Source organism: Calliphora vicina, chromosome 2, assembly GCF_958450345.1.
Source record: "Calliphora vicina chromosome 2, idCalVici1.1, whole genome shotgun sequence".
NCBI classification, from domain to species: domain Eukaryota; kingdom Metazoa; phylum Arthropoda; class Insecta; order Diptera; family Calliphoridae; genus Calliphora; species Calliphora vicina.
Window position 1 is genome coordinate 71,991,881 of NC_088781.1, and position 144,179 is coordinate 72,136,059.

At 34.1% G+C, this 144,179-nt stretch overlaps 6 protein-coding genes across 6 annotated transcripts; 5 read left to right on the forward strand and 1 right to left on the reverse strand.

Moving 5' to 3' along the window:
- The first annotated feature begins 6,060 nt into the window (after nt 1–6,060).
- Nucleotides 6,061–6,897, forward strand: LOC135950529 (uncharacterized). Its single transcript, XM_065500066.1, has one exon. The coding sequence runs from the start codon at nt 6,061–6,063 to the stop codon at nt 6,895–6,897; it is 837 nt and encodes a 278-aa protein (XP_065356138.1).
- Nucleotides 6,898–7,984: 1,087 nt separating this feature from the next.
- On the forward strand, nt 7,985–8,830 carry LOC135950530 (uncharacterized). The gene has a single exon (XM_065500067.1). The coding sequence runs from the start codon at nt 7,985–7,987 to the stop codon at nt 8,828–8,830; it is 846 nt and encodes a 281-aa protein (XP_065356139.1).
- A 2,834-nt stretch (nt 8,831–11,664) lies between these two features.
- TfIIB (transcription factor IIB) lies at nt 11,665–78,464 on the forward strand. The gene is made up of 5 exons (XM_065499591.1): nt 11,665–11,811; nt 11,871–12,279; nt 56,625–56,859; nt 56,940–57,061; nt 78,194–78,464. The coding sequence occupies exons 1-5, from the start codon at nt 11,795–11,797 to the stop codon at nt 78,353–78,355; spliced, it is 945 nt and encodes a 314-aa protein (XP_065355663.1). The 5' UTR covers nt 11,665–11,794; the 3' UTR covers nt 78,356–78,464.
- A 13,661-nt stretch (nt 78,465–92,125) lies between these two features.
- LOC135950531 (uncharacterized) lies at nt 92,126–92,638 on the forward strand. Its single transcript, XM_065500068.1, has one exon. It carries the CDS (start codon nt 92,126–92,128, stop codon nt 92,636–92,638), a length of 513 nt encoding a protein of 170 aa, XP_065356140.1.
- A 1,328-nt stretch (nt 92,639–93,966) lies between these two features.
- On the reverse strand, nt 93,967–98,664 carry LOC135950532 (uncharacterized). Its single transcript, XM_065500069.1, has 3 exons — nt 97,989–98,664; nt 94,926–95,000; nt 93,967–94,025 (listed from the first exon to the last, which is right to left on the reverse strand). The coding sequence occupies exons 1-3, from the start codon at nt 98,662–98,664 to the stop codon at nt 93,967–93,969; spliced, it is 810 nt and encodes a 269-aa protein (XP_065356141.1).
- A 9,077-nt stretch (nt 98,665–107,741) lies between these two features.
- LOC135950533 (uncharacterized) lies at nt 107,742–108,541 on the forward strand. Its single transcript, XM_065500070.1, has 2 exons — nt 107,742–107,806; nt 108,007–108,541. The coding sequence occupies exons 1-2, from the start codon at nt 107,742–107,744 to the stop codon at nt 108,539–108,541; spliced, it is 600 nt and encodes a 199-aa protein (XP_065356142.1).
- Nucleotides 108,542–144,179: the final 35,638 nt, after the last annotated feature.

The window sequence follows — 144,179 nt, forward strand, 5'->3', positions numbered from 1 at the left end:
TGAATTGGATTGGTAAGTGGTTAAGTGGCGCATCGAAAAACAAAAAAAAAATATATAAAACAAATTGAATGTGAAGAAGTTTGTGTGAGCAATTTTATTTATTTAGTTTATTAAAAAGAATAAAGTAAAATATGGACCAAAAATTAAAATTTAAATAAAAAGAAAATCTAAAAAAAACTATATAAAAGATCTAAAACTAAATAAAATCTAAATAATAAACCTAAGACTAAATGAAATTTTAAAATAAAACTAAATAAAATAAGCCCAAATTTAAAACTAAAAGCTAAATCAAACTTAAACCTAAACCTAAAATAAACTAAAACTTAAAATAAACCAAAAAAACTGAGTTAAAAATAAAACTGAAACTAAATAATAAACTTAAAACTAAATAAAAACTTTAATATAAACATAAATAAACCTAAAAACTGAAGTAAAAACCTAAATAAATCTAGAAGAAGAGAAACTAAATTAAGATAAAACTAAAACTGAAATTAAAGCTAAAATAAATAAAACTAAAGCTAAAATAAAATATAAAACAAACTATTTAATAAAACTTAAAATAAATTAAATAAAGAAATGAACTTAAATATAAAGAACCTAAAGAAAAACAGATAAGAAAACTAAATTAGAAATTAAAATAAGAGAAAAATTTAAAGAAATTGTTAAAATTTAAGGTTACAAAAGAAAACTAAAGATAAAGAAAATATAAAAAAATTAATTTAAATATAAAGGAAATTTAGAACTTAAATAAAAAAACAACTTAAATCTAAGACTAAAAATATAAAATAACTGAAGGTGAAGAAAATTGAAAGTAAAACTTAAATCTAAATGTAATAGATAAAACCTAATAATCTTAAAAGCAAAAAAAAAACTGAAAGATAAAAAAAAAAAAAAAAAAAAATTAGTAAAACCGCCATTTTCGCAGCACTTCCGCCAAATTCACCATCCGCCACATATCCTCCATCCACCAACTTTACCCGTCATTTCAACGCCCACATCATCTATACCAACCGCAATAGCCATCAGCCTAGTCATCTTGTCATCCGCTAATCATCAGCCATCCTTCTGGCCTGGTCTTTCTCCATCATCTCTAGTCTTCCTCATCACATCATCATCATCCGTATGCCATCCTCTTCAGCATCATTAACATCATCCACCACATTTTCATCATAACCATCATCCGCACAAAAAGCAGCATCAGGTATTCAGTAATTATATAAAAAGAAAAAAAAATTCATATACGTAATTTAGATACATTACCTTTTTTTATCAGAATAAATTAGATTTAACTTTTTGTATACCTGAGTAATTAATCCTTTAAAGAATGAAGGAAAAACGTAGGGCCACATAAAATTGAGCTCAGTTTCTAGGGTCCCTTAGTGTATTCAGCAGACCACAAATTGTGCGCAAGAGGTACATGAAAGAAAAGTTAGATCTAAAATAGATAAGAAAGATAAAAAAAAACCTGAAAACAAAAGAGAAAACGTATTTATTTTAGAATTACATTATATATGAATACATAAAAGATACTCACCTGAAGTCACTTGTAAAGACTGCTGTAAATTAAATCCTATATATATAGATTGTAATTTTTATGATAACTAATATATTTATATAAAGTATGTTAAAATTTAAACCTTAAAATTTTTTTTACTAAATATTCAATAAAGAATGCCTTTTATAATGTTATTGAAAAGATATGAAAGTTTTTGAATTATTTAAAATGGAATAAAAAGTAAAAGGTAAGTGATTGGGGTAATATAATCTAATGGTGTGTGTGTAGGGTTAGTTAGGGTCAACTACTGAACCATTTAAGTTGCCATGGAAAGGACAGTAGGGACCTGAGGGTGGGAACAATATGTCGGCGGTCCATCAGCCGACATGATGATTAGTTTTGACAGAAATCGTTATATTGAGTTTGTGTTTCTGTGTTGTTTTGCGTTCATCACTCACTTCGGGTTCCTTCAATTTTTTATATCCTCCATAAATGCTGGTATGTATTTTTTTGTACGCCAGAACAATGGAACCAGTGTTAGCAAGAACCACCCCATCCGGCGAGCCTCAGCCTGGCATACGCCATCATACCAGCGCCGCCAACATCTGGTAACCCTTAACATCACAACAGATGTTTCTGTTGATATTTTCATTTTCAATACCTGGTCAGTACAAAGTCAAATCTCATCATGTGTAAATAGACTTCCCCAACACATATACACTTTTAACGACACATTTCTTGCTGAAGAAAGTGATAATTACCACTTTATAAATGTAAATAACATAAGAAAATACATTGACAATATTAACAGTAAAAAATCTTGTGGTTTTGATTGTATTTCCAACTTCCTTATAAAAAAATTCCCAGCTGCAACATTAAAATTATTAACTACTATTTTTAACAATTGCATTAATAATGGCTATTTCCCAGAAGCGTGGAAAAAGGCAAAAATTCTACCAATTAAAAAAAAACATGACAAAAGCCTGAAGATTTTCGCCCCATATCTCTTTTATCAAATATTGGTAAATTATTCGAGCACGTAGTAAAAGAGAAACTAGAAAATGAGCTAATTGTAGATCCAATAACAGATCTCCAATTTGGGTTTAGAAGGACGCACTCAACACAACATGCACTGTTAAAATTCCACAATGACGTAATTTCTAAATTAAGGAATAAAAAATGCACCGTTGCCATATCATTAGATATTGAAAAGGCTTTTGATTCTATCTACCATAACGGGATACTTTATAAACTTATGGAACTGGATGTACCGATCGGAAAATTGCCGTATGTATTAATAACACCATCTCTGAGTTAGGCCCTCTAAGAAGCGGAATGCCACAGGGGAGCATCTTAGCCCCCTTCCTGTTTAATATTTTCCTGCACGATTTTCCTCATCAGTCCAGAAATTCTAAAGCTATTCTCTATGCCGATGATTGCCTAATTTACACGCACAATGAATCACCGATACAAGCCCTGAATCATAGTGCATTCCATCTAGGTGAAATAAGCTCATTTTATAAGAAATGGGGAATCAAAATAAACGGCACCAAATCAGAGGTTATATGCATTATGAACCCTTCTGGTAAATGCCCTAGATATGTGGTGCCGGAAAGTAAATCCCTTCAACTCTCTTTAGATGGCACAAACATACCATTCAAAAACTCAATAAAATACCTTGGAGTCACTTTTGATAAGTTATTAAAATTTAATGCTAGAAGCCAACTAGGAAAAACAAAAAGAATAGGTGGAATGTTTGCAACACTATTGAACAACACATACTTATCTAAATCCACCAAGATGCTACTCTACAAAGTCGCTATCAGATCAGTTCTCACTTATGCCTTCCCAATCTGTTTTACTATATCTCCCTTAGTAGCCAAGGAATTGGAGATATTCGAGCGGAAAATTCTGAGAAAATGCATCGGGAAGAACTATGAAAATTTCATAAAACGTTTCTCAAATACTTACGTATATGAAAATACAGATGTTCTACCTTTCTGTAGGTATGCCGTAGGTATGTCGTTGCTGACCAGATTTGTTGCAAAACTTGCAGGCCACGAGAATGAACTAGTCAAACAAATCTACGAAAGTGAAAAATCATTTAACTGGACTGGATCCACATACTTGTCGCCCATTGGTATCATCAACGAACGCATTGACGACGATCCAGCTCCCCTTAATCTCCCCTCATTCTACATGAGGGGAGATTAAGCCTAGTACCTGAAAAAATTATTTTATATTATTTTTATACATTCATCTATGTACATTCATCTATTTACATTAATTGTAATTTGGATATGTTTTGTCAGCTTGCTTAACAGAACTTTTGTTATTTATTTATTTATAATTGTTATTTAGTTTTATTTATGTTATTTACAGACTTATGGTATGTTTGCAATTTTAAGAGGCCGAAAGCAAGCCTTGCCAAACTGTTCAGTTTGTAAAATTTTACGTATACTATTCTACTTTAGCAATGTTGCTTTATACACTTTCTTTGTTATTAGAGTAAGACACATATAGCTCTAAGAATATTGTTATTCTCTTCGTATGTAAGACAATCAATGTTATCGAAAAAAAAAATTACTTACTTACTTTTAGCATGCTTGATGCCACTTTTTGATAGTTTATGGTGTTTTCTTATCAATCACGAAGTCATTTACAAAAATATTTCAAGGCGTGAGGTTGAAGGCAGAATTAGTCTTTACTTTCTGTTACGTTCCGAATCAGCTGTTTCTCTTTTGTACATGAAAAACATGTATAAGTAGTTAGTTTTTCTGTGCTGTTCCGTTCTGTTCCGGACGAACCTGTTAAAAACAAAAATTGTCTACGTAATTGTAAGTGACAGCGGCTTTTAAAATAAAGAAAAAAAATTATTTGTTATTGATTTTGTCAGATGAAGAGAATACTCTTTTTTATTACATATTTCTCTTATTTTCTTTTTTGAAAACATGTTGCCGTTATTGCAATTAAAGCAGAGTACGGAAATAAACAAATCGAAATGTTTGCTATCGTTTTGTTTTGTTCTTTGCAGTGAATAAAACAAAAACCAAACAAAAACAATGAGAATGATTGTCCCATTTTGTTTTGTATTGTTTTTGCTCATGAGCGCAAACTGTACATTAATATAAACGTACGCAGCTATAAAAGAAAAGAGTAAGAGCAATATTGAAACATTCTGATAAAAAAAACATTTAACAAACATTTGGTAATTGATTTACTCATTATAATAGAGAACACAGTACAATAAAAAACAAAACGAATAAAAAATACGTTTCTCTATCTGTTTTGTACTCAAATGTACGATTGTAACGGTAAATTAAATAATGAAGATGAGTGAAAAGCTAATCGTTTCGTTTTTTCTCTTTGTCACTTGAAAAGTTTTTGTTTTGTTTTTGCTCATGTACAATACAATATAAAAATTTTGATTTGTTTTGTACATTTTGCAAACGTTTGCGAAATGTTTTGTTTGTTTTCATACTCTGAATTAAAGTTGCATTCGATATTGTCATTTTTAAATACATTTTAGTGAAAATAAAAATGAAATATAATTCCCGCTATTGGTGTTAACACCAAAAATCTAAAATAAAATGCAGTGTACATAAAAGCATCAAATTACACGTACACGAAATTGACATCAAGCATTTTGATAGTGTATGTTGCCCTTTATATTTTAATATGGTTGTTAAACAATGGCCCATAATCATAGTCAAAAATAAAGTATATTTCAAGAGAATTAAACTCGACTTTACTTAAGAGTGGACTTTAGGTATATCATAGACAAGTTAAAGTATACTTTCTCACCAAATCCCAGACCGACGTGGCCCTGATCCAAGAACCTTGGATTAACCAAAATAAGGTTTGCGGGTTAGGGATAGCGGGATACACGTTATTTATCCCGTCCACTGAGGACAAGGTAAGAAAGTGTATCCTGGCAAGGAGAGAACTCAAACTAATAATTTCTCATTCCTTTAGGTGCGGTGACATCACTGTTGTGAATAGGGAAACCAGGGGCACAAAGTATACAGAGGCGTCACGAGACAGAAAATAATATAGTTCTATATTTGTTTCATTTTTAGTAACTGCCCTTTTCATTTTGTTTTAGTCTTAATTTTCTGCCGCAATAATTCAACTTCTTTCCGATTTAGTTTGATGCAATCATTTATTTTTGTAATATTTCCCTTTTAATTGCCATTGTACATGTGGAGTTTTATTTTGCAAATGTAAAAAACAACCAAGAATTTTGTTTCATTTAAATTTACACATAAACAATACACACATTTTTATAATTTTCCATTTTAAAAAATTTTGTGCCACAGACTACGAAAAAATTGTCTTACAAATTTATTTGTTTGTTTTGTTCACATTTCTTTGTCTACCAAATTCGTGTTGTATATAGCGTTTTGCTTTAACACATCACTGATATTGTAGTACAAAATATATTGCTATCTCTTTTTATGAGAACTGCCCTAACATCTGATTTGGCGTTTTTTAAACGTCAAATTTGACACTTCTGTATATTCTGTGCCAGGGGTGAGCGGACGCTGACTTTGGCTTCGGTGTACATGCCGTATGATGCAGCAGATCCACCAGGCAATGAGGTGTTGGAGCTAACGGCGTACACAAAAAGGAGAGGTGCTATCCTGGTTATGGGATGTGATGCAAATGCTCATCACAGCCAATGGGGCAGTGCTGACATCAATAAAAGAGGTGAGTGCGTCTATGATTTCATAACTGTCAATTATCTAGTTATCTGTAACAAGGGCAACATGCCCACGTTTAGGAACAAAGATAGGCAGGCGGTTATACACATGACCTTGACGAACCAAGATGATAATTTCGTTAGAGATTGGAGGGTATCCACGGACTGTTCCTTTTCGGATCATAGTAGGATCACCTTCACCTTGAACTTCAACTCGTCCTTAAGGGTACCATTTAGGGATCCTAGGCGGACAAATTGGGGAACCTTTTATGACAAGGTACGTACTGGGTTTGAACAGTTTACTTTATGTGAACTGATACCACCCAAGTTGGAAATAACGGTGAACAATTTCACCCGTTTATTAAATGAGAGCTATGAGTCATCATGCCCAATGAAATTTCCCGGTAGGCGTAAACAGCCAAAATGGTGGACTAAGGAACTTCAAGTTCAGAGGTCGACGGTTAGGAAATCTTTTAATAGGGCAAAGCTCACTGGATTAGAAGGAGACTGGAACAACTACAAGGTGTGCTTCAATAAATACAAGGGAGATCTTAAAAGAGCGAAGCGGATTTCATGGAGGAATTATTGTGAATCCGTTGATAGCGTCAATGAGATGTATGATGAGATAGCAACGCTCAACATGCCTACCTCAAGGGTAAGTCCGTTGAGAGTGCGCTTCATGAAGTGGTCGGTTGTATAGAGCACAGTCTGAAGCATAGGGAATATACTTTAGCTGCGTTTCTTGATATAGAAGGCGCCTTTAACAACATTAGGACAGAGGCAATTAGGAACTCGTTAGTAGAACTTGGGGTCAACGACTTTCTAGTGAGTTGGATAATCTTAATACTGGAAAGCAGGATTATCAACTCAACCCTAGGGGACGATGTGATCAGAAGACGGGTTACCAGAGGTACACCACAAGGTGGAGTTCTTTCTCCTCTGCTGTGGTTACTGGCGGTTAATCCTATTCTCAGGACCTTCGAATCTAAGGGTAGGAAGATAGTCGCCTATGCGGATGACGTGGTGATCCTGATTAAGGGAAAATTTCTCTCAACTATCAGTGACATCATGCAGGAGTCGCTTGGCGATCTCTCGTCTTGGGCAAAGACTAACGGGCTGGGTGTAAACCCATCAAAGACAGAATTGGTGTTGTTTACTAGGAAGTATAAGGTAGAGAACTTCAAATTGCCGAAACTAGACGGCGTTGAGCTGAGTTTATCAGGGGGAGCCAAGTATTTAGGAACCTTCCTTGACAATAAACTGTCATGGAATATAAATACGCAGGAAATATTGAAAAGGGGCCTTAATGCCTACTATACATGTAGGAACTCAATTGGCAAGAACTGGGGCTTGCGACCTAGTATGGTTAATTGGATCTACACTTCTGTTGTTAGACCTATTATTACTTATGGCTGCACAGTGTGGTGGGAGGCAATGAGGAAACGTAGCTACAGGGCTATACTCAATAAGGCTCAAAGATGTGCATGTCTGGGTATCACAGGTGCCTTAGGCAGCACCCCGCAGGCGGCGTTGGATATAATCCTGAACCTACTACCCATTGAGATATATGTTGAAAGTGTGGCAGCAAGGAACTTACTCAGACTATCGGAGTCTTCCTTGGTGAAACCCTTGCAGATAGGACACACTATGATACTGTATGAAGCAGGTCTTGTTGGTCAGGGCATTATTCCATCTGGAATCTCTGACTATAAGGTCGCGACCTTCAGCTTTGGTGCTTCACCCCCAGTAGAATTCCCCACTAGGCAGTTTTCACAGACGGTTCCAAAATGGATTCTGGTACAGGGGCCGGGGTTTATTTGGTCGACCAAGACATCAAGCGCTCATATAGACTCTCTAACGAGTGTAGCGTCTTCCAGGCAGAGATCTTCGCGATCTGGAAAGCCACAGAGTTGATATGGACACACATCAATAGGGGGGCTGTAGTGACAATATATGTAGACAGTCAGGCGGCACTGAAGGCCTTGGAATGTCATTTAGTACACTCCGACCTAGTAGAGGACTGTAGGAGAGCTCTGGAGGAGCTATTGGTACACTACTCAGTGAGATTGTGTTGGGTGCCAGGGCACTGTGATATACAGGGTAACGAGGTAGCAGATGAACTTGCTAGACATGGTTCTGATCTGGACCATGACACTAGGGAACGGGCTGTTAGACCACCCATTTGTCACTACTACAGGGTAATCTACGAAAGATTCCGGGACTGCGCGAATCAATCCTGGTGCAGTAGAACAGATTGCAAAGTGTCCAGGGCCTTATGGCCAAGACTGAATGCGAACGCGACTGGAACACTGTTAGAGTTGGATAGGTACAATCTCAGGATTCTAGTAGGAGTGATAACCGGTCATTGCTCAATTGGAGCCTTTAAGGGTAAATGGGATATTGGCACACAGGACTTCTGTAGAGTATGTGGGGATGCAGAGGAGATAGAGACAGTAGAGCACATTATGTGCAACTGCCCTATGCTACAGGGTCACAGACTTAAATGGCTAGGAAATAGATTTCTGGACGATCTTGGTAGTGTTGCTGGCTGCAAACTAAGCAACATACTGGGTTTCATTAAGGGAATAGGGTGGCTATTTAAGGGACGTTCTACGGCAGGTCCAAATCCGTAAAAAGACTTATCTTTCCTTTCTTTCTTCTTCTTTTTATCAGACGGAATTTTGGACTTCTTTTTGCTTACTCTAATGCTATCATCTTTATCTATCTCTATTGAAGGGAATCACAATGGACCTCAAGGTCTCTGGGTGGAAGTACACTCAATGTACACCCTTCCTAACCTAACCTAAAGTATACTTCTGACGCTGAAGTCGACTCTAAATATAATACCATGTTTAATTTGCAGAGTTAATCATCTCAATCGTGATTTAGCTCTAATCACTTCAAAATCGAGATGATTATCCATACATTTAAATGATTTGTTAATCACTTCAAATTGACATGATTAAATCTTAATCACTTCATTAATCACGTAGGATCAACTGAACATACCTCAAACTGATGATGATGTAGCATCGGCCACCTTTTAGTGTAGTACCGATAAATAAATTTTGACAGAAGTTTTTTTTTCTTTTAAAAACCTTAAATAATCCATCAATGTTCACAATTTTATTATTAAAAAGTTTAAAATAATTTGCTGATATCTTTAATAAAGTATTTATTTCCATATTTAATGCCTTAAAGAAATATAATTTTTTTGTTTTATTTGTCAAATTACGGCCATTTTCACAATGTACGATTAAAAGTTAACGTGAACTTTAACCGCAAGTTAGGCTAATATGAATTTCACAATGTACGATTAATTCTTAACTGACACTATTTAACAACAAAGTTGCTGTTAAATATAACCGAATAAATTTCGCCGGTTAGCATCTTAATTGTAAGAAATATAATAAAAGAACATGGAAAAACATTTATATTTTTTGTAATATTTATAATTTTTAAAAGTGTAAAGCGAAGAAAAGTAAATTTTGCACGGGGTGATCCATATACCACCCGGATATTGCACTTACAAACCAAACAACAAATGTGCACTTTTCCTTGTTGGTTTTCAGTAATTGTTGTTCAGTTTGTTCTGTAAATTTTACAGTTAGGAACCTTAATATTTTTGAGTTTTGTACGTTTTTCTATTATACCACTAAGAAAACACATATTATTATTTTTTATGCCGTCTTTTAGACAATTTTTTATATTTCAATCTTTCATTACACTATTTTTCGTAAACAAATGTATGCATTATTGCCATACTTTCTACTGAATGCTTTGGTTAAGTAATCAAATGATGGTGAAACGTAAATCGGTAACCGTTGGTTAAATGGTGCCCGTTAAACAAACCGACAGTTAGTTAATTTCCCGGTTAAAATGAAATAATCGTACATTGTGAAAATGGCCGTTAATCATTTTAGGTCAACTTAATCATCTCAAATGTAATTTGAACGGCTTTGATTAACTTAATCAAAATTTTGCTTAAACGCGTTTAAAAGCCCAAGTGTGAACATAGCATTAAACTAGCTGAATTTGTTTTTAACTCATTTAACAAGAGCATCAGCTGTTCTTCGCCAAGTGAAAAAGTTCGTCAAAAAGAAAAAAATGTTTATGTTACAAGATATTGGCAAAGATTTTGCAATTATTTAACAGATCAATAATATTACTAGCAGAATATCCTAAATATGATATTAATCTTTTTTTTCCATTTTTCCACCACAAACAACTTTCTTTCTTTAGATATCCCGGTTACTTTTATTGTTTATGTTTTTTGGTTTCTTTTTTATTTGTGTATGTCAGCAGTTCAGCGTTGCCACTTGTCTGTTTTTTGTTGTATATTGTATGAAAACATTTTCTACATTTGCGGTGGCACCCAGTTAAAGTCGGTTCAATTTAAAACATACTTTAATTTTGACTATGGATGCAAATTAATAAAAAGCAGGTTTTTATTTTAAAGTTGATTTTAAAAAGAACCGACTTTAGTGTTTGACTATGATTATGGGCCAATAATGTGTTTTAACAACTCTTTTATAACATGAAATGACATTTAAGCTTAACAGCAGTCATTTTGTTTTTTTTTCATTTACAACACTAAAATACAATACACTAAAATCACAAAGAATTAAAACACACACGATTTTTTAGAAAAAAATATTGAAATGTCTTAACATTAACATGAGTACTTTACTCCACCATGAACATATTAAAAATTTAACATGAAGTCTTAACATCATGTTTTAACAGCATTTCATGTCTGTTGTAGATACGGGAGTCTTGAAACAAATTCTTTTTATACGTCATATCAAAAAATTAAAGGTGTACATTTCAGTTTCAATTCGAATGAATTTAATCTAATACTGTGTTCACATTTGCAGAGTTAATCATATCAAACGTTAAAAAGCTCTAATCTCATCAACATCGAGATGATTACCCATACATTTAAATGATTTGTTAATCACTTCAAATTGACATGATTAAATCTTAATCATTTCAATAATCATGTAGAATCACCAGAACGTAGATGTACTACCGATAAATAAATGTTTCATAAACAACTATAAATAATCCATCACTGCTCACAATTCCATCATTAATAATTATAATAATCTGCTGATAACTTTATTAAAGTATTTCTTTCCATTTTGCTTTAAAGAAATATATATTTTTTTGTTGTTTTTTATTTGTCAACTTAATCATTTTAATGTCACTTACCCCCATTTTCTCAATCTCTGGTTATTTTTTATCGTGACGATAAACTGACAGTTCTCATAAAAAAAAAAATGTTAATTGGAGGTTTATCGTTACGAAAAACGATAACCAGATATTGAGAAAATGGGGGTTAATCACTTGAAATGTAATGTGAACGGCTTTGATTACATAGCTAAACATGCCCAAAACATGCTTTTTGATCGCTTACATATTTTTTTCGTGTAAATCTATCCTTACGGTATATGTATTCATAAATGAAATGTGGCAACATTGTTGAAACTGACGAAGACGTAAATAAATAAACGAAAATTAGCTTATTTTGCGTCTAAAATACGAGAAAAAAATCACTGTTTTAAATAAAAGTAAATAAATTCCAGAAACATAAAATGGCGAGCACCTCCAGGTATTGCAATTTATCATATCTTTTTTAAGAGTTTAACTTATGAAATATTATTGTTACAGAGATACTAACAAAGTATGCTGTTATGCACATCCAGATGCTCCCCTTATAGAAGATTATAGGGCTGGCGACATGATTTGCTCAGAATGTGGCCTCGTTGTAGGTGATCGTGTAATTGATGTAGGTTCAGAATGGCGTACATTTAGCAATGAAAAAAGTGGAGTAGACCCCAGTCGTGTTGGTGGTCCGGAGAACCCTTTGTTGGGTGGTGGTGATTTATCGACAATAATTGGGCCGGGAACTGGTTCCGCATCATTCGATTCATTTGGATCCCCCAAGTATCAAAATAGACGCACAATGAGCAGTTCAGACAGATCTTTGATATCAGCATTTAAGGAAATATCAATGATGGCTGATCGTATCAATTTGCCCAAAACTATCGTAGATAGAGCAAACAATTTATTCAAACAGGTAATTTTTATGTTTTTATTAAAAAGTGCATCCATTTTTTGTACATATGCATCATTTCCATACTAAATACAAAACGATTTTGCTTTTAATTTTTCGATATACCTAGGTGCTAGTTTGATTTTTAAATGAATTGCCGAAATATATTAGTATACCCGGGCAATTTTAACCGATGAAATAATGTTTTTTTTTTATTTTCAATAACCTATCCTATAGGTTATATTCGGTAGCAAATTTTTATTAAAATAAAAAATGTAAACAAATGGTATTCTACAAAAGAAGTTGTGTCTGTAATCTATTAATTACAGAATATCGATTTGAAAAGTGGATACTTCATTAGTCTTGGCGTATTGGTAATAAATTAAGTTTTTAATCTAAAATTTCGCAAATGTGGTTCATCAAACGCTTGGCAAACAAATTGATTATAATATTCACAATGCTATTAATTTTCACGACATTTGTAAGACCAATTTTGGAATATGTTTCTCTTGTTTGGGATCCACAAAACGAAATCCCAGAATTATGCTAACTTCGATCCAATGAGTATCATGTGTGTTTAATTTAACAATTTATGCCCTTTTTTGTTTTACTTTTATTGAATCTCAATAATATTTCGTATAATTAGGAATGCATTAACTTTATTATTGTTATTTAATTTAAGAACTATACTAGCATGTAACATATTGTAACTTCATTAGCAAATTAAATAAATTAAATGTAGCGTACCACCCTGGTAGTCTAGTTGGCAATGTGCCGTTTCCCTCCAGAGTCGCTGGCCTGTTTCAATACAGCGGGTTTTTAAACCTCGTTACTAAGGAGTGAGATCGGAAAAACCTTCAACAAAACCCAACTTGGTCCTACAAAAAGTTTGCCAAACAATCAAAAGTCTGCTATCAAACTGTTTCCAATGTTATTAAACAGTACCGGGAGAACTTGTCCGTTGATAGAAAACCTGGTTCAGGTAGAAGGAATGGTCAACGTGATGTTTCTAATGCCTAAAAACTAGAAAGCATTTTCGAAAAAGCTTCCAACACCTCCGGTAGGAAAGCAGTCCGGTTAGGTCAGTACTCGGACTATTTGGTACGAAAAGTTAAAGCCAATCCAGGTTTAAAAGCATATAAGGCTCAAAACGTTCCTGACAGGAACTCTGCTTAAAATTTAGAGGCCAAAGACAGAGCACGGAAATTTAAGTCAAATTTATACAAAAAATATACCTGTTGCATAATGGATGACGAAATGTACGTATGGAAAATTTTTCGCAGCTTCTGGGTCAATTTTTTTATGTTGCAAATGCTCAAGGGAATGTTGAAGAAAAGTTTAAGACCCAAAAGCAGACAAAATTTCCAAAAAGTTCTTGGTATGGCAAGCAATATGCAGTTGCGGCAAAAAAGCCAAACATTTGTTACAAACGGCTCTATAAATACCGAAATTTACATCAAGGAATGTTTACAAAAAAGGATGTGTCCATTCATAAGACTTCTTAATGTGTCCACTTATTTTTGGCCTGATTTGGCATCTGTCACTATGGTAAGAAAGGTCTTGAGTGGTACAAGAACAATAATGAGGTATTTGTACCAAGAGAGGCAATTCCTCCAAATTACCTGTAGCTGAGGCCAGTGGAGAGATATTGGGCTCTTGTTAAAAGAAAATTGAAGATCACAAAAAGGTGTTCAAAAGTGTGGTAGATTTTAAACGGAGATGGACAACCTGTTCGAACAAAGTGACATAAAGCACTATAAAAACCATAATGGAAGGGTTTTCGGAAAAGGTTCAAAATTTCATCATTAGTGATTAGAATTATAAAAATATTTTTTTTAATTATAACAATAATTTCAATCTAATAAAAAAATATTAAAAACTGTAAGTTTAGTTGTTTAATTTGTATTAGCATTTATGTATGTTAAAAAGTTTCCGACCTCAGTCCTTATACTGAACGTTTAAATAGAGATTGAAGTGATACGAGAAAATGTTGAAAATTTATTAAAAATTAATGACTAGGAGGGTAAAAATATTTTTAATCAAAAATTTATCTTTTAAACAATTATTTTCTTTTGGTTGTAAGCAGAGTTCGAAAATAAACCGTACCTTATTCGTACCGTACATTTAAAGAACACATTCCCTTCACCTGCCTTTAGTGTTTGTACACATGTACATTAGAGTGTCCTAAATTGGCGAATTTTGGAACGCATACCTTCTATTTTTTTAATATATTTAAAGCTATAGTTAAATATGAAATTTTGTTTTTCTATCATGATTGCAACCCAAGGGAAAAAATGCATTTTTTCAGTTTATGTAAAAATTTTGCCATTAAATAATTACTTTTGCAATTTAATTTAAAAGAATCGAAATCTATACGTAATTGTCGTTCTAATAAAATATAAAACACAATAATTGGTTAAAAAATGTTAAAGTTATTAAAAAATCGCCAGGCCATTAACGTGTCTCAGGCCACTAGAACAAGAAATGTACGAACAAAATTAACATATTTTGAGTATTTTGAGAAATATTAAAATAAAAGCTTATTTTTACTTAAAATATATCCATATTTACTTGTATATGAGTTTTTGTCTTCGTAGGATAACGTTAACCTATTCGCAGGTATAACCAAAAAAAATATTTTTTTTAACGGCAGTTTCAAAACTCCAATTTCAAATTTTTAAAAATTTTGTTAAACAAATTTCAGAATTTTTTGATCATCACATAGGGATTTATTTACAACATAATAGGGAATAAAAATGTGAAAAAGTACGTAAATACCTCCTATACTTTTTCCGTACCTGCGATTTAAATTTAGCGATTTTCGAGAAAAACTAATTATTTGGCCATATTTTGGCGAATCAACCGAATTTCCTTACTGTTATGATTTTTAAGTAAAAGCTATTCAGAATATTATAGTCGAGGTAATTTTAAACGTAGTCTGTATGTTTTACTAAAATCGAAAAACGCTAACCCTTAAATCGGTAATTTTTTTCAATATTTGGAACTTCTAATGGAAAGATAGCGAAATGTTATATATTTTTGGGCCTATTTTAATAGAACTTAAGAAAAATATAACATGATGTCTAGTATTTATAATAACATCACAAAAATTAAAATTAACCCTTAATAGCACTTGGGTTAAAAAGACACTCAATTTTTAAAATCACGAAAAACACATTCAATATGAATGGTGCTAACTTTAATGTTTTTCACAGTTAAATAAACTAAATCATTCAGGTTATTTTTTAAATTTAATAAATCAAAAGTACACTAAAGGGTTAAAATCAATTTTATTATTCAAAAATCTTCAATAAAATATTAATTACGTTATTAAAGAAAAATCAGGTATAAATACAATATTTTGACGTTTGAAAAATGTGTGGTCAAAATTGTGAACCTTTTTCAAAATGGCTTCGTAATACTATTTTCTAATACACAACACAATATTTTAAAGTTTGTTTCCTATAATAATCAAATTTTCATCAGCACTATTGAAATTGACTATTTTTTAATGGTTTTAGAAGGTAGGGGTAATTTTAACCCCAAGTGCTATTATGGGTTAATTTTAACTTTTATGCTGTTTTTGTAAATACTAGACTTTGTGTTATATTTTCCCTAAGTTTTATCACAATCGGCCCAAAAATATATAACATTTCGCTATTTTTCAATGAGAAATTCCAAATATTGGAAAATTTTACCTTTGACCTTCTCGATTTAAGGGTTGGCGTTCTCCGATTTTAGTAAAAAAAAAATAGTGGGTATGCGTTTCCCTCCAAAAAATTTTTTTTGGGACACTCTAATGTACTACGTTTGTGAGATGATGTTCGCAAACACTACGAATAAGGTACGGAACATTCTACACATTCACTACCTCGTAGCGTTTATGTACTTTTCGAAATATACACTACGTTTAGTGTTCTTTTTAGCGTACATGTATCACTAAATTTTCAAATATGAGTAGTCATGAAATTGTTGAATCCAAATTCGAAAAATAAAAATTTTAAATATTTTTTGTTATTTTTAATGAAGTATTATTAGGCTTAAGTTTTAAATTAGTGCACAGAAATAAAATTAAACCATTTTGATCTTAAAAATTTAGTGCACAATTTGAAGTTGCACTCAAATTAGTGCAGAATAAAAATTTGCAATAAACTGATGATTGCATTTTTTTAAATCAACTAATTTAATTTTGAGTGCAAAATTTTTTAACTCACTATAACTAATGTGTAGTGAGTAGGGTATTCAATTAATCGGGTTTCTGGTTTAATCGGTTAATCGAGCAAATAATTAATGGAGGTTTAGATTTAATCGGTTAATAATCGGTTAATTAAAAATTATTCGATTAACCGAATAATTTATATTTTCATTTCAAATTGAAAATACAACAAAGAATTTTGTATACAAAAACATAAAAAATCGCAAATAAGGTAAACATATCGCCTATTTGCTGCAACAACATCATTACTCAAAATCCGTGTTTATTGAACTGAGTAATACAAAATATGCGCTGTTCTATAATCTTTCATATAGTTTTATCAGTTTTCAAAAAAATAAATTATTTTTTGTGTGTTTTGTTGTTGTAAACATTGTAAAATGTTTTCTCGTGTATATGATAAGTAAAAATTGGGTTAAATATAGGTTAGAAAGATATTAAAATCTCCTATTTAAATTTCTGAAATCGCATGACTTGTTGAAAATTTATTTAAGAAATAGTAAAATGTCATAAAATATTCAAAGATGTTTTTCTCGAAACGATTTTTTTGGAATTATGATGTTGTTGCAGCAAAGGAGCGATGTGTGAGTTTTTTATAGTTTTAGTGAAATATTCAGTTATGATAAAAGACACATTTCAAAAAAAAAGTTTCGTCTATACATGTAAATACAAAGTTTCAAATACATGTAAATTAAATATGTCAGTTGTTATACATACTCACTAAACATGTTTATTGGATGTTCAAAAAATATCTAATTTTAATTTGAAATTTGTATTTGAATTGAAATGGAAAATTAAATACAAAAAAAAATTTAAAGTGCAAAAAAAAGGAATTTCGGTTAATCGACACAAATTAATCGGTTTATTTGTTATTTGAAAATCGGCAATTTCAAATTATTCGAACAGTTAACCGTCCAAAATTAATCGGTTAATCGATTGAATACCCTAGTAGTGAGGCTGCTAATTTTCAACTCAGCACTAAATATGAACAAAATGATTGCATCTATGATGTACGGTATAGTATTTTTCCATGTTTTTTTGTTTGTCTGTTTCATTTACTTGTATTGCCTATTAGAAATATATGCATGTCGTTGTTAAATTTTTCATTATTTGTGTGAGTAAATTTGCATGAGTACATCATTTGTTTTTAATTAATTTTTCCATTTCAATAATTTTTTGATCTATTTTTGTTCATTATTTTTAGATAGAACAATTGAATTGGCTTGAAAATTATTTTTACTAACAACTTTGTGGACTGCGTATAGGTATCTAGAAAATAATATTTTTTTTTTTTAAAAAATGCATTTTATTATACTACCTGATTCAATCAATCCATTATTTTGTAACCATTTCAAAAGTGTTTTTATGGTACTTGTACAAATTGCCAATGCAAATTTTATGGAAAGTGTAAAAAATAATTTTTACCTGTAATTATGTGTGGAAACCCCCAAAAATGAATTAATGGTATTGATTTATTGCCTTTGTCAAACAAAACTCATATACGAGTTTTGTTATTATTTTCGATAAAAATTATTTATAATTATCTAAAAAATAAAAATATTTTAATGATTTTCGATAATTAATTCCCATATTTTATTCAAGTCCTATTCAAAAGTAAAAATCTACAAACATATTCTCAAAAATTATAAAATTTTTCGCAACATAAAAATACTAAATGAATTTACAATTGAACACATTTAGAAATACATTTTCTTACTTCTCCGTCATTATTTTTGTATTAAATACATCAATTTCTGCCTTCATCAATACACCACATGTTCAACAAAATCTTCGATAAATGTACGCTAAAAAATACACTAAACGTAGTGAATGTGTACAATGTACCGTACCTTATTCGTAGTGTTTGCGAACATCATCTCACAATCGTAGTGTACGGTATATTGTATATGTGCATTAGAGTGTCCCAACAAATTTTTTTTGTTGGAATTTTGGAACGCATACCCTCTATTTTTTTATATATATAAAACTATAGTTAAATATGAAATTTTGTCTTTCTATCATGATTGCAACCCGTGCCGACATGCGATTTAGTTTTGAGGTGCATTTATAAGGAAAAAAAATGCAATTTTTTCAGTTTTTGTAAAAATTTTGCCATTAAATAATTACTTTTGCAATTTAATTTAAAAGAATCGATATGTGTACGTAATTGTCGTTCTAATAAGATATAAAATGTTAAAGTTATTAAAAAATCGCTAGGCCATTAACGTGTCTCAGGCCACTAGAACAAGAAACGTAGGAACAAAATTAACATATTTTGAGAAATATTAAAATAAGAGCTTATTTTTACTTAAAATATATACATATTTACTTGTATATGAGTTTTTGTCTTCGTAGGATACCGTTAACCTATTCGCAGGTATGACCAAAAAAATTTTTTTTAACGGCAGTTTCAAAACTCAGATTTCAAATTTTTAAAAATTTTGTTAAACAAATTTCAGAATTTTTTGATCATCACTTGGGGATTTATTGACAACATAATAGGGAATAAAAATGTGAAAAAAGTATGTCAATACCTCCTACAGATTTTCCGTACCTGCGATTTAAATTTTGCGATTTTCGAGAAAAACTAATTTTTTGGCCATATTTTGGCGAATGAGCCGAATTTCCTTACTGTTATGATTTTTAAGTAAAAGCTATTCAGAATATTATAGTTCATGTAATTTTAAATATCGTCTGAAAGTTTTACTGAAATCTGAAAACTTCAACCCTTAAATCGAGAAGGTCAAAAGTCAAATTTTTCAATATTTGGAATTTCTCATGGAAAAATAGCGAAATGGTATATATTTTTGGGCCGATTTTGATGAAACTCAAGAAAAATATAACATGATGTCTAGTATTTATAATAATTTTTTGGGACACTCTAATGTACATGTTCGCAAACTCTAAAATTTATTTAAGGTATTTCGTACATTTTGTAGCGAATGTGTACTGTACATGAAGATGTACAGTACAATACACTAACGTACGGTATGTTAGTGTTTTTATTCGAACTCTGGTTGTAAGACATATCCAACAAAAAATTTATATTCCATCAGTAGTGCGATTCTCTAACTTTTAACGATCCGACAATAGCAATATTAGTCAAAAAATTTTGTTTGGAATAACGATTGTGTTACTGCACGATCCCTATCTTCTTTTAAACAATAGAAGACAACTGTCAAAAAATAAGCGAAGAGCACAATTAGGAATAGAAATAAAAACAATCGAATTTATGCTATTCAAATACATTTTATTAATTTTACGCAATAATAGTGAAATAAAATGTGTAAATTATTATTAATACACAAACCCGTATAATATTGGTGGCAAAAAAGACGCATCTCAGCTGAAGGCTGGCTATTGTCGATTTAGTAAATAACACAAATATACATATTACGGTATTCATTCGAATAATGATCGTTCGATTAATCGAATAATTTCTTACGATTAATTATTCGAACGACTTAAAAATTACCATTTTCGAATAACGAATAATTCGAACAATTGTCTACCGTAAAACATGACGGTGGGTCTTTGATGGTGTGGGCTGTATGTCAGCTGCAGGATCTGGCAATCTTGTATTCAGTGCAATTACAGTGAACAGCCGAGACTACTTACAAATTTTAAAGGACAATCTGAAAGTAAGTGCTGAAAAATTAGGTCCTGTAACACTATGGGTCGTTCAGAAAGACAATGACCCAAAGCACACCGCAATAATTGTTAAGGATTGACTATTATATAACGTGCCTTAGCTGTTATATTCAGGCCTTAATCCAAAAGAGTTAGGTTAGGTTTTCCAGGCAGCCACGAAATGAGGAAGAGAGAAAGAGCAGCTCACATGGGTCCAGCAATGGTCCTTTTGTGTTACCTGAAAGTAGAAGATAGAAGAAGAAAGAGGGACAGATATAAGTGAAAAAGGGAGTAGTAGAAGGTTGAAGAAGTTAAGGAGGAGATGTAAGAAGAAAAAGAGAGGGAGGAGATCTTGAAGAATTTACATGCCAATGAGTCGGCGATCATTGGGTCACTCTAAAGTGATCCCCGTGTCTGGTCTTTTCTTTCGAGAGCTCAGAAAGACTATCTAGGGAACGATGCCCCAGAAACCTTAGGCGTAGATCTCCTAATGCCGGACAATGACAAAGAAGATGAAAAATAGTTTCATCCTCCTCCTCATTTTGACAACTTCTGCAGAAGTCGTGGTACGGCAAACCAAGTCTCCTAGCGTGGTTACCAAAGGTGCAGTGTCCAGTTATGACCGCCACTACACCACTCAATTGTGAGCGTGTAAAGCCAAGAAGATGAATTGTCCGTCCCCGATTTAGTCGGGGCCATATCGTCCTGGTCATAGTGCATGTGGGTTCACAGTCCCATCTTGCCTGAGCGAGCTCATAGTAGAAGTTACTAATTTGTAGCTTGCATTTGGATAACGGAATCCCACATAGGAAATCTATGTCTCCGTCAGGTAACATGGCGCCTTTTTTCGCCAGATCATCGGCAACACAGTTGCCCGTAATAGTAATATCCCCGTGTCCCCGTACCCACTTGAGTACGACTGTTGAATGTCTCGCCATCCTGTTTAAGGATGCCCGGCATTCCTGGACTAAGTTAGATGTTGTGTATACACCTGTCAGGGATTTTATAGCTGCCTGACTGTCAGTATATATACAAATATCCCTGTCAGATATCTTGTTATAACTAAGCCAGTTAGCCGCCCTTTTGATGGCCGATAATTCAGCCTGAATAATGCTACATTCGTTCGGAAGTCTGAAATATAACCTAATATCGAGTTCCCGAATATAGACACCTACGCCAACTCGATCTCCCTTCACAGAACCGTCCGTATAGACTGAGAGACCCGTTGTGTCATGTAAGGGCCCGTTCATTGCTTCCGTACCGCACGGAATTGAGAAATCGAAATTCCTCGCTATGAAGGGCCTAGAAATGCAGTAATCGATATTCTCCGGAAGAGTCTGAATACTACCTATTATGCTGGCGTGACCATATGGAGCGTGTTTCCACGCACCAATCGCGTTTAGCCTAAAGGCAGAAGTAAATGCCATTTTTCTTGCCATAAGATCCACAGGGATCCAGTTCAATATAGTAAAGAGCGACTTTGTTGCGGTCGTTCTTAAAGCTCCTGTTATCAGGATTGCCATTCTCCTTAACACTCTCGAATAGCATACACGTCGAGCCACTGTCTAGTGCCTTCCACCAGACAGAAACTCCATAAAATAGTGTCGGCTTAATGACCGCATCACATAGCCAGTTGACAAACTGGGGTCTAATACCCCATTGCGTACCTATCGCCTTCTTACAGACATACATAGCCGTCAAGGCTTTTGACGTCCTTGAAAGGGTATTGGGTTTCTAGGATAGTTTACTATCCAGAATAACTCCTAAGTATTTTGCACTGTCCGATAGTGTTAGTTCAACACCATTTAATCGGGGAAGCGAGAAATGAGGAATCTTGTACCTCCTTGTGAACAGTACAAGTTCAGTTTTGCCTGGGTTTACACTCAATCCACTGTCCGTACTCCACCGACTCAGTATACTGAGTGCATGTTCCAGGCGTTGTGATATCGTGTCCAAGTGGATCCCTGAGACTGCCACCGCGACGTCATCCGCGTAGGCGACAGTTTTATAACCTAAGAGATCCAATTTCCTGAGCAGACAATTTATGGCCAAATTCCACAGAAGTGGTGATAAGACGCCTCTCTGAGGTGTACCCCTAGTGGCCATTCTCGTGATCACTGCCGTTCCCTTTTCGGAGCGAATGATCCTGTATCGTAGAAGGTTTGTGATGAACCTTACAGTTGATTGGTCTAAACCAAGATCCTGTAGAGCTGAAACGATAGTTGCAGATTCTACGTTATTGAAGGCTCCTTCTATATCCAGAAAGGCCACTAACGAGAAATTACCAAATTCAAGGGATTTCTCAATATATCCCACTAAGGAGTGAAGTGCTGTCTCAACGGATTTGCCTTTCATGTAGGCGTGTTGAGAGGGAGATACTGATCCTTGTTTCAAAGACACTCGTATGTGGATGTCGATGATTCTTTCAAGGGTTTTCAGCAAGAATGATGATAGACTTATCGGTCTGAAATCTTTTGCTTTGGTGTGTGACACTTTCCCCCCTTTCGGAATGAATGTCACAGTGCATTCGGTCCACCGTTTTGGTATGTAGGACCATGCAAGACAGGCATGATAGATAGTTATCAGCCAAGGAGTGACTAGATCTATATTATTCTGTAGATCAGCGGGTATTATGCCATCTGGGCCCGGAGACTTGTAAGAGTCAAAACTCCGTATGGCCCATTTTATCAAATGTTCGTCAAGTATAATTGACGGAGTTGTCCGATTGTTCGGTTGGGATGCACTAGCAATGTCTGGAGGCAAGTTCCCCGGAAAATGAGTGTCCATGAGTACTTCTAGTGTCTCACGTCCATCAGTAGTCCACCTACCATCCTGTTTCTGAATATAACCTTGAACAGTTGGTGTTTTCGATAAGATCTTGCGCAGACGATTTGTCTCAGAGGAACTTTCGACGCCGCTGCAGAAATTCCTCCAGGACTTACGTTTCGCGCTCCTGACCATATTCTTAAATTTGTTCAACATAGACTTGTACATTGACCAGTTGCCTGATCTTTTCGCCTCGTTGAATAGTTTACGACAATTACGCCTAGTGTTCGCTATGTCTAAAGACCACCATGGAGGTCTTACCTTTCCTCTGCGAGCAGAGGGAGTGCATGTACGTCTTGTGGCCTCACTGAGAGAAAGTGTGAGCTTTTCCACAGCGCTTTCAATGTCCCTAGTGTCACCTATAAGAGGGGGTGAGGGAAGTAAACCATCAAGGATCCGCCTGTGATCATCCCAATTGGTTTTCCTCCTATTTAGAAAAGGCTTTTCCTTCTCAACTTCCAATTCTATTAAGAATGTCAGATACCTGTGATCAGACAGAGAGCAATCATCTGAAACCTTCCAATTCCTTATGAGTTTCGAATGGCTTGCACTGACAAGCGTAATGTCCAGAACTTCTTGCCTATTTGCTACCACAAAAGTAGGTTCTGAACCTCGATTGACAACTACCAGATTAAAGTCTAATATGAAGTCTAGAATGTACTCACCTCGTTCGTTTATATCTGAGCTACCCCAGATTGTGTGGTGAGCATTTGCATCAGCTCCGATAATTACCGGAGTTCTGGCCCGGTTATTCGGTGGTGGTTCAACCTGGTCGTGCGCCATATAGCTCGAGAGCAGCCACACCTTACCTGCACCTGTCTCCCAAGCAGCAGCTACTGTATCTTCATCGCTGTAATCAGGAAGAATGAAGATATTAAGATGGTTCTTAACCAAAATGCAAGATCTTATTTTACCTGTGCGTCTTATGTACAAAAGTTTGTACTTTTTGGCGTTGAGTCCACGAATTTCGCCATTGTGTATCCACGGCTCCTGGACCAACGCAATGTCCTCCCCATATCTAGCAATGTGGAGGAGCAGGGCAGCCGAAGCTGCCTTAGAGTGGTGAAGGTTCACTTGGATCGCCTTCACCATGGTCTGGATCATATATGACCGTAACGTCGATGTCTTCTGGGTCTGATTCCAGAAGAACATCTTCATCCTCCACATCACCCAGAGCGCAGAATAGGTCCCCAACCATACTGGAGTGTGATTGGGTCTCCATTTTGTCCTCAGAGCTTGCGGGGTCATCCAGTTTAATTTTGCAGTCCATATCCTGCGGAGCTTCCAGTTTAACACCAGAAGTTTCGGGGTCGAGCTTGTCGTCACCACGGTAGATGCGCAGCTTGATACTATCGAAACCATAGTAAATCTTGCTTTGCCTCTCACGTAGTGGCGCCAAGGATTCCTTGTTAAGGACTACGACCACCTTTCTATGCGCACCTTCAGGAGCGGAAACCTTAACCACCTTCCAGTTATGGGTTGGTAGATCGGGATTACCGCTCTGAATGTATGCCAGAATCTCCTCAGGTTCATGTGGTTCCGCCGGAATAACTGTGACTGATCTCGATCACAATTCCCCTAGGGACGCAATTGCTAATTTTAGCAGTAGAGCTGAGCGGTCATTGGTACACGCTAGCAGTTTTACATGGCCTTGATACCAGCCAGCATCGTCGTTTTGCGGGGATGGACCGGGATTCTCCTTGAGAATCTTCCAGTATACCCCAGCATACCCTGACGGATTTTCAGCCATTTCTCCTGGGAGATAGCTCCGTCATCAACACTCCTGTCGATAATAGCCCTTACCAGTGGATTGCGAGCAACTTCACTGTAAGGCCTTCTTATCACACGAGCCTCTTGCTTCGGACGTTTAGTCCTCGGCTGTGGGTTTTGCTGCTGGAGCAGCTCCTCCTCTGAGCGTTGCCGTTTGGGCCCAGCAGATGCGCCTTGGTTCGCTGCATCTGCGCTTGGAGGAGGGTTTGAGCTGTCCAGCTCAGCCAGTTGGGCCTTAGCCCAACTTAGTTTCGACAATTCGTCGATGTTAAGCGCATCGGCCGACTTGGATCCAAGCCGGTCGATAATGCGCATGGCGGCACGCCTTTGCACGAAAGCCCTCCTGGATGGTTCTTTGCGAATGGGGACGTTCGGTTCTGCCGTAGTGGCGGGTGGGGCTACGGTGGTTGGACCCGACTTCTGGTTCGACGATCCAACCTGTAACATTTTCGCAGGGACAACTGTCTTCTCGACAGTGTCCAATGCAGGGGCTGTTGCTGGTATATTACCAGCGAGGGCTAATGCAGCTTTTGAGGCGCTCGGCTTAAAGTCCAAGGCTACCTCGCTGCTTTTAGTCAAACTGTCACCAGAAGGTTGGACAGTTGACTGTTTGCAATCAGCCAGCATAGGTTTCCCCTGCTGGCCTTTTGCTGTTTGTTTTTTGTTATTATTTTGTGTTAGGTTATTCATTTTTGTTCCCACGAGTGAGCGCGTAAGGGGATGGACACTCCATGCAGGGACGGCGTACATGGATTAGGCAAAAACTGTATTACAACCGACCCGTGCCCTGGCGTCGGAGGGGAGCTGTTAGCGACTAGTTATCTTTAACCACTTACTAGCCATTCAGGTCTTCGGCACTGCTACCATCACCTTGACCTTACAAGTGGGGGGAAAGAAAGAGTAGAGAGAGAAAGAACAGTTTTGGTCCGCGGGTAGTAACACTAAGAAGAGAGAAAGAATGTGTTAGCACTAGGTAACCATTTGTCAAAAATGTATCACCAGTAATAACATTATCCTAACACCAATTACATCCTACTGTGACCATTTGTTATAAAATGCATCACAGTATTATGATAGTCGGCTGACGCAGTTCCGTTTACCGACCTAGCTATGTCAAGAAGTTCAGACCATTTGTTAAAAATGCATCTTAAGATATTCACATCGCTTGAGCATTTGTCAAGGCTAGTGACCTGTTGTCAAAACAGTATCACTAGACTAGGCAGTTGCTCCCCCTATCCGCCACCTGGGACGCGTCCGATGGGAGACTGAGAACTCCACACGGACTGAGAACTCCACACGGAAAGAGTTCCTGTCGGAAATTTTAGACCGGAATATTGGAAAATAAGCATTTCATCTTAGGACGAACTCCGTACCCTCTTTAACGGAAGAGAGGGGGGAAATTACTAAAGATATAACTGAATATCTTGGAAACTCTATGAAAATGCAACTAGAGGCTAAATGGGGACCAACAAAATAGAAACATTTTATTTTCGGCTTTTGGTGATAAAAAATAGAGCGCTACTATTGACTCTGACTATATATATATATATGTATTAAATTGCTTAAAATTTTTAATAATTCTAAATTTAAGTAAGTAATAATGACTTTCAAAAATTGTATTGATTCTGAAATTCAACAAATAACTAAAGATAAAGGGAGTCTTTCGATCACTGTTGATGAGTGGTCCGATAGCTACATCTATAAATATTACTGCACGAAGTTAAAATTCTAAAAACAAATCTTTCAAAGTGTTAATTTAGGACTTGAACCAATGAAAATAAAAGGTACGGAATAAAATATTTGTTATTTAGTAAAAAAAAAGGCTGAATGATTTTAGAATTGATTTCGAAACCGAAATTTTAGCGTCTAAACATGAACACATGCTGGCGAAATATCAGAATCGCAATTAAAAATCAAAATATTACCTTAGATTAAAGTGGTGTTGAAGTGATGGCGAATGTGATTTTGAAACTGTCGTCTACAGTGATATTGAGGATGACATTTATAATGATTACGTTGAAATAGACGAAGGCCGTGATCTTAAAATATATATGTGATGTTATTAACCGCGTACGTAAGTGTTGCAAAATATTTAATAAATCTAATGATAAACACAATATATTGCAAACTTACGTTTTGTTGTTAGAAAAACATTGAATTCGTCTTGTACACGATGTTAAACATCGTCGGACATCTTTGTCTAACATGGTAATAAACTTTTTGCGTATTTATAAATACGTCAATCATGTCTGACTTCAAATTAGCATACGCTAAGTACATTCTAAAATTTAGTAAGTTAACTTAGTACACTTTGGTATGGAACTTTTTGAATTGTTTTGAAATCAAATTTAATGTAGAGTACCGGAGTAGGCAGTTTGCAGTTTTTCTCACCATTTTGAATCATTTTTAAACAAAATATAAAGCCGAGTGCGAAAAAGATGGTATCACAAACAACTTTGCCATTTTTCAGCAAAAAGTCGATTTTCCAACATCATATTTTTTAAATTTTTTTTATGACGTTCTATTGCCAACATATTGGAAAGAAAAAATAGATACAAATAATGACAGTTGACAACCGATAATTATACATAAAATGCTGATAATATATAAATTTATTCTAATTCATTTTATTAATTGTGAAGCCGTATAATTTTTTATTAAATAAATCGTCGTTTTCCAAAATATACTTTCAATAAAATAAATCTTTGAATATGGATTCAATTACTCGAGGTGTGTATTTTTAACTGTTGTAAAGATATTTCGTAAATGTTTGTATTTAGAATTTATTTTGAAGTTTTTACAGGGTCGTCTTTTTTGTGAAATTGTGAATAGTGTTGGTTGATCCATAACTGTCCTAAACATATAGAAACACCTGCACAGAGTCCAGACTTTAATGTTGTTGGAGTTTTCCCTAAAATGCAACTCTGCATATTTCCTTAAGTTTCTTTTGTTATCTCTTTTCTTTTTATCTAGTTAAGTTTAAACGTTACTTTTCTGTTGAATTCTTTTATAATTTCATTCTTAATAAAACTTTTGGATCGACAGGTTATGGGCCCAGAAGAGCTTAAGTTTATTTTATGAAGAGTAACAATTTAATTTGAAGTTTTCGAAGTTTATTTTAATTTGTGTGATGATGAGTTCGTCAATGTTCCAAATAGACAAATTAGACAATGGTAATTATGACACATGGTGTGTGCAGATGAAGTGTATATTAGTGCACTCAGATTTGTGGTCCATTACGAATGGAACTGTTGTCAAGCCAGAGGACACAGCACAAGCCGAATGCTGGAAACAAAAGGACGAGAAGGCACTCGCCACGATTATTCTATCAGTGAAGACAACTCAGTTAAACTACATAAAGAACTGTAAGTCAGCTTTGGAGGCATGGAAGATGCTTGATGAAGTCTACAGACCAAGTGGCCCAATACGAAAAGTTACCCTCTACAAAAAACTTTTAAATCTACTTATGCTGGAAACAACGACCATGTCTGAATACCTGAATTCATTTACGGAAATATCTGAAAAGTTGGCCGAAGTTGGCATTGAAATTGCTGAAGAGCTATTGGTAATTATTTTACTCTCCATCCTACCCAAGGAGTTCGAAAATTTCGTCATAGCTATAGAGACACGAGATTCCCTGCCGTCGTTAGATTTGCTGAAAATAAAGTTAATAGAAGAAGGTGATCGACGCATACAACATGGTGATGGTGATGTGGCTGTAGTTGTAAGTCAACAGGCTTTTGTAGCTCGATCAAAACAACACATGAAAAACAGGAACAATAATAGCAGCAACAACCCTAGCAGTGGCAACAACAACAACAATGTTAACGGTCGAAAATTTAAATGTTATAATTGTGGCAAGCGTGGACACTTTGCAAAAAATTGTAGGAGTACGAAACAAAATGGCGACGATACGAGAGATCAACACCGATCATTTGCAATGCTTGCAGCTGGCAACAATAATACTTTTGACAAAAACTCTTGGTGTATTGACAGCGGCGCAACGTCTCATATGTGTTGCCAACGTAACTTATTTGTAAATTTCGTGGAAACCAACGAGAAAATTGTATTGGCATGTGACAGTTACATAGAAGCAGAAGGTAAAGGAGATGTGAAAATAAAAACTCAAGATGGCGACATAACTTTGAAAGAAGTGCTTTACGTTCCCAGAATGGTGGGAAATTTCATATCAGTTGGAAAGGCGATTGCAAATGGCTGTACCGTACATTTTAATGGTGATTCAGCGAAAATAAAAAATAGAATGAATGAAATTATTTTTGAAGATGAAAATAAAATTAATTTGTTTATATTCTCCCAATACCGTCAGTCAAATTTTCTACTTTCAAACGAGGCTTCTATACGTTGGCACAACCGATATGGCCACCTTAATTTCAAGAGTATGGGTGATTTAATTAATGAGAATGCGGTAAGTGGTTTGAATATTAAGGATGTTCCACAGAATTTAAGTTGTACAACATGTATGAAATCCAAAATTTGCTCGCAACCATTCCCATCAAATCAGCACAGAGCAGACAATTTATTGGACCTAATTCATACTGACGTTTGTGGTCCTATGAATGATCCATCGCTTGCTGGCTCCCGGTATTTCGTCACTTTTATTGACGATCACTCCAGACATGTATTTGTATATTTTATGAAGAACAAAAGTGAGGTTTTCGATAAATTTAAGGTGTTTAAATCTTTTGTTGAGAAACAACTAGATCGGACTTTTTTCTTTCCCGGGAGGAAATTATGTATTGAAATCAATAAAAAAAAAATAAATAAATAAATTAAAAAATCGTTTCATTCCCGGGAATGCCCGGGAATTTTTTAACACTAAATTAAACCAAAAACCAAAAGTTTTTTTCGAATAAATTGACTTATAATTGCACCAGGGTATTAAAAGATGTATAAAATAATTATATTTTGTTGTACAATGTTGGTCCAGCCTTTATAAGGGTTTCTAATTTAATAGTGGCATTTTACCGGTATTGTCACTGTCGTAGTTTTATTCAGTTTAACATCAATTCTTTGTTTAATGAAAGAATTTAAGAATTTCGACTATGTCAAATCTATAAAACATGCGTAGTTTATATCTGATTGTATATAAACAAATCTGAACCACTATTATTGTTATTATTTTCTCTAAATATGAATAATATTCATTGAATATCCCTAAAAGTTGTAATGTTAGGCTTCTTAATAATTCCTTTAAGAACATAAACTTTTTCCCGCGTAGGAACCCTAATTCGTAGTGAATCCATCTCACGTACTAAGGAATGGGTATCGAATTTGCCCCAATATAACAATTCATTGCATAATTCTCCCAGTCCGAAAACAAATGTGAACAAATTAACCAAGATAAAGGGGCGATTCCGTAGATACATTCACAGGATACATACATACATACATTCACAGGCCCTTTCTACCAATTTACCTGTATTTAACCCATTTTCGACTGTTGGTCGAATTTTCGACCAGCAACTTTGTAAATGAATATCTAAGAAAATGAACGTATTTTTTTAAATATTTTTTAACAGAAATGAAATTTAATATCTTCTAAACATATTTGAGATGTTTTTTTTTTCTATCTTTAAGTAAAACTAGAATTTTTGCAGCAAGGAAAAAAATGCAATTTTAAGTCACTTTTCTAAAATGTAAAAAAAATAAAAATTAATTTATTTTTATTACGTCTCCGTAAAGACAAAATACTGATGAAATTAAAGAAATAGCAGGTACTGTAGAGTTACAATACTCTTTGGAAAAAAACAGTAATCAAGATGTATACGATGACATGGATATTGGGCCATCAACTTCTAGTGCAGCTAAAAAAAACTCGAAAACAAAAATAAAAAGAAAGCCAAGAAATTTTGAATACACAAGAAAGCCAAAAAACAATGAAGCTAACAAAATGGAAGAAATTCTAGTTAAAATTGGTGTTTTTTACGGGGTCTTTTGACATGGGATTATCAATGGTGAAACAAGCTATGAACCGCAATCGGTTTAAAACTATTAAAAGGTATTTACATCTTGCCGATAATACTAATTTGGATACATCAGATCGTTTTGCTAAAGTTCGCCCATTTGTTGCAGCTCTTAATAAAAAATTTATGCAGTTTGGAATTTTCAGTCATGTTCTGTCTATAGATGAACAGATGATTCCATACTTTGGCCGGCACTCATGTAAAATGTTTATAAAAGGAAAGCCAATTCGATTCGGCTTTAAGTCATGGTGCTTATGTTCAGAAAGTGGCTACTTATTTTATAGTATTTTATATAGTGGTTCAGGCACACCTTATGATAAGAACATAGGTCTCGGTGCCCAAAGAGTTTTAGATTTGCTTGCAAACGTAACTGATCCTGACTTTCATATTGTTTTCTTTGACAATTTTTTTTCTTCTTATCATCTTATGTGTCTTTTGAATGAGCGGAAATGTTATGCAACTGGAACTATACGTGAAAACAGAATGGAAAATGTTCCGTTACAAAATTTAAAGAAACGAAAGCGAGGAGAATTTGATCAATTAGTTGATTCTCAACAGGAAAAACTCATGGTGAAATGGAACGACAATTCTGTTGTTAATGTTATAACAAATAACTCCACAGTTGAACCAGTGGTCAATGTAAAAAGATATTGTCGCAAGCAGAAGAAAACCATAACAATTCCACAGCCGAAAGTGATAAAAGAATATAACCAAGGCATGGGTGGTGGTGTTGATCTTCATGATAATGCCGTGGCCAACTACCGCATATGTATAAAAGGGAAGAAATGGTGGTGGCCAATATGGACAAACGCACTTGGTAATGCAATGGTTAATGCATGGAAAATGCACTGCATGTTAGAAAAGCTTCAAAACAACAAACCATTATCGCAAATTGATTTTCGATCTGAAGTCACAAGACAACTATTGACTTACGATAACGTTAATGAATCTGAAATTGATAGCTTGGAATATCCCACGAACCTTCCTCGAATCAATGAGAAAGTACATGCCGTATCAAAAAGCGTGGAAAATAAATATCGTCGGTGTAAGCTATGCAAGAAGCACACTATATTTACATGTAAGAAGTGCAATATTTATCTACACACCAAATGTGTTGATGAATACCATAAAGATTTTTAAATGTAACGTATTCATAAATAATATTTATTTAAAATAAAACCGCATTATTTTAATATTTTCCTTAAAAAAAAATGTTTCTCTTTTTAATTACAAATATTTATATTTCTTAAATTATATCGTTTTTGGCCAATGTTCGATTTTTCGACCAAGCCATACTAGGGAAATGGCAACACTGGGGGAAAAAATTTTAATTTTTTTTTCTTAATTGGAGCTTTTAAACCATACCTTTAAAAGGAATTTAAAAAACTCCGTCGGATTCTGGTAGTGGCCGATAATGGGTTAATGGAAAGCCCGAAGAATGGCCATTATTTATCAGCTAATTTATAGAAAGAACAAAGCTGTGTGGATACTCCAATTCCGAAAACCTTTTACGCTTACAAAAATGCTTAAAAGGTAAAGCTTTCGAAGCTGTAAGTTGTCATCTCTTGCTTAAGATGACGTTTGGTCGCCCAGAAATAATAATTAATACGCTTTTAGAAAAAATTAAATCAAAATCAAAATCTTTGTTCTACCTTGGATGCATCTGGTTTATAAGCTCATATGAACAATCCCTTGCTTCTTCAAGAACTCGTAGAACAGTTACCAGCTCAGAAAAAACTTAATTGGGCCATGTATATTGCATTTAAAGATGCCAACATATCAGTGTTTTCCAAATGGTTGTTTGATATTGCAGAGGCAGTAGCTAAAGTCAGTCCATCAATTATTTCATACAAATCAACTGGTGAATGAACATGAGATGGAGAAACCAATAGAAAATCATAAATGTGTTATTTGTAACAAAAATCATTTGGTCGACGAATGCGAAAAGTTTTCCCAAATGAAACTGTCCGATCGTTGGGATAAAATTCATCAGTTTAAACTGTGTCGGTTGTGCCTTCAGAAGCATGGTTATTATCGTTGTTCCGATGTTGAAAACTGCGAAGCTAGACATCATTAATTGCTGCACAAATTTAAAACGTATAACATAATGACAACCCATTGAAATTTAGATGTCTCCAAAACCTTCATTAAAATTTTACCAGTTACTTTGTATAACAAGGGTGTTTCCGTAGAAATTTTTGCATTTTTGGATGATGGTTCAAATGTTACCCTTATACAAAATGATATTTGTGAGCAGCTTGGTTTAGAAGGTAATGTTAATAGCATGTGTCTAAAATGGACTTCAGAAACTCGTCGCACAGAAGAAGAATCTATGCAAGTTAATGTTTGAATTTCGGGTTGTAATGAAAATTCAAAAAGGTATGAACTTTTTAATGTACGAAGTGATAAAAATCTTTCTTTGCAAAATGTCTCCAAGTGTAATTTAGAAGCATATCGCCATTTAATGAATATTACATTATCAACATATAACAATGTTTGCCCAAAAATTCTTATTGGATTAAACAATTGTTACGTGTGCAATTCATTAAAGATCGTTGAAGGAGCTATAAGTGAACCCAGCGCATCCAAAACAAGATTGGTATGGGTTATTCATGGCGGATGTGATTCGAATATTGATAAAACTCTGGGATATCACAAGATTGAACTCTGTAACTGTGGTTACGAAATGGAAAAATTAAAGATGATAGTATCTGAATACATGTCTTTAGAAAACGTTGGACGGAAGTACGAATTATCCTTACCAGAAGAAAAACGTGCCAAATTCTTACTTCAAACATCCACTAAACGTACCGGCGATAGATTTGAGACTGGGCTACTTTGGAAAGAAGACGTAACAAAAGTACCAAACACTTTTTCAATGGCAATGAAACGACTTCAATGTCTTGAGAAAAAGGCAAATCCTGAACATATTCCAATTATTACACAACAAATAGATGAGTTGGTAAAAAAAGGTTATGCTCGAAAATTCCCAGAAAATTAAGTTAATAAAACAAATGGCGTTACTTGGTATCTTCCCATATTTACGGTCACAAACCCGAATAAGCCAAATAAAGTTCGATTGGTCTGGGATTCAGTAGCCAAAGTGAATGGAGTTTCATTAAACTCCATGTTATTTAAAGGTCCTGATTTGATGGCACCACTACTTTCTGTTCTGTATTTGAAAAAAATTGCGATTTGTGAAGACATCAAAGAAATGTTTCATCAGGTGCTAATTCGAAAGGAAGACCAAAATGCTCAGCGATTCATCTGGCGAAATGGCGAAAATTTTAGAATTCCTGATGTGTATGTAATGCAAGTGATGACTTTTGGTGCGGCATGCTCTCCAAGCTCAGCACAATATGTTAAAAATACATATGCGTTAGAATACAAGGATCAATTTCCAAGAGCCGTAGATTCAATCGTAAACCATCATTACGTAGACGACCTATTAGACTGTGCAGATACTGAAGAAGAAGCTATTGATTTGGCAAAACAAGTGGCCTTTATTCATAGTAAAGGCGGATTTTTCATTCGAAATAGGAAATCAAATTCAAAAATTGTTAGAGAGTCTTGGTGAATTTGAAGAGCCAAATAAAGTGCCAATTGGATCCAAAATGATTGAGATGACCACGGAAAAGGTACTTGGCATGTGGTGGTCAACAGCTGATGATAATTTCACATACTCTTTAAAATTAAATCGCGTTAATAAAGATGTTTTATCTGGTTTATTGAGAACATTAATGTCTATTTTCGACCCTTTCGGTTTCCTGTCAGCATATGTTGTTTACTTAAAGATATTGTTACAAGAGGTTTGGAGAACCACTGAAGGATGGACCGATGAAGTTAATGATGATATCTTTAATAAATGGATAATCTGGATTAAACTTCTACCTAATATTGAAAGTGTAAAAATTCTTCCCAATCTTCAATTAGAAAAGCGTTATTTTATGTCTGACTCTAATACAGTCCTATCATGGATAAACGCAGATCCTCGGAATTACAACCTATTCGTTATGTATCGGATTGGAGAAGTCCTTGATTGCATCAAACCATCAGAGTGGAGATATATACCTACAAAATACAACGCTGCAGATGATGCGACAAAGTGGAAGACAGAATATAAATTTAACATGAAAAATCGTTGGTTCGATGGCCCACCTTTCTTAAAAAAAGATGATTCCGATTTCAGAAGAACTTAAAACTCATATTGCTATGATGCACCTAGAGGTAATTGATGCTAACTTAATTGATTTTCATAGATTTTCATCATGGAAGAGACTTCTTCAAACTGTTGTCAAAGTTTATACATTCATTCACAAATTGAAGATGAAATTTCATAAGTCAAGAAATCAACCATATTTATTCCCAAAAGCATCTAAGCTGAATGCTATGGCTGAAAACATAATTTACGAATTTGCTGTCTTATCAAACAAATTTTAAAATCAAATGTCTTATACAAATGTTCCCCCTATATAGATGAAAATTTGGTAATTCGAATGAACGGAAGAATTGGTTTGAATCCTGTTATTCCAAGAAATCACTATTGCACTGGGTTGCTGATACAACACTTTCATACAAAATTTTACCACATTCACCATGACACATGCCTCAATGAATTGCGTCAGTATTTTTACATTCCAAGATTAGGAGTTGAGTTAAAAAAGGTACTTAGAAATTGTCAATTTTGTAAGAATTTAAATTCAACACCTGTAGTTCCTGAAATGCCCATGCTACCAAGAGCCCGACTATCACCCTTTACACGTCCATTTTCCTATGTCGGTAGTGACAATTTTGGACCGTTATATATTAAAGTTGCGCGACATCAAGAGAAACGTTGGGATGTACTCTTTACGTGTCTAACTATAAGGGCAATACACCTAGAAGTTGCATATGATATGACAACTGACAGTTGTATTATAGCAATTCAAAATTTTGTTGCTCGGAGAGGTACACCTATTGAGATATATTGCGATAATGGCACAAATTTTAAAGGAGCTGAGACGGAGTTAAAAAATGCTCTTAAAAATGTTGATTTCCAAAGAATTACTGTTAAATTCACGTCTTCATCAACAACCTGGCACTTCAATCCACCAGCGGCACCACATATGGGAGGCAGTTGGGAACGTTTAGTTCAATCGGTAAAGAAAGTACTGAAACAAATAATGCCCATGTTCGTATTTAAGGACAACACGTCTTCATCAACAACCTGGCACTTCAATCCACCAGCGGCACCACATATGGGAGGCAGTTGGGAACGTTTAGTTCAATCGGTAAAGAAAGTACTGAAACAAATAATGCCCATGTTCGTATTTAAGGACAACACGCTGTACAATGGGATACTGGAATGTGAGCGAATTATTAACTCTAGACCTCTAACTTATGTTGATCTAGAATCAAAAACTGATGAAGCCTTAACTTCAAACCATTTTCTCTTGGGATCTTCAAATGGTGACAAGCCCTTGGGCGAATTTTCTGTGGATGACTGTTGGAGAAAAATGCAGCATTTTGCTGATCTATTTTGGAAACGGTGGATACAAGAATATCTTCCGACATTAACGAAACGTACAAAGTGGTTTAAAAAATGTAGCCCCCTTCAAGTTGGTGATATTATCGTCATATTTGATCAAAATCTACCAAGAAACAATTGGCCTAAGGGAATAGTTTAATCAGTCTGTAAATCACACGATGGTAATGTTAGAAGTGACGAAGTTGTTACCAAAAATGGTGTCCTCAAAAGAGCAGTAGCAAAGCTAGCTGTATTGGATGTTAGGCGAACAACAGATTCTCAAAATTGTGATGGTTAAAAGAAGGTTTTAACGAGGGGGAGAATGTTACAAATAAATAATTGTTTATATGTTTTTAACTTTATGTTTAATTAATCTTTATACCCTAATTTAAAATGTTAACTTTGAATATGATATCAAATAATTTGTATAAAACTTCAGTTGTTATTAATATAGTTTTATTTCCAACACAGGCCATTCTAGGCAACAAAGGATATACAACTAAATATTGATCAAACACTTTGGAATACTAATTTTACTTTGTCCGATTATGTGTTGAGCGCAAGAAATTGAGTAATTTTGGTTTTTCTGCAAAAATTTACAGTTTCAATTATGAAAATTTTAAATTTTGTTATTTTGTAGATATATACAGTTTGTCAAAAATATCTTTGTACAGTAAACAAATTTTTAAAATTTTATTTTCATTTAAGAATTCCAAGAATAAATTCATTACATTTTTGTTTTTTTTTCACACATTCCGTTATTGGACCTCTTACGACTATCTGACACCACCAACATATTTAAAATTGACAAACGCGTTACAACACCAACAACAAAAATATATGTTTTTATACCCTTCACCTTCGTGAGAAGGGTATATATAAGTTTGTCATTCCGTTTGTAATTTCTACATTTTTCATTTCCGACCCTATAAAGTATATATATTCTGGATCCTTATAGATAGCGGAGTCGATTAAGCCATGTCCGTCTGTCTGTCTGTCTGTTGAAATCAATTTTCTGAAGGCCCCAGATATCTCCGGGATCCAAATCTTCAACAATTCTGTCAGACATACTTTCGAGAATTTTGCTATTTATAATCAGCAAAATCCGTCCATAAATAACGGAGATATGAGCAAAAATCCGAGACAACCTCTGAAAATTTCATCAAAAAACACAATGTATTGCATGCTTTGACAAAAAAGCAACAAAACGTATGTTTTTGGATGTGCATGTTTTGCGTATTTTGTTTTTTTTGTGTTTTGTTTCTTTTGGCGTTGTTGTTGTTTTTTATACAACTAAACGTTTGTTTGGTTGGGTGTTGGTTTTTTTGACAAAAAAGCAACAAATCGTATGTTTGGATGTGCATGCTTTGCGTATTTTGTTTTTCTTTTGTGTTTTGTTTCTTTTGGCGTTGTTGTTTTTTATACAATTGAACGTATGTTTGGATGTGTGTTGGTTTCATTGGCTTGCGTATTTTGTTTTTGTTTTTTCTTTTGGTGTTTTGTTTCGTTTGGCGTTGTTGTTGTTTTTTGTGTTCTTGATAAATTTAGGATGCTGTACGCTGAATGTGGGCAATGTACATATATATATACTAATTTTTTTTCACAGTCTATGTCAGGCAATCGCCGCGTGAACATCAAATTCTCTCGTGACGGTTAACTAACATTTGTCTATAGTTTACGTATCGAGTGTTTTATCGAACTTATTTTTTCGGGGAATTTTTTTTTTTTACTTGCTACCTTATTGAATTATTTTGAATAAGTTTGGCATTTCGGGATTATGAACGGGGTTCACCCCCCCAACTACAACCGGTTTCGTGAGCTTGCCGAGACCGGGAGGAACAATAGCAATAAAAGCAAACGACCACGCTCTGAGGATTTCATATCTTTACCGCAGACTACTCAACATGAACAACACCTTCCCCGCTACTTAGTTGCATCAGCAAATTGTAATAAGGATGGTATCGAATCCCCTCCTCTCTCCTCATATAATGTTTTTCAAGTTGAGAATGGTCTAAACAACATTTCACGAGACCGCTTGGAAGTTAGTGAAATGAGAAGCGGAGATCTTCTCATAAAGGTACCAGACAACAAGATTGCAGACAAATTTCTAAGAGCTAAATACATTGATATCATCCCTGTGAAAATCACATTACATAAGACACTTAACACTGTTCAGGGACGAATATTTTCTAGAAAAATCATCAATATTCCAGAAGATGAAATTTTGGAATGCCTCAAGGAACAAAAAGTAGTCGAAGTTCGCAAAATTACTAGAAAGGAAGGGGACAAAATTGTAGCCACTGGTGCAGCTGTCGTCACTTTTGATCACGTCCATCGCCCTGACACTTTGAAATTGGGTTGGGAAAGAGTCCCTGTGGACGAATATATACCTAACCCCATGAAATGTACCTCTTGCCAGAAACTGGGACACACAAAAAACCGCTGTAAAAATGTTCAGTTGTGTAAAGAGTGTGGAATTCAAACTCCGCATGAATCGTGTACACGTAAATATTGTGTAAATTGTCAAAATGAAACACATACATCATATGATCCTGACTGCCCAACGTATTGGAAACATAAATACGTAAACTATCGTAAACTATTACAAGAAGATGCACTACATGACAAGCTTGGGAAATATTCAATGACAACCCGACTGTTAATACTTTAAGGCCACTTCCAAGAAATACGAGAAAAGGTCCAACTTATGCAGAAATTTTAAATAACAACAACAACAACCTGTCTATGAACTCAACAACTCTTTTACACGACAAACCCAAACACGCAAAGGTACGACTTTTCAAAGGTATGTAACTCAACAAACACTCAAAACTTAATTTCAATAACAAATTCGCTCTCTCCCCTTGAAAATACTCAAAACTTAAACTCATCATCAACAAAAAACAATTTTACACTTAACTCAACACAAGATAACAGTCAAATTCAACAGGAATCTCTCTCAGATAACTTAACATCAGATCATTTAATTTCACTCAATAGCTCTTCAACATCATTATTAAACTCTTCAGATGTCAACACGAACTCAAAAACTCTGGTAACAGAAAACTTTTATGTTGATGACTTATTTTCAGAGAACTCTAGCCACGATACTTTGCCAATGAACATGTTAATCGATGAAAATATAACAGAAGAAATTATTTTAACGGAAATCAATGAAGGCTTGGGTTTAAAAAGCCCATCGAGAACCGACACAATGGAATCAAACGGTGACCTAACACCGGGTACACAATTGTATGCTAAATTTCCAGATCTAAATGTAATAATTACACCAAATACATTACGAAAAGCAAAGCAAGAAACGAAAAAGGGCAAAAAATAATTTAATTTTTTTTACAATGAATTTTGGTCTCAATATAAATTTGCTTCAGTGGAACATTCAAGGTTTTATAAATCATAAATACGCATTGGAACTATTAGTTGCCAAACATAAACCAAATATTCTGGCTCTACAGGAAACTCATATCATTGAGAAAAATTTACACCTTCTACATCTACCCGGATACAGGGGTTTCCATCACAATAAGGATTATTCTTACGCTAAGTCTGGTATAGCAGTTTTCATCAAGAACAATATAAGGGTCACTCAACATACGAAATCTTCGGGTGATTTACTTTACCAAACTATCACAATAAGCTGCGGTAAGGATCTATGTATAACCAACATATACAAGGAATGTGATTTAAATATAAATCCCACGATGGTAGGAGATATCTCTGTTAAGAATGATGTGCATCATATCTTACTAGGAGATTTTAATTCACAGAATATTTTATGGGGCTCCTCTCATAATTCACCTAGTGGACGAATCTGGGAGGATTTTGCTGACGACAAACACTTGGTTATTTTAAACGACGGTTCTCCAACCCTACTGAATACTAGGAACACACTGACTTCTGTTGACGTTTCTATGTCCAGTGGTGATATTGCTCGATGTCTGACTTGGACATGTTTACCCATGCCGGAAGTTGGAGATCACTTTCCAATTAAAATTTCAAATAACACCAAATCTCATTTAAAACAGTTTTCACCCCGTTTTCAAGACAAAAGAGCGGATTGGCATAAATTTATGGAGAAAGCTTCAGTAATTAACTCTCAATTTAACAAGTCATTGAATATCAACAGGGAAGCTGCCCAAATCAAACGCATATTTAGAAAGACAGCAAATGAAACCATCCCTATTAGTAAGAGACCCAGGGATAAGTATAGCCCAGTTTGGTTCAATACGGAAATCGCTAAATTGATTTGTTTACCGCAACAGTCTTGGAAAAATTTTAAAGGCCATCGGAATAAAACTAACATTCTTGAATACAGAAGAGCATGTGCTAAGGTCAAGAAGGAGTGCAGAATTGCAAAAAGACTTACATGGGAAAATTTTGTAAATTCCTTAAATCCAACGATGGACACGAGATACCTGTGGAGTAAAGTTAGAAATTTAAATTCTAACAAATTTTGTAATTTTCCTAACATGATCGTGGATGATTGTATTTTTTCACATCCTAAGGACATAGCTGACAAATTTGCACTTTTTTGGAGTTCAATTAGCTCAGATAATGCTTTTGATCCGACGATAATTTCAACCAAGAGGTATTTTGACATTGATAAACTGCAACAAACTAACCTGGAGTATGGTATAATGGATAGCAAAATAGAAATTAATGAACTAAATGAAATTTTGAGGACATTAAAGGGATCCACTCCTGCACAGGATAAGATCACGTATGCAATGGTTAAGAATGCTCCTAACGGCATTAAATCTCTCATTTGCGATCTTTATAACAACATCATAATCAGCGGAGTTTTTCCTCATGATTGGAAAACTGCCATTTTGACACCTATACCAAAACCTGGTAAGAACCCAAATCAACTTGAGGGTTACCGGCCTATTTCATTATTGCCAGTACTATCTAAAATACTTGAAAAAGTCTTAGCCAAACGTTTCTGGAGGTTTACCGGAAAAAATATTTCTAAATTACAACATGCCTTCATCCCAAGACACGGTGTTCATAGTATATGCCATCAATTGGAGGAACAATTGCGGCAAAACCTGAAATACGGCAAACATTCGGTTGTCCTCTCTGAGGACATTGAAAAAGCGTTTGACAGAGTTGTGTCCACACATGTCATATTGGAGCTTCATGAATGGGGTATACCTACCACATTTCTGAAAATGTTGATGTCATTTTTTCGAGATCGAAAGCTAAGGGTAAAAGTCGATGGCTTTTTATCCTCAACCCACTCATTGGACAATGGGGTTCCTCAAGGTTCCCCGTTATCAGTAGTTTTATACACAGTATATGTTAATTCTTTGGCTAAGGCTATAGAAAATCTACCGGGTATTGATTACGTCGGAATTTATGCCGACAACATTTTTGCTGTCGCTTCTGGTAAACCTGAAGAGGTACAATTAAATTTGGAAAACTTGGATCTCAAGGTACACCAATGGTCTGGAAGCAGGGGAGCTGTAGTTCCTGCGGAAAAGACTGAATTACTTCATGTTTGCAGAAAGCGAAATTGCACAACAAACACATTGTCCATCAGAAATATCGAACTACCGGTAACGGAACGAATGAGGATTCTTGGATTAATTTTTACTAGAAACCTTCTTTGGAATTATCACATAAAGTATATAGTATACAAACTGAGTAAGATCAACAATTTGCTTAAGCTAATATGTTCCAGGAACAAGGGTCCTCATATCGAAGTGGCCTTAAACATCTGTCGCACATTAACAACTGGTGCGATTTTGCATTGTCTAACGATATATGGTTGGACCTCAAAAAGGAATATCTCGAAGGTAAATACCTCACTCAACAACTGCTACAGGACTGCATCTGGTTTGCTTCGACCAACTCCTATATTGAAACTAAGAGAGGAAGCTGGGTTTTTGGACTTCAAAGTTTTTCTTGAGAACACTTCAATGGCCATGGCGTCCAGGTCTATCACTATACCATCGGATAGCCTACATGAACTTTTTTGGAAACATATTTCGGATCACACAAATAAACCACCATCTTCTATTCATGAAGCATCTGCCCTTTTAAAAAGGAATAACATATCTATTCCACAGAAGCCCGTGATGGACACGCATTGTAGGAATGACACTTTAATTTCCATCGACGTTAGTCTAAGAGTCTACAACAAGAACATGATAAATCCTAAATGCTTTAAGAAATTGCTCGCGGAGAAAATTTCAGATTTTAAGCCCAATTTAATACTCTACACTGATGGATCATTTCAAAATGGGGCAACTTCATATGCAGTGGTAGAACAGACGACAGCTATTAGCTATGAGACTATAGGAAAATCGCGCCTACCCAACAATACAGGAATTTTCACAGCGGAAATCGCTGCTATAGAATCAGCCCTATCATACTCAATTGCTGAAAATCGAAGATCCATGATATGCACTGATAGTCTTAGTGCCGCAATGGCTTTAAGGAAAAACCGAAATGGAAATTATGACAATATTTTGCTACGGAATATGAATGAGCCAATTTTGATTCTCTGGGTTCCCACACATATTGGAATACAGGGAAATGAACATGCTGATATGGCTGCTAAAAGGGTATTGAACATTGAAGGAATCACAGAAACTCCGTGTTTTCCTAAGGCTATAATAAAACCGTTTAAATCGCTGCAAAATGATCGGAATCCTATAACCAGAAGACATAAATATAATATAAATCTTACCAGAAGCCAGTGCGTAATGTTAGCCCGCTTAAGAGTGGGTAAGGCTGTTTTTAACACCAAACATTATTACGAGAGAATGGACCCACCTAAATGTACTCTCTGTGATATCATACTTTCAATTCCTCATGTACTTGCCGAATGTCCAAAATCCAAGATTGATGCACCATTGGAACAGATTCTGGACTGTGCGGATGCATCTTTTCTATCCAGGATACAGAGAAGTCTACTGGAGCACAATATTAAGGACATTTGAGACCATTTCATTGATTTTTTTTAATTATTTAAAATTATTCTTATAACTTAAAACATTTTATTCAAAATTTTTTATATTTTTTCGTTTGTCATTTATTTTTTATAATTTTTTCAACACTTGAATTTAAATTGTCATTAACTCTAATTTAGTTCTATATTGTTACTTTTTTATACGCATATGGTCTAATTACCCGGCGTATTCATTGTATATTTTATAAATTTATTTTATAAAGTATATTTAAAATAAATAAATATATACTAATTATAAAAGATAATAATGCATCCACAACAAAGGTGAAGGGTATATAAGATTCGGCATAGCCGAATATAGCACTCTTACTTGTTTCAATATGAATGGTGTCAAAAAAATCTTTGCATACTGAGTGAAGAAAACAAAAAATTGGTTAAATATACTCGAATTTTGTGCAAATAGGGCTTTTTATGAATGTTATCGCATTTGAAAGAGGTTGCTTAGCGTTTAGTTAAAAAATATTTTTTTTAAGTTCTACAAGTGACTTTATATTTAAATAATAATAATGGCAGGAATTCGCATTTCGAAAAAGATTATACTTTTTGTATTTTAATTATTATAAAGGAACATCTGCAAGTGGAAAATGATTATGGGCTAAGAGTATCACATGAAACACTCCGAAATGTGCTACTAAAACACAAATATTCTTCAGGAATGGCTAGGAAAAAACCAGAGACAAAAAACAACTGTTATTAAATTTTTTGAGACTGAAAAAGTTAGGCATAAATCAATAAATAATTTTTACGTTTTCAAATAAGAGTTATTCATAATATATATGGGGCATTTCACGTCAAGTGAACCAACTTTTGAAATCGATGTCTTCCGATCGCGATGAAATTTGCACCAATGTTAGTTCTATTGGATAGTAATTCGGACACCATTTTTCAACAAGATCGGTCAAGAACTCTCTGAGTTATAGGAGGTCAAAATTTGACATTTTGGCCAAACAGGGTTTTTTTTATCCATATAACTTATTACCTATTGTTCTTAGCAAAATGTGTCCCAAATAGTTTAGATAGCTATTTATGCAATCTTTCGAAAAAAAAAATTAAAAAAATTTAATAAAATATTTTTGATTTTTTTTTTAAATCAAAAATATTTTTGACTTTTTTTTTTCAAAATGGGCCCTTTTTATTTTTTTTTTATTTTTTTTAAGAAAGCTTAGGTCTTTTCCTAAGCGACCTATATGGTCGCTTAGTGGGATGCGAGTTGGATATCAAAAACTTTGTTGACTTTTTTTTAAAAAATGGACCCATTTTTTAATTTTTTTTTTGCTCAGAAGAAAGCTTATGTGTTTTCCTTTAACACCCTTTTTGTCGCTTAGTGGGATGCGAGTGGGATATCTATAAAAAAAATGTTTTGTAACTCAAGACATACAATTTTTTACTTTTTTTTGAAAAATCAAAAACCTTTTTGACTTTTTTTTTCCAAAATGGACTCTTTTTTTATTAATTTTTTTTCTCAAAAGAAAGCTTAGGTCTTTTCCTTTAAAACCTTTTTGGTCGCTTAGTGGGATGCGAGTGGGATATCTATCAAAATAAATGTTTTGTAACTCAAAACAAAGGTTTTTAAATTTGCACTATTTTAATTTTTTTCATATTTGTGTGTAAACCTTAAAAATTTAACTTACGCAGAGAAACTAGACACATTAGCCTTTCCGATGGTATGTAACATACCATTTTCAATCGTTTTGACAGCGTAGGGAATTTTTTTAATAAGCCGTCGGAAATATTTCGCATATCTGATGATCTGTGCTTCATTTTGTTAAAGGGATTAAAACAAAAAGACGAATAAATTTCATTTTTAACCTTAGCCTTTTTAGAAGTCGTAGACATTTTGAATTTTGTAAGTATTTATGTAAATAACACACGTCTTAACTTTAACGCTGTTTCTAAAAAACTGATTTCCGTATGTCTTCAGAATGACAATAAATAGTTTTTTAAGATCATATAGGTAGTACGTTTTAATGAATGAGTCTAAAATCTTTTATTAGGGTCAAGAAGGGCTTACATACTAAAGTACCTAGTTTAACCAAATGTTACAAATAATAATAAAAATAAACCACCATATAAATAACCTACCTGTCAACTTCTACCTCTCCACCCACTTCTTAAAGTCAAATGTCATAAAATAATAAATAAACTGGTACTTCGGAGAAGGGCCATAAAATATTTCCACTTGATTCCAAAAATTTGTTTCTGGGGCACCTGATATTTTAACAATGAAAATCACGTGCGCTGAAAACTACCTCTAGGATTGACTAAAAAAGCCGCAAGATACAAAACTCAGACAAATTTTGGGGGTGGAAAATTAATAGCGGTCGGCCTCATATTGCACCCCTCCAGTGGCTATTATCGGTCAGTTGTTGTGGTTTTTATTTTTTGAAGGTTTTAGAAACACTTACACACAAATATGAAAAAAATCAATTTAAAAACATTTGTCTTGAGTTACAAAACATTTATTTTGATAGATATCCCACTCGCATCCCACTAAGCGACCAAAAAGGTTTTAAAGGAAAAGACCTAAGCTTTCTTTTGAGAAAAAAAATTAATAAAAAAAGAGTCCATTTTGGAAAAAAAAGTCAAAAAGGTTTTTGATTTTTCAAAAAAAAGTAAAAAATTGTATGTCTTGAGTTACAAAATATTTTTTTTGATAGATATCCCACTCGCATCCCACTAAGCGACCATATAGGTCGCTTAGGAAAAGACCTAAGCTTTCTTAAAAAAAATAAAAAAAAAAATAAAAAGGGCCCATTTTGAAAAAAAAAGTCAAAAATATATTTTATTAAATTTTTTTAATTTTTTTTTTCGAAAGATTGCATATATAGCTATCTAAACTATTTGGGACACATTTTGCTAAGAACAATAGGTAATAAGTTATATGGATAAAAAAAAAACACCTGTTTGGCCAAAATGTCAAATTTTGACCTCCTATAACTCAGAGAGTTCTTGACCGATCTTGTTGAAAAATGTGTCCGAATTACTATCCAATAGAACTAACATTGGTGCAAATTTCATCGCGATCGGAAGACATCGATTTCAAAAGTTGGTTCACTTGACGTGAAATGCCCCATATATAAAAAAGTAACGTTACTGACTCACTGACTGATTCATCATCGCACAGCCCAAACGACTGAAGCTAGAATCATGAAATTTTAACTGTGGGTTCCTCCCTCCCCAAAAAGATCCGATAAGAAGGGATTTTTGGAAATTCGAAAATTTAGGGGGTAAAAATGGGTAAATTCGGTAACCTTATATCTTAAAAACTAATAAAGATACAAAAAAACTTAAAATAGCATGTTACTCCATTTAAAAAATAAACTGACAGGTGTTTCGTACTTTTTCGAAATTCGAAACTTTTAGAGGAGAAAACGGGTAAAAACTGTATTTTGGTACTTTTTTGGCACCCACCATTTAAAAAATAAACTGACAGGTGTTTCGTACTTTTTCGAAATTCGAAACTTTTAGAGGAGAAAACGGGTAAAAACTGTATTTTGGTACTTTTTTGGCACCCTATGTGTCTTTTAAACCAATAAACATAGAATCAAATTTTAAATCGTATTCTTTACTTATCAAAAAATAAAAAATTTAAGTTAGGTACTTTTTGGAAATTCGAACCCTTAAGGGATAAAAATTGTGTTTATTTTTGGTACTTTTTCATAAAATACGTTTTTCTATAATTTGACATAGACATATGCATATTTTATTATGAGCTCCCCCACGTTACAGAAATTTATTTGAATAAAATTGTACCCCTCAATGGGTATAAAAAAGGTACCAAAAAAATCGGGAAAAACATTATATTTGAAATTATTAAGCCAATTTTGATAATTTTTTAACGTTGGTTCCTGGATTCATACAAAAATTAACTAATAGGGTGTTATTTGGAACTCGAGTACCAAGGTGTATATTGGGCCAAATCCAGGTAAAAAGTTTGGTACTTTTTTTAAAACATATTTATTCTTGGGCACATTACAGATTACATTACAACACAGATTTTAATATTTTGAGACATGCCTGTAGCATAAACAATTTTGGCAAAATGGAATATTTTTAAATTTCAAACTTGACGGGTGTTCAAGGAAGAAAAGGGAAATTGGTACTTTTCTCCTAATGGTACTTTTTTAACATTTTAAATTATTTCAGTTATCGACATTAAAGTTAGCTCATATGTATCTGAGTGAAGTTAGTGTTAGGAATAGAGGATAATATTTAGGTACCAAAATGTGTGAACTGAACTATAGGTACTTTTTTGTTCTTCTAATGGTACTTTTTTGAAATTTCTATAACAATGGACTTAGAAACATGAAATTAAACATATATGGTCCTAAGTGAGTGAGAATTCTAGGGGGAGACTTTTTGGTACTTTTTCCTAATTGGAATGGTACTTTTTGTAATTTCTTCACCAATGAACCTAGAAACATGAAATAAAGCTTATATATAAACCGAGTGAGTGGGAAACCACAAGTGTGGGTTTTTTGGTACTTTTTCTATATTCTAATGGTACTTTTTTGAATTTTCTATAACAATGAACTTAGAAACATGAAATTAAGCATATATGGTCCTAGGTTAGGTTAGGTTCCATGGGCTGCTGCTCCTCAAGCAGCTCACTTGGGTCCATTTAAATCTGATCCCATTGTGATACCCAAGGGGTAGACAACAGGGTATTTATAATACTTCCGTTGCCTCCAGGTTAAACCAGCCAGATTCCCGGATGAAGGAGTAGATTCGTCTAAGATTCATCCTCGATAGCTCGTCCAAGCATGATAGGAATGGAAATCCAAGGATGCGTTCCCTCAGGTTTGTAAGAGCCGGGCATTGGCAGAAAAGGTGATATACAGTCTCTTCCTCTTCTTCATTATGACAGCTTCTACAGTAATCATTGTACCGTAGGCCCAATCTTCTAGCATGTGTCCCGATTAAACAGTGCCCTGTAATAAAGGAGACAATTAGCCTTATTTGCTCACGACGGTATTCTACAAGTAGATTCGTCCTGTTGGCATCATATACGGGCCAAGTCGACCTCGCTGTGGCACAGGAAGGTTCATTAGTCCACCTGTTTTGTGCAGTCTCATACAGTTTCTGCTGAACAGCCATCTTGCATTTAACAAGGGAAATACCAGAAAAGGGGTCGATCGCCTCCTCACTCAACATCGCACCCCTTTTGGCCAGATCATCTGCTATACAATTACCCTGATTTCCATCGTGTCCAGGGACCCATATAAGCGTTATCCTAGAATGTCTCGCTATCTCATTTAGAGATACCCGGCATTCCTCGGTTAACCTAGATGTCGTAAAGACACCCGCTATTCCGTTAACAGCAGCCTTGCTGTCAGTAAATATACATATATCACCAGATATTCGATAATACCTCAGCCAGTTGGTTGCGCGTTTAATGGCAGTAATTTCCGCCTGAAGAACAGTACAGAAGTTAGGTAGCCTGAAGTAGGATCTTATCCCAAAGTTTTCAATATAGAAACCTCCACCGACCCTATTACCCCTATTAGAGCCATCCGTATATATCCGTATGACATCAGCAGGAGGGAAGAGTCCGCGCTGCCATAGATCCCTATTCGGGATCATAATATGGAAATGCCTATCGAAAAAAGGTTTTGCGATGCAGTAATCGATATTACCATGTATAAACCCATAGTAATTCATTATCCTAGAGTGTCCAAGATCCTTACCAGACCACGAACCCCCCGCATTTAGTCTCACAGCAGAGTTGAGAGCCATTTGTATCACCATCAAATCCACTGGTAGCCAGTTTAGAATAGTAAAAAGTGCCTTAGAGGAAGTAGACCTTATAGCGCCTGTAATCAGTATCGCAATAGTCCTTAGAACTCGTTCAACGGCTTTCCGGTGAGTAACATTATCCAATGCCTGCCACCACACCAATACTCCATAGAACAAGATGGGTTTGACGACTGCTTTGAAGATCCAATTGATACCTTTCGGCATAATGCCCCAGTTAGTACCAATTGCCTTTTTGCAGGAGTAGATGGCCACGTAGGCCTTGTTAATCCTATTCTGAATATTCATATTCCAGGACAATCTCTTATCTAGAATGATGCCAAGATATTTTGCATTATCCCTAATTTCAAGACTGATTCCATTCAGTCTAGGTGGTCTAAAGTCATCGATCTTATACCTCCTAGTGAAGAGAACCAGTTCCGTTTTTTGGGGGTTCACACTAAGTCCACTCGATATACTCCACTCACTCAGTGTACTTAATGCTGATTCCATACAACTAGATATTGTATCCAGAAATTTACCGGATATAAAAACTGCTACATCGTCAGCGTACGCGACTGTTTTAATCCTTCTGTTGTCCATCCTGACCAACAGGGTATTCATAGCCAGGTTCCACAGAAGTGGAGATAATACACCACCCTGTGGGGTTCCGCGATTGGCCACTTTTGAAACACTTGTACCACCTAGGGTAGAACATATGACTCTGAAGCCGAGTATCTTTCCGACTAACCGGCGTATACAAATGTCAATCCCAAGTTCCTCCATCGCAGATAGGATGGCGTCGGGTCTGACATTATTAAAAGCTCCTTCAATATCAAGGAAGGCAACAAGTGAATACTCCTTATGTGATAGCGACTCTTCAATGGAGCCAACTAGCGAGTGTAGAGCTGTTTCCACAGATCTGCCCTTAGTATAGGCATGTTGGGATTTAGAGATGAGTTCAGTCGGAATGGTCATTCTCAGGTATACATCAATCACCCTTTCTAGGGTTTTCAGCAAAAAGGATGCGAGACTGATTGGCCTGTAGTCCTTTGGTTTAGTATGAGTCGCCTTGCCTCCTTTAGGAATGAAGACTACTCTACACCTCGTCCACCACGTGGGAATATAGGTCCATTTGATACACGCTGTGTATATGTTAATGAGCCATGGTACAACTATTTCTTCGTTCTTCTGAAGATCAGCAGGAATAATGCCATCCGGCCCAGGGGATTTAAATGGGTCGAAGCTCTTAATTGCCCATTGAATTCTTTCTCTGTTCACCGGAACAGAGTTTTCACACGGAGCAACAGAATCAGCAGCCCCATTCACAGTTTCAACATCAACTGGGAGGCAGCCCGGGAAATGAGTGTCCAGAAGGACCTCAAGTGTTTCCTTACAATTCAGAGTCCATCTACCGCAGGGTTTCTGAATATAGCTTGGTACAACCGGGGAGGTTGATAAGATTTTACGTAATCGGTTAGTCTCAGAGGATCCTTCCACGCCGCTACAGAAGTCCCTCCAGGCTTTCCTTTTCGCATTCCTCGTAAGGTTCTTGAAGTGATTCAATGAAGACTTGTATGCCGGCCAGTTACCCGACCTCTTAGCCTCGTTGAACAATTTACGACACGTCATTCTGGCGTGTGCTATTTCAGGATTCCACCATGGAGGCTTGTTCTTACCTCTGCGGATGGTCGGCCTACAGGCCAAGTTAGTAGCCGATTGAAACGCTTCTGTGAGTGTCTCCACTGCTACCTCAATATCTTCCCTATTCTCAATAGAGGGTGGGTTTGGCAAAGACCGAGAGAGAGCGTCACGTTGCAACTCCCAATTGGTCTTTCTCCTATTTAGAATGTTATTAACACTCCTAATAGTTACACTAATATTAAAGTCAATATATTGGTGATCGGAGAAGGAGCAGTCGCTAGAGACGGCCCAATTAGTAATCATGCTGTGATGTTCAGCACTTACAAGTGTTAAGTCTAGAACCTCACTTCTGTTAGCGATAATGAAGGTAGGTTCTGAACCTCTATTTACTACTTCCAAACTACTATTAAGAATGAAGTTGAAAAGACTCTCACCTCTTGTATTGGTGTCACTGCTACCCCATATGATGTGGTGCGAGTTAGCGTCAGCACAGATAACTAAAGGTATCTTAGACCTATTCGCCATTTTAACAGCACTGCGGACAGCATCATTTGGCGGATGCTCCCCATGATCGTGCGCCATATAGCTGGAGATCAGCCACAACAAACTGCCTTCATTGGTTTCCCATGAGACTGCTACTGTATCTTCATTGCTGTAATCAGACAGAATGAAGATATTCAAAGAGCTTTTAGCCAGTATACAGGATCTAATTTTACCTGCGCCTTTAGCGTAGTAGAGCTTATAGCCCTTCAGACATAGTCCACAGATACGATCCTGGTGGATCCAAGGTTCCTGGACCATGACTAGCTCCTCCCCGTTCTTAGCAATTCGGAGGAGCAGTGCAGCAGATGCTGCCTTAGAGTGGTGAAGGTTTATTTGCGTCACCTTCACCATGCTCAATTTGTACAACGGTGACGTCGGCGTCCTCCTGGTCAGAATTCAGGAGGGCGTCCTCGTCCACCGCCTCGTCCATCCGTTCAAAGAAGGTACCAACCAGTTCGGAGACAGAGTTGGTATCTTCAATGTCGATTGGACCAGCGGCGTCATTGCATTCCATGTCCTCTTCCGAGGGCATGGGTTTTACATCCTCTGAGGAGGTATCGTCCTTGTTGTCGCTACGGTAGACACGCAGGATGATCGTACCAAATCCATAGTACACCTTCCCTTGTGTCTTCCTTAGCGGCCCCAAGGAGTCCTTATTCAGGACGACGATCGCCTTTCTGGAAGATCCCTCAGCATCAGTAACCTTGACAACTTTCCAGTCGTTAGTTGGAAGCTGTGGGTTACAGCACTGGAGGATCTCCAAGATCTCCTCCGGGCTAGATGGCTCAGCTGGTATTTTAGCTATGGACCTAGGCTTTCGGGGTATCTCACTCACCGATACCACCTCAAGCCTAGATCCCGGCCATACTTCGCCCAACGATGCAACGGCAGTCTTGAGTAGCAACGCTGAGCGTTCATCCACACAAGACATGAGTTTAACGTGACCCTGGTACCAACCAGCGTCATCGCATTGAGGAGGAGTGCCTGGGTTCTCTTTGAGAACTTTCCAAAACACCCCTACCAGTTTTTGCTTCACCATATCCCAATTTGATTGAGATATGGATCCGTCATTGACACTTCGATCTATAACCGCCCTAACGAGATTGTCTTTGACAATCTCGCTAAAGGACTTAGCTAGAGATCGTTGTGCCGCTTTAGGCCTTTTCGGACCCGGTTGCTGGCTCTTAATTGTCACGTCCTCCTCTGAACGTTGCCGTTTAGGCACCGCTGATGACTCAGCAGAAGGAGGGCCGGATTTGAGACCAGCAATGTGAGCTCTCGCCCAAGAGAGGGAAGCCTGTTGCTCCTTTGTGAGTTCCTCGGCTTTTTTAGAGCCAAGAGCCTCAATGAAGCGAATGGCGGAACGCCTGGTGGTAGCAGCCCTTCTGGCAGGATTTTTATGCCTTAGACTGCTTTCAGAGCCGGAGTTGGCAGGGGGTGGTGCGGCTTCAGGGCAGGAGGATTCCATCACAGACCCTGATCGCACAGTTGGCATATGGGAAACGCCTGAGAGGAGCGACTTAGTCGCTTCCCCCCCAGAGGCACCCGAGGCAAGGGTTTTAACCGTCTTGACGGTTAGGGCTTTAGCAGCTTTGGAGGTACTTGGAGAGAAGTCCAGAGGTACCTCGCCGCTTGTGACACTACCACCAATTGCTTTTTGTTTTTTACATTCAGCCAATCTGGGTATACCAGATTGACCTCCTGCGACACCAGTAGCATGCAGACTAGTCTGGCCCGGTGTTATCACCTGACTAGCCTGGGTCACGGTAGCATTCGACTCACCACAGCCCGTTACCATCGCTGTGGGAGTAGGGTCCCCGGAGATTATGAAGCCCCCGACCGGGTACATGGGGCATGATTCCTTTTTATCCATGGCGTCCTTACGGACAGGTAAAGGTCCTTACGGACAGGTATACCTGCTGCCAGGTGTTGATTAGCTGCCGCCCCATTGGGGATAACAGACGCAGACCATCAGCCGCCCAATGTGGGAAACAGACGCTGATGGATTTCGGACGGACAATTTAAGAGTCCTTTCGGACCAGCCGGACAATAACCAACAAAGCCACCCCTCTCAGTGAGGGGAACATGGCTTGTTGGAACATCTGATAGCCGCCCCAAAGGAGAACAGACGCTATCAGACAGAGGGGGAGGGTAGTTCTTAGTATCATGCTCACCGCGTGCCCTTCTGGAATGGGAGACCCTACCGGAGACAGCCAACTCAAGTTAAACTGTCCCCTCCAGCATGACCAACACAGATCATCGCATTTAAGCCTCTACATCGCGTCAAGATGACTACCCATCGTAGAGGAACTACCCATCGTAGAGGTGACTACCCATCGTAGAGGATGGTCCTAGGTGAGTGAGAATTCTAGGGGGAGACTTTTTGGTACTTTTTCTTTATTCGATTGGTACTTTTTGTACTTTCTTCATCAATGAACCTAGAAACATGAAATAAAGCTTATATGGAACCGAGTGAGTGGGAAACTACAAGTGGGTACTTTTTCTATATTCTAATGGTACTTTTTGAATTTTCTATAATATAATGGACCTAGAAATATGAAATTAAGCGTATATGGTCCTAAGTGATTGAAAATTCAAGCGGATTCCTCATGGTACTTTTTGTTTATTCTAATGGTACTTTTTTGAATTTTCTATTGCAATGGACTTAAAAACATGAAATTAAGCATACATGGTCTTAAGTGAGTTAGAATTCTAGGGGGAGACTTTTTGGTACTTTTTCTTTATTCGAATGGTACTTTTTGTAATTTCTTCACCAATGAACCTAAAGCCATGAAATTAAGCTTATATGAACCCGAGTGAGTGGGAAACCACAAGTGGGGGATTTTTGGTACTTTTTATATATTCTAATGGTACTTTTTTGAAATTCCTATAATAATGGACCTAGAGTTTCCAAAAAATCTAAGAATTTCAAAACCGCGGTTTCGGTTTTAAAAAATTAAAAACCGATCGGCTTTCGGTTTTGTGATAATTTATTAAATATTAAGTATTATAGAAACAAAATTAGTTGATAATATAGGAAATGATATACAAATCTAAAATTCAAACTTGACTTGGTTTAGTGAATGCGAATTTAAAAGTGATAATCAATGGTACTATTTCCTTATTGCAATAGTACTTTTTGAATATTTTATAATAATAAACCTAAAAATTTAAAATCAGGAACACATTTTGCATTTTCTGTAATAATGGACCCAGAAATATGAAATTAGACATTTACAAATAGATTCACAAAGTGAGACTTGATAGTACTATTTCTTTCTTTTAATTGGGGTGGCGATGCGCACCGGGTCAGCTAGTAATAAATATTTTTTTTCGTTGCTCATAACTTTTATTTTTGATTTATATTTTTTTACGTTGCATAATAAGTGTTATTCATAATATATATTTTTTTACGTTATTCATAACTTTTATTTTCGATTTATATCTTTTTACGTTCGTTGCTCATAACTTTTATTTTCGATTTGAATGTTTTTAAGTTACCTAATAAGAGTTATTCTAAAGAATATATTTTTTCGTTGCTCATAACTCAAAAGAAGTTTCTTTCGTCACCTTGCTTGCATTTTATCAGTACATACATTGTATTTAGCCTTTAAAGTCGCAAAAAATAAGCTTGGTATGAGGTTGGGGTTGCCAGCCTGGCTGGACTTGGCTGGATTGTCCAGCTTTTTTCATGCCTGTCCAGTTTCAAGCTAAAATTTCATTTGTCCAGCTAAATAGAAATTTTCGACAATTATATCTATATTATTTATTACTTCAAATTTACTTACTACTAAGAAGAAATGAAAAAATGAATGCCAAAAAGTTTTAGGGGAATACGTGTCATATGGAATTTATGATATGGAATTTATGAATGATGAATTAAGGATTATCAGAAGCATTTTTATATTTTATGCAAAACATAATGCAGAATTTTCATACAACTGTTTTAGCTCTTGAGAATGACTCTTGTACAGTTTTAGAGTTGCTCGATATAATGACCGTACTTATAAATAGCCTCAAAAGTAGAAAAAATTAAAAATTTGTTGGCACCAAAGTTAACAGCATTTTGAAAAAAATTTCGCCTAATGAACAAAAACTTTAAGACTGAAGTAGAAGACTTTAAAAAAATATATTTTCTTGGGTAGATTTACAAAAACTTCCGCAAAAACTTCTAAAAAGCATAGTTAAATAAATTTTAAGGAATGAAATGAAAATATTTTATTAAATTTATTTCAAAACACTTTTTGTAAAAACTATAAGGCAACGTAAAAACATAAAAATCAAAAATAAAAGTTATGAGCAACGAAAAAAAATATTTATTATGAATAACACTTATTATTTTCATTGAGAATAACTATTATTTAAAGAAACAAAAATTTATTTCTACAATATACAGTTATGGCTAAATTTTTTTGGATATTTCTTATAACAGTTATATCTCTGGAAAAAACCCCTGCTCTAAATCAAAAATATTGAGAAACGATTAAGATTTTCTATAGAGCACATTTCACTCCCTCCAGAGTGCTGGGACGACTAAATTTTTTCTGATGAGACAAAAATAATGTTGTACTGTCATGATGGAATCCAAAAAGTTTGGCGAAAACCTCTGACAGCTATAGAAAACAAAAATTTAATTCCTACAGTTAAGTTTGGAAAGCTTTCAGTTATGGTATGGGGTTGTATATCCAGTAAGGGTGTAGGGGTAATCAGGATTTTGGATAAAATATTGACGAAATAAGTTTATCTTGATGTTTTAAAAACCGATTTAACCGCTATCATTCTGAAATTCGGTTTTGTTGACCCGGTAAATTCAAACAAGTTTTAATACAAATATTACTAGACAATGATCCCAAACATAACTCTTATTTATTTGGTCGTGGTTACTATATAACTGTACAAAAGTTATTGATACCCCTGCCCGAAGTCCTCATATTAACCATATCGAAAATTTGTGGGTACTTTTAAAGAAAAAAGTGGGAAAAATATCACCAAAGAATCAAAACGAATAAATTAAAGAAGAGTGGGACGAAATATGGAATATGATATCCCTAAGCTAATTAACTCAATGGGCAGCTGTAATTGATGCTCAAATTGGACACACAATATATTAGCAGCTAAAACCCTGGAAATGTATCACAAACTTAATATTTTATCGAATGTGCAAACATTTATTTGACAGTATAAAAATTTATTTTTTTTGTCCTTTTTTATTATAAATATGAATGGTTTTATTGAAATTGATTTTTTTTGTTATCTATTATATTAATAAACATATGTTTATAAAAAATGTGTTGAAAATAATAATGAAGTTGATTATTTATATTAGTAATCAATGTTTTCTTTGAAATTTTGTTATTTTTTTTCTATGTGCAAAGAATTTTTTGACAAACTGTAGGTATGTGGAGTTTAAATGGAAGCGAAAAAACTATTTTTTTGGTACATTATTTTGATGTTTAGAGCACATGTATGCTTTGAAGCCACTGTATATGAATTTTTTGATTTTGAAAAATGAAATTATCATTCTAGGTCCATGATGGTAAAAATCTTAAAGGTCGTTCAAATGACGCTAAAGCATCAGCTTGTCTTTATATTGCCTGTCGTCAGGAAGGTGTTCCACGTACATTTAAAGAAATTTGTGCTGTTAGCAAAATAAGTAAAAAAGAAATTGGAAGATGTTTTAAGTTAACGCTGAAAGCCTTGGAAACCAGTGTCGATTTGATTACTACAGCTGATTTTATGTCCAGATTTTGTGCCAACCTTGGTAAATTATTTTCAACATCCTTATTTATATTCGTAAACTATTACATATTTTTATAATCGCAATTTATTTAAAAAAATTAGATCTCCCAAATATGGTTCAGCGTGCCGCTACACATATTGCAAAGAAGGCTGTTGAAATGGATATTGTACCTGGAAGGTCTCCCATTTCGGTTGCTGCAGCTGCTATATATATGGCATCACAGGTAATTGCAAATTTTGATATATGTCTAATAAAAATAAATGCTTATAATGTTGTAAAATTGTATGCCTTTATTATCTTTGATTCATATACTCGATGCTTAATTTTTATCATAATTGTCCTATTCATTAACAGTGCTGTAGCAAAATAATAAAATTACTCGGTAAATTCTAACAATTTTTTCAAAAAATCGAAAAAATTTGGAAATAATGTGGCGCTGATGTAAAATTTTCCAAGTGTTTTCTAAAATGAAATTAAAGATTAACGAAAAACTAAAAACTTGTAAGAAAAACCGATTATAACCCTGCAAAATTGTTTGAACTTGTTTCAAAATCACTAGATCTAGAAAGACTATAACCAGAACCAACTCAGATTCTTTGATAACAACAGATATCGCAACTACTTCTAGTACGATTCTCAAGAACAATGTTGTGATTTTTAAGAAATTCTATAGAGTTTTATATGAACTAATTACACATTAATTCTAGACTAGTTCTATAGAACAAAAACTAGTTCCGAAAGAACTTAATAGAATCATTAAAAAAAACATTGAACTTAAGGAGTGAGATCGAAAAATTCTTAACATACATATATGTTTATAAAAAAGAAACCACTAAACTTACAGCTTTAATTTTTTTTTTATTTGATTGAAATTATTATTACAATTTACAAAAAAAATTATTTTTATAGTTTTAATCACTAGTGATGAAATTTTGAACCTTTTTCGGAAACCCTTCCATTAACGTTTTTATAGTGCTTTCTGTCACTTTGCTCGAACATGTAGTCCATCTCCGTTTAAAATCTACCACACTTTTGGACACCTTTTTTGTACTCTTCAATTCTCTTTTAACAAGAGCCCAATATCTCTCCACTGGCCTTAGCTCCGGGCAGTTTGGAGGATTTGCCTCTCTTGGTACAAATACCACATTATTGTTCTTGTACCACTCAAGGGCTTGTTTGCCATAGTGACAGGATGCCAAGGCAGGCCAAAAATAAGTGGACACATTATGAAGTCTTATGAATGGAAGCAGCCTTTTTTGTAAACATTCCTTGATGTAAATTTCGGTATTTATAGAGCCCGTTGTAACAAATGAGTGGCTTCCACTCTTCTGCCATACCAAGAACTTTCTGGGAAATTTTGTCTGCTTTTGGGTCCTAAACTTTTCTTCAACATTCCCTCGAGCATCAGCAACATAAAATTTTTGACCTGGAAGTTGCGAAAAATCTGCCAGAACATACGTTTCGTCATCCATTATGCAGCAAGAATATTTTTTTATAAAACTTGACTTCAATTTCCGTGCTCTGTTTTTGGCCTCTAAATTTTTAGTAGCGTTCCTGTCAGGAACTTTTTGAGCCTTGTATGTTTTTAAACCTGCATTAGCTTTAACTTTTCGTACCAAATAGTCCGAGCACTGAGCTAACCGGGCTGCTTTCCTACCGGATGTGTTGGGAGCTCTTTTGAAAATGCGTTCTATTTTTTTGGCTTTAGAAACATCATGTGGACCATTCCTTCTACCTGAACCAGGTTTTCTATCAACTGACAAGTTCTCCCGGTACTGTTTAATAACATTGGAAACAGTTTGACGGCAGACCTTTGTATGCTTGGCCAACTTTTTGTAAGACCAAGTTGGGTTTTGTTGAAAATATTTAATAATTTCAGTACGCACTTTTTTCTGGTCACTCATTTTAATCAGATTAACAAAAAAATTAATATAATTGACATTACACATAATAACTGACATGTTTTTCAAAGGTAACTTGATCAAAAAAAAATTCAAATAATACTTGGGTTAAAAAATGTAATGAAAAACGTGTGTTAAGAATTTTTCGATCTCACTCCTTAGTTTAGTTTATTTTATTTATTCAAGTAATACAAAGCCTTCAAGGCCAAACTTTTGGAAACAATTAAATTTTATTTAAATTGAAGAAAAATGTGATATAAAATGTTGCTCTTTAAGAACGATGAACCAAAACAGAACATATGATGGATTTTGACAGATCCGTTAATCTTTATTAATTAATATCTTTATTGATACATTTATAAAATAATTAATTACCATATTTTGAGGATTTACTTAAAAGTATTGCAGCAATTAACAACTAAATAATTAAATAAGGAAACTACTACCTTGTAGAAAAATAAATGTTATAAGAAATTTTAAAAGCAACCACTAATTATCACTCTTTAATTACAAAAGTGTCTTATTGGTTATTTGGGGGTCAGACGGCATGTATTGCTTGTGTTTTGTGCCATGTATTGGGACATTTTTCCACATGTAAACATATCCATACCGTGTGATCCATATGAGACTTTGTGTATGTAAAATACATGTGTATTACTTGCGACATTTTTTGGCAATTAGAGCATGTTCTATTTTCGTGTGTAGAACAGTGTTGTATTTTGAAATACAACACAATGTGAGTGCAAAATAAAAAACACAAAACATTTTATTGTGATTTAAAAATGTTTTAAATAAATATATTGTTAAAAACAACAAACATATAAACTAATAGAGGTTATGTCACATGCAATTACATATGTACATGTGAACGTGGAAATTATGAATCGTATGTATGATAAATAAACCAAACAATTTTAAATGAACACAAATATTGATTTCAATATTTAAATTTAAAATTAAAAACTAAAATTTTATAAAAAAAACACAAAAACCTATTTCATAGCACAGATAATTATGAGTACTCTAAAAAGAATATTAATGCTGTTTCGGGACGTTATAGAGCAGCCATTCTTTGACAACAGGCGAAGTGTGCTTGGGGTCGTTGTCCTGCTGTAAATACCAGGCACCACTAAGACCCAAAACACATGCGGAATATTTCAAACTGCTTTTAAAAATGTCTAAATGAAAAAATCGGTCCATATTTGTTTCCACAAATCGCAGTTGTCCAACTCCATTCGCCGACATGCAGCCTCCAAACCAGGATCGAACCACCACCATGCTTAACTGTTGGAATAAGGTTCTTCGGAGGCAGCTCTTCAATAGGTTTGTGCCAAATTTTTTGTTTCCCTTCACAACTGAATAAACTTTCTTGCTTTCATCACTAAAAAGCATATTCGCCCAGAAATTTTTTGAATTGTCCGCACATTTAAGTGCGAAGTCGAGTCGCTTTTTTCTGTTTATTTCGCTTATTAATGGTTTTTACTTGATACGCGGCTATGGAATCCGCTTTTTTTGCAAAATACTTCGCACTGTTTCTGAATGAACATTAATATTGTGGACGTATTCCAAAGTGTTTCGAATTTCCACGGCTGTTGTTTTAGGATTTTTACTAACAACACTTTCTATAAATCGCTCAAATCGAGGGAAAATTTTGGGTGGACGTCCTGTTTTTGGCTTGCCTTCTAGGGATTGACTATTTTTTCAGGTTCAGACTATTTTTTTTACAGTCTGCACTGTATAGTTGGCACGTCCTACAATTTTAGCAATTGAACTTAAGGAATTTCCCACCTTTCCTCAATTTTAAAATATGTTCACGCATTTCGATACAAATGTCCTTTGTTTTCTTACCCATTTTAACAAAAAAAGTAAAACTTTTTCTTAAAATTACTGTTGTCTTCAAGAATAAGCTTACAAACTAAGCTTTTAACACTTTCCGTATATTATTTTTACTTTAAATCTACTAATTTTTAAAAAGTACCGATCTCTACTTGGTATCGTACGTATAATTATCTGTGATCAAGTTTTAACAGATCAAGTTTTAGCTGTAGTAGTAGTAGTAAATTTTATTCGAGACTTTCTTTCATTTTCTGACACTACGTGAATCTTATACAAGTCTTAAGTCTTAAAATAGTTCAAATCTTAGAACTATTTTCGTCTTATTCTAATACACAGTAAAATGGAACGGCTACTTGCCGGCAAAATGGGATGGATAGTGTAACAATTACATTATTTCTGGGAAAATCTCATTAACTAACCACCCACATTCCTCATAAATTGGTATTAAAATCAGATAAATATTAAAGTATATAAAAATATCACAAACATTTACAATTATACCAGTATACAGTACAATAAAATATCACAGATATATTCAAAAGGAATCTAGCCCATAAAATATCAGCCCCTATGTGTCCCTGGGACAGATTTCCCTTAGAAATCCGTCGTCAAGAGTAATCTCATTAAGTATCCCAATAGGAGATAGATAATAGCGGCTATCCGGCAGTCGATATCTTTTTGTGACTCATAGATCTCATTCATTAGGTGGTTCTCATGTTCCGAGAGTCGCTCTGAATATCCAGGGAATACTTGCAAAATGGAGTCTCATAGATGAATGAGTTGGAAAATCTTTCCGTACGATTTTTAAAGTTAAAGTTTATGCATTTACGTAGGATATTTCTTTCCAATAGTTCCAACTCTTTCGCAACCGTTGGAGATATGGTAAACCATATTGGGAAAGCATATGTTAAGATAGATCTTATTGCCACTTTGTACAGGAGGAGTTTAGTCTGTTTGGGAAGATAAACACTATTCAGCAACCTAGAGAACATCGCAGTAATACGTTTAGCTTTTGTTAGGAGAGTTCGTCCATGGCAGTTGAACTTAAAGAGCTTGTTGAAATTAACTCCAAGATATACTACGTTGTCCTTTATGGGTATTTCAATCCCGTTTAATGTAAGAAGTAGTCATTTGCTTTGAGGAACTACGTAGTCAGCGCATTTACCCGATGCGTTCCTAATACATATGGCCTTCGATATTGCAGCGTTTATTTTAATTCCCCATTTATTGTAGAAACTACAAATGGAAGCCAAATGTGAGGCAGTGTTTCTTAGCGCTTGTAATAGTGATTCATTGTGGCTATAAACCATACAGTCGTCGGCATACAAAATAGCCGTAGAATTATCTTTTGTGTGTGGGAAATCTGATAAAAATATGTTAAATAAGTATGGAGCAAGATACTACCCTGAGGTACACCACTGTTCACAAAACCACATGAGGAAACATTGGCTCATATTCATAAACGATCACCAAGTGTTAACTTTTTTAAGTACCTATTTAAGTTATTCACAATTGGTTACTTTCAGCACAATTAGTTAGCACTTAATCATGGGTAAAGTTGTAACTAAATGCCAACTACTAATACATTAAAAAAAAACAGCTGATTGATTTAATTTTAATACATGTATACAAAAAGAAAATAATCTAGAGATGTGTTTTTTTTTTTGTCAACAACATTCTATTGAAAAATTTCATTCTACATACCCTTATTTTAATTGATTTACATACAAACTATAACTATAAATTTTTTATGTACTTTTAGAGAACAAAAATAGTCTCTTAATAGCTTTATAAGCCTTTTAATTAATTACAGTATATATCGATCAAAATATTATCGATATTTTATTTTCTCTATATGTCAAAGCAGTAACTAAGCTAGTTATGAATTGTGAATAAGATCTACAACTATCTATGAACTATTTTTTAGTTTCTGTTTTACTAGTTCCGACTTTAGTTATGATTTCTGAATATGCGCCAATGAATACGCCGGGTAACTAGACCATAGCGCATAAAAAAGTAACAATATAAAATCAAGTGTTGAAAAATTAAGAAAAAAATAAAACAAATTTAGTGAAATAAATTAGTGCAAGCAAAAATAATAAAATTTAAGGATAAAATATTTGAAATCATAAGAATAATTTTAAATAATTTAAAAAAAAGTCAATTTGAAATGGTCTCAGATGTCATCAATATTGTGCTCCAGTAGACTTCTCTGTATCCTAGAAAGAAAAAATATTTGATTTTATCCTTTAGAGGGATAAAAACTCCCCTATAATATACATTTTTTGTAGGAATACGTTTTAGATATGGAAATATAATAGCTTGTGTTTTACAATCAATTACTTTTATTTTAAATTTATCAAAGTATTTGAGGGAACATTTAAAACTAACTTCCATTCTTTTGATTATTGCGTTTCACACTTTACCGCAGCAAATAAAATGTCTATGTCTATCATTAGATAACATGTTATCGATAGATAGGACAAATGGTACAACAATTACAGCAACGTCGTCAGAGTAATCGGCTATTTGGATTCTTTCATAGTCATGTTTCACAGAAGTGGTTATAGTTCACCTCCTTGAGGGGTTCCCACTATTTGCCACTTCTGAGACACAGACGCCACCGAACGTAGCACATATGACCCTGTTACTGAGTATTTTTCCGACGATTCGGCATATACATACGTCGATCTAACCCACCATCGGGGATAGGATATCATTGCGTCTGACATTATTAAAAGCATATTCTTTATCAATAAAGGCGACAAGAGAATATTCCATATGCAATAGCGACTCTTCAATGGAGCCAATAGCGATTATATAGCTGTTTCCTCAGATCTAGCCTTGGTATAAGCATGTTGGGTTTTAGAGATAAGTTCTGTAGTGTCTACTTTAAACATTTACTTTTGAATTTTTGTTAAATTTGTTCATTAAATGAAAAATATTTTTGTCGTTAGAAGTTTTTAATAAAAATAAATTTTTATATAAAAGAAAACCTCTACAATTTGGTGACGCCGATCAAAAAGAAAAATCATGCCGTTGACGCCACGAGAACAAAATGTACAAATTTCTCATTCTGTAAATGATGATCCACAGATTTCTGGCCTACAACAACAATCTTCTCAACATTCAAATATTTCAGATAATGTAGAAATATCACATCCTACAATTTGTGCTGCACGTATTGCAAAGTTACCTCCTTTTTGGCGTAAAGAACCAGAAATTTGGTTTCTACAGGTTGATTCCACATTTAATTTAAATGGAATTACTCAAGATTCTACTAAATATGAATATCTCTTAAGTCATCTTGATTCATCTGAAGCAAGATGTTTAGCTATGAAAACAAGAATAATCCAGCATTTTGCAGAATCCGGTGAAGGACAACTTTTTTTTTAACGTTTATTTATTTATCGAATCTGCCTTACTTAGGCCTGACAATAAGTAATAAACTCTTATAACTAAAATTAAAACTAACTGCTCTCTGACGGGAGCGTTGATGTTCATATGGGCCACATCTTAGCGGGGTGGTAGATCGGTTCTACGAAGCCTTGATCTTGTTTGGGTCTGTGTGAGATGTCTTTCTCACAGACATTCTTGAATTCATCTTTAACTAACGGTACTTGTAGGTCTCTATGGATGTTCTCATTTCTTATGTACCAAGGTGCACCTTTCATTATCCTAAGAATTCTTGATTGGGCCCTCTGTATAAGTTCAATACTGGAATTACTGGCCGTTCCCCACAATTGGATTCCATATGTCCAGATTGGTTTTAAAACACATTTATACAGGATGACTTTATAGTCAAGGCTTAATTTTGATTGGTGATTGAGTAACCAGTGAAGGCTAGAGGCTCTTAACTTCATGTGAAGTCTCTTGGCTTCTATATGACGACGCCAAATAAGTCGTCTATCCAAGTGAATACCAAGGTATGTAACAGTATCTGTCTGTGGAATGTTTATGTTATTTAGTGTGATAGGTGGACAATCACCCCTTCTGAGAGTAAATGTGATGTGTTTACTTTTGAGTTCATTTACTCGTATTCTCCAGTTATTCAACCATATCTCCACGAGTCTCAGATAATTGGCCAATTTCGTAGAAGTTACCTGCGGATCTGCATGTGAGCTAAGTATTGCCGCATCATCAGCGAAAGTTCAGTTCTAGTTCAGTTCGGACGTGTTTATTTTAACTCCGAGTTAACTCGTTATTTTAATGTATCTATCGGAAAATAAATATAAATATCACCTGTTTATTATTTACGCGAAAGGACGCTTTTTTTTTTTTTTAATAATATTATTAAATAAAAAAATCAAAACAACAACTAAAAGACAAATAAGTAAAAAAAAAATTCTTTATATTTTTTTCTTTTTTTGAACCTTTTTTGTGCATTGACTATTAAATAAAGATCAAGAGTGTTAACGAAAGTAATTACAAATACTCTTAAATGAGTCTCTTCAACGAAAACAGTGAGCGAAGGTTAAGTGTAAACGGCAGAAATGCATACGTTACAGTTAATGTAGACGAAAAAAATATAAACAAAACAAACAGAAGAATAGATGACAACTTGTTTTTAACCGCCAAACCTGTTAACCGCGCTCGTTCTTGTTCCCCCGCATTGACAACAACTAATGATTGTCAAACAAAAGAAAATTCAACTCAATCAGAAAATAAAAATATTTTATCTATGCCTGAAAGTATGCTAGCTATATCAGCTTCAGATACGAAATCCATCACACTAACTACAAATAAAATTAACCCATTAAGCGGCGCTGTACCCAAGATTAGTCAACCATTAAATAATGATAATAAATCCCAAATACAGGTTGGAATGGATCGGTATATTACAATATTAAAACGGGCACGAAGTCCCAAGTCCTCGAAAGCGGCACCCTTGGCCAAATTATATAAGGATAGTGAACCTCATAGACTAAACAATGAAAATCGTTTTTCTATTCTGGAATGTGAAACTAATGAACCAGAAAATAAAACCCATTCTACAAAACCACCCCCCATTTACTTGAGAGAAAATAATTCGAATCCACTGGTTCAGAGCCTGATCTCATTAATAGGAGAGAACTCTTTTTACGTAATCCCAATCAAGAAAGGCACGATTCATGAAACTAAAATACAGGTCAATAGTGAAAACGATTATAGAAAGGTTGTAACATATTTTGAAACTCAAAAGAAAAGTTTTTACACTTATCAGCTGAAAGGAAGCAAGGGTCTACAAGTTGTAATAAAGGGTATTGACTGTAATGTTGAACCACTCGAAATAAAGCAAAGCTTAGAAGATAAAGGCTATAAGACAAAAAATGTGATAAATATTAGAAATCGCGAAAAAATACCCCAACCACTCTTCCGTGTTGAACTTGAACCCGGTGACATAAACCTGAAAAAAAACACATCCCATATATAACTTGAAGTACTTATTGCATCGTAAAATTACGGTAGAAGAACCACACAAACGATTTGGCCCCGTTCAATGTATGAATTGCCAAGAATATGGACACACCAAGGCATATTGCAAATTGCCACCAGTATGTGTCATTTGCGGGGAATTGCATAACACATCCCAATGTAACAAATCTAAAGATGATCCTAAAATAAAAAAATGCAGCAATTGCGGAGGTAACCACACAGCAAACTACAGGGGTTGTCCTGTCTACTCAATTGTTAAAAAATCACAAAGCCAGAAACCAAAGATTTTCCCCGCTCAGCCATTAAATAACATCAATTTGAACTACCCCCCTTTGCAACAGACATATGACAACAAAGTAACATATGCAAATGTACTTAGAAACAACCAAACTCAGCCGCAAGTCCGTCAACTCCAAAACGAAAATATGAACCCAGAGGTAAGAGAGCAAACGCCAATTTTCAATTTTACCCGACTAGAATCTACAATAGAAACTCTTGTGCAATCGGTAAATAACTTTACAAACTCAATGAGTAACATGATGCAAGAAATGCTTAAGATGCAATCAATGTTATTGCAGGCTGTGCTTAACAGACCATGAACTGCCTAAGAATATGTTTTTGGAATGCAAACGGCATACGCCAACACAAAAACGAACTCGAATATTTTTTAAGAAACCAACAAATTGATGTAATGCTGGTTTCTGAAACTCATTTGACGTCCAGAAGTTCCTTTCGAATAAATTGATATGTAATATATGACACCAAAGATCCCAGAGGTAGAGCATGCGGAGGCTCGGCAATTTTAATAAAAGCTCGAATAAAACACTACTTAATGTGTGATTTTTGCGAAGATTATCTTCAAGCTACTACAATCTGTCTTGAAGATTTTCATCGAAACTTAGTGATTTCATCGATATACTCACCCCCAAGATTCTCAATTACAGAAAGTCAATATAATAGATTTTTTAAATCACTAGGCCCCCGTTTCCTGGCTGCTGGCGATTATAATGCTAAGCACACATTCTGGGGATCACGACTGATTACCCCTAAAGGTCGTGTTTTGTTCGACTCAATTTCTAAAATGGGTTTGCATGTGCTTTCGAGCGGCCAACCTACTTACTGGCCTACTGACCCACGAAAAATACCGGATGATATTGATTTTAGCGTGATGAAAAATATCCCTAGAGAAATGATTGAAATTGAATCCTTGCTGGAACTATCTTCAGATCACTCACCCACTATTATTACTTTATTGAGCCCCCTAGAAATTGTATCCCCGATTGGTAATTTAGCGATGGCAGGCACAAGAATAAATTGGCTCAAATATAAAAATACCTCAGTACACATTGCTCGGAAAACATACCGGTAAGAACACCAGAAAACATCGATCACTCTCTTATCAATTTCGATAAAAATCTCAGAATGGCTGCTCAACATGCTACCCAAACCCCCCGACAATTCAGATATAATATAATTAATTCTGCAGATGTCGAACGGCTCTTAAATGAAAAAAGAAGATTTCGAAGAGAATGGCAATTGCACAGATCCCCCAACTAAAATCGAAGCTTAAAGATTGTATAAAAAGACTTAAAAAGCTCTTGGAATTTCGAAAAATGGAATCATTGAATAAATATTTAGAAAGTCTGGACGCAACCCCGCAATCGGATTACTCATTATGGCGAGCAACAAAAAATCTTAAAAGACCCGTTATATGTAAGTCCCCCTTGCGAAATTCAAGTGGTGGTTGGGCAAGAAATGATACTGAAAAAGGGAATCTGTTTGTTAATCATTTAAAAAAAGTATTTACTCCGAACACATCAAACGAAGCAATTGAGTTGCCACCTGTTGCACCCTATTTTGGAGCAGCCGTACCCCTACGTTTTGAGATTCGAGAGATCGAAAATGCTATTGCTGATTTAAATCCCAAGAAAGCGCCTGGTATGGATAAGATCAGCAACAAGATGCTTATGGAGCTACCCCGGATAGCAATAAAAATAATTCTTTTTATTTTTAATGCTATATTACGACTTGAATATTATCCTCCAGAATGGAAGGTTTCACTGGTTACCATGATACCCAAGCCGGGAAAAGATCACACAAAAGTAGAATCATACAGACCCATCAGCCTATTGTCTAATATATCAAAGCTATTTGAGAAGATACTTATGAACAAGTTGTACCCGATGTTAACTGAAAACAATTGTATTCCGAATCATCAATTTGGATTTAGAAGAAAACACAGTACTATCGAACAAACCCATAGACTTGTAAATATGGTGAGAAAAGCGTTTGAAGAAAAGAAATACTGTTCTGCACTCTTCATCGACATCTCTCAAGCGTTTGATAAGGTATGGCATGCTGGATTAATATACAAATTGAGTCAAAATTTACCGGCAAACACACATAAGCTGTTGGAAAGGTATTTAACTGGTCGAACATTTAAGGTTAAAGAGGGAAACTTTTTAAGTACTGCACAACCCATTGAAGCTGGAGTCCCCCAAGGCAGTATCCTGGGACCTTTTTTATATTTGATATATTCGTCTGATATGCCAACTAACAATCGCACTCATACATCAACATTTGCTGATGATACTGCTATTCTGAGCATCCATGAAAACCCTCAAGAAGCGTCTCGTTACTTACAAAACCACATATTTGAATTAGAAAAATGGTTAAAACAATGGAAAATTAAAGTCAACGAGCAAAAATGTACACACATTACATTTACATTGCGTAGAGAATCATGCCCCCCTATTCATATCAATAACCAAACAATAATTCAACAATCGGAAGTGAAATACCTCGGAATACATCTCGATCGTCGCCTTACATGGAAAAGTCATATAGATGCAAAGTTGACTCAAATGAAATTGAAATCAATTCAAATTAATTGGCTTATTGGCAGAAACTCCACGCTTAGTTTAGATTGTAAACTTCTACTTTATAACATGATTGTTCAGTTTTGTGAAACTGTACTTTTTAGTCTGGTCTTTTATTTTTAATAGAATGATCGATCTTTGACATACACACACAAGCAGGTAGTGAAATGTGCATTGTGTGTGGAAAATATAAGATCAGAAAGTATTTTCCCTCTCACTAATGTTAAGTGTGGGTAAATACAAAATATAAATAGTTTTAGGCAAACACATTTCCAACACGTGTTTAGTCTAGTTTAGTTTTAAGAATTGTATAATTAGTACTTAAGAAAAATATTGTGTAAATAAACCTAGTTCCCTAATAGACACGAAGATATCAAGTTGTCTTCTTTCTTTCTAAGCGGCTTCCGCCGTAGGCTGTGGATTCAACATTTGGTGACCCCTAAAAAACACCAGTGAAGTTACAATTTCCCCCCACCAGTGGTAAGGAACTTGTAACCCTCACTGGTGGATATGAGACGACGCCTTGGAAGATGTCAGAAGATTGAGAGTAGAGTCGAAGACGCAGAGCGACCTGAAGCAGAATTGGGTAAGAAAGAATAGGGAATTCCTTCAGAGACAATGAGGTCCAATAAGTGGAACCTTTATCTCTGAAGAGAATGGTTTAAGCTTCTGGGACATTGAGGGCACGCAGAGATATGCATGTACCTTAATATCAGAAGTTAAACCCAAATACTTCTTTAGAGACAATGAGGTTCATTAGTGTAACCTTAATCTCTAAAGAAGCCTTCTCAGACAATGAGGGCATACCACAAGATGTATGCACCTTAATCTCAGAAGGAAATGGGGATGTTGTGAACTCCTCATGTTTTTTGTTGATGTATTTGGTTCATCATTGTACGTTTTTTTGTCCGTTTTTTTTATAAACTCCTTTATTTTGAAAAGCAAAATTGATAGGAGAGAGCAATATGAAATTTTCAAAGTTACCATCAAAGGATGAGCAACTGTGCGTGAAAAGATCGTCCAAAAGTAGGTCATGAAATTTAAGTTCTTTTACAAAATTTAGTACTCCTTAGAGGCAATTCAAGATACCACAATGGGTGATTAAGGAATAATATATCCTCTAGGAGTAAGACGAAGACTTAGGAGGCACGCCAATATTTCACAAAGGGTGATAATAGAATGGCAAATCCTCTAGGTTAATGTCAAAGGTCTTTGAAGGTAAGCCAAAATGTGGTAAATCCTTAGAGAAATTGAATGAAGGGAAAACAAGTCTTTGAAGGCAAGCCAAAAAGTGGTAAATCCTTCGAGAAATTGAAAGAAGGGAAAACGAGTCTTTGAAGGCAAGCCAAGAAGTAGTAAATTCTTCGAGAAAAATAATTATAGTAGGGATATTTTGGAGTGCATGGATTGTTTAAACGTTCCAAAAAGTAGTGAACACAATGTGGGCTCAAAATATACTACTATTATGTCCTTAATAAAGAATAAATTAAATAAAGCTAACAAAAAGAAAAAAAAATGACAACAATGATTTTGAAGTTCATAGGATAATCTTTTTCGACATTTGTTGATTCAGTAGGTAAACGTTTGGAAACATTGGTCCGTGTTGTTAAAAGATTAAAACACTCCTCCCATTTGCTGGAGGCGGGGGAGGGTCATCCGAACTATATTAGGTTCGGATGGATTATGCAGAATGGTGGACGTAAGGACCAGCAATGGGGAAACGAAAATATCGAACCACAATGTTTGTCCTTTTCCCACTGAAGAAAACGAAAATGAAATTCTGAACTAATCATTCAGGAACATTTCGTATTCTGCAAAAGATAATAGGATGGACAATCCATCTATAAATAAAGAAGGTGGGGTTACTCATCATCAACTAATAAGAAAGTAGTAATAACAAAAAATAAAAATATGATTTTATAAACATAAAAATAATATAAAAAATAAATGAAAATGAAACGAAATTTAAATAACAATAATAAATATAGTAATTATATGAAAATTGTAATAATACAATAATTATAAATAAAATAAAAACAAATTCAAAATTAATATGTACAAATATATTTAAATTCCATTGATTATTATTTACAATATATAAAAGTATTTAGAAACCATAAATATGTTAAAGTAAATAAATAGTTATAAAAGTTGTCAGGGACTCTCATCGAAGGTGGAAACATGTGACCAGTTGAAGAAGTGTTGCCGAAATCCAAGAACGAGTATGCATTGATCGTTGATGAAGAAGCTTAAGCCAAAATAAGAAGCCAAGAAAGCGAAGAGGCGGTGAAGGTACAAAAGGGCAAAGGATTACATGGTCTTAGGCAACATTGTCAAATGCAAAGGTAAACGCATACAATGACCTAACCATACAAATATCTGCAAGCCATTCTATTTAAAGGCAAGAAGGTGGCTGAATTCTAATCGAATACATGGAAGAACAAACCAATCTTCTCAGATGGATTGAGATGAAAGGCAGCCTTTGCAATTTGCTGCTAATCGCATACATAGAAGAACAAACCAATCTTCTCATATGGATTAATACAAGAGTGTAACCTTTGGAAATATATCAACATACAAAGTAGAACAAACCAATCTACTCAATTGTATTATTATATAAAGGTGCCAAAAGATGTCAGTACCTCTCACCATCTCTACATTCATACCAATATCAAACAGTGTCCTGTGCAGAACGTGTCAACCAACCGCTAGCTGCAGATGTTGTTTACCTTCTTTTGTAGGGTAGTTATTAAATATGTTTGTACCAATTTTTGAAAGAGTATGATCTTTCAAGGCCGGCAGAATGTTCAGTTTTGTGAAACTGTACTTTTTAGTCTGGTCTTTTATTTTTAATAGAATGATCGATCTTTGACATACACACACAAGCAGGTAGTGAAATGTGCATTGTGTGTGGAAAATATAAGATCAGAAAGTATTTTCCCTCTCACTAATGTTAAGTGTGGGTAAATACAAAATATAAATAGTTTTAGGCAAACACATTTCCAACACGTGTTTAGTCTAGTTTAGTTTTAAGAATTGTATAATTAGTACTTAAGAAAAATATTGTGTAAATAAACCTAGTTCCCTAATAGACACGAAGATATCAAGTTGTCTTCTTTCTTTCTAAGCGGCTTCCGCCGTAGGCTGTGGAATCAACAATGATCATAAAACCGATATGGTGTTATGGCATACAGTTATGGGGCACGGCCTCAGCGTCAAATGTAGAAAAGATCCAAAGACGCCAAAACAAGTTTCTAAGAATGATCACAGTTGCCCCCTGGTATATCAAAAACGCGAATATACACAAAGATCTAAACGTGCCCATTGTAAAAACTGAAATATCGAAAAACGTACAAAAATATTTAAAAAAACTTGAAGTTCACCCAAACCCGCTGGCCCGCAACATATTAGATAACCGTGGCCACACTCGATTAAGAAGGAGGGACACAGCAGACCTAATCTAGAAGGAAGAATGCCAATTTAACCAAAACAACCATGAACACAAAATTTTTTCGTCCGGCACTGGCTGGACTAATTAAATAATAATATTAGATATAAGATTTGAACCACTTATTGTTAGTTCATTAAATAATGAAGATACAATAAATAAATGATGAAAAAAAAAAAAAAAAAATCAGCGAATGTTGATATGGTAAGTCTATCACACACAGGCAAGTCAGAAGTATATATCAAATAAAGTGTTGGTCCGAGAACACTTCCCTGTGGAACACCAGCTTTAATTTCATAATTTCTTGTTACATAATCGCAATATTTCACTCTAAAAACTCGGTGTGATATGTATGACTCCAGCAATCGATGCGTACTTGGTGGCAGTAGACATTAAATTTTGTGAATTAACCCCTTATGCCACAGCTTGTCGAAGGCCTGGGTGATGTCCAAAAAGATAGCACAGCAGTATTTTTTATTTTCAAAAGATTTTCTGATCTCTCCAGTCAATCGATTAACTTGTTCAATGGTTCCATGTTGTTCACGAAAACCAAATTGATGAACTGGGATAATATTTTGGTTATTTAAGTATGGAATAATTTTACATTGCAATACTTTCTCAAATAACTTTGATATGCATGGCAGTAGACTTATAGGTCTGTATGAAGACGTCATTGTTAAATCTTTTCCTGGTTTAGGTATCATTATGATCTGAGCAATTTTCCAATTAGTTGGGAAAACGTCTAGTCTAATGATCGCAGAAAACAATACAGATAGCACGATTATAGCTATATTCGGTAGGTTTTTAATCATGGATGGCGTAATTTTGTCATATCCTGGAGATTTTTTTGTATTTGTGTTATTTTTGAGAACTTTTCGAACGTCCTCGGGACTTACTCTGATATGATCATCCGCTGTCTCGTGAACAGGAGGATTTTCCAGTACAAAATCATTGTTGGGTGGATTTGGCTTAAATACATTACGTAGGTGCTCGGCAAAAATTAGTGCTTTGTCCTTATCATTTCTTGCCCAATTACCGTCAGATTTTCTCAACGGAGTTTTTCCCTCTACCGGTGGTTTGATGTTACGTGTGGCTTTCCAAAGAGAAAAGTTCGTATGTTTAGTATTCGTCAAACTCTCAATGTATCTTTCGTTTCTGCGATCCTCTTCTAAACAAAGGGCTCTCTTCAGTCTTCTAGTAGCGATGGACAGCCTCTGCTTTGCAGCAGGTGATCTATTTGCCATTCTCTTCTAAGCTTTCTCTTTTCGAGAAGCAATTGTTCAATATCTGAATTGGAAATATGCATTTTTGGCTTTCTAGAGATCTCGATCCTTGAATGATCCAGAGCCGAAATAATTAATGACGTGAAGTCTTTGACGCATTCGTTTATCTCTCCCTCACACTGTATATTTGGATTTGTGTGGATATGGCTACTGATAAACTTCTTGTATTTAAGCCAATTTGTTTTGTAAAACGGAATATTTTCAGGAGATTTTGGTATATTTGATAGGTGACTATTACGGGTGAATGGTCGGAAGATAAATCAAAAGATATTTCCGTAGATATTGAATTTCGGTCTAAATTTCTGGATATGGCAAAGTCTATAAGGTCAGGAATTTTCCTAGGATCAGTAGGCCAGTATGTTGGTTGGCCAGGGGATATGACATCCAGGCAATTCTTACTGTCAACTATTGACAACTAAGGACAACTAAAAAAAAATATTAAGTGGCCTCGATCAGAAACCATCTCATCTCCTACAAAAAATGAAATGTTTATCTGGTTCTAGAGTAAGTAATGAAATGTTGAAAACATTATTTATGGAGCGTCTTCCTGAAAAAATCAAATGTATCTTGGCTGTAGCAGAATCTACTGATTTAGAAAAAATAGCTGATAGCTAGTTTAGCTGATAAGATATGTAAACAATATTCATCAAATTCAATTAAAATATCGGAAATTGTTGCTGAAAGTGACAACCCTCAAAAAGTAGGTGACGTATTTCAAAAGCTTGATACTATTGTAACACGAATTGAAGCTTTAGAAAGACATTCACGTCAACGTAGTAGAAGTAAGTCTTCTGAAAGATCCAGTTCAGGCAACCGGAAAAATTCAGGTATGTGTTGGTATTACTGAAAATTTGCTGAAAGGGCTACAAAATGCATCAAACCATGCAATTTTGCAAATTCAAAAAAATAAAATATCCATCGTCTCAAATTGCGGCGTCTAACGACGATGGTAAACATAATTCTCGTTTATTTTTAACTGAACGCCGATCAAAAATTGCATTCCTTATTGATTCCGGAGCAGAAATTTTAATTTTCCTTGCAAAAAATCAAAATCACTCTCTAAATTAACGCTATATGCTGCTAATAATTCCCCAATTCATACATATGGTGAAAAACTGATTGAATTAGATCTAGGACTGAGAAGAGCATTTAAATGGGTCATTTAAATGCTCTTTTAGCTGACATCCCTAAACCAATCATAGGGGCAGACTTCTTAAAATTTTACCAATTATTACCAGACCTTCAACGAAAATGTTTAGTTGATGGTAATACATTGCTTAAATCACCTGGTTTTACATCAAATAAAGAACAAATTAAAATAGTTTCTGGTGAATCACGTTTTCATTCTTTATTAAAACAATATCCACAACTGCTTTCTCAGAATAATGTAAATTTTGAAACAAAACACTGTGTAGTTCATCAAATTATAACAAAAGGAAGCCCTGTTAAAGCTCGCGCACGTAGACTTGATCCACAAAAACTTGCTATCGCCAAAGCCGAATTTCAGTACTTATTGGACAAAGGCATAATACGTCCTAGTAATAGTCCTTGGGCAAATCCTCGATTGGCGATTATCGGGCACTAAATAAAATTACGGTTCCCGATAAATATCCCATTCCATATCTCACAGATTTTTCAATGGTTATGGCAAATGCAAAAATCTTTTCAAAATTTGACTTGATGAAGGCTTACCATCAAATACCAGTAAATGAGGAAGATATTCCAAAGACTGCAATCATAACTCCATTTGGCTTATTTGAGTTTGTGAGAATGTCATTTGGGCTATGTAACGCAGCACAGACTTTCCAACGTTTCATGGATGAAGTAGAACGTGGTTTAAATTTTGTAATTGTATAATTGGACGACGTTCTAGTTTTTTCAAATTCCCCCGATGAACATCTTAACCACATCAAACTTTTATTGGACCTTTTCCAAAAGTATGGCATCGTTATTAATGCCGGAAAACGTGAGTTAGGCGTTACAGAAATATCGTTTTTGGGACATAAGATATCTGATAATGGTATAAGTCCAATGGAAAAGAAAGTGGAAGCTATTCTTCACTATAAACAACCTGAAACAATCCATTCTCTTCGCCAATTTTTAGCTTTGATAAATTTGTATCGTAAATTTTTGCCAGAAGGTGCAGAAACTCAAGCCCCACTTAATAATATGTTAGTTGGAGCCAAAAAGAAAGATTTGCGCCTTGTTACTTGGACTAATGAAACAATAGCAGCATTAAATAAGTGTAAAGAAGAGATAGCTCAAGTTACTATTCAGTCTTTTCCACTTCCAAATGCGACAATTGCCAGTTCTTTTGCAATGGGAGCTTCTTTAGAACAATTAATTAATGGTTGTTGGAAACCCTTAGGATTTTATTCAAAGAAATTTAACGATGCTCAATTGAAATATAGCACGTACGATCGAGAACTGCTTGCTATATATTCAGCAATTAAATATTTTCGGTATTTTTTAGAAGGAAGGCCATTCAAAATTTTTACTGATAACAAACCATTTATTTTTGCTTTTGAACAAAACTTAAAAAAAGCCACTCCAAGACAATGTCGTCATTTAGATTATATTGCACAATTTTCTACGGATATAAATCATATCTCAGGTGTTGAGAACATAGTAGCAGACACATTGTCAAGAATAGATGAAATCACGGTTAAAAGTCTCGATTATCAAAAACTCCTACAATTGCAGAAAGAAGATGATAAACTTAAGCAGTTAATTGACAATAATAATTAATATTCGTCAAAATTAGTTAATTTTCCTAATACAAAATTGGCAATATACTGTGAAGTTTCAACGGGAACAGTTCGTCCTTACGTTCAACCTTTTTTTCGAAATGATGTCTTTATTAGTGTCCATAATTTGGCGGTATTAGAAATAATAGAAAGATGATAACACAAAGATTTGTCTGGCCTTCCATGAATAAGGACATTGGTATAATGGTACGTAAATGTATTTCATGTCAAAGAAATAAAATGTCAAGACATACATGCAATACAACAAGACATAACAACAATTCCTGTTAAAAGTGGTCGCTTTAAAGAAGTGCACATTGACATAGTTGGACCATTGCCACCATCTGCATTGATCATTTGTTAACCTGCATTGATCATTTTAGTAGATGGCTAGAAGCGTTTCCATTATCCGATATAAAAGCTGAAACTATTTGCAAAACCTTTTTTAATGGATGGATTTGTCGATTTGGATGTCCAAATGTTTTATTATCAGACAGGGGACTACAAAAATCTGGATTACGATGTGCTGAAAATCCGAAATAATCCTATTTCACTGGGTCCTGTTTTACTTGGTATTCGGGCATGTTTTAAAGAAGACCTAAAATCTTCTGTTGCTGAAATGGTTTACGGAGAAGTATTACAATTGCCCGAAGATTTCTTCATTTTCGTTCGTTTTATCTTTACGTTATGCAATGTCTCAAATAAAACCTGTACCTACAACTATCCATTCCCATGTTTGGATGAAATAACAAAAAGTCCATATGAAATAACAAAAAGAAACCCTTAATATTTCACGTTAAATATCAATAACACATTACATTTTTAGATTCTAATAATTAATTTGTATCCATAGTTTAAATTCAGAGGGGAGCAATGTATTGTCTACTTTAAACATTTAATATTATTTTTTCTAATCAAATTACTTTTGAATTTCTGTTAAATTTTTTCATTAAATGAAAAATATTTTTGTCGTTAGAAATTTTTAATAAAAATAAATTTTTATATAAAAGAAAACCTCTACAATTAATTTTCAAGTGTAAGTCAATAACCCTCTCTAGAGGTTTCAGCAGAAATGATGCAAGATCTTTTAAAATAGTGATAGTGATAATTTTTCACTATCACTAATCGAAGATTTATTGCAAAAATCTGCACTACAATTAATTAGTGCAAAATTTTAACCTGCAATCAAAAAAAGCTACATTAAACTAAATTTTCAAAAATGAGTGGTCATGAAATTGTGGAATCCAAATTCGAAAAATAAAAATTTTAAATATTTTTTGTTATTTTCAATGAAGTATTAGTCTTAAGTTTTAAATTCGTGCACAGAAATAAAATTAAACCATTTTGAACTTAAAAATTTAGTGCACAATTTGAAGTTGCACTCAAATTAGTGCAGAAAAAAAGTTGCAATAAACTGATGATGCATTTTTTTTAAAACAACTAATTTAATTTTGAGTTTAATTTAAGAAAAAATTTTTAACTCACTATCACTAATGTTTAGTGAGGCTGCTAATTTTCAACTCACCACTAAATATGAACAAAATGATTGCACTTATTTTGCACTATCACTAAGTATTAGTGCAAACTGCAAAATTATTGCACACCCCCATTTATGATATGTATTCGTGACTAGTTTTATATCGGATCTTTTATATGACTACATTTTTAAAAAGCAAATAAGAACCAGTAATGGTTCAAATAAAGTTTTTAATTCTAAAAACCAGTTAACCGATCCTGTCGGCCGAACCCGGTCGGTTATTAAACAACAAAAAACCGGTTAACCGGTTTCGGTTTTTGAATACTTTAAAAATAAATTATATTTAACACAAAATTTATTTATTTACAGGCTTCGGAGCACAAGCGTAGCCAAAAAGAAATTGGAGATATTGCTGGAGTTGCTGATGTGACAATAAGACAATCGTATAAGCTTATGTACCCAGAAGCGGCTAAATTGTTTCCAGAAGACTTTAAATTTACTACACCAATTGAACAACTTCCACAGATGTAAAATATAACAAAATACGTTTTAATGTTTTTTTTTTATAAAACATGAAAAATTTTATGTTTTTTTTTTAAGAAAATAATAAATATAAATACATAATAATACCAATAATAAACGATTATAAGGTTTCATACAAGGTGTATTAATAAGGTGAAGTTACGAACACAGCTGATTTTTATTTATTTGTTTATGTATGTATGAGTTTGTCAAACTTTCTTTATATTTTTGTTGGTCATAAAAATATTTCAAATAGAAAATATTACAAAATTTAAAATTTCGAAAACTGTGTAGTGGGTAAGTAGAAGTGAAATTTAATCCTCAAAATTCCAATGGATGACCAAAATAACTTCATTTGTTTGTTTTTAGAGTATTCATGTGCCTCAGCATATTTTGAAAAAAAAAAATATTGTGTTGTGTATGCTTTAAAGCTTTTAATTAATTTTATTGTATTAAAAAATTTGGTTGCAAAGAACAATATAGCTTTTTCCCAACTTTGAAAATTAAATTACATAGATATTTGTTACATAAATTGACAAAAATAATATTTTGTAAGAAACTAAAAAAATTATTACATATAATATTGTTACGAAATTGTACTTGAATTCAAATATAACGATTTTAAGGGCTGATTTAAAAGTAGCATAATGCTTTCAAATAACAGTGGTGTAATAGCAAACTGTAACATATCTGTGGGCATTATTAAATAAAAGCTTTCAGTTGACCATTGATCGTAAGTTGGCAACACTGTATATTCGAATTTTCAGTTAAGGAACATTGTAGAAAGTACACCACAGATGGCGTATGTATTAGTAAGATCTAGAATATTCGAACTTTGACAGTTAAAGAGCAATCTAGAGTGCAGATGGCAGTGTTATAAATAGTGGCAGAGGTTGCAGTCGTGAGTCAGTTTATCAGAGACTATTTTCGAACTGAGTGCCTTAAAGTGTGTTGTGTTTTTCAAGTAAATTCGTGTACATTATAAATTGTGTCTGTATTTCTGAGAATTTATAAACGTGTATAAAAAAAAACATTGAGTGACTATTTAATTCTGTAGTTGTACATTTTGAATAAATAAAGAGTTGTTACAATTTTTAAACTACTAAACGGCTTTTATTTGCAATCAAAAGTATCCGGTTTATTTAAAGGAAATAAACCAGCGTTTTGAAAGGGTTAAAACGTAACAATTGGTGTCAGAAGTGGGATTGCAAAATAATAAGCATGAAGTTTGAGGATCTAAAAGTTGAACAACTCAAGAAAGAACTGAGTTGGAGTTACCAACAGCAGGTAATAAGGCGGAATTGCAGAAGAGGCTCATAGATGAATTTAAGCGCCGTGATATTGACATCGGTGCTTACGAATTCGAGTATAAGGAAGAAATGGAAGTTTCTACACGTTCAACAACAAGCAGCTTAGATTTAAGCACAATGTTCGCGGCTATGATGGAAAAAATGGAAACAGCCAACGAGAAACTTCTGTCTGAAGTTAAAGAAGTTCAAGAAACTTCTAAAGAAAACAACGAGAACCTGGAAGCGAAATTGAACGAAAATTCTAGAACCATCTTAGAAACTACTCGAGTAAACAACGAGAAGCTTTTAGCTGAAGTTCAGGTCAACAATGAGAAGCTGGAAGCGAAATTTCAAGAAACTTCTAAAGCTACAGACGAGAAACTTCAAGAACTTTGTGTGGTTATAAACAGCAGAGTAGATAACTTTGAAATGCAAGTATCCAAATTTGGCAAAAAGGTGTCCGAATTAGAGAACGGCCTAGAAAAACAATCCCAAGAAGTTGATAATAAATTTCTCGATCTGGAAATGAAAATTAATAATCTTCAATGCCAAGACGGATCGGTGCGAGTTATTTCAGAAACATCGAGTTTCTGTGTTCAAGTTCCAGTTTGATACGGTTGCCATTAGAAACATGTGGAAAGACGAAGAAAAAGCTATCGAATTTATTTTGGCCTTAAAAGGAAATGCAGCGGTAGTTCTTGAAAACGTGCCAGTGAGCAACAGAAATTGTTATGATGACATAATGGAGGCGCTAAAACGTAAGTACGGTGGCGAACATAAAAAATAATTATACCGAATGGAATTGCGTGGTAGAGTGCGGAAACCCAATGAGACGCTACAAGATTGTGCGTTGGAAATCGAGCGTTTGCTACAGCTCACTTATCCAGGGGAAAACAATCCATTTTTGGACCATATCAAGATAGAGGCATTCGTCAATGGCATTCGCGATCCTGAAATAAAACATGCGGTTTGTGCTACACATAAACCATCATTTGCAGAAACAGTCTCATTTGCACTGGCGCAAGAAACGGCGAAAATAATTTCAAAGCCGCAAATATGCAAGGTGCGCAATATCGAGGTTGTTGCTGAAAACGAGAGAAATATAGTCGACGAATTAAAAAAGGTCTTGGAGGCGTTTAATGATAAGCATAGCAAAGCCAGAGTAAAATGTTATAATTGCGGTAAATCTGGTCATATTCAGCGAAACTGCAAAGCACCGAGAAAACGAACCAGATCTGTTTCGCCTCCAAGAAACAACCAGCCACCAACTAGTACTATGGGGCAAGAGCTAGCTCCCACATCTGAGGGCCCCACAATCTCCATATCAGTAATGCAGCAGAAAAATAGCAATCTTACGGCTAGTGGATACATCAACGGTCAGAAGCACATTTTTACTATAGACACAGGAGCGTCGCAGTCCATCGTCAAGCCCGATTTAGTGAAGAACTCAATTGAACCATTACGTGGGGTAAGTCTGCGCACAGCTACTGGGGAGCCAGCCACTGTCCATGGTAAAGTAAATGTGAAATTAACCATTGCCAATGTTAGCGTCATTCATGTATTTATTGTTGCCGATATTGTGGATGAAGTAATCATTGGTGCTGACAAAAAGTTATGATTTGGTGAAATGTGGAAATACCCCTTGAAGTCGGATATGAAAATAGGACTCAAGTAAGAAAGCTAGTTACCGTCGAGCATCAGAGACTACCACCACAGTCAGAAACTTTAGTATGGGCATGTATGGAGGGAGATTGTGAGGACAACAGCTTGTGGGTGGTAGAACCAGCAGAAATAAAAAGTGATCTTATAACAGCAAAATCCCTCGTTAAACCCTGCAATAACAAAATAGTTCCTGTAAGAGTGCTTAACCTGTCCAGCTCTGAAAAAGTCGTTAAGCCAAATTCCGAAATAGGTCGATGCACTTCAGCAGAGGCAGTTATCAATTGCGAGAAAAACCCGGAACATGCCAATAAATCCACCAAGGAACACGAGCTACTAGCGGAATATGTGGGGAAATGGGTAGGAGGATTAGCGCCGCCTGACAGAAATAAGGCCAAACAGCTTCTGAAGAAACATACCACGGTCTTCGCCTTAAAAAGTCAAAGCCAAGGTAGAACGGCAATTGTAAAACATCAAATAAATACTGGCGAAGCGAGGCCCATAAAGCAGGCGCCCAGAAGTATTCCTCTAGCAAAACGAAGTGAGGTGAAGGATCTGGTTAATGAAATGGAGCGGGATGGAGTAATCGAACCATCTTCAAGTCCTTGGAGCTCGTCTGTTGTGTTAGTTAAAAAGAAAGGCGGCAGCACTAGGTTTTGCGTCGATTATAGAAAGCTGAACGACGTTACCAAGAAAGACAGCTACCCGCTACCAAGAATTGACGACACCCTGGACACATTAGCTGGAACAAAATGGTTCTCCACATTGGACTTGCAAAGTGGTTATTGGCAAGTAGAGATTGCAGAAAAAGACAAATGGCAGTTTAATGTGATGCCCTTTGGACTCTGCAATGCTCCAGCCACATTCGAGCGTTTAATGGAACATGTGTTGAAAGGACTTCACTGGAAGACATGCTTGGTGTACCTCGATGACATAATTGTCATGGGGAAGTCTTTCGATGAACACTTGAAAAACCTTGAAGAAGTCCTTAAACGAATAGCTGCGGCTGGACTAAAACTTAGCGTAAAGAAATGAGCATGGTTCCAGAAAGAAGTTAAGTATTTAGGGCATCGCGTAACAGCAGACGGCATATCAACAGATGAGGATAAAATACGAGCCGTAAAGGACTGGCCTCGTCCGAGAAATCTTCACGAATTGCTCAGTTTTCTAGGCCTTTGCACGTACTACCTACGATTTGTACCGAATTTTGGCAGTGTTGCCGCAAGCCTACATGAGCTAACGCAGAAGTCGTGAGCGTTCCTGTGGAGTGAATCTCAAGAACAGGCATTCCTGCGTAACGCGACGTGAACTCCTGGCAGTATTATAGTGTGTGAAGCATTTCCACAAGTATTTGTATGGTCAGTACTTCCAACTGAGAACCGATCATTCTGCCCTCAGGTGGTTGTTGCAATTTAAACAACCTCAAGGGCAACTGGCTCGTTGGATTGAGCGGCTTCAGAGCTATGACTTTAGCATCGGCCTTGCAACGTGGAATGCAAGCATTGCGCAAAAGCCGAGGAAAAGGAATGTGTCATTGACGTTCGACTAATGCATATAGAGTCCAATGCAGATTGGTCTGTATTGCAGAGAAATGGCCCCATACTATCAAAAATAATATCGGCAAAAGAAGAAGGCAGAAGGCCAGCCCGCAATGAAATATCTATGGAATAGTCTACAATTGTTAAATGGCTGCTTATACCGCATATGGGAAAGCACTGACGGTAAAACAGTGACAAATCTAATTGTTGTACCATCCTCTAAAATAAACGAAGTAATGAAAGAGTTTCATAAGGTACCAAAAACCTTAGAGAAGCTAAAACAACGTTTTTATTGGGTGGGTTGTCAGCGAGCAGTAGCCGATTGGGTAGCCAATTGTCCACAATGCATAGCAGCGAAGGGCCCAGTAAGAAGAAGTCGTGGGCAACTTCAGCAGTATAACTCAGGTGCGCCATTCGAGAGGATTGTGATGGATGTAGCAGGCCCTTTCCCTGTCAGTGATGCTGGAAACCGTTACGTTCTAGTGGTTATGGATTATTTCAGCAAATGGCCAGAGGTATATGCAATACCCAATCAGGAAGCTAAAACGGTTATAAGCGTATTTGTGAACAACTGGGTGTGTCGCTATGGTGTTCCACTGGAGTTGCACTCGGATCAGGGTAGAAATTTTGAATCCGCCGTTTTCAAGGAAATGTGCGACTTATACGGAATAAGAAAAACCAGAACAACGCCACTGCATCCTCAATCTGATGGCATGGTCGAAAGATTCAATCGCACCCTGGAGGAATATTTAAGAAAAGTGGTCAGTGCACACCAGAAGGACTGGGATGAACACATACCAAAATTTCTATTGGTATACAGGTCAGCTGTACATGACACGACCTCTCGAACACCTGCAAAAATTGTCTTCGGGACAGAACTCAAGTTGCCTGGTGATTTAGAATTCGGTATTAAGCCCTCATCAAATAATGAAAACACTTCCCAAGAGCAAGATGACCTTAACGAACTTCACGAATTCGTACGCAGACGAATAAAAATGACCAGCGACAAAATGAAAGCCAGATACGATCGAGCAGCGAATTCTGAGGGATTTAATGAAGGCCAACTTGTACTGCTGTATAACCCACAACGCAAGAAAGGACTGCCTCCCAAACTACAAACCCATTGGGATGGACCATACAAGGTGATTAAGAAATTAAACGACGTGGTGTACAGAATACAGAAAGAAAAGAGCCCGAGATCTAAAATGAAGGTCGTACATCTAGAACGACTAGCCGCCTATGGGAGAAGTGAATCTATGCCTATTCGGGACGAACAGGCTTAAGCGGGGGGCAGTGTTTCGAAATTGTACTTGAATTCAAATATAACGATTTTAAGGGCTGATTTAAAAGTAGCATAATGCTTTCAAATAACAGTTGTGTAATAGCAAACTGTAACATATCTATTGATCGTAAGTTGGCAACGCTGTATATTTGAATTTTCAGTTAAGGAACATTGTAGAAAGTACACCACAGATGGCGTATGTATTAGTACGATCTAGAATATTCGAACTTTGACAGTTAAAGAGCAATCTAGAGTGCAGATGACAGTGTTATAAATAGTGGCAGAGGTTGCAGTCGTGAGTCAGTTTATCAGAGACGCTTTTCGAATAAACATCAACTGAGTCCTTAAAGTGTGTTGTGTTTTTCAAGTAAATTCGTGTACATTATAAATTGTGTCTGTATTTATGAGAATTTATAAATGTGTATAAAAAAAACATTGAATGACTATTTAATGCTGTAGTTGTACATTTTGAATAAATAAAGAGTTGTTACAATTTTTAAACTACTAAACGGCTTTTATTTGCAATCAAAAGTATCCGGTTTATTTGAAGGAAATAAACCAGCGTTTTGAAAGGGTTAAAACGTAACAATATTTTTGCCTTCAACAGAAAGACAAATGGACGTAAGATGGTCTTTAAGTTTCATAAGATACCAATATACATTACAGTGGGTCAATTTTTTTTCGATAAAGCGGTTATCAAAATCGTAATCTACGATGAATTCTAAGAAGTTTTGTCGAAGAAACAATGGGTCTAAAATCAAATTCGAGCTTCCCATTTTTAACGCGAAACTTTTCCTTTCGTATTTTATATTTTTGTTTAAATATGCTAACATTTTATTGAGCTTTTTAAGAAACTTAACTATGTTTGGGCTTTTTCGAAATGAAAGAAAGGCAGAAAAGATGAATCTTTGCAAATGGAGAATATTAACAATCAACTTCACCCGAGGATGGTTAAAAAAATCTCATATCGTAGTTGTAAAAACTTGAATAAGAAAACAAGTGTGTACTGTTTGAATGTTTGTAAGACATTAAAGATTTATTAAAAATTAAAACCTTAGGAACTAAACACTAAAATCTAATATCTAATCTAGAATACATGTGTACGTGATAATACACATGTGACTTATCTATTATCCTTATCAATGCGTGGTAAACATATACCCACGAGTGATAAGAATATTTCACTTAACCACATGTGTGAAATGAAAGGGTTGTTTTTATAATTTACTCATTATACGCATGTGTAGCACAGAAATTATTATTAAGAATAGTACACAAACATAAACTAGTTTTATAAATACCATGTTCAATAATTTGAACATTCTGCCAGGGGAAACATAAATACTTCCTAAATACAACTTCCTTCAATAGCTTCTTCAGGAATCGGCAGTTTAGTATATTCTTCCCCATCTTCGTAGCATCTTAATTGTTTTCATTAACATCAATAACTTCAGCATCAATTGTAACCAATATATATTCTTTTTATCTGGCTCCTTCATCTTCGTATAGTGGCTTTTTACCGGTGACGAATTCTCCTCATTTGTGTCTGTACATACATATTTGCCGCTATGTATTTCTGCAACTCTCGCAAGCGGCCAACTAGAAGGATAAGTATTTTCATTTTTAATTAGTACAACAGTACCTTGTTTCAAATTCTCTGATGGAAACTCCCATTTGTATTTTGGTTGCAGATTCGTAAGATACTCATTTTTCCATCTGATCCAAAAACCTTTTCTTAGTTTTTGGATTAACTTCCATGACCTGTATGATTCTCGTCATCTACCCCTTGAAAACTTCATGTGTATAGGATCAGCATAATCTACTCCGACATGTTGAAATGGGGCTGATACTGACAAACAAGACTCTGGAAGATTGTCCATCAGTTGTATCGCTCGTTCTTGGCTATATCTCCATAAAATATGTTGATATTTTTGGTGTTTTGGTTCGAATTTAACTTGTCGATACATTTTCTCAACATCTTCTATAATAACGAATTTCCACAGCCTCCATTTGGTAGGAATTTCAAAGATTTTATCTTGTAACCTAAGATTTTGTAACATTCCATTTGTAGTCTTTATGGATGCGCCGAACACTACTCTCAATTTTCGCTATTAACTGCTTCGCTAATAACTGCTTGTTGAGGTAAGTAATATTTGCTCTGTCTTTCTTTATTGGATTTGCTCCTAGTTTCCTTTCCAGTGAAAGAAGTCTTGCTAGCGCCTGGTTTCTGGAGTCTCCAAGTTCATTTTCATCCTTTTTTATAGGTAGACTAGATAAAACCCGTATCGTAAAGATTTACGGTCTAATTCATAATAACTTAAAACAGCTTTATAAGTCGTTAATAAGAAAAAATTAAAAAAAACAGTATTCATAAACGTTTAATAGTGTTATAATTCTGTTATAAACCATTCATAAATTTGAATTATTTATTGTTCAACACTACTTTAAATCTACTTTAAGGTATTCTTTTTACATTTTAAAGGTTATTGTTTACAAATTTGCAATAATAGACGATGGTATTGCAATTGCTAAACATAATTTTAACTCCGCCGGGGAATAAATTCCACTTTAATAATACATATATGATTTTGTTTCATATTCCTCAGGCAGTGAGCTACCAGAGGCCACAAAGTATTCAGAGGCGTCACGAGACAGAAAATAATATCGTTTTCTATTTGTCTCTTTCTTTATAAACTGCCCTTTTCATCGTTTTGTTTTGTTTATTTCTTTGTTTTGATTACATTACTTTGTCTACCATATTCGCGTTGTGTATAGCATTTTGCTTTAACACATCACTTATATTGTAGTACAAAATATTTGCTATCCCTTTTTAAGAGAACTGCCCTATCATCTGACATTGAATTCTTGAAACGTCAAATTTGACATCTCTGTATACTTTGTGATGAGGTTCGCAAGTGAGTTTGATTGCCATTTTTGTCATTTTCTTTTTTACTTGTAACGCCATGTTGTAATAAAATGTATAATCATTGTGGAAGAAGGTCCACACAATCTAATACACCCACTCCGGAATTAAAATTATGTGTTTCCTCATAGAAATTCTTTAAATTTTGTTAAAATTTAACAAAAGACAATAAAAATAAATTAATAAAGCAATTATAAAATAGTGATGTTTATTTTATCACAGAATACTCGTCATTCGAATACTTTTAACAATAATTGAAATAAAATATTTAAAAACGTTTGTATATTAATACATTTTAGCTTAATATACATCTCTGTATACTTTGTGATGAGGTTCGCAAGTGAGTTTGATTGCCATTTTTGTCATTTTCTTTTTACTTGTAACGCCATATAGTAATAAAATGTGTAAACATTGTGGAAGAAGGTCCACACAATCTAATATACCCACTCCGGAATTAAAACTATGTGTTTCCACATGGATGTTGCCCGCGTCATTACAAGCGATGTGGAATAAATGGCGCCAAGAGCTAAGAAATGTTGTCCATGTAAAGGTTCCACGATTTTATTTTGGAAATGGTTTGCCCTTGGAGTTAGAGCTGCATATTTTTGTTGATGCCAGTGAAGATGATTGCAGATGGTTGCCTACAGTTCTCAATGTTGCCGATGATACTACAAGAGCTAAAAATGAAGTTGATTCTTCTATTGAAACACGTTGGTTCCAAGGGCCACAATTTTTACATGAAAACGAAGCTGACTGGCCGAATAAGAATTCTGAGAAATCTGATGATTTGTGTGAAGAAGAACTACGCCCCAAATTTGTCATGCTGGTTAGTACAAATTTAGTTATTGATTTTAATAGTTTTCTTCATTTCTCAGGCTTAAACGAACAATGGCTTGGGTTCTGAGATTTATCAATCGCTGCCGAAAATATGATAAATGTAATGGTTCGAGATGCCTGTGTGCTGAAGAGTTATGGGTTGCTGAAACTAGTCTGTGTCGTCTGTCCCAAGAAGAGTGTTTCGCCTTTGAAATAAATGTTTTAAAATCTGGTGGTTCTTTAAAAAAGGACGAGTTATTTTCCCTTTCGCCTTATTTTAATGAAAATAATCTACTTCGAGTGAGCGGTCGTATTGATGCTGCGAGTTGGTTGCCTTTAGATGACAGTCACCGATTTACACAAACGCCAGAAGGTATTGAGATTACAAAGCCAGTGGTACTGAAGAAGCAGTGGCGAATTGCTCGACTGCTACGAGATCATTTTTGGAAAAGATGGATTGTGGAATATTTTTTTGAATTATTTTGCTTGATTTTTTAGTTGTTTTGATTATTATTATTTTGATTTTTTTTATTATTATTATTTTGATTTTTTTTTATTATTTGATTATTTTATTTTTTTGAATCTTTTTATTTTAGTTTTGCTTTTCCTTCCATGAAAAGGCAAAATTGTTTTTTTATATACTTTTTTTTCTGCGAAAGATTCTGTGTGTTTGAATTTGGTGCGAAATTTTATTATATTATAAAAACTTTTTCATTTAAAATTATTCACATATAATTTAAAGTTTTTGATTTACATGGTTGTAACACGTAGTGCGAGTCGGTTACAGCAAGACAACGCCATGGCTACGACTATTTCCACCAATACTCCTACCACCGAGTCTATCGCTACTGTTAGTAATCCCGCAGTCAGTACGATTACTACATCTGCATTCAGCAGGACAAACCTGGTATTTAGCACACAAACCTCACATGATCTGTTCATTAGTTCTGAGGCAGATCAGACGGTAATTTCCCCGACGTTCGTGAGTGAGACAGCTCAGAACATACGCAGAGAAGTGAGAGAAGGAAGTCAGCGAGCGGAACAGGCACTACAGGTGAGAGACGTGCAAAATATTGTGAGTGCTTCAGTCGGTTTACAACAAATACAACTGATGAAAGAAGTGGCACTCAAGAACCTCGCAAGAAGCGAACACATCGGGGTATGTGCAGCCAGAGGTACCACATGTGCAACAAAGTTATGCCCAGCCACCTCCACTGATACCAGCACCAAATTGCGTAACAATTGGGCAACATGCACCCCAATTTCTTGAAGCATATACACGCCAAACTCCTGCAGTAATACAATATCAACAGCAACAGTCACTACTGCAGCAGCAAAATCCTTTGCCATATCAGAGACTTCCAGCTCAGCCGTATGTCCAGCCACTGCAGTTACCGCCGCCACAAGCCCAAGCTCCATATCAAGGGTATCAAAGGTATGAGAACACCCAGCCTGGGTATCCACAGGACGCCTGGTCTGGGTCAGCAGCTCAACCACCGCCACAACAGCCACAAAGCTACAACTTGGCAATGTCGATGCCAAGGCAGGAGCCTTTAGACAAATTTAAGTTGGCCAAATGGGGGGTGAAGTTTGATGGCACAAACAAGACAATGAACGTGCATGAATTTATATTTCGAGTGGGAGCGCTGAGGAGGGATTATGGATGTACGGATAACGAACTTCTACGCAGTTTCCATCACCTGCTAGAAGGTCCAGCCCTGGATTGGTACTGGGACTACCGAAAAATCGTCCATATAAACACCTGGGAGGAACTCGAGAGAGCTTTATTAGCTCAGTATCGTCGGTTCGAACAAGAACATGAGATACAGATGAGCATTCTAAATCGCCGGCAGCTACCACAAGAGTCCTTTGAAGAGTTCTATAATGCTGTGATAAAATTGCGAAACCAGCAGCAAAATCCATATATCGAAGAGCAGATTGTAGAGATCATGAGAGGCAATCTAAAACCATCGCTGGCGCAGATGATGTTCTCAGTGAGGTTGAAAACTCTGTCAGAATTCTGCAGAGAAGTGAGGCGAGCTGAGAACTTGTTAGCCAACCAGAGACAAATGTATCAACGGTCAGCTCAACGGGTAAACGAATTGTACTGTGTGGAAGATGAGCATTCGTTGATAGACTTGGAGGTAGATGGTATTCTGTCAACCAGTCATTACACTTGCTGAAATTGCAAGGTCGTTGGCCATAGCTTTATGGATTGTCCCGAACCCATAACTAGGACATTTTGTTTTAGGTGTGGTAGGGAAAATGTGGTGGCCCCTAAATGTCTAAAATGCCAGGGAAACCGGCCCAGGAACCCGTATCGATCGGAACCCGGAGTGCGTCGCAAAAATCGGTGAGTTCAGAACGGTAATAAAAACAGCAGATGGAACGGTCCATCCCATAGTCGGTCGTGTTAGGGCAGAAGTTTCGTTCCGTAATACAGTAAATGTAATTAATTTTTATTTAGTGCCTAATTTGAATCGAGAACTATTCTTGGGTGTCGATTTCATGAAGGTTTTTAAAATGTTTGACTGCCTAGATAGTCTCACGACAAATGGTATTAGTCTCTGTGAAGAGGCAGAAAATACTCTAGATGTCGTGACCCATAAGCTGACAGTTGATCAGCAACAAAAATTAGATTTAGTCATATCGATGTTCCCCTGCTTTACCAAGAAAGGATTAGGAAAAACAAATTTAGAAACGCATTCGATAGATACGCGTGATGCTAATCCAGTAAAAGATCGTCACTATCCTGTTTCTCCGGCTGTGCAAAAGTTAATGTTAGCGGAGCTGGATAGGATGCTTGTCCTCGGTGTGATTGAGCTTAGTGAGAGCCCATGGAGTCACCCGGTTACGCTAGTCCGCAAGGGCGAGAAGAACCGGTTATGCCTGGACGCTCGTAAGCTTAATGCACTGACCGTCAAGGATGCCTATCCATTGCCGCACATTGAAGGTTTGCTCAGTCGTTTGGGAGACACGATATACATCTCTAGTGTCGACCTGAAAGACGCGTTCTGGCAGATACCACTTGACTCATCTAGTAAGGAGAAACCCGCATTCACGATGCCAGGACGACCACTTTACCATTTTACGGTCATGCCTTTTGGGTTGTGTAATGCTGCCCAAAGGTTATGCCGTCTAATGGATAAAGTGATCCCCGCAGCACTTCGTGATAGGGTTTTCGTCTACTTAGATGATCTTTTGATAGTGTCTCCAGAATTCGAGACACATCTGGATTTGCTGAAACGTGTATCTATTTGTTTAGCAGATGCAGGACAGACCATCAATGTGATGAAATCTAAATTTTGCTTTAAATAATTAAAATATCTAGGGTACATAGTAGGAGGCGGCAAACTAAAACCTGATCCGGCTAAGGTGGAAACCATAACTCGTTTTGCTTATCCTAAGTCAGCAAGACAGGTGCGGAGTTTCATGGAAGCAACAGGCTGGTATAGGAAATTTATATCGGACTATGCTACCATTGCGGCTCCAATCTTTGAAACGCTGAAGAAGGGTAAGCAATTCAAGTTTTCGGAGGAAGCTAAAGTCACTTTTGATCGCCTCAAGGAAGCTCTGATTTCTAGTCCGCTTCTTAACCACCCTGACTTCAATAAGCATTTTTACATTCAGTGTGATGCGTCTGATGTAGGCATTGGGGCAGTCCTTTTTCAGAAAGATAATTCTGAGGGAGAGCACCCAATTGCATACTTTTCACACAAGTTAACATCAGCGCAGAAAAATTACTCAGTGACTGAACGTGAATGCTTAGCTGTGGTCTTGGCGATTAAAAAGTTTAGGCCCTATATAGAATTGATGCCATTTACTGTCATTACGGATCACAGCAGTCTGAAATGGCTCATGAGTCATATGGATTTAACTGGTCGTTTAGCTAGATGGAGTCTACATTTACAATCCTATGATTTTACGATTGAACACAGGCAGGGGAAACAAAATGTAGTACCTGATACCCTGTCGCGCTATGATATGGACGAAATCTCACTAAACGTGCCCAAGCTCGTCGACATGAACTCGGACGCTTTTCGGTCGGAAGAATATTTGAATTTGATAAGTACCATAGAGAAAAACTCGGAACAATTACCCGTTTTAAAGGTTGCCGACTTGTAAGGAAGTTAAACCTGCGAAGCCTTGCCGAAGGCCAACGCTAAAAACGTCATCAAATTTTTAATTTCGGAGGTTTTTCACAAATTCGGTACTCCGGAAACAATTGTACCCGACAACAGAAAACAGTTTGTGAGCAAGGAATTTGAGGATATGGTAAAAAACTTTGGGGTAAAACATATTCGCACGGCTATACACTCACCACAAGCGAATGCGTCAGAACGCGTGAACCAATCGATTCTGGCAGCCGTAAGTTCGTATCTGCAAGGTGACCACACCGAATGGGACAAGCAATTGTCAGAAATTGAGTTTTCATTACGATCTTCGGTGCAGACATCGATTGGTATAACGACATATTTTGCCTTATTTGGCATGAATATGATTGGACATGGTAGTGTGTATAGTTTGGCGCGGAAACTCAAAAGTTTAAACGACGCGGAAATGAACGTTATCCCTAAACCAGCAAGAATTGAACTTATCCGGCAAAAGATACGCGAAAATCTACATGAGGCCTACGCTCGAAACGAGAAAACTTATAGCACGCGCTATCGGCAGGTTAAATTCGTACCCGGTCAGGAAGTGTACCGTCGCCACTTCCAACAATGTGACTTTAAGAATAATTTTAATGCTAAATTGCTCGAAAGTTTCTCAAATGTCGGATTGTAAGACCAGTCGGAAATAGTTTATATGAGGTCGAGGATACTCAGGGGAAATCGTTAGGGGTATTTCACGCCAAAGATCTAAAACAATAGCTTTAATATCTTTGGTGGTTCTAGTCCTAACATTTCTGTCCAAGAGAGTCCGTACGTTTTAGAAAAGAAAATCATTTTCATATCATAATTCAACTTTGTTTTATTGAAATAATTTTAATTTTAGAACTATGCCTTTAAAATACTTTTTCATTGTTTTGCCAACTAAACGCTAACGTTTCTAAACTGGTTACTTTTTGTAACCGTCACCAAACTATAAATGCAATTCCTTAGTAACGCCCTGGGAACTATGCCATTAAGGACTGGGAACTGTTAGGCATTTAGATTGGTAACATTCATTTGAGACCGATCTTACAGCAAGTTGTAGCAAAATAAAATGTTTTATATCATCAGTATTTCATAATGAAATACTAGATGTTCTCATTAAAAAGGCATTAATCTAGAATTTAAAGTTATTTCAGTTAAATAAAGTCGAAAACATATACGGCGATGGTCATTTAATGAAAACATTATCTTGAAGATGTTACGTTTTTTTGTTTTTAGTACCGTCGCGGTCATTAGCTAGATCTAATCTAAACCTATCCAGATAGCCAGTAACTAAGCTTATAACTACATATTATTCTTGAAATTATTTTCTTATTTAATTGCAATGAATTACTGTGTGTCGGGGTTATAGAGGTATCATGAGCAGTATTGGGTTCTGTACTATCTTTCATTCTTGTCATAAACCAGTGAAATCCATAGCTTTTAGAATGAATAATTATTTGTTTGGTTCGACTAAAAACTTACGTTTCTAGCTGGTTACATTTGTAACCGTCATTACCCTATTGTTAGGTGCAACCTCATCAGAACTTTTGGGGAACTAAGCCATACAAAGCTAGAGGTTATTAGATACCTAAGGTAATAACATGTTTCTTAGTCTGATCTTACAGTAAGTCGAAACCAAAGTTAAATAATTGTAATATACATATTGGCAGACCAACGTGTAATTGTTCATTCTTAAAGCAGATTCTCCTGGGCTATGATACGAATGATTGATTGTACAGAAACACCAGTTTTGACCATGATACAATCTATAACCAAGCTAAACACAATTCATTAGAATTCCTTGACAAGTTATTTAGGACCTTGCAATTATAGTTAACTAAATATGTGTTATTACCACAGAATTCTGCATTAATGGAAAAGTAATATGCCTTATCGAATCTTATTCATACTAGCACTACTATCTACTTTGTTAATATTTTATATTTTGCTTTGTTTTACTCACCCAGATATTTCTGCTCACATTTGTTGCTGTCGTCGTTGTTGATGTAGATATCTTGTTGTTGAGTAATTGAAGCCTGAAAAATGAATTGAAAAATTGAATTAGTATATATGCTAATATATGATTGTAATTCGATAAATATTTTAAAATTTTATACTTGCCAGTCGTCAAGACTTTCACTGTTGGTGGTGACAAAAACTGTTTGGTTCTAGCCATTTGAATTCCCATAACCTGTGAAAAAGTTCAAAATTATTTATAACCACAAAGAATTATAATGTATGGAAAGTTTAATAACTATTGAATTAATTTACAATTTTTCGGAGAATTCCAGGGGGTACTACTCGCCAGAGATATAAAAACCTCTGGTGATTTAATCCTTGTAATTCGTCCTCACTTCTATGAATGAGACTAATTTATAGACAAATTAGACTCATTATAAATACTTTATTTTATTATATGTTTTTAATTATATACTTATATATAATACTTTACTTTTGAAATTTAAATTTTTATATATACTTACTTTTTATTTATTTCCCTCTTCTCAAAAGGAAGTTGAATGAGGTCCATGAATTGGTATGACCTGTAAAAGAGAAAATAATAAGTTTAAAGTATAAATATATACAGATTGTTTACCTTTAGTACAACAAACTCCTTTTTCCTTTGGCACTTCGAACAAAATTCTTAAAGCCTGTAAATAAAAGGAAAATCGTTATTTAGTTCAAAATTTCCAAAATTTTAAGATTAAAGGTTCTAAAAGTTGATTTTTTTTGTTTTTACTATTTACGTTAGTATTCGAATCTTAGAATATTTTACTCTTTATATTTCATATGCATATTTTCATATTATCATTTTTTTCCGTTATTTTTTTTCAGATAGAAACAAGGGGTATTTGTTTTTGGTGGACTTAGTCCTTGTCTCTCTTCAATTTGCCTAAAAGTTACTTTTAGAAACTAGGGAAAACTCGTTTAATTACCTTTTCTTTTACATTTTCTGGAACCCTGTATTTTCAGCCATTTTTTTCCTTCTCCCTGAATATAAGGATCTGAATCTGAAAGAAAGAAAAGTAAAATACAAAAATTTTAGTAATTTGCTAATATTATTTTGTTTAAAATTTTTTTTATATATACATAGTCTTTATTCTTTTTATCACTTTATTTGCTTCAATAAATTTTTCTAAACATGTAAAATGGATTTTAAATGAGGCTAATATATTAGTAAAAAGTTTTAGAAAAATTTATGAAGCCAAATTCTTATTTAGATTTATTTTAACTGGAATTTTTAATTTTACACATTTGGTAACGTTTATGGCTTTTGGTAATATTGATTTTATAAAAAAAAAAAATTTTCAAATATTTTTTTTTACACAATTAAATTTTTTTTTGATATTCACTGTAAATATCATTTTTTTTTAGATTTCACATAGAAATAAGTGTGATTCATTGAATTTTGTTAATTTTAGTCACATCACTTTTAAGTTTCACTGTAAAATCTGAATTATTAAAATTTTTAATTTTGCCAAGTATTTTTCAAGAATTAAATCAAAGACACTGCACAATAGTCACTTTTAAATTTTTAACAGTTTTTGTTATCCACTGTAAAATCAATTCTCGGAAAATTTGCTTAATAATACACTTTCACTTCAAAATATTATAAATTTTTAGTATTTTTGATTTTCACTGTAATTTAATTCTTATCCATAATTTTTGTAATAACCTACCAAATAATGAATTGAATTTGAATTAAAGTAAATTAAATATTAAATTAAAATTATCAATAAAGGAAAAAAAATATATTTATAATGTTGAAATGAAATTTATGAGTCTTATCATTTAATATGAGTGGCTAAACTAAATAATAAATCTAGTTTGCAGGTATGGTTTGGGACGTCAATGAGAGGACGTCATGGCGAGGGTCAAACCTCGAGTGGGAGGGACAACAATTGTGTATAAGTATAATCGATAGGGAGATGCAGCAAATACTTCGTGTCCCTATTTTATATAAAAACATACAATGCTGGTATGATTTTTGTGTTAGTGTGTGTCCATGGTCCAGGTTGCCGGCAAGAACCACCCCCATCCGGCGAGCTTCAGCCGAGCTTAACGCGGGCATACCAGCGCCGCTGGGAATCTGGCCACTCTTTGTTTTGTTTTCTTTATGTTTGTATTTCATAAAAATAAATTGACCAACACACCACTACACCAGTGAAACCTTCCATTCTGGAGGATAATATTCAAGTCGTAATATAGGATTAAAAATAAAAAGAATTATTTTTATTGCTATCCGGGGTAGCTCCATAAGCATCTTGTTACTGATCTTGCCCATACCAGGCGCTTTCTTGGGATTTAAATCAACAATAGCATTTTCGATCTCTCGAATCTCAAAACGTAGGGGTACGGCTGCTCCAAAATGAGGTGCAACAGGTGGCAACTCAATTGCTTCGTTTGATGTGTTCGGTGTGCATTTGTGCAATTGCCACTCTCTTCGACTGTGCATTTGTGCAATTGCCACTCTCTTCGAACTCTTCTTTTTTCATTTAAGAGCCGTTCGACATCAGCAGAATTAATTCTATTATATCTGATTTGTCGGGGGGTTTGGGTAGCATGTTGAGCAGCCAGTTTGAGATTTTTATCGAAATTGATAAGAAAGTGATCGATGTTTTCTGGTGTTTTTAGCGGTATGTTTTCCGAGCAATGTGTACTGAGGTATTTTTTATATTTGAGCCAATTTATTCTTGTGCCATCGCTAAATTAACAGTCGGGGATACAATTTCTAGGGAGCTCAATAAAGTAACAAAAGTGGGTGAGTGATCTGAAGATAGTTCCAGCGAGGATTCAATTTGAATCATTTCTCTAGGGATATTTTTCATCACACTAAAATCAACACGACCTTTAGGGGTAATCAGTCGTGATACCCAAAATGCGTGCTTAGCATTATAATCGCCAGCAGCCAGGAAACGGGGGCCTAGTGATTTAAAAAATCTATTATATTGACTTTCTGTAATTGAAAATCTAGGGGGTGAGTATATCGATGAAATCACTAAGTTTCGATGAAAATCTTCAAGACAGATTGTAGTAGCTTGAAGATAATCTTCGCAAAAATCACACATTAAGTAGTGTTTGATTCGAGCTTTTATTAAAATTGCCGAGCCTCCGCATGCTCTACCTCTGGGATCTTTGGTGTCATCAAATGAGTTTCAGAAACCAGCATTACATCAATTTGTTGGTTTCTTAAAAAATATTCGTGTTCGTTTTTGTGTTGGCGTATGCCGTTTGCATTCCAAAAACATATTCTTAGACAGTTCATGGTCTGTTATAGGGTTTTTACACTAGCGCACATCTAACATCTACCATCAATTTGCAAAGATGTCAACATCTTCCCATAAGAATTACACAGGGCTGAGTGCCAACATCTTTCTACATCTTTAAAAAATGTTCCTATCTCATTTCGTTCCACCTAACATCTTTCGATTATTTTAGTTTCACCACTAATAAAATGGCATTTTTATTAAGAAAAAATGTAAACAAATATTTGTATAAAAATGATCTTATTTAATTTGATAGTATAAAAAAGAAAACCAGTCTCAATTCATTTTGTTTTCATAAAAACAATATGATTTTTAATATTTTTGCAATTTTACTGATGGTAGATGTTAGATGTTGCAAGTGTGAACAAATCTTTCAAGTTTTCAACATCTTCCATACGTTTCTCCTAAATGTACGTAAGTGTAAAAAACCTATTAAGCACAGCCTGCAATAACATTGATTGCATCTTAAGCATTTCTTGCATCATGTTACTCATTGAGTTTGTAAAGTTATAACTATAATATATAACTGATACACATGCACCAGTATCAATTAAAAAATTTAATTTGTTATAGCGATCATAAATAAATAGGCGACGTGATGGTTTTGAAGATATCCTATCATCCGTCACCTCCATGATAGGATTATTTAATTTAAATTAGTATCATTTGAGGTAAAGTTACATGGGGGAATACACTTATGAGCATTTGAGCCAAATTTAAAATGGTACCAACATTTTTCAAACTTTTGACGTGATCTACTTCTAGATTTCCTTCGGTAGTTGGGATAACTCATATTTCTTTGTCTAGATGATCTAAGCTCTGAAACCTCTAAGCTCAATTTATCTAAATTTTGACAAATTTGAGATGTAATAGTTGAAAATTGCTGAATTATATCTTGATTATTACAATTGGAACTAATTTGATATATTTGATTCTTACTCAAAACATCCCAAATTTTATCAGCAAGCTTGATTTTGTCATCTAAATTTTCTAAATTCGAAGATGTTAAATGGACTTGTAGTTCCTTTGGAAGTTTGCGTAACCAAAGTTTATAAAGAAGATCATTTCCTATTAATGAAACTGATCCGGCTACATTAGACATATCTCTATAAAATTCTGAAGGTCTACGATCACCAATCTGTTTATCAGAAAATAATTGTTCAAGTCTCTTTTCTTCACTAAGGGAAAATCGTTCGCATAAGGCATTTTTAAGAAACTCATATTTATTTAAAGTAGGTGGTTTTTGTAAAACGTCTAATATCTTAATGATAACTTCCTGTGGAAGTGCTACAATAACATGTTGATACTTTGTGGTATCATCTGTTATTAGTTTTATATTGAATTGTATTTCAGTCTGAATGAACCATGCTTGTGGGCACTGTTGCCAGATTTGCCGATTTATCGGCATTTTGACGATTTTTGATCGGAAAAATGGCTAAGTGCGATTTGCCGATTTTAGTACTCAAAATTACGATTTTATGAAAAGTTTACATTTACATCAAGGTTTTCATATTATTGGGGTATTCACATGGTCTGCAATATGACTGTCATAATGTCCTAATATATTATAATAGTTGCAGTGTTTTAAACAGAAAAAAAGTATTATTTTTTGACAAACCAATAAACATAGTTCAAATAGTGTTATTAGTTTAGAACTTTTTTGTTTGAAACGCAAAAAAAATTTGTTTAAACTATCATATACATATATTAGGACATTATGACAATTTGACCAAATAGTAGACCGTGTGAATACCCCAAATATTTTAATTAACAAATAGAATGAATACAAATTGAACCGTAATTGTTTTTGTAAGAATGAAGATTATATGTAAAAGCAGAATCCAAATTTAAAGAGCTTAAATTACTTGATATTAATAATTTAATGAAACAAAATGTAAAATATTTGTTAAGATTTTTGAAAAAATTTGTGAAATTTTTAATTTTAGTCGGCCGCCAATGTGTATAACAGTTACTTGAAAGATTTCTATAAACCTATACTAAAGAATTATTAAAGTTAATTAAGTCTGATACTTGATTTTCCCGAAATTGAAACATTGTTGGTCAGAATTTTGTATACGTCCTAAACGTTTCTAAATTGTTTTTGTACATGACTTAGTATTCGCGATATATGTAAGTCGTAGCTTTTTTGCAAATCTTTCAGCCTTTTGTAAGCCGATCTTCCAGATTTTAATTAGCATTCGAACCAGAACCATACCTGTTTTACCATTCATGTTTGTAAGATATTGAGAGCCTTCGGAAAGTTTATTTCAACAGACAGACGAACGTCGAAATATCGACTATTCTATTTATAAGGATCGTAAATGAAAAATGTGGAAAATAATAACTTATATATACCTAGAGATGCCAAACGTGGAATCCATTTTCCAAATCCCGTTTTTCATAAATAAATAGTGGAAATTGTCATTTTTGTATGCCTTTTTCATGCATTTTGACATTCTATATACCCAAATATCACAAAATGATGTTCAGCTCAACTCCTGCTACAATATAGTTAATAAAGGAAATCGGTATTTTTGGTTTTCCTTGAGTGGGGCTCAAGAAAGTCAATTCTTCACCTTTTTTTGTAAGTTGTCTAATAAAAATCAATTTAAATCCTCTTCAAATGAAATAGATTTTATCTCAGATGAGGAGCTCAAACAAAATGAAAATATTTCGATTGCTGAAAGATAAGTTACTGTTTTTACCAGTATGTACATTAGGCTAGATCGATTTGTATGGACGATCAAAACGTAAAAAATCGCATAGCAGAAACGCAATTTACGGAAAATTCTGAGAAAGTTTCCTCAAGAAACCATTGGTCTAAAATCAAATCCTATCTTGCACATTTCGTATTTTATCCAATAAAAAAAACTATTAAAAAAATAAATACTGAAATATTATTGGATAAAAGACACAATTCGCAAGATAGGATTTGATTTTAGACTTATGGTTTCTTGGGAAAAATTTCTTAGAATTTTCTGCTATACGATTTTTCGTGAAAAAAGTCGACACACCGTAATGTACATACTTTATTGTTATTAATGTACTCATGCAAGTATTTCATGCTTTTTAGTGTCTAATATAAATTAGTTGCTAAATAAAAAAATTTCTTTCAATTGTAAAGACATAATTATGTACGTTTATTTCTTATAATTTTCGGTCCCCGGGTGGGTATTTCGGGATTTTTTACCAAATCCCAATCCCCGGGATTTTCAAAAATCAGTCCCGATTAGCATCTCTATATATACCCTTACCACTCATGGTAAAGAGTGTGAAAGTTTTTAATTTCTATTTTATATTAATAATTCTTTAAATATGTGAATTCTTTATTGGATTGTTAGTTTTTTCTAAAATTTCGCAATAAAAAAGTACGTATTTTAATGTTTTGACGATTTTATACCAAAATTATCTGGCATCAGTGCTTGTGGGCAAGAAATCCAAAAATGGTGGTAATTTAACATTGTCGTTAACAATTGCATAATTAAACACCTGGTTATTCATATTGGAGTTTTCCATAACTGTTAAATGGTTGTTTGGAGAACTACAAGATAATGGAGTGTAAATGGAATTATTTGAATCGTTCGTAGTGGTAGGTTGTTCAACGTCTAGTGATATATTCTTTAGGGTAGAAGATCTAGTTAGAACCATAATTTATAAAACTGACGAGATTGTAGTTAACAAATTGATAAAACATGAATGTATTTAGATGTTTAACTTATTTAAATACTTAATACTAGAAAATGTGTGTTAATAAATGTGTTAATGTAATATTTACGGTTTAAATGAATAAAAAAAAATATGTTGATAGATACAGGATATGGTTGAAATTTGTTTTCGCCTCAGGTTACTTGATATTAAAACCAGCTTTTTAATAATATTGTTGAGAGTTAGAGATGCACTTCAATTCTTGATATTTATTTTGATTTGATATTAAATTGATGTTAAATATATTTATCCTTTTGTCATATAATTATCAGGACGAATGAAAATATGGATTATATCCGTTTTCTTATTTCAAGAAAAAAGTCTTATTTTGACGATGTAATTTTGATTAAATTTGTTTCCAATTTATTTATAAGATTGTTTTTAAGATAAACTATATTATATAATGTACAATTAAATAATTCGTTAGGCAGGATCGCCAATAGATGTAGTTACAATTATTTATTTTATATTTTTTATACTTAAATATTGAAGTTTATTGATCAAGAAAAATATTTATAAAGAAAAGTAAAATATTTTTAAATTAAACAATCACAAAAAATATTTTAATGTATATTAACAAAGTTGTAAAAACTAAAGTGTTTTAAGAAATAAGTTAAGTTCCTACAACCGATTGCACAAGAGTTTCTATTGTAGATTCTAGTCGGGTAAAATTGAAAATTGGCGTTTGCTCTCTTACCTCTGGGTTCATATGTTCGTTTTGGAGTTGACGGACTTGCGTCTGAGTTTGGTTGTTTCTAAGTACATTTGCATATGTTACTTTGTTGTCATATGTCTGTTGCAAAGGGGGGTAGTTCAAATTGATGTTATTTAATGGCTGAGCGGGGAAAATCTTTGGTTTCTGGCTTTGTGATTTTTTAACAATTGAGTAGACAGGACAACCCCTATAGTTTGCTGTGTGTTTACCTCCGCAATTGCTGCATTTTTTTATTTTAGGATCATCTTTAGATTTGTTACATTGGGATGTGTTATGCAACTCCCCGCAAATGACACATACTGGTGGTAATTTGCAATATGCCTTGGTGTGTCCATATTCTTGGCAATTCATACATTGGACGGGGCCAAATCGTTTGGGTGGTTCTTCTACCGTAATTTTACGATGTAATAAGTACTTCAGGTTATATATGGGATGTGTTTCATTTTTTTTCAGGTTTATGTCACCGGGTTCAAGTTCAACACGGAAGAGTGGTTGGGGTATTTTTCGCGATTTCTAATATTTATCACATTTTTTGTCTTATAGCCTTTATCTTCTAAGCTTTGCTTTATTTCGAGTGGTTCAACATTACAGTCAATACCCTTTATTACAACTTGTAGACCCTTGCTTCCTTTCAGCTGATAAGTGTAAAAACTTTTCTTTTGAGTTTCAAAATATGTTACAACCTTTCTGTAATCGTTTTCACTATTGACCTGTATTTTAGTTTCATGAATCGTGCCTTTCTTGATTGGGATTACGTAAAAAGGGTTCTCTCCTATTAATGAGATCATGCTCTGAACCAGTGGATTCGAATTATTTTCTCTCAAGTAAATGGGGGGTGGTTTTGTAGAGTGGATTTTATTTACTGGTTCATCTGTTTCACATTCCAGAATAGAAAAACGATTTTCATTGTTTAGTCTATCAGGTGCCGCTTTCGAAGACTTGGGACTTCGTGCCCGTTTTAATACTGTAATTTACCGGTCCATTCCAACCTAAACTAATTCGTGTAAAAAAAATGTTGTTATTTTGTTATTTATTTAATTAGAAAAATCTCTCAAACTTTGTTAATTTTATCATTACAATTCACGAATAGTTGTTATTTGATCTATATAATGAAAAATAAAAATAATTTGATAAATATGAATATATAACGTATTACATTAAGTTTGTTATATGGATATGTATATGTATGTCGATATATTTTTGTACAAATACATTCATATATATACATAAGATTTAATATTTTTATATTTTTGAAATATTTCTTATTTTTTTATGTTTAATAGGAAGATAATTTAATTATAATGAATATATTAATAAATATTGTAATTTGGTTTATAAATAAGGTTAAATATTTAGTTTTATATTTTTTTACTGGAATTCTTTTAAAATACTGTTACGAAATTCTACTTGAATTCAAATATAATTTTTTAAGGGCTGATTAAAAAGTAGCATAATGCTTTCAAATAACAGTGCTGTAATAGCAAACTGTAACATATCTGGCATTATTAAATAAAAGCTAGTTAAAGAACATTGTAGAAATTGAGAGATGGTAATGCAGTGTTATAAATAGTGGCAGAGGTTGCAGTCGTGAGTGAGTTTATCAGAGACGCTATTCGAACAAACATCAACTGAGCGCCTTAAAGTGTGCTGTATTTCAAGTGAATTCGTGTACATTATAAAGTGTCTGTATTTCTGAGAATTTTTAAACGTGTATAAAAAAAACATTGAGTGTCTATTTAATTCTGTGGTTGTTGTACATTTTTAAATAAGTAAAGAGTTGTTACAATTTTTAAACTACTAAACGGCTTTTATTTGCAATCAAAAGTATCTGGATTATTTAAAGGAAATAAACCAGCGTTTTGAAAAGGTTAAAACGTACCATTACACTACATATAACGATTAAACATTTACATAAAATACAGTAAATACATAACGGTTATTTTTCACGTTTTTAGACGGTCATCATATATGAAATTCCAGGGTCATTTAGGTCGTTACAGTGTCACCAAGTTAGCGTAACGGTCAATTTTTTTATGCCCTTACCCAGTTCTTCTTCGTTTGTCGCTATGTGTATAACCAATATCAAAAACCTGTATTCCCAGCCTTGGATTTATTTGCTGTTGTCTGTGCTGTTATGGTGAATTCAAAAAATTCTCCTTCGTGTGTTGCTGTCTTTGCTACTCTGTGCTTTTTGTTTTTTTGTTTTGGGCTTCAACAGTAGGGGTTATTGATGACTACCTTTTAGGAAACACAATATTAATCACTATTTTATTTCTTTGTTTTGATTAGAATTTTTGATCATATACAATAGTTATAATATAATATTTAATTTATAATTATTGAAATAAAGAAAATGATTGTTCCATTGTATATGATTGTAACTAGTGCCTCTTATTACATCACAGAACACCGAATCAATTGATATTATTCGTAAAACTTTAAGTTTTGTTCTTACCTTGTTTATTCAGTAATTTAAGTAAGTCACTTATTATTTTAAAAAAAGAGGAAAGTTAAAATTTAACTTCTATTTTCAATAGCTCAAGAAAATTATTATTTTTGGTCTTTATACACTTCACGTTAGGACTTGAGATAGAACCTGGGCAAGCACTTTAGCAAACACTTGGGCAAACACCACGCACTTTGCTACTTAACCTTATAATGATTAATGCGATCTTGAAAAGTGCATGTTGAGACCAGCGAATTTAACAAGTCCAAAATAAATGAACTACAAATTTTTGTGACGGTAACGTCTGCTCTTCAAAAAAATAAACAAACACATTTTCACATCCCATTGGCAGTAACCAGCACATATTGGGAACAATTTAGCACTTTTATGGCGCATACGTCTTTCCACTTATAGGCACTATGTATTTTACTGGATTTATTAGTAAAACCAGTATAACAACATAAGAACATAAGAAAAAAAATAATAATAATCAGCTGTGTTCTTAATTATTTATGTTTCATTGTTGCCTGACATTCAATGCGAATTTATATATTTAATTCGCTTTGTCTGACTTTCTCATTGACAGACCTATACAAAAGGTTAATGACATACAGAGGGAAGTGGCGTTTTATGTCAAAGAAAAGGGATCAATCACAATAACTAACCTCACAAAAAAATCATGTAATGACCTACAAGTGTTCTTGAAACACTAGGAAATGAAAAACCGAAGGGGAGGTGGGGAATGATCATAAACCTAGGCTTCAACACGCACTTTTCAAGATCGCATTAATCATTATAAGGTTAAGTAGCAAAGTGCGTGGTGTTTGCCCAAGTGTTTGCTAAAGTGCTTGCCCAGGTTCTATCTCAAGTCCTAACGTGAAGTGTATAAAGACCAAAAATAATAATTTTCTTGAGCTATTGAAAATAGAAGTTAAATTTTAACTTTCCTCTTTTTTTAAATAATAAGTGACTTACTTAAATTACTGAATAAACAAGGTAAGAACAAAACTTAAAGTTTTACGAATAATATCAATTGATTCGGTGTTCTGTGATGTAATAAGAGGCACTAGTTACAATCATATACAATGGAACAATCATTTTCTTTATTTCAATAATTATAAATTAAATATTATATTATAATATTATATCAGGTCGCAGCCAGCGACAAATTTTATTTCGCATACCTTTGAGCAAACTTGTGGTTTCTTGCCCGTCGGAACAACTTTTATTGGATTTTGTGGTTCCTTGCCTGCCGGAACATTTTACTTGTACTTTATGTGAATTTGTGGTTCCAAGCTGCCGGAATAAATAGAAATAATTGTGAAGTCGTTCCAAGCTGCCGGTACAAGTGTTTAAATTAAAAGTATAAAATTTTTGTGGATCCTTACACGCCGGAACGAGTAAAACTTTTATTAAGCTGAATTTGTGTGAAATTTTAAAATGTCCTGCTGGAACAAATTGTGTTTTTTATTTGTGATAAATTGTGTGGTTACTTGACTGCCTGAGCAATTAAATTTTAATCTACAGTGAATGTCAATTAATTTGTGAAATTTTGTGAGGCCCCAAGCCTGCCGGAACAAATTAATTTTTTTGTAAAATATTTGGAGTGTTGCTGTTTAATATTTGCGAATTTGTTTGCCTTTTGAAAACATTTGTGATTCATGATGCAACGGTCGCCAGCTAGAAAAAGCTCTCGTTTGCAGACAGCAACGAGCCAAAATGTGAATAGTTCCACGCCTGCCGGAACAAATAGTTCAGCAAATGTTTCTCAAATGCCGTCGGTACAAAATGTCAGTTCTGTTGCCCTCGGAACAACGGTAACTAGTGCCTCTATAAGTGCACCTAGAGAACCGCCACCTGCTGTATCAACGCAAAACATTTTCAGTTCAACAAGTGAAGAGCCCTTTAGTCTGCCGCCGTTAGTGCCCGGTCCTAATGTGAGAACCCAGCCACCACAAACCTTATTGTCTGATAATGAGAACCTGCAACGACAAATTGACATCCTGCAAGCTCAATTGGCAAACGGTCAACGTGCTTTAAGAGCAAATCTTTTTGTTTCCCCTGCCACAGTGCCCATGCCAGTACAACGCAAACTTTATGATCTGCCCGAATTTTGTGGTACTCCCGAGGACTGGCCAATTTTTTTGTCTGCCCTTGAACATTCGACAGCGGCATATTCATACAATAATTTTGAAAATTGTTTGAGATTGCAGAAGGTTTTGAAAGGTGAAGCCAGAGAGTGTGTGAAGTCGTTGCTCATCCACCCAAATAATGTGCCAACAGTTATAGAGCAATTAAAGCTACAATATGGTCGCCCAGAGTGGCTTAATCGATGCCAATTGCAACAGATGAAGGAAGTTCAGCCCATAGCAGAAAACGCGATCGATAAATTGGTGCCGTATTCCATTAAGGTCAGAAATTTAGCAGCATTTTTGGAATCTGCCAATGGTTATCAATATTTGTCGAATCCAACACTCATGGAGGAGTTAGTACAGAAGCTTCCAATGAGCTAACGTATGGATTGGGCCCAGTTTGCTTCAACTTTACCTCAGTTGCCGACAAATTTGGTAAGAAGTGTGCAAATAAGTAGTGATCCAAAACAAAAAGTGGTTTTATATGCTTCAGATGGCCCAGAACGTCAGTTAAAATGTTTTTATTGTGTTGGCCCACATAAAATTTTTGATTGTAAGAAATTTTTAGAATTGATGGATAGAAGTGAAGAGATTGAAGTCTCAGTGGTGGCCATTCAAGTAAAGATTGTCGTCGGCGTAAGCAGTGTCCAATGGAAAAGTGCCAAAGAAATCACAATAAATTATTGCATGAAACTAAACCTAATGAACCAAGTGAAGCTCAGAGAGAGCTTCAACAGTCGAGTCAGTGCTTAGTTGTGTTTCCAGTGCTAGTGAAAAAAGTGATTTGTTGTTCAGAGTGCTCCGAGTGGTTCTTTATGGACCAAATTGTGCTATTGAAACTTATGCACTCCTAAATGAAGGTTTTTCGGTCACGATGATGGAAAGCTCTTTAGTGAGATAGCTTGGACTGCATGGTCGACAAAGTCAATTGAATTTGAGTTGGTTAGTGGTAAATCGGCACAAGAACCAGTTATGGTGGTGGATCTTCATGTGAGCGCTGTTAATAAGAAGAGGAAATATGCTTTGAAAAATGTGTATGGTGTCTCGAATTTGAAGTTGCCTAGTCAGAGTTTTAATGCGGATTTAGTAAAGAATCATGGTGTGCCTTTAAGCTCATATGAATGTGTGGCTCCAAAGGTACTAATTGGTTTAGACCATTGCCATTTAGGATTGCCCGATAAAATAGTCCCTTTGGAAGATGTTGGTCCATATGCTGCCAATACTCCTCAACACAGTTGTATAATTTAAATAATTTGGTGGCAAATTATTTTGAAACTGAAAATTTTGGTGTTAAGGCTCTACCAGTGATTGAGTCAAGAGATGATTTACGTGCACGAGAGATATTGAGAAATACGACGAAGAGGGTTGCCGGAAGATTTGAATCCAGACTACTATGGTGTAATGATGACGTAGTCCTGCCGGATAGATTTTTTGAATGATTTTTTTTTTGAAAGAAAAATTAAAAGATTTTTTGAAATGAAAGAAAAATGAAAAATAATCCTGAATTTGGTGCGGCCTATAAACAAATAATGAGTGAATATTTGCAGAAGCGGTATGTACGCAAATTATCATTGAGTGAAGTTGATACATTTCATCCGAGAACGTGGTACTTGTCGTAAACCCTAATAAGCCAGGGAAGATTCGTATGGTGTTCGATGCAACAGCAAAGGTGGAAGGTGTCTCGTTGAATTCAAAGTTATTGAAAGGCCCTCAGCAGTACAAACCGTTGCCATCAATTCTATTTAATTTTAGAATCGGTTCCGTAGCTGTTTGTGGGGACATAAAGGAAATGTTTCATCAAGTTGTTGTTGCTGAGGAAGACAGGTGTTCGCAGAAGTTATTGTGGCGATATGATGCTAGTGGTCCACCGGAAGTGTATGAGATGCTTGTGATGATGTTTGGAGCTGCCTGTTCGCCCTGTATTGCCTATTATGTGAAGGAAACAAATGCAATGGAGCATCGAAATCGTTTCCCTAGAGCCGTGAAGTCAATTTTGGACCATCATTATGTAGATGACTTTGTAGATAGTTTTGTAAATCCGTCAAACGCCATTGAAATAGCCATACAAGTTCGTGAAATACATAAAGCTGCTGGTTTGGAAATGCTCAGGAGACATAGTGTACTTTGGGACGAGATGTTGCCCGCGTCATTACAAGCGATGTGGAATAAATGGCGCCAAGAGCTAAGAAATGTTGTCCATGTAAAGGTTCCACGATTTTATTTTGGAAATGGTTTGCTCTTGGAGTTAGAGCTGCATATTTTTGTTGATGCCAGTGAAGCTGATTGAAGATGGTTGCCTACAGTTCTCAATGTTGCCGATGATACTACAAAAGCTAAAAATGAAGTTGATTTTTCCATTGAAACACGTTGGTTCCAAGGGCCACAATTTTTACATGAAAACGAAGCTGACTGGCCGAATAAGAATTCTGAGAAATCTGATGATTTGTGTGAAGAAGAACTACGCCCCAAATTTGTCATGCTGGTTAGTACAAATTTAGTTATAGATTTTAAACGTTTTTCTTCATTTCTCAGGCTTAAACGAACAATGGCTTGGGTTCTGAGATTTATCAATCGCTGCCGAAAATATGATAAATGTAATGGTTCGAGATGCCTGTGTGCTGAAGAGTTATGGGTTTGCTGAAACTAGTCTGTGTCGTCTGTCCCAAGAAGAGTGTTTCGCCTTTGAAATAAATGTTTTAAAATCTGGTGGTTCTTTAAAAAAGGACAACGAGTTATTTTCCCTTTCGCCTTATTTTAATGAAAATAATCTACTTCGAGTGAGCGGTCGTATTGATGCTGCGAGTTGGTTGCCTTTAGATGACAGTCACCCCGTTATTTTGTCGCCCTGTCACCGCTTTACACAACTATTTGTTGCCCATGTGCATAATAAAATGAGACTTCAAAAAAATTGAGGCTACCATAGGTTCTGGATTCCACGACTACGAAATCTGTTGAGTAAGACCACATCAAATTGCAACATTTGTAAGATTCGTACATTTAGAAGTGGCCTATGATCTCTCTACTGATTCCTGTAATTTGGCTATACGGAATTTTATAAATCGTCCGCTGAAGATTTGGAGTGATAACGGAAAGAATTTTGTTGGAGTTAACCAAGAAGCCCAGCGATTTGATGAAGTATTTGATCTGGTTAAAATTGAAGATAAGTTGTCCACAAGGGGCATTGAATGGCAGTTTAATTGTCCACATAATCCTGCAGAAGGTGGTATATGGGAGCGAATGGTTCAATGTGTTAAAAAGGTTTTAAGAGTAACCCTAAAAGAAGTCGCCCCAAAAGAGCAGACCATGCAAAGTTTTTAATTGAAGCCGAAAACATCGTGAACTCTCGCCCATTGACTCACTTGCCTGTCAGTCCGGAAGACGAAGAACCATTGAGGGCTAATCATTTCTTGTTAGGTTCTGCAAATACGGCTCAAACGCCAGAAGGTATTGAGATTACAAAGCCAGTAGTACTGAAGAAGCAGTGGCGAATTGCTCGACTGCTACGAGATCATTTTTGGAAAAGATGGATTGTGGAATATTTGCCCACACTCACAAGACGGTCCAAATGGTGCGAATATGCGAAGCCTGTGGCCCAGGGAGATCTTGTACTACTTTGTGATCCGGCTGTTTCCCGTCGAGATTGGAAGAGAGCTGATGTCCAAACAAGTAGTGGAATACTTAAACGCCCAGTTTCCAAACTAGCAGTCCTTCATTTGGAGTAGTGAATCGTTGCCGATCCACGGAGGTGGGAATGTCGCCAATGGCTCATACATTTATTTATTTAAATTTATTACTATTTTTATTTTTATAAATTTTGATATTTAACCTTAATATTTACTTAAATTGTCTTATTTACCAATCGTATGATCATTGTTGTTTGGTTCATTTGTCCGTTAGGATTTTCCCTTTTGTTCATATTTGTTTACGAACTAATCGCACTTTTTGTCCCTAAATTATACTGCAGTATTTTCATTCAGTTTATTTATTTGGAAATGAACTGTTGTAAAAGTACATAAACAAAAAGAAATTTGTAGGCTCAGTAATAACTGGCTTTAGAATTCAAATTTAGTTTGTTGTGGATAAAGACTGCGGTAAGTCGCTTAATTTATTTAGAAGTTATTTTTTGTAACAAGTTCTCTTTTTAGAAATAAACGGTTGCTCAAGTATATGCATCATTAATTTAAAATTTGTGGTTCATTTATTTGGGATTTGTTAAATTCGCTGTCCTCAACATATAGTCTCAGGTCGCAGCCAGCGACAACATGTGTGAAATGAAAATGGTCTTATTTATCACCTACACCAGGGAAAGGCAACCTATACTCATATTGTTCATCATAAATCTTTAAAAAGTTGGGACATTTTTTTACTGGCAACGCTGATTCTTAAATTGTGCTATAAAAAAACGATATACAACCTGCTTGTTTGAGTTCTCAAGCTAGCCTGATTAAAAGTTGTTTATTCCTCTACAATGCGTGTGCACACTAGGGTGGCATTAGAAAGTTGGATTTTGGCAATTCTCATCCCCAGTTTGGTGAACATTAGTAAAAAAAATCATCTTGAGAAAATTTTAGGTAAATCGGTTAAGCCTAAAATTTAAAAATTTTGCCATTAAAAAATTACTTTTCCAATTTAATTTAAAAGAATAGAAATGTGTACGCAATTGTCGTTCTAATGAGGCATAAAAAATATAAATAGGTCAAAAAATGTTAATGTTATTAAAAATTCGCCAGACCAGTAAGGTGTCTCAGGCAACTAGAACAAGAAATGTAGGAACAAAATTAACATATTGTTACGAAATTGTACTTGAATTCAAATATAACGACGAGAAAATTCAGGAAATGTCTGAAGCTTTTAACAGCAGAGTGGATGGTATTGACAAGATTTAGAAAATTATGTTGATCAAAAACTGCATGACCTAGAAACAAAGGTTAATAATCTTCAATGCCAAGATGGACCGGTACGAATTAATCCAGAATCCTCTAGTAGAATAAAGGCCCTAGTTTTGATGGCACCACACCATTTAATGTGTTGAAGTTCCAGTTTGATACAGTTGCCACGAGAAACCTATGGAGCAATGAAGAAAAAGGTATCGAGTTGATTTTGGCCTTAAAAGGAAATGCAGCAGTAGTTCTTGAAAGCGTGCCAGCGAGCAACTGAAATTGTTATGATGACATAATGGAGGCGCTACAACGTAAGTACGGTGGCGAACATAAAAAAGAATTATACCGAATGGAATTGCGTGGTAGAGTGCAGAATGCCAATGAGACGCTACAAGATTTTGCGTTGGAAATCGAGCGTTTGCTACAGCTTATTTATCCAGGGGAGAAAAATCAACGGTCGGAAGCACATCCTTACTATGGACACGGGAGCGTCGCAGTCTATCATCAGAACAGATTTAGTAAATAAATCGATGGAACCAATTTGCAATGCAAGTCTACGCACCGCTACTGGAGAGCCTGCCGCTGTCCATGGTAAAGTTAATGGGAAACTAACTATTGATGGTATTAGCGTAAATCATGTCTTTGTTGTTGCCGATATTGTGGACGAAGTAATCATTGGTGCAGACTTCATGATTAGTCACAGCATTACTTTGGATATGGGACAAAAAGTCATGAATTGGCGAAATGTTAAAATACCCCTTGACGTAGGATATGAGAGCAAGTCTCAAGTAAGAAAGTTAGTTTTTGTTGAGCACAAAAGGTTGCCACCGCAGTCAGAGGATTTGGTATGGGCCCGTGAGGAAGTGGAGGATTGTATAGACAATGGTTTGTTAGTGTTAGAACCAGCGGATGTGAACAGTGCAACGACAGAATGGTTCCTGTTGGAGTGCTAGGTCTGTCCCCAGAGAAAAGATCATCAGGCCGGGTTCCAAGATGGGTGAAGGTGCTTCAGCAGAAAAAGAAATGCATGAATTCAGAGACGAATTAAAATGACAAATGACCAAATGAAAACTAGATATATCTCACAACGTAATAAGGGTTTGTCATCCAAATTAAGGAATTACTGCAAAGGACTACATAGGGTAGTTAAGACATGGCTTATAGAATACCGAAATGTGGAAGACCGATATCGGGAATTAAGGTTGAACATCTAGAACGACTAGCTGCCTATGGGAGAAGTGAATCTATGCCTATTCGGGACGAACAGGCTTAAGCGGGGGCATTGTTACGAAATTGTACTTGAATTCAAATATAACGATTTTAAGGGCTGATTTAAAAGTAGCATAATGCTTTCAAATAACAGTGCTGTAATAGCAAACTGTATCATATCTGTGGGCATTATTAAATAAAAGCTTTCAGTTGGCCATTGATCGTAAGTTGGCAACGCGGTTTGAATTCGAATATTCAGTTAAGGAACATTGTGGAAAGTACAACACAGATGGCGTATGTATTAGTAAGATCTAGAATATTCGAACTTTGACAGTTAAAGAGCAATCTAGAGTGCAGATGGCAGTGTTATAATGAGTGGCAGAGGTTGCAGTCGTGAGTCAGTTTATCAGAGACGCTTTTCGAATAAACATCAACTGAGTGCCTTAAAGTGTGTTGTGTTTTTCAAGTAAATTCGTGTACATTATAAATTGTGTCTGTATTTCTGAGAATTTATAAACGTGTATAAAAAAAACATTGAGTGACTATTTAATTCTGTTGTTGTACATTTTAAAATAAATAAAGAGTTGTTACAATTTTCAAATCAAAAGTATCCGGTTTATTTAAAGGAAATAAACTTGCGTTTTGAAAAGGTTAAAACGTAACAATATTTTGATAATACATTTTTACTTGTATATGAGTTTTTGTGTTCGTAAAATACCGTTAAGCTACTCCATTATCAAATTTTTAAAAATTTTGTTAAACAAATTTCAGATTTTTCTGATTATTTCATTGGGATTTATTAAGAATATAATAGGGAATAAAAATGTGAAAAAGTTATGAAAATATCTCTTACAGTTTTTCCGTACCTGCGATTTAAATTTTGAAATTTTCGAGAAAAACCAATTATAATCCAAGCCAAAATAACATCACCAAAATCGCTAACTTCATCAAAAAATGTAATTTATTGAACCTTATTTAATATATTATCTAAAACAACTTTATATGAATATTTCACAATATAATTACTTCTGTATATATATATATATATATATATATATATTAGGGTGGCCCTTAATGAACGAAACGAGGATTTTGGCCATTCTCACCCCCCAGTTTGGTGAACATTAGTAAAAAAATCATCCTGAAAAAATTTTAGGTAAATCGGTTGGGGTTAAGACGTGCCGCAAGCCTTCTGAAGTTTTGAGATGCATTTACAAGGGGATAAAATGCATTTTTTTCAGTTTTTGTAAAAATTTTGCCATTAAAAAATTACTTTTGTAATTTAATTTAAAAGAATCGAAATGTGTACGTAATTGTCGTTCTAATGAGACATAAAAAACAGAAATCGGTCAAAAAATGTTAAAGTTATTAAAAATTCGCCAGGCCATTAACGTGTCTCAGGTCACTAGAACAAGAAATGTAGGAACAAAATGAACATATTTTGATAAATATTAAAATAAAAGCTCATTTTTACTTAAAATATGTCCATATATACTTGTATATGAGTTTTTGTCTTCGTAGGATACCGTTAACCTATTCTTAGGTATGAACAAAAAAATAAAAATTTTTTAACGGCAGTTTCAAAACTCAATTTTCAAATTTTTAAAAATTTTGTTAAACAAATTTCACAATTTGTTGATCATCTCATTGGGATTTATTAAGAATATAATAGGGAATAAAAATGTGAAAAAATTATGAAAATATCCCTTATAGTTTTTCCGTACCTGTGATTTAAATTTTGAAATTTTCGAGAAAAACCAATTATTTGGCAATTTTTAGGCCAATGAGCTCTATTTCCTTAGTCTTATGAATTTTAAGCCAAACTTTTTCAGAATATTATAGTCCAGATAATTCTAAATATACTCTGAAACTTTTACTAAAATCGGAAAACGTTAACCCTTAAATCGTGAAGGTCAAAAGTCAAATTTTTCAATATTTGGAATTTCTCTTGGAAAGATTTCGAAATGTTCGAAATGTTGTATATTTTTGTGCCGATTTTGATGAAATTTAACAAAAATATAACACAAAGCCTAGTATATACAAAAACAGCAGAAAAATTTAAATTAACCCTATATAGCACTTGGGGTTAAAATGACCCGAAACTTCTAAAACCATAAAAAAAATTATGATTTTAAAAGTTTGGTGTCATTTTAACCCCAAGTGCCATTAAGCGTTAATTTCCATTCTTGTGCTGTTACTATGAACCATAGAGTTTATGTTATATTTTTGTTAAATTTCATCAAAATCGGCCCAAAAATATACAACATTTCGAAATCTTTCCAAGAGAAATTCCAAATATTGAAAAATTTGACTTTTGACCTTCACGATTTAAGGGTTAACGTTTTCCGATTTTAGTAAAAGTTTCAGAGTATATTTAGAATTATCTGGACTATAATATTCTGAAAAAGTTTGGCTTAAAATTCATAAGACTAAGGAAATGGAGCTCATTGGCCTAAAAATTGCCAAATAATTGGTTTTTCTCGAAAATTTCAAAATTTAAATCACAGGTACGGAAAAACTATAAGGGATATTTTCATAATTTTTTCACATTTTTATTCCCTATTATATTCTTAATAAATCCCAATGAGATGATCAACAAATTGTGAAATTTGTTTAACAAAATTTTTAAAAATTTGAAAATTGAGTTTTGAAACTGCCGTTAAAAAATTTTTATTTTTTTGTTCATACCTAAGAATAGGTTAACGGTATCCTACGAAGACAAAAACTCATATACAAGTATATATGGACATATTTTAAGTAAAAATGAGCTTTTATTTTAATATTTATCAAAATATGTTAATTTTGTTCCTACATTTCTTGTTCTAGTGACCTGAGACACGTTAATGGCCTGGCGAATTTTTAATAACTTTAACATTTTTTGACCGATTTCTGTTTTTTATGTCTCATTAGAACGACAATTACGTACACATTTCGATTCTTTTAAATTAAATTACAAAAGTAATTTTTTAATGGCAAAATTTTTACAAAAACTGAAAAAAATGCATTTTATCCCCTTGTAAATGCATCTCAAAACTTCAGAAGGCTTGCGGCACGTCTTAACCCCAACCGATTTACCTAAAATTTTTTCAGGATGATTTTTTTACTAATGTTCACCAAACTGGGGGGTGAGAATGGCCAAAATCCAACTTTCGTTTATTAAGGGCCACCCTAATATATATATATATATAAAATATTTTATTTTATTAATATTATATAATACAATAAATGACACTATATAATAAAGTTGGATGAGAGTGCTGGTAGCTGTGACCTTCGACTCCACTGATTATAATATAAATAAATTCTTAATATATATATATATATATATTTTTTGGTCATACCTATTTTAATATTTATCAAAATATGTTAATTTTGTTTCTACCTTTCTTGTTCTAGTTGCCTGAGACACGTTAATGGCCTGGCGAATATTTAATAACTTTAACATTTTTGACCAATTTATGTTTTTTATGTCTCATTAGAACGACAATTACGTACACATTTCAATTATTTTACGTAAGAGAAGAGTAAATGAAAAACGCGGCACCTAGGGATGCCAGATCCAGATTCGCAAAAAGCTGGACATTGTTCTTTAAAAAGCTGGACAAATCAAAAAAAAACTGGAAATTATAAAAATGACTGAAGTTATTCCAAAAAACCGTTTTCAGTGATGTTCGTCAACATAACGAACCGTAACTTAGTCAGTTTTTGTCCGATTTTACGATTTAAAATGAATTTTATGCATACATTTTATGTTTAAAATAGGAAAAACTCTTTCATAAAAAGCGTTGCTTACTGGTATTGAAAATACAAAATATACAACTTTTCTAAAATTCTCGAATTCACTTTTATGTTTGACAAATCTCTTGGGATTTGTTTATAAGCTTTACGAAGGACCAGTAATCGATACATAGTTTATCGTTATCTATTTCTTCAGATATTTCAACCTTTTTGTAAATCTTCCCAAGAAAACAGGACATAGGAGTCATCACCAAAGTCGTAACAATTTTATAACTAAATAGCTAACTGCTTTTATGTTCATTAATCCAAATGTTTTTTCAAAATGCTGTTAACTTTGGACCCAATAAATATGTTATATATTCTACATTTGAGGCTATTCATAAGTATGGTCATTATATCGTGCAACTGTAAAACTGTACAAGAGTCATTCTCAAGAGTTGTAAATTCCTGCATTATGTTTTGCATAAAATATAAAAATGCTTCTGATAATCCTTCACGTTTACATTCTTCTTCATTGGCATCATTATCAGAAATTCCATATGACATGTATTTCCATAAAACTTTTAGGCATTTATTTTGTTCCTTTCTTCAAAAAATACATACACGTTTTTCCATATGTTATTATTGTGTACTAATTAGAATTAAGTAAATTTTCATTCATTCATATTTAGCTGAACAAATTCAATTTTAGCTTGAAACTGGACAGGCATCAAAAAAGCTGGACAATCCAGCCAAGTCCAGCCCGGCTGGCAACCCTAGCGGCGCCCATGTTTTGCCTTTCCCTGATCTATACACAAGTGATACATGCAACCAAAGAATATAAATCATATCCCAGCAGTTAAGCAAGTAGTCAATGTATCCCTTAAAGACAGTAATTGTCACAAATGTCTTATCACTGGCTGCCTCCAATTTATATATTTTGGTCATTTGACACGTGTGTGCACTTTGTAGTGCAGAGAGAAGACAATTGGTTACTTTATACATCCCAAGTAATCTAGCGTGAAGACGATCGTCACTTAAGTGTCTCTAATTAATCTGGAATGTAGTCACCTTAATCGTTTTGTGAGTAATTCGTACTCAAATGTCTTATCACTTGGCTGACTCCAATTTATATATTTTGGCCATTTGACACGTATGTGCTCTTTGTAGTGCAGAGAGAAGACAATTGGTTTCTTTATACACCACAAGTAATCTGGCAGGAAGACAATCGTCACTTTAGTGTCTCTAAGTAATCTACGGTGAAGTCACTTTAAAATATTATTTTGTGCTGTACTTTAGAAAGTAGTTATTTTACCCACCCAAGTAATCTATTGAATAGTCAATTGTCTCCTAATGTCTCATTTTAGTCTGAATTATAGACTGTTTCAATTTTATTTAACTTTAGGGATAAGCCATTTTACTCACTACAAAAGTATAACTATAATTATATTTAAGGACTAGCAAATTTACTTACTACCTTATGTTACTTTGAAAATAATACTTTGAGACTAGTAATTTAACTTACGCTAAGTAACCTGGAGTCGGTCAATCTGACTATGTACATATTGTATTTTAAATATATCGGTTTTATAACTTATATTGGTTTTATAACTTACTAGCTGACCCGGTGCGCTTCGCCACCCCAATTAGAAGAAAGAAATAGTACTATCAAGTCTCACTTTGTGAATCTAATTGTAAATGTCTAATTTCATATTTCTGGGTCCATTATTATAGAAAATGCAAAATGTGTTCCTAATTTTAAATTTTTAGGTTTATTATTATAAAATATTCAAAAAGTACCATTGCAATAAGGAAATAGTAACATTGATTATCACTTTTAAATTCGCATTCACTAAACCATAACCCGTCAAAGTTTGAATTTTAGATTTGTATATCATTTCCTATATTATCAACTAATTTTGTTTCAATAATACTTAAGATTTAAAAAATTATCACAAAACCGAAACCGATCGGTTTTTAATTTTTTAAAACCGAAACCGCGGTTTTGAAATTCATCGATTTTTTGGAAACTCTAGGTCCATTATTATAGGAAATACAAAAAAGTACCATTAAGGCCCAACTATAATATGCATAAGCTAGCTTAAGGTAATGTCAAAACCGAACGAAAAGTCTGTCAAATGCTTAAGGAAATCCGAAGAAACTTTTAGGTGGCCATAATGTACTTACGTGCATTCAAAACAATTTAGCTCCATTTGCACATTTATGTGCAACATGCAATTAAAAAAATAAGTATTTCTTATTATTTTATCAAAATAAATTAATTTTCTTCATCCTTTTCATTTATTTCTCTATTTTTTTTGTATAAAATAAACAAACAGCTGATTCCGTACGGAATGTGCGACCAGCTTCGCACTTTGCTTAAGCAAATAAAATTTGACGAAACTTGACGAAACTCTCTTAAGTACATTATAGTTTGTCACATACATTTTATATGTATTCGCACAGTTGCTTAAGCTGACTTAAGCTAGTTTATGCATATTATAGTTGGGCCTTTAGAATATATAAAAAGTACCAAAAATCCCCCACTTGTGGTTTCCCACTCACTCGGGTCCATATAAGCTTAATTTCATGGCTTTAGGTTCATTGGTGTAGAAATTACAAAAAGTACCATTCGAATAAAGAAAAATTACCAAAACGTCTCCCCTAGAATTCTAACTCACTTAGGACCATGTATGCTTAATTTCATGTTTTTAAGTCCATTGCTATAGAAAATTAAAAAAAAGTACCATTAGAATAAACAAAAGGTACCATGAGGTATCCGCTTGAATTTTCAATCACTTGGGACCATATACGCTTAATTTCATATTTCTAGGTCCATTATGTTATAGAAAATTCAAAAAGTACCATTAGAATATAGAAAAAGTACCAAAAAGCACCCACTTGTAGTTTCCCACTCACTCGGTTCCATATAAGCTTTATTTCATGTTTCTAGGTTCATTGGTGAAGAAATTACAAAAAGTACCAATCGAATAAATAAAAAGTACCACAAAGTCTCCCCATAGAATTCTCACTTACTTAGGACCATATATGCTTAATTTCATGTTTCTAAGTTCATTGTTATAGAAAATTCAAAAAAGTACTATTAGAATAAACAAAAAGTACCAAAAAGTCTCCCCCTAGAATTCTCACTCACTTAGGACCATATATGCTTAACTTCATATTTCTATGTCCATTATTACAGAAAATTCAAAAAGTACCATTCGAATATAGAAAAAGTACCAAAAAGCAGTCACTTGTAGATTCCCACTCACTCCGGTCTTAATTTCATGTTTTTAGGTTCATTGGTGAAGAAATTACAAAAAGTACCATTCGAATAAAGAAAAAGTACCAAAAAGTCTCCCCCTAGAATTCTCACTCACTTAGGACCATATATGCTTAATTTCATGTTTCTAAGTCCATAGTTATAGAAAATTTAAAAAGTACCATTAGAATAAAGAAAAAGTACCAAAAAGTCTCCCCCTAGAATTCTCACTCACTTATGACCATATATGCTTAATTTCATGTTTCTAAGTCCATAGTTATAGAAAATTCAAAAAAGTACCATTAGAATATAGAAAAAGTACCAAAAAACCCACACTTGTGGTTTCCCACTCACTCGGTTTATATATAAGCTTTATTTCATGTTTCTAGGTTCATTGGTGAAGAAATTACAAAAAGTACCATTCCAATAAAGAAAAAGTACCAAAAAGTCTCCCCCTAGAATTCTCACTCACTTAGGACCATATATGTTTAATTTCATGTTTCTAAGTCCATTATTATAGAAATTTCAAAAAAGTACCATTAGATGAACAAAAAAGTACCTATAGTACAGTTCACACATTTTGGTACCTAAATATTATCCCCTATTCCTAACACTAACTTCACTCAAATACATATCAGCTAACTTTAATGTCGATAACTGAAATAATTTAAAATTTTAAAAAAGTACCATTAGGAGAAAAGTACCAATTTCCCTTTTCTTACTTGAACACCCCTCAAGTTTGAAATTTAAAAATATTCCAGTTTGCCAAAATTGTTTATGCTACAGGCATGTATCAAAATATTAAAATCTGTGTTAATGTGCCCAAGAATAAATAATCACCCGGATTTGGCCCAATATACACCTTGGTACTCGAGTTCCAAATAACACCCTGTTAGTTAATTTTTGTATGAATCCAGGAACCAACGTTAAAAAAAATTATCAAAATTGGCTTAATAATTCCAAATATAATGTATTTTCCCGATTTTATCCCCTTTTTGGTACCTTTTTTATCCCCATTGAGGTGGTACAATTTCATTCAAATAAATTTCTGTAACGTATTCGTATGTCTATGTCAAATTATAGAAAAACATATTTTATGAAAAAGTACCAAAAATTAACACAATTTTTATCCCTTAAAGGTTCGAATTTCCAATAAGTACCAAACTAATATTTTTTATTTTCGTATGTCTATGTCAAATTATAGAAAAACATATTTTATGAAAAAGTACCAAAAATTAACACAATTTTTATCCCTTAAAGGTTCGAATTTCCAATAAGTACCAAACTAATATTTTTTATTTTTTGTTAGTTAAAGAATACTATTTGAAAATTGTTTCTATGTTTATTGGTTTAAAAGATACATAGGGTGCAAAAAAAGTACCAAAATACAGTTTTTCCCCGTTTTCTCCCCTAAAAGTTTCGAATTTCCAAAAAGTACGAAACACCTGTCAGCTTATTTTTTAAATGGAGTAACATGCTATTTTAAGTTTTTTTGTATCTTTATTAGTTTTGAAGATATAAGGTTACCGAATTTACCCGTTTTTACCCTTTTTTACCCCCTAAACGTTCGAATTTCCAAAAATCCCTTCTTATCGGATCGTTTTGGGGAGGGAGGAACCCACAGTTAAAATTTCGTGATTCTAGCTTCAGCCGTTTGGGCTGTGCGATGATGAATCAGTCAGTCAGTCAGTAACGTTACTCTTTTATATATACATAGTTTTTTAGAAACAGCGTTAAAGTTAAGACGTGTGTTATTTACATAAATACTTACAAAATTCAAAATGTCTACGACTTCTAAAAAGGCTAAGGTTGAAAATTAAATTTATTCGTCTTTTTGTTTTAATCCCTTTAACAAAATGAAGCACAGATCATCAGATATGCGAAATATTTCCGACGGCTTATTAAAAAAATTCCCTACGCTGTCAAAACGATTGAAAATTTGTGGCTCATGCAGGAAAGAGCTCGGAAAGTTGAACGAATTACCGAATTTGAATAGTAATGAGCCTTGCGTTGAAGTTATTCCAGATGAAGACAAAAGTAATTCCGAGAATGAAGACAGAACTGTTGATGTGCCCTAATGCTACAACTTCTTGCCACTTAGGTGAATGTTCGAATTGCCCGGAAACCACATCCATCAAAGAAAATTTAATCAACTCTTTTGATCGAGAATGTATTGAGGAGTTAAAATTTGAATCTTGGCTTCAGACTGAAAGATGCACACTGAAAACCATAATTTTAAATGCGGATGATTTTGTGGAAGAACTGTGTAGAGGATTGCTAAATTTGAGAACCCATGACTTTTTAGTCAAAGAGCAGTGGTCATTCTTCAAGGACTTGAAAACACATTTGAAGTCTGGTGAATTCATTATTTCATTGGATTTCGCAGAGAAAATTAAATTTTACTAAATTATTCATCTTTTTATTATTATTATTATTATTATTATTATTATTATTATTATTATTATTATTATTATTATTATTATTATTATTATTATTATTATTATTATTATTATTATTATTATTATTATTATTATTATTATTATTATTATTATTATTATTATTATTATTATTATTATTATTATTATTATTATTATTATTATTATTATTATTATTATTATTATTATTATTATTATTATTATTATTATTATTATTATTATTATTATTATTATTATTATTATTATTATTATTATTATTATTATTATTATTATTATTATTATTATTATTATTATTATTATATATTATATTAATTATTATTACAAATAAATAACAACATTAAATTATTCAACATTTCCATAGAAAAAAAGTGATTTTTATTCCTGAGGTTAACATATTATGGGTATTACAGTATCGAGGCTATGAAATTTTAGTTGGGTATGTTACATACCATCGGAAAGGCTAATGTGTCTAGTTTCTCTGCGTAAGTTTAATTTTTAAGGTTTACACACAAATATGAAAAAAATTAAAATAGTGCAAATTTAAAAACCTTTGTCTTGAGTTACAAAACATTTATTTTGATAGATATCCCACTCGCATCCCACTAAGCGACCAAAAAGGGTTTAAAGGAAAAGACCTAATCTTTTTTTTGAGAAAAAAAAATTAATAAAAAAAGAGTCCATTTTGGAAAAAAAAAGTCAAAAAGGTTTTTGATTTTTCAAAAAAAAGTAAAAAATTGTTTGTCTTGAGTTACAAAACATTTTTTTATAGATATCCCACTCGCATCCCACTAAGCGACAAAAAGGGTGTTAAAGGAAAACACATAAGCTTTCTTCTGAGCAAAAAAAAAAAATTAAACAAGTAAGAGTACTATATTCGGCCGTGCCGAATCTTAAATACCCTCCACCTAAATATGATGGTATAAAAGCTGAAATAATATAACAATTGTTAGAAAGACTAGTTTACGCAGAAGATATTTTATTTCAAATGTACAAAAAATTCCATCTAATTCAGCAATTTATAACTCAAATTCCTATTAGAACGTTTGACACAGTTAATTATTGTCTTTTAATTGAGAAATTGTCGTCTAAACTTAATTTTTCTAAATCTTCGTGTAAATTATTATTTTCTTACATAGGTAACCGTTAACAGTTTGTTGGAACTGGGTTAAACGATCTACAATATCTGAGTGTCAAAGTGGCGCACAGTGGTATGAGAAAAAAAAGAGGGAAATAAATCTGTAACTTCTAAACCCTTAGTCCGATTTTAATGAAATTTCACATGCGCAAAGGGGAAGTGTTGTCGAGTTTAAGTCAGGACCTCATGAAATGAAATTTAACAATTTATATACTTAATAATTAGTTAATACGTTTGGATCAACATTTTTCCCTTTTAACCTTAAGTGAAGAAACAGAGTATAAAAAAGGGTATACAAATATATTTAGACAAATTTCAAAATATTTGGTTGTGGGTCTTTTGCGGGAGCTATGACCTATTATGATTCGATTGTCATAAAATATTTTTACGTGATTTTTATGTATTTATATGAGAGCTGTGGCCAATTATGGACAAAATTCAGTATTATGATTTTTGAATACAAATTACTGATCTGTGTACCATTTTGGTTAAATATATGGATGCTATGACCTATTATGATCCTAAGTATTTAAGGGCTTTTTTTGTAGAATTTCATATAAACAACGCTATTAACAAGAGTGGACCTTATGTGGGAGCTATGCCGAATTATGCACCAATATTTAAAAAATCTTGTAGTACGATTCTTGGATACAAATTACTGATCGGTGTAAAATTTTGGTTGAGTGTAGATTTTTATGGATATTTGTGCACGGTAATGTGTTTTCCTGAAGTAGTTCTTATATGGAGGTTATGACCAATTATGGGCCTATCATCATAAAATTTGGTACATCGACTTTTGTATATATTGAATAAATTTGTTTTAAATTTCAACCTGATAACTATATTTGTAAGAAATTTATGAGGATTTTAGGGATTTCCGGGAGTGGACCTTATATGGGAGCTATGGTTAAATATGGACCGATATTCACAAAATCCAGAAGTATGATTACTGGATTCAAATTACTGGATCAGTGCGTAATTTCATTTTGATATCGATATGTTTTTAATACTTTTTAAGGTTAATATCTTTTTTCGGAAATGGGCCTTATAGGGGAGCTATGACCAATTATCGGCCAATCTGCATAAAATTTGGAACAGTGATATCTATATATATGAGTATAATTTGTGTGGAATTTTAGCATGATAAATGTATTTATAAGAGATTTATGAGTACTTAACTGATTTTTGAAAGTGGACCTTATATGGGAGCTATGGTCAAATATGGACCGATATTCACAAAATCCAGTAGTATGATTTCTAAATATAAACTATGGATGTGTGTGAAATTTTGTTTTGATATTGATATTTTTTAGATATTTATGTAGGTTATTGTGTTTTTCGGAAGTGGTCCTTATATGGGACCTATAACCAATTATCGGCCGATCTTCGTAGAATTAGGTACAGCGATTTTGGTATATATGGGGATTATTCATGTTGAATTTCAATTTGATAGCGATATTTATAAGACATTTATGCTTATTTATGAGATTTTCGGAAGTGTACTTTATATGGGGGCTATGGTCAAATATGGGCCGATCCACGAAAAATTTTGCAATATAATTTCTTTTACCACGAAACTTATTTTTGCTGAATTTCATGTGGATATTCCTATTTTGTAGGCATTTATAGACCATAGAACCTTATTTCGGGAAGATATTTGTATGGGGGCTAGGAGAAATCATGGACCGATTCTTATAATTTTCACCAGAGTTACTCCTTTTATCATAAAAGTAACGAGTGCAAAATTTTATGATATTAGCTGCAATATATTTACAAAAAATGTCCAAAAATATGTGAAAATTATCAATTTTTTTTTGAGGTTGTCCCACATTTTCATTCATAACTTTGGTTCCACTGTACCGATTTCGCTGATTTTCAATACTAAACTGCTTAGGACAATAATAAACATTTTTCTTGCAACTCTACTAAGTTTGTTTGCGTATTTTGGACGTGAGCGTGTTTTACACAGACGGACAGACGGACAGACAGACGGACATGGCTCAATCGACTTAGAATTTCATAAGGATCAATAATATATATACTTTGTTGGGTCTCAGATGAATATTTCTCAATGTTACACACGGAATGACAAACTTATATATACCCTCATTCACCACTTATGGTGGTGGAGGGTATAAAAATGGGTCCATTTTTTTAAAAAAAGTCAACAAAGTTTTTGATTTTGCAAAAAAATTCAAAAATTTTAAATCTTGAGTTACAAAATATTTTTTTTGATAGATATCCCACTCGCATCCCACTAAGCGACCATATAGGTCGCTTAGGAAAAGACCTAAGCTTTCTTAAAAAAAATAAAAATAAAAAAATAAAAAGGGCCCATTTTGAAAAAAAAAGTCAAAAATATTTTTGATTTAAAAAAAAAAAATCAAAAATATTTTATTAAATTTTTTTAATTTTTTTTTCGAAAGATTGCATAAATAGCTATCTAAACTATTTGGGACACATTTTGCTAAGAACAATAGGTAATAAGTTATATGGATAAAAAAAAACACCTGTTTGACCTCCTATAACTCAGAGAGTTCTTGACCGATCTTGTTGAAAAATGGTGTCCGAATTACTATCCAATAGAACTAACATTGGTGCAAATTTCATCGCGATCGGAAGACATCGATTTCAAAAGTTGGTTCACTTGACGTGAAATGCCCCATATATAGATTACAACTATTAAATTGAACTTAAGAAATTAGTTATTTAACTCACCAGAAGGATATGTCTTTTAGAATGACTTTTTGGGGTCAATAATCTTCCGCATACGACACAAAAAGCTAGTTAAGTAGCTTATCAAGTAACCAGTTTGGTAGCTAGTAAGGTAACTGACTCTATGTAACCGGTATGTGAATCCAATATGTTGACTACTTTGGATCAACTATAAGACAGTCTCAATGTAATCAAAAGGAGACAATTGACCCCCTGCCTAGGACATGCCCGTGTTAAAATGGCTAGTCACCTGGCTATTGAAGTGACTAGCTCCCATCCTGGGATAGAATGCGCATCATGTATAAAGAAAATTTCTTATGGCATTACGACCCGCACTCATATAATTTCTCTCACGAATTTTGCAAAGACAATTTGTTGTTGGTTTGTGTCAGTGATGTTAACTTTTTAATTTTGATTACCGTACATCCCTAAAAAAAATTACCGTTTTTTAAGTAAAATTACCGTATCCAAAGTTTTGTACAAAAATAATAATATTTTCTTATTGAAACAGGTTTATTTTTATAATTCAATATATCGATGGCCTTTATTCAAAACTCTCTATCTTAAAAAAAAAAACTTTTCAAGAAAGCTAAAAAACTGTTTTTTTCGCGTATTACTTGAGTTATTAAAATTCGGTATGCAACAATTATTATTTTTAAACAACTACTGAATCCCATATATAATTGGTTTTTAAAATTTTGCATTATTGAGGATTTTGAATTTTAATAGAATTAAATTATTTTGATTTCATTTATGCCATCTGTCAGTTTTTAACGTGATTTATTTAAGATAACGGCTAATAATACAACATAAGATAAAAAACACTTTAAAAGTAGACATTTTTTTAAGCAAACTCCAACTTTAACCATTAATTTTTATGCCATGGAAATTATATTTTTCAAAAACAAAAAGGTAAAATATTTTCATGGTAATTAATTTTTTTAAATGATTGAAAAATGTAAAATTCATGTTCAGCATTCAAAAATTAGTAAGAAAACATAAATTGCAAGAAGAAATTATTCCAAAAAAAATATTTGAAAATTAATTATTTGAAAATATAGAGGCTTTTCGGAAAAAATTAATTGTATAACATAGTGAAATAAAACAGCAAAAAACAATATGTTTGTAAGAAATTCACACCATAGCTATGCATAGATGAGGGCTGTTTTACTGAACATTTTACCATCAAAAAGTAATTTTCGTGAATATCAAAGATAGAGGCGGTAGTTGGTTACCGTCATCCTCAAAATTTTATGTTTACTAGGATCGCCTGGTGGTCGACGCTCGACCACTTTTAAAACGCTTATTACCACTTTTATTGAAAAAATTGTTAACGAATTTTTTATTGTTTTGTTTTTCAAAATAATTTAAAAAAATTGAATGAAAAACATTATTGCTTTTGGTACGTAAACTTTTTTAACGACCGCGAAAAAATAATAAACTGGTTTTTCATATTTTGTTAATTCTCTATTCGACTATGCTATGTGAATTTGCATATTTGCAAAAAAATGTCAAAAGTTATATCCCTATTGTGCATATCTAGAGTAAATAACCTTTAAAACCATGCATGTTTCATCAATATTGGTGGACAATACTTAAAAGTGTACCACAAAAAAACATGTGGCCTATTAAGATATAAGATTTTAATGAGAAATATGTATATCATATGTAGACACATTATGGAAATATAACTTTTGGATATAATTCTTAAAAATTTAAACTTTTTAAAATTACCGTACAAATGTAGAAATTACCTGCCTACCGTACGGAGGACTTAATTAACGTACAATACGGTAATTACCGTACGGTTAACATCACTGGTTTGTGTTCTCACTTAGAGAACTGAAGAGAGCAAAAATCCACATGCATTAATACATACACATGTTTACTGTTTTTACCATCCAGCGTTGCCGCTTTGGTCCAATTGGACCAAAATTGGTAGTTTCAAGTTAACAAATTGACTTTTGGTAGATTGGTTGGTTTGTTCCGATATTTGTCGTATTTTGATATGCTACGATATTTCTGAATACATCAGTATTTTTAAGAACAAAATAATTAAAATAATAACGAAAAACTACTTATATTAAGCCAAAATAATAAAACTACATATTTGCAAAATATGAAGATATCATTTTCTTAAATATTTAGTTTAGTCAGGTAAATGTGTATTTATTTAGTAGTGTTGAGTTCAAAAAATGACAAATAATATGAGTTAAACTCTGCTTCAATATTTCAGTTTCATCTGACACTTTAAATATCCAATTATGGAAATTAGGACGCGTAATTTATTTCTATATGAAACTTATTTGTGTTGAATTTTTTCGGGATACCAACACTTTTAGGAGTTTTATGGGAGTTATTTGTAAAAATGTTATTTAATATCTATATAAATCAAGCATTTATGACGGATAATGTCTTATTTCTGGAGAACATTTATATGGGGGCTATGTGAAATACATGGACAACCAGCTAGACAGACGCATGGAAGGACATCGTTAAATCGACTCAAAAATAAAATCTCGAAAACTGAACGATTTTAACGTATTTATGATTGTAGTGTTATTAAATAACTTTCTTAATCTGGGTAATTTTATAGCAGCAATAATATAATTTTTAGTTAACTATTAATTTTGAAACGAATCAATATAGCATTTCTCAAATATTTTAAATTTGGTAGTTTTTAATTAGAAATTTGGTAGGAAAAATATTTTATGAGTGGCAACGCTGTTACCATCCAAAGTGAGTATGTGTGTGTGTGTGTTTTTTTTTGTTATATAAAAACAGGTTTTTGATATTTGTTACTTGAATGTGCTTTGTTTTCAAACAATTTATGTGCAAACAACCAACTGAAGGACTAATGCGACCAATTGTGTAATTGTAGGGCAAGAATATATGTTTTATTTTTGTAAAAATTAAACTATATCGATTCGCACCGAACGATTTTAACATATTTATGATTGTAGTGTTATTAAATAACTTTCTTAATCTGGGTAATTTTATAGCAGCAATAATATAATTTTTAGTTAACTATTAATTTTGAAACGAATCAATATAGCATTTCTCAAATATTTTAAATTTGGTAGTTTTTAATTAGAAATTTGGTAGGAAAAATATTTTATGAGTGGCAACGCTGTTACCATCCAAAGTGAGTATGTGTGTGTGTGTGTTTTTTTTTTGTTATATAAAAACAGGTTTTTGATATTTGTTACTTGAATGTGCTTTGTTTTCAAACAATTTATGTGCAAACAACCAACTGAAGGACTAATGCGACCAATTGTGTAATTGTAGGGCAAGAATATATGTTTTATTTTTGTAAAAATTAAACTATATCGATTCGCACCGAATTATAGTTCCATTTTTTAGGTAAGTAAAATAAAAAATGTTCGTTTGGGAATTTACATTGAAACGAGAATAAAAAACTAAAATTGTTTTTTGTTTTCAATATAAATTATTATTTTCAAAAACAGGCAGTGAAATTATTGTGCAATTATTTCACGGTTTTTAATGTTTCACCGCTACTAATTTCATATTTTCGCACACATTTTTACAAAACTTCCCATATGTGCTCTATTCTGGTGACTGTGGTAGTGAATATAGTTGTCTTGGGGCATACATAAAGAAGCCTGTCTCGAACAACGTGCGCAGTATGCTTAGGGTCGTTATCTTGCTGGAAAATCCATTGATTTTCCAGGCCCAATCTATCAACAGATGCCTTCAGACTTTGTGCCAATATGTTTTTATATTGATAGCGGTCCATGTAACCCTCGACAAAAATCAAACGACCAACTCCAGATGACGCCATGACACCCCAAACCATAACGTTGGCTCTACCATGTTTGACTGTAGGTATAATATTCTTTGGATCAAGTGCAGTGTTTAGTTTTCTCAAAACTTTAGATCGGCCATCACTTCCAATAATATTATACTTACTTTCGTCGGTAAATATAACATGATTCCAAAAATTCATACCCTTGTCCGTATGAGCTTTAGCAAACTCAAGCCGAAGTTTACAATTCTTCGCTGAAATGAGTGTTTTTTTCGTGCTGTTCTGCTATTAAATTCATTATGTAAAATATTTATAATTGTTCGTGGAGTAACAATTTTATTGGAAAATTTTTCGATGTGTTCCGCCAATTTTGAGGCGTTTATGTTCGTATCCTGGTTCACTACTTTCAAAATACTGATAATATCACGTCTCGAAAGCTTCTTAGTTCTGCAAGATCTTGGCTTATTTTCGGTTCTAATGGTGTTATTATAATTTTTTATGATCGTGTGTACAGTAGCCGACTTAATTTTGTTGTCTTAGCAATTTATCCATAAGATTTATTTTCCTTTCGGAGATTTACTACCATATTCCGAAATGGAATATGAATCTTGTTTCAAGTTGCAATTTTCAAGGATAAAAATTCAAAAAAAATTCTTTAAATATCATTTTGTCCACTAAAATAATTGTAATGCTTGTAAATTTAAATAAATCAACAAAATTAAATGTTATTTTTTTTCTATGTTTTTAATATTATATTTGATGTTAGAAGATACTACGTTGTATGTAGACTTTTTTCCTGCTATTATTATGTTTTTCCCGAATAATTTCTATGTTACATTTTTTTCATATTCTTTTTTACTTCAAACAGTCTTAATTATAAATACCTTAAACATAGCTATAACATCTTTTTCAATTTTCGCCACTAATTCTCTAAAACTTCAAAATCGTAGGGTGTATTTAGACTTTTTTCCTTGACTGTATATTTTTCAGTTATTTGAATGGGTTATAAAAAAAACAATATCTTAATGAAATATGAAAAACAAGTCATACTCATTTTCCTTTCAAAAAAAATAATATGAATCTATTTTATAAAATATTTCAGTTTCAAAGCTGCAGTGAAATATTACACAGAAAAATGTTTCTACATAAATAGTATGATTTGATTTCATTGATTTTCAATTCATAACATTTATAAATTATTTCATAAATAGTATGATTTTGTTCATATTTATTGTTTTTGTATAATAAGGAGGCATACAAAAATATTCAATTTTCATTTATATTTTTATGTTGTTTCAAAATGTTTTAAGTTTTCCAGGGAAAATTTTCTATATTTTATGATTTTCAGCTTCAGAATTACACTGCATTTTTTGAAGCAGATGAAATGCTTTAATGTTAATGCATGTTTAATGATATTTTTACGTTTCAGATTTTGTTGATTAATCTTGAATGATTGGTCAATATAGGGCTATTGTACAAAAATATTTGAACTAAATCATTACCTAATGCAATTTATTATAAAATATCAACAAATTTATGTAAAAAATTCGGTCATGTACAATTTTATAATATTGTTACGAAATTGTACTTGAATTCAAATATAAAGATTTTAAATGCTGATTTAAAAGTAGCATAATGCTTTCAAATAACAGTGCTGTAATAGCAAACTGTAACATATCTGTGGGCATTATTAAATAAAAGCTTTCAGTTGACCATTGATCGTAAGTTGGCAATGCTGTTTGCTGTGACCGTATATTCGAATTCGAATATTCAGTTAAAGAACATTGTAGAAAGTACACCACAGATGGCGTATGTATTAGTATGATCTAGAATATTCGAACTTTGACAGTTAAAGAACAATCTAGAGTGCAGATGGCAGTGTTATAAATAGTGGCAGAGGTTGCAGTCGTTAGTCAGTTTATCAGAGACGCTATTCGAATAAACATCAACTGAGTGCCTTAAAGTGTGCTGTATTTTTCAAGTGAATTCGTTTACATTATAAAGTGTCTGTATTTCTGAGAATTTATAAACGTATATAAAAAACATTGAGTGGCTATTTAATTCTGTTGTTGTTGTACATTTGAATAAATAAAGAGTTGTTACCATTGTTACTAAACGATTTTAGTTTCAATCAAAAGTATCCGGTTTATTTAAAGGAAATAAACCAGCGTTTTGAAAAGGTTAAAACGTAACAATTGGTGTCAGAAGTGGGATTGCAAAATAATAAGCATGAAGTTTGAGGAACTAAAAGTTGAATAACTCAAGAAAAAATTGAGTAGTTGCAGCTACCAACAGCAGGTAACAAGGCAGAATTGCAGAAGACATCGGTGCTTACGAATTCGAGTATAAGGAAGAAATGGAAGTTTCTACACGTTCAGCAACAAGCAGCATGGATTTAAGCACAATCTTTGCGGCTATGATGGAAAAGATGGAAAGAATGCAAATGAAACTTCAAGAAACTTCTAAAGTAAACAACGAGAAACTTCTTGCTGAAGTTAAAGAAGAAAATAAAATAATGGAAATGAAATTTGAAGAAACTTTTAGAGCGACAGAAGAGAAGCTTCAGCAAATATCGGTAGTTATAAACAGCAGAGTGGATGGCGTTGAGAAAAAGGTGTCCGACTTAGAAAGCTGTTTAGAAATACAAGCCATAGACGTCAATAAAAAACTCTCCGACTTAGAGATTGGTGTCGACCATAAACTGCTCTATCTGGAAATGAAAATTAATAATCTTCAATGCCAAGACGGACCGGTGCGAGTTATTTCAGAAACATCGAGAAGAATAAAGGCTCCTAGTTTTGATGGCACCACACCATTTAAATATAAAATGAAGGCAAAATAGAACAATTGGACAGGCTTGAAAATTATTTTTACTAATAAGTTTGTGGGCTGCGTATAGGTATCTTAAAAAAAAAATTATAAAAAAATGCAACTGAAAACAAGAGAGCATTGTTGGCAAAAATTTTATTTTATAATACTACCTGTTTCAATCAATCCATTATTTTGTAACCATTTCCAAAGGGTTTTTATGGTACATGTAAAAATTGCCAATGCAAATTTCATGGAAAGTGTTTTTCAATATATGTATGCGTGGAAAACCCCAAACATGATTGAATGGTATTGATTTATTGCCTTTTTCAAACAAAACTCGTATATGCGCATTTCCAGCGAAAAGTCCACCCAGACCGAAAAATTAAAAGTTAACCAACAGTACTTCCTTTTTTTAATTATTTAAGATAAATATTCAAAATTAACTAAATAAAAGAGTGCAAAGCTTTCCTGAGTTGCGATGGCGAGACACCGGTTTTCGTTTTGGTCAGTTGTGTTTTATTTCTAAGGGCATATTCTCTTTACAATTTATATTTCTAGAAGTAAAGTTGAATTCACCCATGAGTTTCACAAACATTTTTTGTTCGGAACAATTTTTTTTTATATGTAGTTTGACATTCTATTTTTGAGAGAGACTTCAAACTACATATAAAAAAAACAAGTAAGAGAGCTATATTCGGCTGTGCCGAATCTTATATACCCTTCACCAAATTATACTTAAAAATATTTTTTTTGTAAATATTTTTATTTAAACAAAATCAAATTTTTTTTTCTAATGTTTTAAAATTTAAAAAAAAAAAAAAAATTTCCAAATGGTTTTTTAATTTTTTTTAAAAAATTTTTTTTTTAAATTTCTTTAATTAATTTGTTTGGAAAAAGAATTTATGACAAAAAAAATTTTTGATGAAAAAAAATTCGGGTTAAAAATTTTTTCCGATTTTGTCCCAGTATGTCCAACTTACTATGGTCTTATATACGTCGTTGCAAAGGTCTTTGAAATATCTATCATTAGATATCCATATTGTCTATATTAATGACTTAGTAGTAATCCAGATATAGGTCAAAAATAGGTCAAAAATCGAGGTTGTCCTAGTTTTTTTCTTATATCTTAGCCATTTGTGGACCGATTTTCTCGATTTTAAATAGCGACCGAGCCGGAAGAATTTCGGAGATATTGATGTATGAATCGTGTATGTAAGTTATTTGGGGGCTTCGGAAAGTTGATTTCAACACACAGACGGACAGACGAACATGGCTATATCGATTCCGCTATCTATAACGATCCAGAATATATATACTTTATGGGGTCGCAAATGAAAAATGTGGAAATTACAAACGGAATGACAAACTTATATATACCCTTGCCACTCATGGTGAAGGGTATAAAAATTGTTCCGAACAAAAAATGTTTCAGAAACTCATGGGTGAATTCAGCTTAATTGTTCTAAAGCACTCTTGCCGAAAAACCTTTGATATAACAACAGCAACCGTAATATAAATCCAAATAAGCAAACAAATAAAAATTAACGGTAAAATTTTGATTTGCTTTTAATGATACTTTAAGATAATGTCACGCCAGACAAACAAAGGTATATTCTCTTTATTTCTACGCTGACGATCGCAAGTGCGTGAATTTTTGTATTTAAACAAAGGTTTATAAAATAAACTAATTACAGAAAAAAATAGGTTATTAAACAAATAGTTAATTTTATATTAATTTTCAAAAGTGTGTAACGTCACGCCAGATTATATGTAAAAAACCGTAAAATGTAAGAACAATTTTGTTTGAAAAAGAATAGTGAAGGCAGTCCGCAAGGCAATCAGTAATACAGATGCAAACAAAACTTGGGAATTTAAGGACGAAGCTTAGCCCCCATACAAACGTCCTCCGAAATATGACTTTATCGGTAATAAATATTTAATTTATATAGGTATCTTAACAAATTTCGTTCCAAATAAGTTTTATACATAGTGAAGTCATGTCACATAATTCCATGATGATAGGTCCATAATTAGTCATAGCTCCCATATAAAGCCCATATTCAAAAATCACTTTAACGAACATAAATCTCTTAAAAAAAATAGTTAACCACATAGAATTCAACATAAATAAGTTTAATGTAAACATAAATCACTCGACCTAATTTCGTGACGATCAGTCTATATTTGGTCATAGCTCCCATATAAGGCTCACTTCCCGAGCATCTATATATTAAAAATGTTGAAATCTAAATATAATTTAACTAAAATAAAACATAAAACTTATATATATTATAATAAATATATTTTTATAATTTTCTTATATTTATATATTTTTCTTATTTATTAACCAAAAAATATATCAAATGAAAATTTAAGTAACGTAACGCCATGTAACGTCACGCCAGATACTAAAGCTAATAAATATAAAAAACGAGGGTTTTAAATTTTATGATTTGGAAAATAAATTTATATCATTCCAAATCCTACTACAAAAGGTTTAATACAAAAAGTCTTGCCCAATTCGAAGAGTTATGCAATTTTGTAATGTAACACAAACCGCACTTCTGTTTTTGGTAACGTAACGCCATCGCATATTTTTACTAATATCTTCAAATCCTTAGGGTCAATTGTGTTAATATTTTTACTGAATCATTTATTTTAAATTTTGTCGTACAAATATAACGTCACGCCATAATGGAATTGCCCATATGTAAATTTTTGGTGTTTTTTAAAAATCTTTAAATGACTATCGATAATTAATTCCCATATTTTATTCAAGTCCTATTCAAAAGTAAAAATCTACAAACATATCCTAAAAAATCGCCACAAAGAAGTACGAAATGAATTTACTATTAAACATTTATAAAAACATATCTTTCGATTTTCTTATTTTTCCGTCATTATTTTTGTATTAAATATATCAATTTCTGCCTTCATCAATACTCCACATGTTCAACAAAATCGGTATATTGTATATGTACATTAGGGTGGCCCTTAATAAACGAAAGTTGGATTTTGGCCATTCTCACCCTCCAGTTTGGTGAACATTAGCAAAAAAATCATCCTGAAAGCCCTCTGAAGTTTTGAGATGCATTTACAAGGGGAAAAAATGCATTTTTTTCAGTTTTTGTAAAAATTTTGCCATTAAAAAATTACTTTTGTAATTTAATTTAAAAGAATCGAAATGTGTACGTAATTGTCGTTCTAATGAGACATAAAAAACAGAAATCGGTCAAAAAATGTTAAAGTTATTAAAAATTCGCCAGGCCATTAACGTGTCTCAGGCCACTAGAACATGAAATGTAGGAACAAAATTAACATATTTTGAGAAATATTAAAATAAAAGCTCATTTTTACTTAAAATATGTCCATATTTACTTGTATATGAGTTTTTGTCTTCGTAGGATACCGTTAACCTATTCTTAGGTATGAACAAAAAAATTTAATTTTTTAACGGCAGTTTCAAAACTCCATTTTCAAATTTTTAAAAATTTTGTTAAACAAATTTCAGAATTTTTTGATCATCTCATTGGGATTTATTAAGAGTATAATAGGGAATAAAAATGTGAAAAAATTATGAAAATATCTCTTATAGTTTTTCCGTACCTGCGATTTAAATTTTGAAATTTTCGAGAAAAACCAATTATTTGGCAATTTTTAGGCCAATGAGCTCTATTTCCTTACTCTTATGAATTTTAAGTAAAACCTATTCAGAATATTATAGTCCAGATAATTCAAAATATACTCTGAAACTTCTACTAAAATCGGAAGACGTTAACCCTTAAATCGTGAAGGTCAAAGGTAAAATTTTTCAATATTTGGAATTTCTCTTGGAAAGATTTCGAAATGATCGAAATGTTGTATATTTTTGGGCCGATTTTGATGAAGTTTAACAAAAATATAACATAAGCTCTAGGGTTTATAATAACAGCACAAGAATGGAAATTAACGCTTAATGGCACTTGGGGTTAAAATGACACCAAACTTTTAAAATCATAATTTTTTATGGTTTTAGAAGTTTGGGGTCATTTTAACACCAAGTGCTATATAGGGTTAATTTTAATTTTTCTGCTGCTTTTGTAAATACTAGGCTTTCTGTTATATTTTTGTTAAATTTCATCAAAATCGGCCCAAAAATATACAACATTTCGAACATTTCAAAATCTTTCCAAGAGAAATTCCAAATATTGAAAAATTTGACCTTTGACCTTCACGATTTAAGGGTTAACGTTTTTTGATTTTAGTAAAAGTTTCAGAGTATATTTAGAATTATCTGGACTATAATATTCTAATTAAGTTTTGCTTAAAATTCATAAGAGTAAGAAAATAGAGCTCATTGGCCTAAAAATTGCCAAATAATTGTTTTTTCTCGAAAATTTCAAAATTTAAATCGCAGGTACGGAAAAACTATAAGAGATATTTTCATAATTTTTTCACGATTTAATTCCCTATTATACTCTTAATAAATCCCAATGAGATGATCAAAAAATTCTGAAATTTGTTTAACAAAATTTTTAAAAATTTGAAAATGGAGTTTTGAAACTGCCGTTAAAAAAATTAAATTTTTTTGTTCATACCTAAGAATAGGTTAACGGTATCCTACGAAGACAAAAACTCATATACAAGTAAATATGGACATATTTTAAGTAAAAATGAGCTTTTATTTTAATATTTCTCAAAATATGTTAATTTTGTTCCAACATTTCTTGCTCTAGTGGCCTGAGACACGTTAATGGCCTGGCGAATTTTTAATAACTTTAAAATTTTTTAACCGATTTCTGTTTTTTATGTCTCATTAGAACGACAATTACGTACACATTTCGATTCTTTTAAATTGAATTACAAAAGTAATTTTTTAATGGCAAAATTTTTACAAAAACTGAAAAAAATGAATTTTTTCCCCTTGTAAATGCATCTCAAAACTTCAGAGGGCTTGCGGCACGTCTTAACCCCAACCGATTTACCTAAAATTTTTTCAGGATGATTTTTTTACTAATGTCCACCAAACTGGGGGGTGAGAATGGCCAAAATCCAACTTTCGTTTATTAAGGGCCACCCTAATGTACATGTTCGCAAACTCTAAAATTTTTTAAGGTATTTCGTACATTTTGTAGCGTATGTGTAAATTACATGTAGATGTACAGTACAGTACGGTATGTTAGTGATTTGTTTTCGAACTCTGCTCCCGCGCATGTATTTTTTATTTAAAATATATTGCTTTTCGTCCACATGCGCATTCTATATTATTTATATTCTTTGCTGTAAGCGTCTTTAAATGACTTGCCACATTTATCACAACAAGGCTTCCGGGCAACTTCATTAGCCCGATGTTCTCGCATTACGTGCCACATTCAGCAGATTTCAAGTGCTGATATTTTATTTACACAAATTATTTTGATATTTAAATTTCAATGTTTATTTTTGTTTTTTTACAATAATATATATAGATGGTCTCTCAAACTCATTACTTACATATATAGAATATGTGTCGCCGAATGGCTCATAATCGAGCATAAATGTTATTAATTGTTTTTATTTATTCGTCTTTATTATTTCATTATTTGTCTTTGTATAGTTTTGTAATTCATTTAAAATATTTATTTGAAGTTATATGACGTCCTGTGAGCCGCCTTTATGTTTTGTTTATTTGTCTTATTTACCTATTTGTTAGTGAAGATTATGTATTAGTTGTTGTTCTTTTTTACGTTGCTCTCACTGCAGTGCTTTTGTTTCGTTGAGTTGGTACCGTTATTTTTAATGTGTTATACATTTGGTATATCGAGTTATTTGTGTTGTTATACCAATGTTGAAATTAAACACGATCATTAATATTTTAACTTATATTTATTAAAATAAATTTTATAATTTATTACAAAGTTAATTCTTTACCAACCGGTCGCAGCAAAAGTTAAAAGGAAATAGGAAGATGCATACACATGTCAGAGTGCATGCCATTGCAATTTTTGCATACCGGTTATTGATGATAGTAGGTAATTGTGACAGGGTGCCACATCACTCCCCTCGCTAGAACAAGGTCATCTAAATCTTACTGGAAGTTTTATTCGTCTACCGCTAGTAGTTGACTTAGAATCAGCTTCAGTTATGTTGGTGTTTAAGGAGTAAGATGCTTCTGTGTCGTTGCTGAGATCATCCGGAACAGGTGATTCTGGAGCGGAAAACTGACTATCTTCAGTAGTGTGTGGAGTGTTGGGCGCTAGATATTCTGCCAGAGATTTTGTTGTTATTTCAGGTAGGCTAGTATTTTCAGACGTTGGTAAAAAACATGGCTTTAAACGATCGATGCTAATATTAGTTTTCCGACCACGCATTAATAATGTGAAATACTTTTCAAAACGTTTTAAAATTTTAAATGGACCATCGTACGGGTGTGTGAGGGATGGACGAATTGAATCGTTACGTACAAATACGTGTGTGCTTGACTGGAGGTCTTTTGAAATGAATGTTGCTTTTGTTGTGTGATGCGCTGTTTGCGTAGGTCGTAAATTTTCCATTGAAGTTCGAAATTTTTTTACAAAGACGCTGCAGGTTTCTTTAGAATTACTTTTGAAGAGAAATTCTCCCGGAATTCTTAAAGTTGTTCCATATACGAGTTCTGCAGGCGATGCGTTTATATCGGTTTTGTAAACAACTCGAAGACCCAGTAAAATAGTCGGAAGGTGGTAAATCCATTTTGATGTATCATGGCATAAGATGGCTGCCTTTAGTGTCCTGTGCCATCTTTCTATTATGCCATTGGCTTGCGGGTGATATGGCGTAGTGCGCAAATGAGTTGCTCCTATCGTTTGGATCAGCTCAGCGAAAACTGAGGACCCAAATTGCCTACCTTTGTCGGACGTGATTCGCAATGGGACTCCAAATCTGGATATCCAATGAGTCACTAGAGCTTTTGCTACCGTTTCCGAAGTCATGTCAGGTATCGGGATGGCTTCGGGCCAACGGGTGAATCGGTCGATGACAGTTAGGCAGTAGCGTTGTCCTTCGCATAGAGGAAATGGGCCGACGATATCAATGTTTATGTGTGTGTTGACGTAGTGTGTCGCTGAATTTTCGATCGTTGACATGCTAAACAAGTTTTGACAAAATTGGCTATATATTTTTTCATTCCCGGCCAGCAGAAACGTGAAGTGTCGAAACCTTTTGTCGAAAACCTTTAGGAACATATGGTCGAATGCGAGATGTTGACGTATCACACACAATTTTCTCGTCACATCCTAAAACATAAAATTTTTTTAATATGAGTGTATTTGTTGACATACCTTGATTACGAAGAAGGTTCTGTAATTCTTCGTCTTCTTTTTGTTCGGCTGCTAAACTCGAGTAGTTTATAGTTTGCTGAACAGACTGAATTCTTGATAATGCATCAGCTGTTGCATTATCTTTACCAGGGGTGTGACGTATATCAGTAGTAAACTGACTGATGAAATCCAGTTCTTAACCTGCGTGGTGATGCCTTTTCCATTTTTTGATTGAAGGCGAATATCAAGGGTCGGTGGTCAGTAATGTTATGGCAAGATCGTCCTTCTATCGCGTATCGAAAGTGACAGATAGTCTGGTAGACGGCAGAAAACTCTCTGTCGTATGTGGAGTACTTCTGTTGAGTCTCTGTTAATTTTTTAGAATAAAAGGCTAACGGCTGCAATTTATCAAAAACTTTTTGGTGTAGTGCTCCACCTATGGCTGCGTCTGAAGCGTCAACGTAAATTACCAATTCTGCACTGGGAACGGGATGAGCCAATAATGTGGCACTGGATAACTCTGTTTTGCAACGCTCGAAGGCCGATTCGGTTTCTGGAGTCCATATCAATGGTGATGTGTCTTTATTCTTATTGCCGGTTATCATGTTTTGTAAAAGTCCCTGATAAACAATCGTGTGCGGCAAAAACATTCTATAAAAATTCATCATGCCGATGAATCTTTTAAGATCTTGCGAGCATTATGGTTTCGGATAATTTTTAATTCCGGTGACGGCCGAAGACCTTCAGGGGTGACAAGATGTCCCAAAAAAGTGATTTGGGACTTACCAAATTCACACTTTTTAACATTATTTGCTAGGTTATTGTCACGAAGGCGTTGAAATACTGCACGAAGGTCAAGATGATGTTGCTCTAACGTAACAGAAGCTACCAAAATATCGTCAATATAAGGGAATACAAAATTCATACCTCTGAACACTTCGTTTATCAGACGCTGAAACGTCTGCGCTGCATTTCGTAAACCAAATGTCATAAATTTGAATTCGAATAGTCCAAAAGGAGTACATATTGCCGTCTTTGGAATGTCCTCTTTGTGTATCGGGATTTGATGAAATGCCTTTTGCAGGTCTATTTTTGAAAATATTTTCATACCTTGTAAATTGTTTGTAAAATCTGTTAAATACGGCAGGGGGTATCGGTCTGGCACAGTTTGTGCGTTTAGTGAGCGGTAGTCCCCACACGGCCTCCACGTTCCATCATTTTTTTAACAAGATGCAATGGACTACTCCAATTGCTTTTTGAGGGCTGGCAAATTCCAGCGTCTGTGAGAAAATCAAATTCCTTTTTAGCCGCAGCCAGCTTCTCAGGCGGGAGTCGTCGTGGACGGCAAAATGTTGGTTGCCCATTCGTCTCAATCCGGTGGAAAATTGTTGATTTGTTTTGGAACCATATGGCGATAATACTGTGATGTCGTTGAACTCGTTTAAAATGTCGACAAAGGGGTCGCAAGAGTTAAATGTTTTGATGACAGATATGTCAGTGGTCGTTGATAAAGTTAGTTGGGAGTTGTGGCCGGTAACATTGTCTATTAAGCGATTGCGGCGCAAATCTATTAATAGATCATAATATTTAATAAAATCGGACCCAATTATTGGTTTTTTAACGTCGCCAATGACAAAGGACCAATAAAACTGTCGCTTTAGGCCAAGGTCTAATTTAATTCGTTTTTCACCAATGACCTCGATAGGCGAACCATTTGCAGCAAACAACATCATGGAGGTTGGACGGACATCTAAAGTTTTCGCAGTAAGAGGAAGAACAGAGACGTCAGCACCACTGTCTACTAAAAATTGTTGTTGGGTTTGTTTGTCTGTAACTTGAAGGCGAAATATTTGGCATTTAGTGGAGAACTTTTCGCTGGATTCCTCTACCGGCCTTACAAGTCAATTTGTAGACTGTGTTGATATGGTGTGTACTTGTCGTTGTTTCATTCTGCACGGACTACGACACTTATGTGCATTCCACCCATACTTTTTATGGTACCAACACTCCTCGATATTTGTATTGTTGTTGTTGCGCTCAGCAGAAGATTGGCGATGTTGTGAACGCTGTCGAGTAACAATCGGCCTACGTGAACGAGAACGTGTGGTAAATAGTTCAAATTTTTTACTTAACTCAATAATAGCTGATCGGAGGCCGTTAATTTCATCAGCAGAATCTTTTCCAATTCGGTTGATATGAGACGGTTATCCAGCAGCAAAAGTTGGCAACCGCTTTGTCCAAAGTCCCTTTAAAGCTGCTTCACCTATGCTGTTTCCTACAACACGTCGCATTTCGAAGTACAATTCCGATGGCTTTTTATCGCCAAGGGGCATTTCTGATAATAGTCTGTTGAGTCGTCGCTGTTCGCTGTCGGCAAAATGGTCTATAATCCGGCGTTTGACATATTCGAATCGGTCGGATGCTGGCAGAGATGTGATTACGTCGGTAAGTTGTGCTATAATATCGGGCTTTAGAGCTGCGAGAACGGTGGCGGCTTTTTGTTTGTCAGAGGTTATACCCAATGCGCTAAACCAGAAATCCATGGTAGTAAACCAGGCTTCGATGTTCGTACTACTCATCTCCGGGAATGGCAATCGTGCATAAATTGCTGACACGTTACTATACTGGTGGTGGCGTTCGGTCATCGTCTTGTTGTGCATGGCCACTGTGGATGCGGTTGATAAATTGTTGCTTGTCATATTGTTGGTTTTTTAATATTTTTGTTTGTTCGTGATCGGCGTTTGTTCGTGGTATATCGAGTTATTTGTGTTGTTATACCAATGTTGAAATTAAACACGATCATTAATATTTTAACTTATATTTATTAAAACAAATTTTATAATTTATTACAAAGATAATTCTTTACCAACCGGTCGCAGCAAAAGTTAAAAGGAAATAGGAAGATGCATACACATGTCAAAGTGCATGCCATTGCAATTTTTGCATACCGGTTATTGATGATAGTTGGTAATTACACATAAATAACTAGTGTCCAAATAAAATAATAATTTAAAGTAAAGTCAGTTCATAAGGGAAAAGCACTGCGAAATAAACGCACCGTGTCGCACCGCACATTACTGCAAATTATTTAAAATTGTTTGTGTCTCTTTTTTGGTGTTGTTAAATTCGCCCCTTATGAACGACCATCGCAGCCAGCGATAACAAATTTTAATTCGCACTTTTTGAGCTCATATTTGCTAAATTTTTGTGGTTTCTTGTCTGCCGGAACAAATACAAATTAATTTGGAAATAAAATAATTGTTTGAAGATTTCCAAAAGTGGTTCCTTGCCTGCCGGAACATAAAATAATTGTTTACAAATTTCCTAAAGTGGTTCCTAGCCTGCCGGAACATAAAATATTTTTTTAAAAATATTTAAAGTGGTTCCTTGTCTGCCGGAACAAATAAAATTGAATCTGAAATATTTTAAAGCGGTTCCTCTTCTGCCGGAACAAATAAAAATTAATTTAAAACATTTGGTGCTTATTTGCTGTGATTTGTGAGATTTTTGTGTGCTCTTTGAGAAACGCTTTTGATTATTTGTGGTTCATAATGCATCGCTCTCCAGCTAGAAAAAGCCAGCGATTACAGTAGTGTTTCCTCGCCTGCCGGAACAAAAATTGTTTCTCAACAAGTGGCTCCCTCGGTTGCCGGAGTTTCTTCTTTGCCTGCCAGTTCCCATGCCGCCGGAACATATTTGACTCCCTCTGCCGTTGGAGTGCCTCCACAAAATGTAAGTACCATTGACGCCACAACAATTCAGCCAACTATAATTGCTCCTTCTGTCGCCGGAACAACTTAACCAACAAAATGTTAGTGAAAATAATTTAAACTCAGTGCAGAAACTGCTTAATTTGGAAGGCCTTCAAAGCCAGATCAACATTCATCAGGCCCAGTTGTTGAATGCGCAGCGAGCGTTGTCAATTGCCACGAACGCGAATTCGACGCCGAGCTCTTCAGCCGCCATGCCACAGCCATCCAATATGGCGCCGCCAGTAACAGGTACCAGCGATGTCAACGTTGACAATTCTGCCTCAGCCAACGTTGACTGCACTGATCGTCGTACGGCATTTTCTTCGGTAAGCTGCAATGAAAATAATTTGTGTGGAAGTCAACCGCTGCCGCCAAATTTCCAATTGTCACAAAATGGTGGTTCGTTGTTAATGCATCGAAAAATGTATGATTTACCGGATTTTAGTGGCTCGCCTGAAGATTGGCCCATGTTATCAACGTCTTTTAATCAATCGACTGCTGTTTATAATTATAATAATTTTGAAAATTGTTTAAGGCTCCAAAAAGCTTAGAAAGGTGATGCCCGTGAATGTGTGAAGTAGTTGCTGATCCATGCAGATAACGTGAGTATGGTTATGGAACAATTATGTTTTCAATATGGTCGCCCAGAGATGCTTATTCGTTGCCAGCTACAACAAGTGAAAGAAATTGCGCCCATTAGTGAAAGTGCTGTGGATAAACTTGTGCCCTTTGCTTTTAAAGTGCGGAATCTTGCCGCCTTTTTGAAAAGTGCTAATCTAATCCAACATTAATGGAAGAATTGGTCGGAAAGCTTCCAATGAGTAAACGAATGGAGTGGTCCCGCTGTACCTCAACAATGAAACCATACCCAACTATTTTGGATTTTAGCAAATGGCTCAAAGATGTTGCTGATTTGGTAAGAATGGTGCAAACTACAAGTGGAAATCGTCAAAATAATGAACCAAAAAGAAAAGTTGTCCTTCATGC

Bases quoted from the DNA above. Each gene is read 5' to 3' on its own strand.
- LOC135950529 (XM_065500066.1), top strand. From the start codon at position 6,061: ATGCCGTATGATGCAGCAGATCCACCAGGCAATGAGGTGTTGGAGCTA.
- LOC135950530 (XM_065500067.1), top strand. From the start codon at position 7,985: ATGGATTCTGGTACAGGGGCCGGGGTTTATTTGGTCGACCAAGACATC.
- LOC135950533 (XM_065500070.1), top strand. From the start codon at position 107,742: ATGAAAAATAATCCTGAATTTGGTGCGGCCTATAAACAAATAATGAGT. The intron at 107,807-108,006 runs GTATGTACGCAA...ATTTAATTTTAG, and splicing joins AGTGAATATTTGCAGAAGCG to AATCGGTTCCGTAGCTGTTT.
- LOC135950531 (XM_065500068.1), top strand. From the start codon at position 92,126: ATGGTAAAAAACTTTGGGGTAAAACATATTCGCACGGCTATACACTCA.
- TfIIB (XM_065499591.1), top strand. The intron at 12,280-56,624 runs GTAATTTTTATG...TTATCATTCTAG, and splicing joins CAAACAATTTATTCAAACAG to GTCCATGATGGTAAAAATCT. The intron at 56,860-56,939 runs GTAAATTATTTT...TAAAAAAATTAG, and splicing joins CAGATTTTGTGCCAACCTTG to ATCTCCCAAATATGGTTCAG.
- LOC135950532 (XM_065500069.1), bottom strand. From the start codon at position 98,664: ATGCCGATAAATCGGCAAATCTGGCAACAGTGCCCACAAGCATGGTTC. The intron at 95,001-97,988 runs GTTGGTACCATT...TCTTTCTTTCAG, and splicing joins ACGTCAAAAGTTTGAAAAAT to ATTCAGATCCTTATATTCAG. The intron at 94,026-94,925 runs GTAATTAAACGA...TTCATTTTTCAG, and splicing joins CAGAAAATGTAAAAGAAAAG to GCTTCAATTACTCAACAACA.